At 38.6% G+C, this 144179-nt stretch overlaps 1 protein-coding gene across 1 annotated transcript; it reads right to left on the bottom strand.

Moving 5' to 3' along the window:
• Positions 1-52670: 52670 nt before the first annotated feature.
• Positions 52671-116699, bottom strand: FGF10 (fibroblast growth factor 10). Its single transcript, XM_050913314.1, has 5 exons — positions 116680-116699; positions 116507-116581; positions 115854-116414; positions 57246-57349; positions 52671-53338 (listed from the first exon to the last, which is right to left on the bottom strand). Exons 3-5 carry the CDS (start codon positions 116185-116187, stop codon positions 53141-53143), a joined length of 636 nt encoding a protein of 211 aa, XP_050769271.1. The 5' UTR covers positions 116188-116414; positions 116507-116581; positions 116680-116699; the 3' UTR covers positions 52671-53140.
• Positions 116700-144179: the final 27480 nt, after the last annotated feature.

Genomic DNA, 144179 nt, shown 5'->3' with positions numbered 1-144179 from the left:
GGTGTCGTTCCAAATGAAAATGGATTTTTGAGTGTGGCAGTAAAAAATAAACAGGCAATGCTAGAAGTATACGTTGTCTGCAATCTGCATTATATTTGCATACAGGAAAAGGCAGGAGAATAGTTTCGTGGCTAGAACAGAAAGGAAAGTGAAAACCTATGTGAGGGAAAGTAGAACTTTTTCAAGGCACTTTGGCGTATGGTTTGTGACCCTAAACAGAGACCTGCTCTTTAGCACCAGAAATATCTGCAAAGACATTCTAGAATTTTGCTTAGCTCCTTGTTTCCGTGTCCCCTGCCTCATTCCACAAACACACAACAAAATGCTGTGCTATGACAAGAAAACTAAAAACACTTCTGCCTCAGGGTATGCATGCTTTGCTTTACTGGATTATAGCTTCATTCCTGACGTTTCATCCACTTACTTAAATTGTTCACAAAACATTTGACTTGTGTACATTAATGCAAAACACACTCTACTGGAAGTTTCATGCATTCTTACTCTCCCCATTTCAGGTATTTACTGTTTACAGCTGTGGAAATGCTGTATCTTGGCACCTTTCAATTCTGAGGTCTAATGATATTTAGATTTTATACTGACTGATTTAAACAGTTATACATATGAATTTTTTGGGTAGTTTTGTCTTGAAAACTTACAGTCTCCTTTGTTTAAGGTGGTAGCCAGTGTACATGGAACATACAGTTTCTAAGCCGAAAATTTAAAACCCTATAATGGCAGAAGGAATACTGTGATAATTTGCCTTTACTTTTGAAAATCCACTAACTCTACTAAAATTCTTTAAGCTGAATGGAAGTAGGAAGATCCTTTGTGAAATACGCAATGGCTTGTGCCATCTGTGGCCTTGTCTTGATCTTCTATTCACCTGCAGAATTTGATTTTCAAATCAGCACAGGTATCTGCAGTTGTGTATCTACTTCAGAGTATTTAAGTATGGTCAAGTCAGTTACTTTGTGCGATAATAAATTCCCCCAACTCTGCAGATACTCTATTTACTTTCTTGAACATTTAAAGTGGGAACGGACATAATTTGCGTTTGCAGAGATGCTACAGAATCCAGTAAATTTACCTGTAGTTGCACTGGGAGTGAGCTTAGCTCACGTTTTTTATGCTTTTTCTGAATGATATGAGCAGAGTATTTTAGAGTGAATCTAGAGGGTAACATTCCCAGCAATCTGTTTTATTGCAATAGTGGTATTGCCTTGTCCCCAGATAATTCCTCCTCTCTTCCTTGATGAAATCCCAGTCAAGCAGAGCTCTGAGGTAGCTCATGTCACATTTCCCTGAAAGCGAGCAAACACCAATGGAGCCTGTTAAACTCCAAAGCTGTGTTTTAAACTAAACCATGCAATTTAAAAAATGCAGAACAGCAAACTTTTAAAAAACACAGCTGGGCTGGGGGAGATGGGATAACGCTTCCCCACAGGTGCTGCGGCTGTGTGGTGGGGAGACGACGGAAGGACGACTTGCCGCCATTTTTTTCCCTGTTCAGACATCTGCAGTGGCTTCCCAGGCAGCAGCAACTGCCACCCAGCCTCCCCCACCCCCCTGGGAAAGGCCCTTCTCTGCTCGGGGTTGTCTTTGCGCCAGCTCCCTCCTCCTCCTCAGCCTCCCCACAGTGTGGTCCTCCCTCTTCTCCCAGGGCATCCGCAGGTGTCGCCTGGCCAGGCCACAAGGTGGCTCTGACATGGCTCCTCCTTCTGGAAGGTTCCAGGGGGCCTGGAGCCTCTGCTGTCAGGGCAGGGCCACCAGGGCATGGCCACCAGGGCATTTCCTGCTTCGCTTCTCAGCTGTGCGCTGGGCTACACACCGCCGCTGAAACCTGACCCTGTCCCCAGAGCGTGGCTCCAGAGCTCCTGCGTCCTGTTGTCCTTCACCTCCATTTCTGGCTTGTTCCATCTGCCTGGCAGCACCCTCATGCTACATTTTGCTGCATTCCTGTGGAAACCGTGACTGTCCCCTCTGTCTTTGGCTAAGCCTCTATCCATCCTTGTACCATTTGGTACTAGGGAGAGCCTCACAGAGATGGTGGCTGAGGCCAAGGCTGCCTGTACAGACAGTGAAGCATTTTGCTGCCCTGAGGGCGCTGAATTCAGGTTTGCAGTGGCAGCCCCATGGCTCCTCAGGAAGGCTGGTTTCAGGGAGCTCTGAGAAAGGGCCATCAACAGGGTTTTGGTCTCTCCCTTCACCCTCACTCCTCCTCTGACCTCCCATATGCTCTGATTCCCCTGGGGTTCATGGCCTGTTCTGGAAGGGAAGCCAGCTCCCCAGCACAGCATGGAAGACAAGCAGGAGCTGTGTCCTGCTGCTGTGAGGAGCACCCGCCCTATTGTAATCTGGTGTAGGACTCCAGTCCCCAGGGGGGCTCGTGAAGGAAGGTTAATGCTGCATGCCCCTGAAGGGAAAAGAGACTTTCTGCCTTTATGGGAGCCTGTGCAGCCTGGAAGCAGAGCCTCGCTGCCTCCATTGTTCTTGGAGCTGCTCATTTTGATGTTCAAGGTACCTTGCCAACAAGACAGTGGAAGATCCTTGGAGTCTGAAAAGGTAATGAAAAGTTTATTTTATTGAGTCATGATGACATTGCATGAAACTTCGATCATTAACTCTGTATTATGGGGCTGAAATATCTTTCTCAAGCAGATGAAATGGATGGCCTATCCAGATGAGGGTCTGCAGGAAAGTGCTTATTAGAGCTGAATCTGAGGGGTGGATTGGGGCTTGCAGGCTCCAGGGTTTCAAGCTGGGAAGGAACAGCCCATCTGCCTGACTTCTTGCACTTTACAAGCCTTTCAAATTCACCTACTTATGCCTGTATAGTGCCCAACAATTTGTGGCTGAGCTAAAGCATAACTTGTGCTTCATTTGCTTCACTGATGTGTATTAATAAGCATGGCACCAAAGTTTTAACTGAATTCAGTGTGTGAAATTGCTGTCTACTGTGTTGTGATAATTCAGATTGCAGACAGACTAGCTACTCCTGGTTTTACTATTTTCCTTTGATGCCAATCTTTTTCTCTTCTTTTTGTTTTGCCTTTTTTTTTTCTCCCCTCCTTTTTCTTTTTTTTGGCACACACCAGGAGCCTTTGTTTTGTCCTTGGTCGGCCATCTGGTGCCTATCCATTATCACCTTTTGGGAAAGTGCCTGATTTCCATCGGGCCAGAGTCTGTTTAGTTTGAGCTCTCTGTAGGCTGAATTCCTGGAGCTTGAACTAGCTCAGGAGTTTTGATTGTGGGGAACTGAGGAGTTATTTTGAGACCAGTACTGCAACATGGAAGGCAATGTAATTACATAGAAATAGGAGAGAATGTGCACTTAAATCCATCTTTGAGACACTTAACCTCTGCTGGAGCAAATATATGGTGTTTTTTAATGCATATATAAAATACAGATGAAAACTAACATGCAAGAGAAAGAAAATCAGCAACGCAACAAGCTCAGGATGATTGCGTAACAAATACAAAGCTAACATGCCCCTTTTTGGAAACACTCATCACTCTTTGATCCACCATTATGTTTATCTTGAAAACATATTGTTTATGTAGCAGATTATGCTGTTGGCTTCTGAGGTCACTGTCATATGGTGAAAAGTCCAGTTTGCTGTGAGTAGAAACATTAGGAAAAACCTTGTAGGTCAGCCAGTATAAAGTGGAGAGTCAAACTATTGCACACTTTCCCTGGAATAAATGACTAGTTACAGGTCAACACGTGCTTGAGGATTCCTGGCAGTTAGAGAAGGTCACCATCTGTTAAAGGAAAAAAAAGGTCAAAAATTGAATAAATGAGTTTAATCATCTTTTCTCAGAGGAGCCCAGTTTTCCCTCAGAGCATTAGTGATTAGATTTAAGATTGCAGAAGACTGCACAGTAGGGAGAATCTTGCGCTTGCGTGAAGTAAGCAAGTAGCATGAAACCCACATTTTAAGAGCCCTAGTTTAAATAAAATTGAGCATAAAACATATAAATATCTAAGTGGCTTTTAAGTATTAGTGGGATTTAGGCAATTGAGGGGTGGATCAATTTGTCCAGTTTGGGTATCTAACAGATAGACATCCCAAGGCTTTCTTCAGAGTCAGTGAAGTACCATGGCTTTTTCCAGGGAAGCTGATTTTTGGACACCCTCTCTCAGGAGGATATGAATTGCACTCAAGTAATTGAGTGCAACTCAAGCTCACGTCTCTGTTAATGCACATCATTAAGGATACTTTATTACTCTTCATTGACCGGAGAAAGAACCTAAATGTTGACTCTCTCTGACTTTAGAAGTTAATAATTAGACATCTAAATAGAGGTGAGATGAATCTGACCCCTGGTAAAAGCCTGGAGGTGTACTTCTCTACATATTAAGCGTCTAGAGACCCTAGAAAAAAAGATGAGTAATTTTCAGTGAGTATTGTTCTTTGAAAGACTTTAAATTTTTTTACAGAGCTGAATTTTTCTTTTCTAAACCTTTATTGATTTCACCTGGCTTTCAGTTGCAGCTGCTGGTTTCAAATCAAGTGACCCCCTTTGGCTCCTTCCCCCAGAAATTAGAATCAATGTATGCTTTAGAGAGACTATTTTTATTTGTGATATGTATGAGTAACCATAATCATAACATCACTGCACATTACCCTCTTGGCTGCATCTGAGAAGGCAAAAATTATGAGCATGCTACTTCATCTGAGCAGTTCAGCTGCACCTTTGAATAGAGGTTTCTGCTCTGTTAAGAGGTTTATCTGGATGTAGGTAAATTTCTCATGGAAATCGGTTGAATGGAAGTTCCTCAAAGCCTTTGAGGATATAGACAGTATTGCCTGTCCAGACACAATTATGTGATTTGAAGGTTGCTCTTCTTATAAATGTAGACCAGTTAAGTAATCTTTTTGGAAAAATTAAGCAAAATTGAAAGAGGGTACCTGATGAGGACTCCACAATGCATCTGTCTTACAGTCGCATAACAAAAGCTCCAAATCAGAACTTTATGGTTGCCTCTTGGAAAAAATAAACACCTATTTAGGATAGAAACCACAGTATACAATTAATTAACCTCCTTAGAATTCCCATAGTGATTTGTGAATTCTGTTCAGAATTTTAGATTCTTAGTTCAGTACTTTCCTGACCAAGCCATTTGTCCTGGTTGCTAATGTTTTTTTCCTAAGTGATGGGGGATGGCTTAGTGTGTGTTGTGGTTTAACCCCAGCCAGCAACTAAGCACCATGCGGCCGCTTCCCCCTCTCCCCTCCCAGTGGGGTGGGGAGGAGGAGGGAAAAAAAAAAAGCAAAACTCATGGGTTGAGATAAGAACAGTTTAATAACTAAAGTAAAATAAAATACACTACTAACTAAGAATAAAAATAATAATATAATAATAATAATTGTAATGAAAAGGAATATAACAAAAAAAAGGAAATAACACCCAAGAAAAGACAAGTGATGCACAGTGCCATTGCTCACCACCCGCTGACCGATGCCCAAGCAGCGATCCACGCCCCCTGGCCAACTCCCCCCTGTTTATATAATGGATGTGATGTTCCATGGTATGGAATACCCCTTTGGCTAGTTCAGGTCAGCTGCCCCGGCTATGCTCCCTCCCAGCTTCTTGCACACCTGCTTGCTGGCAGAGCATGGGAAACTGAAAAGTCCTTGGCTTAAGATAAGCGCTACTTAGCAACAACTAAAACATCAGTATGTTATCAACAATATTCTCACACTAAATCCAAAACACAGCACTATACCAGCTACTAGGAAGAAAATTAACTCTATCCCAGCTGAAACCAGGACAGTGTGTGACCAGCCTCCAGAGCACCCCTCTGGCTCTGTCTGAAAGTTTCTCTGTCCATTAGTATATTGCCTGAGAGAGGGCAGAAAAGGGTGAGAAGAGTAAGAATCACCACCAAGCTAGCACATGGCAGAGAAGAATATGTTATCGCTAACAAAGCTGTCTAGGAAAGTCAGTGATTGTTGACCAGTGACCTGGCTGTCTATGGCTAATATCCATGTTCGCTGCAAATGAATGAAGTTTTGAGTGGAAGCTGCCAGTGTTCCTGTTCAGTTCATTGCTCAATATTAGTAATGAGATGTTCATCACTTAATATTAGCAAAGGGATATTTTATAGTTGCCCTAGCTTTTGGTTTGAATCTCCCCTTGAACACATGATGTTCTTTCACTCTTTTTTTTTTTAATTTCTGGATAGAGCTGTTGTGTCATCTGGTGAATGGTACTGACTGTATTGTTTGAACTGTATTAGGCTTCTTTTTTTCAGTAGGAGGACTGAAAGACTTATTTGAGGGATAATTAATTAGTCTCCCCTTTTGGTGATTCATAATCACAAACTGTGTTTTCATTATCAGTTGTAGATCTGTTAATATGGTCTTCTTTAGGCAAATCCCTGTCCACGCAACATCTGACTGTGGGTTCTTTGGGCCAGCTCTTAAGGTTACTAGAGTGACGTACCCCATTTGACTACTTGGGTATCATGCTGTTGTCCAGGAGCTTCTTATGAATGGTTGCATTTTGCTCCTAGTAGTATTTTTGCCTTCCTTCTTCTACCAGTGCCTCCCACTGTTCATATCTTTTATTTTTTTGTGACTTACAATTCCGGAACAATAGAAAAAAGTTCTGTGGGAATTAGCATTTGTTCACGTTCAGCCTTTCATTCTGCAGTTCTCTTGTAGTGCAAAAACTGGAGTAAAGGTCATGACCACTTTAATTTGCTGTGCTTACTGTATGATTTTCTCAGCTTGGACTACAAGCAATAAGGACTTTAGTTAAGGGTATGAAACAGCAATCATTTACAAACCTACAAAATCCCTCAGAGGCCGGTTGTGATCTATTATCTCAAATTAGTTCTTTCCAACCAATAGGCTGTGTGAAAAGAAACCCTGAAGCTGTAGAAGTTCCAACAGCTACTTTCCTGCCCTGGTTTTAATGATAAGTATTATACATAACCCTGTGACTCACTGTCCAGCCCTCTACAAACCCTGGTTCATGCAGTCCTAATTTCTGTGTCCTGACATCTGTATCCTGGTGCCCATAACCCCCTGCTCCCATGAAATGAACTTACATCACTTCCAGTGCTGTCAGGGAGATTTCACAGTGTCAGAAGCAAGATTTGTTCCAGTAAAAGTATTATGAGTTTGTTGAAACTCATTGTTTCTTTTACCTATGAATATAAACTAAGACCTATTTTGAGGCATTGTAACCGCTGCTACCACTAAGAACATAACCAATATTCAAAGTAATAGAAACAACTTGGGAATGCAGCTCCTTTGTGTTGTCTTTCATATTTGAGTCACAACATCTGAATTCCTGCAGAGAAATAGATACATGTTTTCAGCTGCATGTAGAGAGAAGCCTAAAAATTAATAGGAAATGATACATCCTCATATATCGTATCAATTACAAATTCTTAGTTGCGACACATGTTGCTGGAATGTTTTATTTAAGAGTCAGTTGCTATAATCCCAAGAAGCTGAACTGCGGAAATAACACCCCTTGCCCCTGAATACCTTGTTCATATTGATGAAGTCCACTCTCTGGTGACTACAGGAACCATGCAACGGTTTTGAGGCACACCCTGTTCTTTAGGAACCGACAGATCCTCTGCAAGCTTTGGCAGGATTTCAGGTAATTTTGTGTCTCCCCATCACTTCCTGCTCCGCAAGATTGAAATGTGGTCAAATGTTTTTTTTTAATTTCCAGCCTCCAGTTCTTTCTCATAGTATTGGAGTCACTTTTATTAGAGTAAAGTTAGGCTCCACTCCAGGAAATGATAGCTATTTTGCCCACAAGAAACTTTCAGATGACGTGCTTATTTAAAATAGTTTTGTTTATATTCCAGAATGCTTGATTCTCTTCAACAGCTGAACTTAGTAAATGGGAACATAATTTTCCCCCTCTTTTCATGCCTGTTATTCAAATTCTTGAAGTTTGTAGGAGATGACTTCTTGTCACAGGTACTCAGTGAGCCAACTAGGAAAGATGCCCTCCTAGACTTGCTATTTGTAAATAGAGAAGGACTCGGGGATGTGATGGTAGGTGGTTGTCTTGGCCACAGTGATCATGAAATGGTTGAGTTTAAAATTTTCAGTGTAATGAGAAAAAAGGACAGCAGAGTTGCTACCCTGGACTTCAGGAGAGCAAACTTTAAGATATTCAGGGAGCTATTTAGCAAAGTATCCTGGGAATCTGGTTTTGAGGGCTTAGGAGTCCATGAGTGCTGGTCAGTCTTTAAGAACCACCTTTTAGAAGCACAGGAGCAGGCAATGGCACGGTGTCGTAAGTCAAGCAAGCAGGGCAGAAGACCACCTTGGCTGAACAGGGAACTCCCTGTGGAGATCAAGAGGAAAAGGAAATTGTATGATCTCTGGAACCAAGGTCAGGCTTTGCAGGAAGGTTACAGAGCTGTGGTTCATATATGCAGGGAGAAGACACGAAAGGCCAAAGCTCAATTAGAGCTGAAACTGGCCAGTGTTGTTTCAGATAACAAGAAGGGCTTTTTTAAGTATGCTAATAGCAAGAGGATGTCTAAGGAAAACATTGGACCGATACTTGTTGAAGATGGTCATCTGACTAATAGAGATGAAAAAAAAGCAGAGGCATTCAATGTGTTTTTTGACTCCATCTTTAATAATACTGATAGAGCTTGGGCTGCCTGGTCCCCTAAGTCAAAGGACCATGAGTGTGGGAACAGTGACTTTCTGTTTGTGGACACTGAAATTGTGAGGGACCAGCTGTATCAGCTGAATGTTCACTCATCCGTGGGGCCTGATGGGATTCATTCCAGAGTACTGGAGGAGCTAGTGGATGTTGTGGCATGACCCCTCTCGATCATCTACCAAAGGTCTTGGGAGTCTGGGGAGGTCCCTGCGGACTGGAAGCTAGCCAATGTTATTCCAATCTACAAAAAGGGCATGAGGGAAGACCCAGGGAACTACAGACCTGTTAGTCTAACCTCAGTTCCTGGAAAAATTATGGAGAAGATTATACTGAGTACTATTGAAAGAGCAATGCAATCATCAGGCACAGTCAACATGGGTTCACAAAGGGAAAGTCTTGTTTAACTCATTTGATATCCTTCTATGATAAGGGCACTTGCCTAGTGGATGAAGGGAAGGCGGTGGATGTAGTTTTTCTGGATTTTAGTAAGGCTTTTAATACTGTCCCTCACAGCATCCTTCTGGACAAGTTGTCCAACTGTGGGATGAGTGGGTTCACGGTGCACTGGGTGAAGAACTGGCTGAAGGCCAGAGCTCAAAGGGTTGTAGTGAATGGAGCTATATCTGGCTGGCGACCGGTCACCAGCAGTGCTCCTCAGGGCTCAATTCTAGGGCCAGTTCTGTTCAATATATTTATCAGTGATCTGGAGGCAGGAGTTGCATGCACCATTAGCAAGTTTGCTGCCAATACCAAACTGGGAGGTGCTGTTGACTCTCTTGAGGGACAGCAGGCCTTGCAGAGGGATCTAGATAGACTGGAGCATTGGGCTATGATTAATGGGATGAAATTTAACAAGTCGAAATGCCGGATTCTGCACCTAGGACAGAGTAATGCCGGGCACAAGATTAAACTGGGAGAGGAGTGGCTGGAGAGCAGCCCTGCAGAAAGGTATCTGGGGGTGCTGGTTGACAGCAAGCTCAAGATGAGTCAGCAGCGTGCCCTGGCAGCCAAGAAGGCAAACCGCATCCCGGGGTGCATCAAAGACAGCATAACCAGCCCGTCAAAAAAGGTGACTGTCCCGCTGTATTCAGAGTTGGTGCGGCCTCACCTTGAGTGCTGTGTGCAGTTCTGGGCCCCACAATTTAAGAAGGATGTGAGGGTCCCTGAATGTGTCCAGAGGAGGGCAACAAAGCTAGTGAAAGGGCTGGACGGAATGTCCTGTGAGGAGCGGCTGAGGACTTTGGGCTTGTCCAGTTTGGACAAAAGGAGGCTGAGGGGCGACCTCATTGCTCTCTACAGCTTCCTGAGGAGGGGACGTGGAGAGGGAGGTGCTGATCTCTTCTCTCTGGGATCCAGTGATAGGACGTGTGGGAATGGTTCAAAGCTGTGCCAGGGGAGGTTTAGACTGGACATTAGGAAGCATTTCTTTACTGAGAGGGTGGTCAAACACTGGAACAGGCTTCCTCGAGAGGTGGTCGATCCCCCAAGGCTGTCAGTGTTTAAGAGGCATTTGGACAATGCCCTTAACAACATGCTTTAACTTTTGGTCAGCCCTGAATTGGTCAGGCAGTTGGACTAGATGATCGTTGTAGGTCCCTTCCATCTGAAATAGTCTATTCTATTCTATTCTAGTCTAAATTACTTTGAGATTTTGCTCATAAGACTATGGAAGTTGCAGTATTTCAGACCCTTTTCCAGCAGTCAGTAGGCTGGTTTTCATGAGGAAGCTGTGCTAAAGAGCAGTTCAGTTTTGTAAATCAGGAGTAATTCCAATGGAGCCAATGATTTTACCTTGGTTCTGTTCATTTCTAAAGAAGGAGAAATAGATCAGTCTTAAATATTGACTAGAGAAGGCATTATAACAAACATGTAAGACGTTCTCACAAGCAAATGTAAGTTAGACACAGCACCTACTGTAAACAAGAAAGATGGCAATGCAGAATCCAGGTGCAGTTTCTGTCTTATAACTACTGGTTCTGCAATACCAATAGTCTGATCCTATTTTATATACCTATAGCAAGAAACGAATTATCCAGGAGAAGTCACAGGAAGCCTCAGAAAAGACAACAGGAATTAGAGATGGCCCCCTGGTACAGGTGGCATGCTACTATCCATTCCCAACATAAAAATTGTCCTGTGTCTTCAGTAATTCCCATCATCATAAGAGAAATTGTCTGTTATTTGGACCATACCAAGCCTTTTTCCACAGAGGAATCTATGTTATCTGTTGCCAGAGGCTGGTTTTTGGCAGCCTAATGGATTCACACATAGTTACAGATTTAGTGCAATGCTCAGGAATCACTCATTTAGTTATAATACCTATTATGATTAATTGTCTACTGGAAATTTTGCGCATTAGTCAAGAATGTCTAATTGTTAGAAAAGAGGCTAGAGCTGCGGATCAAGGTGATTTTATTTCCTTGGCCACAGGTTGTCCTAATGCCATAAACTCAAGCCACAGAAAAAAATCTAGCAGATCCAGTCCCTGGTTCTGATTCAGCTTGTATTTGCAGTCAGAATTATATATGCATGTGACGATGCAGTGCTCTGCAGAAATATCTGAGACTGCTTGATCAGAGAGCACCTTCTTAACATTAAGAATTAATATAAGCAGTAAACTTTGCCAGTATCCCTAACAGGCTATGTAAATGTAACTAGGATTATACAGGCATCAGTTTGCTGACTTAAATAGAAGACATCTACTTGATGCATCTCCCGGTGAATTAAAGTTGGGTCCTCAGACCTTTAATGTGGAATTCATCTTGCAGATTGAGACACCTACATTTAGGTGGTTACATATAGGTGTCTGCATGTAAATTGTGTACTTACACTCGTATAACAGCCAATGGGGCTCTAGCTAACCTAGAGCGTACCCTAGCTGACCCTCAGCAATTCAAGACACAGTATAGCTCATACTCTTCAAATATCTTCTTAATAGATTCGTCAGTTCCTTTGCAATTTCAGTTCACGTTCCAAACATTTTCCTAAGGCTCTTCTCAGGCCATGAACCTGGATACAGTGTATATGCTATGGAAATGAAGGAACATATACAGAGGTTTTGATTTATTAATGATTAGTAGTTCTCTTTCAGGCTTGCTTTCTGATTTCTTGCTCTTTCAAACAATTTTTTGACAGAATGCTAGTTTAAATCATGTAAATTTTAAACAACTAGATAAATAACTAAAACCACCACCATTTTGGAGTACATCTTATTTTTCATGTATATTATTCATAATATTTTATCAGAGGTTGAATTTGCTCTTACATAATGGAAAAGCTTTGCAGTACCATTGAGAATGATTAGGAGCAGCAGGTTAGTAAGCAGCTAGAGCTTTCACAGAAACTGCTATAGTATCCCTTCTTACTTGATTAAATATAAAGTGAAATGTGCTTGACTGGAGCATATAGGCTCTGACTATAGTGCTTGAACCACTTCGCAAAGGCAGAATTGAAACCATACGTTAATGGAATGTGGATATTGATGACAGGAAGGATGTTCTCATAAACAAAGCATTGGAAGCCATATCTCCCTCCTCCTTCTGCTTGTTTCCATCTGCTGGCCAAGTACATCCCATGACTCAGTTTGTATTAGTTACTGGAAATAAGCCTAGGAGTACAGTGAACCGCAAGAAAGGTAACTGCTTAAGCACAGCAGCAGCAGCAGCAGCAGTGGTTGTGAAATCATTGGCACAGATGTGAATTTGAACAAAATGGGTCTCCTGTATGAGTGTAACCCTCTATTGTCAAGGTAAACTTCTTTGTGCCAATAGGCATATTTTTCTGCTGTGACATTTAGTTACTGGCAACAAGCACACAAGAAAACTGTCAGTGTCAAGCAGTTAATCTGTGTTCATATAGGTGGAGGAATAGCTGTATAATGTATATTTAATTGGTTCAAGACAAGTCTCATCTGGAACTAAGAAAATGGTTGCTGTGAGATGAACTCCGAGAAAAAAGTTGTAGCCCTGACAGTGCAAACAGATACTTTTGCAAAATGTACTTACCTCCTCATAATACACACAAATGAAACTGGCATCTATTTTGCTGCAACTCTGTCATTAGAAGCAATGGAATTATTTTGCGTCAAACATCTTATTAATTAGAAAAGACTAAAGAGGCCTGGTAGTAAATACATTAAACATTTATATAAGACTCTTCACCATTTTAGAAAACTTCCATGAAAGTTTTTTCATCTCTGCAGCCTGTGACTGTTGGTTGGCTCTCCTGTAAAATTGACAGTGCTTTAGACTCTTGCAGAAGAAGCCTTTTGAGGAGCTTTAGCATAAAGTAATAATATGAAATATCACTTTTCATGTTAAAGCAGAGGCAGTCAATGAAATTTCCCCATGATAGTTAGAGAAGCCTTATCTTCAATTTGTTGGGGGGTGGGTCCTGACCTTGGAGATACATAGTGGTTGGGCAGTGATGTGAGTTAGTGTGCATCTCTTAGCTTGCTTGTAGAACCTGTTAATAGTAAGTCTATTATCAGTGAACGATGGGACTGAGGGGACTTTAGGGCAAAAGATAGAGCTTAAGCACTGGGATATTGCCCTGGAGAACCATCCCTGCTTCTACCACAGAGTTTGTTTTTGTATAAGCAAGTGCTGTAAAATCTGAGCATTAGTCAGACTTCCCACTCATGGATGATATGCTTGGATTCCTCAGTCTCTGGGTACCCAACTTAGCACCAGTCTTGGCATTTCTATCTGCAGCTAAAGTCAAAGAGCAATAAATGGCTAACTATTCTAAAAAATAGGTGTGAGTCTTGAATTCAGTTGTTCCAACTCAGTAGACATGTTTGACCTTCACAGCTGGTGTATTCTATTTGTTAATCTCTTCGGAATGGGTTGTCATAAAAAATAAAAGTAGAATACAAACACTTCTCCAAAAAGAAGATGATTAGGTAGTAGTTATTTCTAAAGAATTACTTTAAATATTTAAAGGACACATTTATAAAAATGTTCTGACTAATGCATAAGCAGTGTGCCTTTCAGAATAGATTAACAACATTTACCTGCAGGACATTTTATTTGATTCTGCTTTTGTTTTAATGCAAGTGTATTCTGCTTTTCTCCAGGCAATTCTACATTCTCTTCAGGCAATTTTTAACAGAATTAAATTTTTTTTGGATGTCAAAAAACAGATAGGTCCAGTGAGAATACTTGAGGAAAAAAAAAATTGATAGATGAAGCTTTCTGTGTTTAATGATCAAAGATCTTTGTGGAAAAGACTGACATATTAGTCAGATATGGCAGGGGGGGCATGTTTTAGGTAACTCTTTAGAGGGAGGAGAAAGAGTAATTTTGCCAAGAAATGCAGTACATCAAGAGAAATAACAGTGACAATGAGCTGGATTTAGCTAGCACTTTTCCAGATTCCTCCTTTGTATCACGTCCATTTTGCCTGCTTTCATATGCTGCCTGTTCTGCATTCAGTAAACTGAAGAAATTCCTAAAGGTAGAATTTTTATTCTCTTCTGTGAAAGTAAGCAAAAATAAGCAGTTATGTTGACTCACAGTCTCAACAGTTGCCCAGATAGCTGGAAATATTGCCCAGAAATAGCTGTTGCATTAAGACAAAAAAAGTTATTATATGCACATCTTTCTTTCTATGAACAGACGTAACTGTTCAGTACTACCATGTCAAGCAAAAACTACATGAAATAACTCAAGCATTTCCTTCACTGAAAATAGCTGAGATTCCTGCCTGGGTACTTTACGTAGAAGGAATCAGAGGATGTGTTGTCTGTGTCCTCCTCCCCCCCCCCCCCCCCCAAAAAAAAAAAAAAAATCAGATGCTGAAAAACCCATACAACTCAGCAGTAGCAAGACAGCTGGCAAACAGCAAGTTGGTGGAGTTTGCTTGCATGAGGGAACCTAAATCTACTTAGTTTGCGGAGTTGAACAGTAGATACTCCTCTAGTGCCTTCAGTTCATCCTCAAAGCACAATGCAAGATTTCAGCTGATTTGTAAACATGAATGCAGAAGATCCAGCTGTGGGAGGAAATGACTAATAAGGAATGCATGACAACTTGACTTACTGTTGACTTCTCGAGTGACCAGTTCAAATAGCCAGAGGATGTGTTAACTAAACCAACAACCAGATTCCAGTGGGTGGAGGTTATGACAACATTTGTCTTTCCAATCCCATGCCTGCCGACACAGACACAGGGCAGATTTCTGCTGTTTCTGAAGACTCTCTGACACATGGAGCAGCCTCAAAGTTTGCATAGCTCCTTTTGTCTTTGGATTGTAAGAAGATACAGAGTAAGAGCAAGGGAGAGGAAGTGACCTAAACAAGTGAATAGTAAATAGCTCTACAACCATGCTGTTTTTACCTATTTCATTTTGATTTAGAATAGGTTGTACATTTTGGGACTTGTCTAGCAGGTTAGAAAGACAAGGCTTTATTCTTACTAAGTCAATAAATCAAGATACTCCAGACAAGTTGATGCAAAGCATTATGATCCTTCTCTGAGCTTTCCAAGAAGACCAGCTCTTTCTTACTGCAGTACTGTAAAAGGACCTAATTTGCAGGCTCAGAGAGGATTCTGGCTCTAAGAGACTTGTGCTGTGCTCTAACCAGATCATATTGGTTATGGATTTTTTTTTTATGGCAGAAGGCATAGGAATCACTTTAGAGACTCATATTTCAGTCACTTCTTTCTGGTTTTAGAAGACTAATAAAAAAAAATGGTCTGTCACCATGACATGCCACCGTGCTATTGATACATAGCCACTGTTTCGGCCCTTCGCAAAAAAATGACCTTCGCATCCTTTCACTGTAATGGCAAACAAGGTACATAGCCCTCAGTTTTGTAGTGTCAGAACATTTCATGTGAATGAATTTTATCCTCAGAAAGCTTCTGTGAAATTTGGAGGTATTGCCTCATATTTTTTGTGAAAATTGAGGCAGAGAGTGTTGTGAGATAATTGCCTTTGGTTACGTAGAAAGTCTAAATTAGAAATTATGTTCAGGTCACCCAAGTGCCAGAATGCAAGGAAATCATCCTTCCTGTTGTGTTATTCTTTGTCAGTTTTGTCATTTACTGAATGTACAGATTGTGTGTGATCATGAAAATTAAGGACAAGTACTTTTAAATTCCTTCTGAGGCAGGTTAATTTCTTTCTGTCTTCAATCACATATCTTTGAAACCTAGCATTTCACTTTTAGAATTATAAGAAAATTGCTTTTGGCTGGGACATAGATCTCCATTTTCTTGCTTATTTTGGATATTGCTTTTCCTTTAAAAAAAGCATTTGGAATACAAAACAGTTCTATGGATGCCTGGAATTCTAGCAGATCCCTGACTCTGAAGATTCGTTTCAATAGGGCACCTTCAGCTGTGTTAGCAAGAGTTTGAGTCACTTCAGAGGAGCAAAAATATAGCTGCTGTTCCACTTGGATTTCTGTTTCATTACTGCAGACACAATTCATGCAGCAATTAGATATAAAATTTTCTTTCAGACACTCAAAACTCCATAATTATGACTCACTAAAATATGCTATTGTCTTGAAAATCATAAGATGTAATAAAATGCCTTCTGGGATTTTGTGTCTTCTGCTGCTTGGGTCTTCTGATTGTAGGTGTTCAAGGTTTTTCTGTGAAGGTACAAATGCTAAAATAAACCTGATTCTTAACGGAAAAACAAGATTTTCGTCTATTCCTTTGACTTCCTTACATGTCTGCATGCCTGAGGAAGTGACAACTAATACTGCAAAATTAACAATAAATTTGGGATTTGGATGTAATCTTGCAATTCCCTAGTAAAAACTTAATTTTTAATACAACTTTGAAGCTGTATTTGCATATGTAAATAAAAACTACACAGAACAGGTAGTGATGATCAAATCCTTGTTTGTTCTTTATTCCATAGTTAATAATATGGACTAAAAATGCTCGTGAATTTAATGCCAAGACTTTGGTACTTTAAAAAATGTATATTAGTGTTTTCCAGCACAAATCATCACAGCAGCATTTGCTGTTCATGTTATCCATTGACGAAAGTTACAGGTTTTTCTTTTGGTAAGTTTCATATAAACTTACACATTGCTCATAAAATTTGTGTCTTTTCCCTAAAACCTGTTTGTGTATCAGAGCTGCCCCTGTCTGCAAAGTTCATTGTTGTTATTTGATTGGTGAGCTAATGCCAGTCCATATTTTTTAGAACTAGAGTCCAAATGATGTACACTTACATTTAATCCCTCCCTTTTTAATACTTTTTCTCTTTAGTGTCATATCTTGCTTCTGAACTAAAGTAGATGGACAAACCCTGGAAACATGTTCAACAATTATTTCTTTCTGCTACTTCATTGTGCAGTTTAAAATTCTTATTTTTTTAAAGCTTTTACATATACAGTTATGTGTGTTTCTCTTAGCTTGCTACATGCCCAGCAGTGTATACCCAGGCTGAAGTGCTTTTAACTGTCTCAGCAAAAAAGACCTTTCCATACAATCATGAATATAGCAGAATTTCCCTAACAAAATGTCAGAAACTGACTTAGTTATAGTCCATATTCACTTCAGTGGTTTTATGCTATTGGAAGTCCAGATAATGGATGTACACCTGACCTGTTCTGAGGCAGTCCAAAGGGAATCACCTTCCTCTTCCACTGTCTTTATGCACAGCCACAGGGAGAAAATTGTAATACTCGAAGGTGGCTATTAATTGCCTCACTTCCGAAGGGGAAAAAGACAAAGGCTTGGGCTTGTCCCATAAATTGTCACTGTCTGTTACAATTCCTTTCATCTTTTCTTTCTGTTATGTTGGCTTTTCTTGAGTGGATTAATACTGATTCCTACTTGGGCCTTACAGGAAAACTCCTTTTTCAACTTCCCAGCTAAGTAAGAAAACTATCTGTCAATACAGACAACACAAGAAAGAAGAAATTAAAGCTAGAATCTGACCTCCTACATAAGTTACAGGAGCCATGAGTCTCTTACACAATACAAGGAGTGATTTGCAAATAGAGCAAAGCATCTACCTATAGGACTTTTCTGTATTTATTAAGAATCCATGTAAGTCATTGTGGTTTTATTAATGACTGTAATTGTGCTTGCTTAGGAGAATAGAAATTACTGTGAAGTTCATTGATGGAATATAGCACTGATATAAAACAGGCTGGTTTGCATATAGAGTGCCTTTTACAAGCATTTAGAGTAGACTTTGGCCAGTGTAAATCAGTGAAATTCTGACTTAGAGAGATGCTGATTCGTCCTAGTTGAGGACTATGGTCGTTAAAATGTAAATCCCATAACTTTTTTTCCGAACTGTTACTTTTTTAGTATCTGATAAGTGACCTACAAGTGGCATATCAATAGCTTTTGAGATGGATGTGTACATATATACAGAGAGACATCACATATATACATATATGTACATACTCTCTGAGAGTAGGTTGTTACAAGAGTGATTATAGCACTGGGCTGGGAATCAGGGCATCTGAGAGTATTGGCCACATGACAGAATGAGACCAAAAGCTAGAATATTGCAGGTAGTTATTGCAGGACACTCTTGAAAGGGAACAAAAGCCCTATGTTCACTTGCATTTTACTTTACCTCTTATGAAGTGTATCTTTGCCTTGTAAAGGGCAAAAGACAGACAACCTCGTGTTTAGAATACCCAAGGGATCTATTCAGTGTTAAAAGAATACCTGAGGGATTTATTTAGTGTTAAAAGCACCTGGGATACCATAGTGATTAGCAGAGAATGAATACCAAAAATAACAAAAGGGCTTATGCGTTCTGAAATATTTGTATTCTCTGATTTAAGCTAAAACCAAACTGGAAATATATTAAAATCAGATGTGCTAATAGATCACAAGGAAAGTTATTTTTGTCTGTCTGTCCAGAATCAAAGACATACAAAACCTTTGGAGAATGCCTGTCTTCATGTGATTTTTAGAATGAGACCTAAGAAGGAAATGAATTTTAGAAATATACAACAATAAAAAACAGATTAGCAAGCCTCTCACCCAGACCTCTTAAGGTTTGAAAAAGTTCATATTTAAGGCGGCAGTTTGGATTTACTGCTGCTTTATCTGATCTGAGCTGCTATTTCGAGAGGAGCGAGTGCATCTTTATATATATATTTAAACTTCTTCTGTTTCTGTAATATTTTGCAGAGCTATGCAACAAGAATTGGAAAGGAACAAAGCTTTTTAGATGTGTAAACAGGGCAAAAAAATACCCTCTGGTTTTTTGGATGGAAGTCCAATGTCACATATCACCCACAGGAATGACTTTGTATTCCTTTTCCTTCTATTTTATCTCTGCTCTCTATTTTTCATATTTGATGACTTTTGCTTTAGTTTGCCTTATGGCCATCAAATAAAAGTGAACAATCAATTAATATCTAATCCTGATGATGTGCTTATACCCATCTTTATGTATAAGATGTGAGAAAGTCTGTAAAAATCAGTAAGGATTTTCTAATGTGTGGAATCAGGCATAGTAAAAAATGACTGTAGAAACTGATCGGGTTTTGGCAGAGGTATGGTGGCAAGATGGAGCTCAAAATGTGGCATTTGACCCTTCCGTATTGCCAAAGTCAGCTGCTGTACATGGCAAGTAAATCACATCTCTATTTTTCAGTAATGGAACTTCCTTTGCTTCATGTACAGTTGGAAAAAAATGCTTCTTTAAGAGAAAAAAGTGGTATTTTCTTCTCAGATGACGAGTGCACCAATAAGTGTTGTATTTCTTGAGCTTGATATGCTAAGTTCTCTTGAATATCTTTTCTCCAGTGACTGGTGAACTTATAGCAAGGGTATTTTCTAGACTGGCATGACAGCCAAATGTCTGTGATACCACTTTATGATTGCCGGGTCCCTCTACCTTTCCCCTCCCCTCCATCCCCTGCCATTTAGTGGAATGTTTCCAGGCACAGAGACTGTTCCCAACCAGCCCGATGTGACCCCTGTCTATACTAGTAAACTGTCTTAACCCTAAAAACCGGGCAGTGACCTGCAGCATGCCTTTGGGGAGTGGTCTCTGTGCTTCTCTAGCTGTCAGATTATGCTTGTCTGGGCTAGGGTAGTTGATGATTTCCAAAAGCTCTGGGACAGTGATGCTGATTGTCATATTATAAGAAATTCCTTTGTGCCAGTTCTCTTTTGTGCAGGAAATGTGTCTGTAACAGACCAGAACTGTGGTGTGATCTAACAACCATCACAAAACTCACTGGCTTCTAATTTAAATGCAAGACATATTTCTTTGACCTTGACTTTTCTGGCACTGACCAACATGCATATGCATGTCCAATATAGGATAACACACAAACAATTCCAGACCCAAACAATCCACTGTGTCTAGGAGAACGGACAAGAGACCGTCAATCATGTTTCTTAATGTATGGCTAAAAGATGCTCACATACAGCACTGATAGGTTTGAACAGACTATCTGCTGCTATTTATCAGGTGTATTATAGCTTAGGTTATGTCTGTTTTCTACTTGTGACATATGTGATGTATGTTTTCAGCAACTCTTATTCCTTTAAGACCATGGCAGTAAGACAGCTCATTTAAAATTGAGCAATTTGCTTAGGGAATTTTGTGTATTATCATATCATCCATACTAGCACAAGCAGTCTTGAATCATAATTTACTACGTATTTTGGAACTTGGTGTAGTTCCGCACTGTGACTCTGAAATCACACTTTCCCTTTTTATAAAACTCCAAACAGTGGGAAGCAGGTGGCTCAGGCACAGCCTTACATCAGCCTCCATAGCTTCAGCTTCTTGATCACATGCCAAAACAAACAAAAAAGGTTTCCAAATCAAGCTGCAAAGTAACTTCAGTTACAGACCCACTGTTCAAATGTATAAAGCTTGGGCAAATGAAAGGAAGAGCCACACTTGTATTGCTTGTATCTTAGAGCAGGTGAGATGATAAGCACTGAAAATTTACGCACTTTAGAAAGTGCATAATAAACTTATTGCTAAAAATATGAGAGGGTTTTTTAGCTAAAATAAAAATAATCCTGGGCTTGTTATAAGATGTAGGGACATCCCAGGGATAGCAAAAGCAGATGCTTCCTCCTAGTTGTTTTTCTTCCACCTGTTTTTTTTTTTCCATTTGAATTTTCTTTGTTCTTTCTTTGTTCTGTGTCTTTTTATATGTGTTTTCTTGTTCTGCCTATTTTCTGTGAGTAATTTTTAATTCACTTTTATACTAGGATTGTGTCCCTCTCTCATTCTCCTAGAAAGAAAGCACACATGATAGCCACAATGTTTGAGTGGGCTCACAATTAAATAAAGAGTCCTTCCACCCTTTCACAGAACGCAAAGTACTGAACTCACTGATCTTGGTTATGCTGTCTGTAACATCAAGACCTGCCAGTGAGTACTGAACACTGCCTGTCTGCAGACACAATAGTGGTTACCAACTTAATTTTTTTGCATCTTAACCTTTTCCGTTCCCATCCAGGCTCCATTATTTTGGGGTTTAAATCTTCTGCAAGTTGGTTTTTTCCATTCTCGGTCTGTATTTTTCTCCTTCTACATTGGGAGGTAGGATATAGAGTGATAGAAGCAAGTAATTAGAGATTAAAGCTAATGATGTTTTCAGTGCAAGGAAAAGACTCATGGAAATAATGGGCTCATGCTTTCATATATTAAGCTATTCTTAAGATATTGCTAATTTTCTTATTATATTAAAACCTTAAATATTGTGTTGATTCTTAGGAAACTGAAATAAAATTCTTGCTTTAATGTTAAATTTCTATGCAAGTGGAAGACCCATTAAAGCCACTTTATGATATGTAGCTTTTGATTTAGCCAAACCTGAGTGATTAAATTATTGCACGTGATGTAAGCCCAGCAATGAGCCATCCAGCAATTTAACTTAGGCAAAAATCTGCCTTGTCATTCCAAAAGCAGTAATATCATCTATTGCTTCAATAGCTTCAGTCTCAGGTAGATATTTTGCAGATCATCTGCTGTGCAGTTTTGGTGGACCTGCATCATACCAGCCTGCAAGGTTTTTCTCCTTGCAATTTAGTATATAGTCCCTTTTTTTTTTTTAAATAGTTTTTCAATAAAGAAAATAATTGTTATGAATACGTGTGAGATTTTCATCAAATCATTTTCAGGGACCTGTATGGAGTGTCTCTGTCGTACTCTAGCTGGGAAGTATAAAATTAACCAACACATTTTACTGTTTAACAATGATACAGGCAACTGAATTTGCCAAAGCAATTTTAAGAGACAATGGAATAGGTCAAGATGGAAATAAGCAACAGATTTTAATGTAATGGGTTATAGTCCATATCTATATACATTCTGTTAAACATGTTTTCACAGTCTCCTGTATTTTTTAAAGTAAAAGGTATACTGATTCCATACTTTTATTCAAAATTATATACTTCAGTTTTTAATTATCCTGTATAGAGTACCTCAGGAGTGTTGTAAACTTCCATAGGACTCCATGGAAGCTGTGCTAAGAACTCAGTATGAAATGGAATTCTATTTAACGTAGAATCATAGAATAGAATCATAGAATGGTTTGGGTTGGAAGGTACCTTAAAGTCCATCTAGTTCCAACCCCCCTGCCATGGCCAGGGACACCTTCCACTAGACCAGGTTGCTCAAAGCCCCATCCAACCTGGCCTTGCACACTTCCAGGGACAGAGCATCCACAACCTCTCTGGGCACAGTGAAGAACGACTTCCTTACATCTAATCTAAATCTACTGTCTTTCAGTTTAAAGCCATTACACCTTGTCCTATCACTACATGCCCTTGTAAGAAGTCCCTCTCCAGCTTTCTTGTAGGCCCCCTTTAGGTACTGGAAGGCTGCTATAAGGTGTCCCTGGAGCCTTCTCTTCTCCAGGTTAAACAACCCCAACTCTCTCAGCCTTTCCTCAAAGGAGGGGTGCTCCAGCCCCCTGATCATCTTTGTGGCCCTCCTCTGGACTTGCTCCAACAGGTCCATGTCCTTCTTATGCTGAGGGCCGCAGAGCTGAACGCAGTACTCCAGGTGTGGTCTCACGAGAGCAGAGTAGACGGGAAGAATCACCTCCCTCGACCTGCTGGCCACGCTTCTTTTGATGCAGCCCAGGATATGGTTGGCTTTCTGGGCCGCAAACGCACCTTGCCGGGTCATGTTGAGCTTCTCGTCAACCAACAGCCCCAAGTTCTGTTCCTCAGGGCTGTTCTCAATCCATTTGCTGCCCAGCCTGTATTTGTGCTTGGGATTGCCCCAACCCATGTGCAGGACCTTGCACATGTTGAACTTCATGAGGTTCACATGGGCCCACCTCTTAAGCCTGTCAAGGTCCCTCTGGATGGCATCCCTTCCCTCCAGCGTGTCGACCACACCACATGGCTTGGTGTCATCAGCAAACTTGCTGAGGGTGCACTCAATCCCACTGTCTGTGTTGCCGACGAAGATTTTAAAGAGCGCCGGTCCCAATACCGACCCTTGAGGAACACCACTTGTCACTGGTCTCCACATCATTCAGTTGTTCCTGTGGTATGGCTTATTAGCATTATGTAATGGATCAAAATATTTCTGCTCACCCAAGCCTGGAGACGCTCTATAAGGAAAGACTGAGTAGTTGAGATTAATGAGACTTACCTAGAAAAGAAGGCAGAAATACATAATTATGTTCTGTAAAAATGCGAAAGGTTATTAAAAGTAAGGAAATAAACTCTTAAGTTGGTATGTTTGTGCAACAGTATGGGAAATTTCAGGTTAACAGAAAAAAGAAATCCTGCAGTTTCTAAAGACAGATAAATCCTAAAGCAGATTTTTTTGAGATAATTCTGGGATCTCCATTACTGAACGCTTCAAAAATTAGGTCCAAAGGCATCATTCAGGAATGATAAAGGGAAGAGCTGATTCTGATTTAGGCAGGGGCATACACTAGAAGTCCCCACCAGGCCTTTCGGACTGTGCCTGTTGGTTACTATAACAAGGATGAGAATTTTGCCTCAAGGTATGTATCTCAAATCATAAATACTATATGTAAATATATTTGCATGTACAGATATAAACACTATTCGAGCCTTTCCATTCTCTGAATATTTTTCTTTTTGAAGCTGCTCAGTTTCAGGAAATTAATCAGGATGTTCCGTAGTGTATGTGGAAATCTGATTTTGGGTTACATTGTTGCTTTCTTGAACAATGTTTACAGAATGATGCCTACCTTTTAGTATTGACCTATTTTTTAAGACAACAGGAAGATTTTGTAGTTCTAATAGATCAGAATAAAATGAAAGTAATATAGTGCTTTGTTTATAACATTTAACCATGACCAAGACCTATTAATTCTAAAGGTATCGCCTTTTCTATTCCTATATTTCTTTGTTTATATTTTCAGGAAACTTTAAATAATTTCTTTAGAAATTTAATGTTGCACTTGCACAAAAATCAACTACATCGTGTGGAATTTCTTTTTCCATTCCTGTATGGACTGGCCAAATCCTGCAGAAGTGTGAATCATCCAACAAGCACTGAACTGAGTGGTGCTCTTTTTAGTTTTTATGGACTGAGGAATGGCCATGAATATATGGATTCCAATCTTCTTTCATCTATGTCTCTTGTGGGTCAGCTGTCACTTCTACAGGGCGATGGTATGAAGACCATATCTAGGTAAGTAAAAAGAAAAAAGGATATACCATTTTTAAAGCAAAGAATAGTCTGGTTATGGGTTGTCATTTGGTGTATGCATTTTTTTAGTGTTAAACAATTGCTATGATCTGGCGTGGTCTTGATCCACAACAGTTCAGCAATGTTCTGCTCAACTGATAATACTGCAACTTCACTGGGATGGCTGTGAGGCATTTGCATCTGACAGCATAACTACTGCTTTGCAAGCAACTCCATAAAGCGGAGTGGGTGAGGAAGTAAGCAGTCCAAATTTAATTCTGTTGCAGTAAGGACTAAAAGTAAGATCAAAAGGGAGGAAATGGCGGTCTTTGCATGTAGGTAAAGAAATGTTGAAAAACGAGAATAAGAATTGGATGTAATTAAACTGCCTGAAATGAAGTGGCAGTAAGTGAGAAGAAGAATAAGGATAGAAGTGAGAAATAGATGCAGAGACATTTTATAGGGATTATTATTGACTGTCAGTCAGTTCTGCTTGATTTCTAATCAAAAGAGAGCCTTTGAATAGGAATGGCCTAAATGGGTGAAAAAGAAATGGAAAAGGTAAGAAAAGAAGAAGAAAAACATGAAGACAAACAAACAAATTGAATGTTTAATTCTCAAAGTGCTGAACAATACTGCCTTAAAACATGACAGGAGTATAAAAGAAAATTGCCCCAAAGTCAAAGAGTCTTTTCCATTTAGATCACAAGAGTTCCACAAGCTATGATGGGATCCAAGTATATTTGCCTGTTTGTGTACTCAAACAGTGCTGAAGCTCTAGGCATGGATGCAACAATGCAAAGCCGAATAGAACCACTTTAAAACCTGAGTTATTCCCCACTCAGTAATAAGACATTTGATATCTTTCAGGCAATTATAATGTGGCTGTAAAAATGTTTTCCCAGACTGACACTTAGGTATTCAATCCAGCAGCACATTTGTTTTCATAATATTTGAGAAACCCATTTGGTTCTTTTTCAAATTACAGTAGTGCAAATGAAAAAACACAAATAAAACTTAAAAAAAAAAAGGAAGTTACTGCTTTCAGATGTTCTTCCACACTTCTCTAACTCAAACATTGCATTGTTTTTTGAAATGTAATTTTGCAAGCCCTACCAATCCACCCTGTAGTGGTTGTGGACTGGTACTTTTGGCTACTCAGGGAAATAAACATTTTAAAATAACTAAATGCATCATTTTGGAAAAACTGCTGCTGCACATGTTTAGCCACAACATACTCAACCAAAAATGTCAGACAGTTTTAAAACTGGAACATGTGGAAGCTGCACTGAGACATATAATAATAAGCCACAACAAGGGTGCGCATTAGCAAATTGCTGGTATACTTCTTGGATGTGATGTGAGCCTGGAGACCAAAGGCTGAGAGACTGCAGTATCTTTAGAAGTGGGTTAATAGTACACTGCTGTACATCTTGACATGTTTAATTAGTCTTAAATGCAGCTTGCTGCTAACATATTTCATTGAACTCTTTAGAGTTTCATATACTGTATTTTTTCACTAGAACCAATAAAGACTAGTAGAAGAATAAGAGAAAAAATAGCGGTGATTTTCAATATATTTTCTCATTTTGAAGAATTTTTCTTCTCACCCTTCTTGGCTTATTCAGTCCTTTTTTGGTGATTTTTTTTTTGCCCCATGAAGCTGGCCTGTCCTCTCAGTAGTAATTTAAGATGCAACAGCAATTATAAAAAAAAATCAACAGCCAATTTGGAAAATTGAAGAGATCTACTTCAGCTTTTGCTTGTGTAAATTTAACCGTCTATTAATGCTCACTCTTAGTATGGGCTCAATGTTATATTTCAATGTAATTTCCACGTGATTGATAGAGATTTAAAACTGCCTTACACTTAAGGCTCTGCAAATGCTTCAGGAAGATTTAACTTGCTGAAAATGCACAGTCTATTCGAAAGCTGTGTGCCTCTTCATGGGCAGAACAGAACTCCTCTTGGCTCTCCAGTTCTTGAGACTGTACGTGAGAAGTAGTAGGAGCAAGATTTTAGTTGTCAGAATAGATATATGCTTAGAAGTGACTTCCACAGGGGTATCCAAAGTGTAGACATATCAGAGGTATTTTGTAATCTCCCTTCCTCATTCTGTTTATGCTCAGTTTAAAAACTGTAAATTTTGTGGAGAAGTTGTGTATATTGTTTCTGCAAAATGCTTCCCACAGGAACTGTAGAGTGGTGAAATTATGCATCACTTGATTTTAATGGTTTTTTTTGTTCATGGCTACAGAAGTGGCCTATGTCCAAAGAATGCCCATCAGTATATCTGAGACTACACATTTCATTTTGTTGGAAAACTAAGGGTGAGATTTTTCTCACCTATTCTCTTAGTCTGAGTGACTCCCTCTGATGGTCAATGGAAGGAGGTTGTCACCTCTGGAGAGTGACTCATACCATCCTCAAATGTAACTTTGTACACTGAATAAAGAGGGGTCGCAGTTGCCATTTAGATGGCTAAAGATAAATCAGATGAACCTATATCTATAAATCTGTTTATATCATCTGAACTAGCAGGTTTAAAAATGTACTTCAGGAAAGAGTTTCCTATCTAGCACACTTTTTATTTAATTAAAATGTAGGAAAAACAAAGATATGTCATCTCTGAAAAGGAAGTGGAAACTGCAAATGTATCTGCTTAATGAGATAGAACCATGTTAAAGGATCAAAGTAAAGTTTAACTATTTACATCTTTGCGGTTTGACAGACTGTCCATTGTAATTAAAGTAAGATAAAACCACAGCATTACAGTATCATTCCTACAAAGAAGGATACCATTCTTCCAGATGTCATAAGCAAATGCTAGACTGGCTAATATCAGTTTATATGGTAAGGATCAATATTTGCATCCTGCTTTTCCAGTAGCGCGAAATTACGCTAACTGGTTATATTGCAATGGTTCTCCTAAATGGCTGAAGAAAAGTACGTATGTGTTCTCAAATTGTAATTCATTTATAGCAGAGTGTAAACAAAATAAAGAATCAATTTTAATGTGCCATAATCTACTAAACTAATGTCTGGAAAACAAGGATTTATCTTCTGGGCTGCCAGCCTGACTGCAAATTCTTTGTAAAATACCTGGCTCAGCATGTACTATTTACTTTATGAGGGCAGGGAATGCCCAGTGGCGTAATTTTTTTTTTTTTTCTTTTAATATGAAGGAGACTGAGAATGTAAAAGGGTGAGGTTTCCTTGAGCCATATACTTCTGTGAGTGCAGGTACATACCGGAAGGTTCCTAGCAGGCTGATACAGGGCAAAATTCCTCTCTTTTCGTCCAAGTTTTTAGTGCAAGCTTGTCACAAAGAACTTTTCATTACTTTTTCTGGATGAAGAATCTAAATCTTTTAAAAGTGGTTTGGTTTATGTAACTTTAAATCTGTGCTGTCTTCATTTTCTGTGAATTGCATTTTGACCTTTGAAAGCACCTTCTTGTGTGTAGACAACAGCCATTTTTCTTTGAGTGAGGCTAGAAGACAGAATGCATACCAGTTTCTCACATGGCGAAGTCTTTTTTGTTACGCTCATTTTGCAGCTTTCATTGTGCAGGCGAGCTTAACACACATTCAGATTCTGCCTTGGAGTTAACACAGACACGCTGAAACAGATCCTAAGCAGGTATAAATCAGCGTAGATGCCACTAAAGCGAGTGGAACAGTATCTCATGTCAGAGAAGGGTCTGGTCAAAGGTTTCTCTGTTGTTTCTTTTAGAACTGAAACCAAATGTAAATTTACTAAAAAACATCCAAACACAAAACAATTCCCAACACTTTTTATTCTGCTAGTCAGGATGGGTTCAGCAGGAGGGGCTAACAGAACTGTAGACCCATGAACATGGCCTTGTGTCATGCACACACCACATCTCCAGATGGGGGGAGAAGATGTGCTTCTGAATTGCCAACAGCAATTTTGTGGCTATGTGCAGTCCTGGTAGTAATAAGAAAATTAAAAAGAGAATGGCAGGAATGGCTGTTTTTCTCAAGTTTTTGCAATGATACAAATGTCAGTATTTTTAAATCAAGCTGCAAAACTAATATGTTGTCAATAAAGTCAAACTATGGGGCTGGTAAGAAAAAATGTTGGCCTCTTCTTCCACGTGTGACTCAAAAGTTAGCAGTATTGAGTGTAATAATAACTCAAGAGCACACTTCTCCCAGAGTAGCAACAGAAATGACTGTTTATTAAACACAGTGTTTGAGCTGTAATGCAGTCTGTAGCACGCAGTGAAAGTAAAGGCAGTGTTTGTTAAGATACATTCATACTATTGAAAGTACAGCATTATCAAGTTTTACGGAATCCATGTGGGATTATCATATTATGGATTTACTTTCGTAATAAAATTTAATCATAAAACTAAGAAAATTGTCAGTCTACAATCTACAAAAAAGTAAGTCAATTCCTCTGTGATTTTTTGTAGGTGGTGAACATTTTTAATAAATGAGCATAAGATATTTCACAGCTATCCCATTTTACCATTTTCACCTTTAGCTGAAAATTTCTGATCAAATATTTTCCAGGAGTTCCTTTAGTACTTCCAGGGACCGTTGAATCGGACCCTGAACTAGTCTTTTTCAGACAGTGAGGGAATACACTGTACACTGGCATGCTACAGTGTAGGTAGTAGTTGCAATTTTTAGAAGGTGTTTACTGTCCCAAATATTTTTCTTTATGTTGATATATAAAATTATTCTTGCACAAGCTACTGAAGCAGCAGATTACTGTCAGCTGGTAAGTTTTGCTCTCATTGCATTGAGTTAGAGATATGACTCCGCTAAGCTAGTTTCATTTCTTGCTAGAACATTTTAGCTAGATGGGGGTAAATCATTGGAATCTGAGTGCACCGCTAAGTAGAAAATAGGAAGGTTTGGCCATCAGATCATTTCTTCATTTCTTTTTCTGAAGAACTTTCAGCCCAGCATTTCCAGCAGTTTCATGTTAGGATGTAGTCTTAATGGGCCACAAACTTAGATATCCTACTGTTGGTTTCTCTGTACCCTGCCTTTCATTTTATAGGAGTTCTTTCCATCACTGATCCTATTTCCAGGTCTAGGTATTGTGCAGTGTATCTATTGTGCAGTGCAAATCCTCTACCTTTTGTGTTGTTTCAAACTCACAGACCCAGAGCCAACGTGGTAAAAAAATTGGAATTAGATCTTTCTGGAGTTATTTCTCAGATGTCTCAAATGAAACCACTTTTGATACAATTATTAATTGTAAATATTTAAAAGTAAACAAGGAATGCAAAGAAGAAAGAATAATTGTCTTAGCAAAACCAGAACATCTTGAGATTTTGTTCTAAGATACAAAGCCTGTACCTCTGAAAAGTCATTCCTGAAAGTAACTACAGTAAATAAGTGCTTTGTGCCTTTGTGTTCTTTGTGATATGTTGTAAGAATCCAGGGGTACCATAATTAAGTGCCACTTGCCAATATTTTCCAGCACTGTGTAAAGTTAACTGCACACATAAAACATATTGTCTCCTGCTGCTGACTTTTTATTGTCCTGTGTCTGTATTAAATGCTGGACTGGTATGCTTAAGGATATAATTTTGTGCAGGAAACCACAATAAGGTCTGGGAATAATTGCAACACAAGATCAAGATTAAAAGATAGAATTTTGCAAAAATCACTTGGCATTTTTATCAAAAGTGTTTCTCTAAATACAGTAATTCTAATGATCAGTTCATGTATAAAGATAAATGTTAGCGAGAGTAACTGACATTTAATGTTGCCACACACCAAAACAATTACATAAGGCTTGATCAAGCCATGACATTACCTTGTCATCTGGTTCAACACTCAGCTTGAAAACCATTTTGTTATAATATTTTACAATCCTTCTAGCCACGAACAGTTTGGCTTTAAAGAGTATGTGTTAGATGTGGAGTTTGGCTCAATCTTCCACTGATGCTGGTAAAGCTGTTCTTGAGGACAATTGCCAGCCCTAGAGATCTATACAAGACATGGCTGAATATAGTCTGCCTTCCATTATAGTTTCTTCCAATGGAGATTTTCTTTCTGATGTATGAGGTCAGGAGAAAAAAGTTGTTTTATTCAGGCAGCTTCCTCTTCTTTGTTTTATTCAGAAGGCCTCCTCTCCTTGACACAAAGTGGAAGGTTACCCTAGCCTCCCTGACCCTTGCCATTTTGCACAAAATTTCCTTTGAAATATTTTTCTTTTCTTTGAGAGGGAGAAAAATTGATTTATGGTTCCAATGTTTCGCAGACAATTCAAACCAAGTCCAGAGCAACAGAACAAGCAACACTGTAATCCATACAGCATGTGCCATCTGTAGAGGATGTAATTGCAATACTGTTATAACCTCTTCTCTGTGGGCCAAACATGTGGAACATTCTCTAGACGTTATGTTCGGCTGAAAATGTTTAATGTCGCAGTATTTTGAATTGGGATGAACACCCAGTAACAATGTACTGTTCCTAAGCATTGAACAACTGTATCAAACACAGCATTTGAAGAAGGGCTTGTAAAACACAAGAGCTTGTAAACCCCATACAGACCTCCTTGGGGTCAGAATGCAGGAGCTACACTTTAGAGCTTTGGTATGAGATTCATGAATTACGCTTAACTGTGTTTAGTTAAACTAATCTCATCTTGATCTGAGGACTTAATTCATACCAGTGGGTCCAGTTGGACCAAAGAAATAAACAATGAACACCTACTTTCTTTCTGTAGTGGCCAAAGAGTGGAAAATGTCCATTAGTGCTTTTTGCTATTAAAATGAGTTGCTTAAAATAATGAATAAACTTAGAGAAGTCATAATTTTTAATAATAACACCTTCATTGTTATTTGTTTCCACAGAAGCTCCTATCAAGATTATGGACATTTTGTGGAAGGAAGTGGCGCATAATAAAGTGTCGTGGTTTAGGCCCAGCTGGCAACAAAGCACCACGTGCCCGCTTGCTCACTCCTCCCCCCCAGTGGGATGGGGAGGAGAAAATACAACAAAAGGCTCATGAGTCGAGACAAGGACAGGGAGGGATCACTCACCAATTATGGTCACAGGCAAAACAGACTTGACCTGGAGAGAAAGAAATCAATTTAATTTGTTACCAATCAAATCAGAGTAGGATAATGAGAAATAGAACCATATCTTAAAAACACACCTTCCCCCCACCCCTCCCTTCTTCCCAGGCTCAGCTTGTCTCCCAATTCCTCTACCTCCTCCTCCCCCAGCAGCACAGGGGGACGGGAATGGGAGCTGTGGTCAGTTCATCACACGCTGTTTCCGCCACTCCTTCCTCCTCAGGGGGAGGACTCCTCGCACTCTTCCCCGGCTCCAGCGTGGGGTCCCTCTCACGGGGGTCAGCCCTCCACGAGCTTCTCTAAGGCGAGTCCTTTCCACAGGCTGCAGTCCTCCAATAACTGCTCCAGCATGGGCTTTCCCACGGAGTCACAGCCTTCTCTGGGCCCAGCCACCTGCTCCGGCGTGGGGTCCTCCACGGGCTGCAGGGGAATCTCTGCTCCGCCGTTAACCTCCATGGGCTGCCGGGGGACAGCCTGCCGTCTCACCACGGGCTGCAGGGGAATCTCTGCTCCGGCGCACCTCCTCCCTCTCCTTCTTCACTGACCTCGGTGTCTGCATGGTTGTTTCTCTCACATCCCCCTCCTCTCTCTGCTACGGGTTTTTTTCCAGCAGCCTTTTTTCCCCTTCTTAAATATGCTATCACAGAGGCACTACCACCGTTGCTGATGGGCTCAGCCTTGGCCAGAGGTGGGTCTGAGTTGGAGCTGGGAAAGCTTCTAGCAGCTTCTCACAGGAGCCACCCCTGTAGCCCCTCCCCCCACCAAAACCCCACCACACAAACCCAACACTTAAAGACAGTGCTTTTCCTGAAGAGATTAAAATCTTAAGACAGTCTGGTCCACCTTTAGCCTCATGAAAGTTAGTATCTAGCCCAAGCTGGATACCTAGGCTTCTCTTGTAGCTAATGAGGAGACAGCTGACTGCTCAGGACACACATTTCAGGCTGAGAGCATTTTCTGCAGAGTTTAGTGTTAACCTGTATAGATGTAACCTCGTGGGAGTTTATTCTTGGGAGCCCTGAAAACATCCCTGCCGCACATGATTCTGTCTGTGGCAGGAGGAAAACACTGCAATATGGGAAGAACAAGTTAATAGGAAAGACTTAAACTTCTTAGAGCTGTGCCCAAGTCTGCAGTTTCAAGAGAAATCTTCAGAATTCAGCATTTGATTATATAAGAAATATCAAATTTTTTGACGTGCAGGACAATAAAACAGAACAGTCTTGAATACAGATTTTCTACTTCCTTGGCAGATGATCTAACCTGTAGTTTAGTCTAAGCAGTGAGTTAATCACCAAATGGGCCATAGGTGGGTCAAGGGTGTTGTAGAATTTTTATACTACCAGAGGCAGCTAACTATTATGAAGTACCAGCAGCAAAAAGTTACAACCAGTTGTTACTCTTTAATTTAGCCAGTTACATTAGAAGTATTTAGTTGTTTTCTCAGTACTTGCAACTGCGATGTGATGGACAGAGAGAGGGGAGTTGTCCCACAAGGGTGGATGAATCTCTGAAAAGGTCATACTTACCAAAGTTCTAAGAACGCTGTTCTGAGGGATAGATAAGGAAAACAGCTCTGCCGGTCACTGTGTTGTGGAAGACAGCAGCCATATTTTTTAGTTCATTTGGTTGTGCTGATATAAGATCAGCTGCCCGAATCCTCAGCTCCCATGAGTACCTCACACAGAAGAAAAACATGCTTAGGAGGGAGCTTGAAACTGAGATGGTGGATCACAATAAGAGGTACAACACCTCCAGTGTAGGGAATCTTGGCCAAAAAGAGAAAAGCACCTATGGAATTTAAGCAGCAACCAAATGAAGGTTGTCAGATTACAAATTTTGATGCAGGCACCTATCATCTGTCACAGATGTACTTTTGAATCTTTGTTTTAGGTATTTTTATTTATATTTGGCTCTGCATGGCTTGGCGAGGTCATATATAGCCACTCTGGCAGCTGAGATTTGAGGTCAGAATTCCAGTCCAGTGCCTTACCCACAAGATTATCTTTATGCTTAGACACTAGAGACATCTTTTGAAAAGTCTGGTCTGTGGTTAAGATTGCAAACAGATTTCCTGTCTTCTACAGTAAACATTTCAAAGAGGGATAGCTTTTGGTTTGAGGTGACAGGAGGATCTAGCACTCAACAGTTGCCCTTCAGAAGTGGAGTATAAGGCTGTAATAATACATTTAATATGGGTTTTCTCCTGTTCTCCCCAGCTTAGGCTGGAAAGAGAATTTCATTCTGTCAAAGTCAGATAAAATAGAAGTTTCATATTATTTAACCTGCTTTCTTCATCCAAGGTTCCTTAATGCTTCAGTGCTCATATGACTCTAAGAACACGCTGAAAACCAGTTGAAAAACATGCTTGTTTGAGGCTCTAAGTTCAGCATTAAATAATTGGAAAACTAACTAGTCATTTTGTAATTAAAGACACACATTTAAATCACATCAGGGCACCAGCATCGGCATCTTAGTTTCAGCATCAAGCAGGTTTCAGTAAGGCACTGTTTATATTCAGCAACCTGCTCTTAGCATGCACCATAATATCTGAACCTCTGTATATTTCCAGTCTCAAAGATAAGCTAATCTTCATACTGCTCATTTATGACCCAAACACAGTCGAATGTGTTTTAAAGATCTGTCTCAGTTCCAATTCCTCCTGACTCCCTGTATCATGAGTATCTTTTACCCTTTTGTTTTACTGGAAGAGTGGCATAGAAAACATCCCAGACTGTGTGTAGTGGAAAAGTTAGCAGATATACTTACAATGTTTTCTAAAACATGTCTTGCAAAATTGGAGGCTGCCTTCTTTTTATCTATAAATTTTATAAAAAGTTAAAGAGCTTGCAGCTGATGACTTGCTGCTTTTATTCAATAGGTTAACTGAATCTCCCAAGTGTCTTGTTAGAGTAAAAAAGAATAGTCTATCACTAAACAACAGAAAATGAAGAGAAAACCCACTTTTGTCAGAAATAGTATCTCTTTTGTTTGTTTCCATGAATAATGTGAACAGATAATGATGCTCTGACTCTGCATATGGGGGATTGACACTGCAGGGTGCAGGTGTAGGAAGTATATGGGATCTGAGCTTAAAGAAAAGAAAGCTGAGTAATACATTACTTATAAAACTTACCTAGTAACTACATAGTGACCAGTTCTGGAGAATGGGTAAACAAGGCAGTTTCTTGGTACTTGGCCTTGCAAGTAGAGTTCAAAACCTGAATGAAGGATATGAGTTCCCTAAAAATTAAGGGGAAGAATTTGGGGTGTACCGGGATTCTTGATGGCCTGCACATCAGTGTGGTGCAGCCCAAGCTGACTCACAGAAGAGGTGCCCTGGATCCCATTGGTCTCCCGGCCATACATACATCTCCTCTGCTTTCAATGTGTGCGTGAGAGTAGGGTTCACAGTGCACCAGTCCCTTATGGATAGAGTAAGAGTTTGGCTAAAGGCTAAAGGCTCAAATACCATTGACTTTGCATTTACTTTTTCTTTTAAAACACAACTAGGGAAGAAAATAACCCCACCAGTCACCTTTCATATAGTAATCTGAGGGCATTTACCATCCTCTGGCTCCTAAGAAAATGACATAACCATCAGTTTAGAAGGTGTGCGGGAGGTAGCCGTTGTCCCACCTCTCACCATGAGGATTGCTACTGTAGAGCCAAGGAACCAAATTAGTGTGGCTAGAGAGGAAGGAAGCAAGGGGAAACTTGTATCCATTTCAAGGATGAGGATGTGTTCAGGGACAGAAAGAGTCCTCAGTTCTGCTCCTTCCTTGCTCTTCTTTGGATGCGCTCCAGCCCCTCAATGTCTTTCGTGTAGTGAGGGGCCCAAAACTGAACGCAGCATTCAAGGTGCAGCCTCATCAGTGCTGAGTACAGGGGGACGATCACTTCCCTAGTCCTGCTGGCCACACTACTTCTGATACAAGCCAGGATGCTATTGGCCTTCTTGGCCACCTGGGCACACTGCTGGCTCATCTTCAGCTGGCTGTTGACCAACACCGCCAGGGCCTTTTCCACCAGGCAGCTTTCCAGGCACTCTTCCCCAAGCCTGTAGCGTTGCATGGTGTTGCTCTGACCCAAGTGCAGGACCCGGCACTTAGCCTTGTTGAATCTCATACAGTTGGCCTCGGCCCATCGCTCCAGCCTGTCCAGATCCCTCTGTGGAGCCTTCCTACCCTCAAGCAGATCAACACTCCCGCCCAACTTGGTGTCATCCGCAAACTTACTGAGGATGCACTCGATCCCCTCATCCAGATCATTGATAAAGATATTAAACAGAACTGGCTCCAGTACTGAGCCCTGGGGAACACCACTTGTGACTGGCCACCAACTAGATTTAACTCCATTCACCACCACTCTTTGGGCCCAGCCTTCCAGCCAGTTTTTTACCCAGCGAAGAGTATGCCTGTCCAAGCCATGAGCAGCCAGTGTCTCCACTGTGTCAAAGGCTTTACTAAAGTCCAGGTAAACAACATCCACAGTCTTTCTGTCATCCACTAAGTGAGTCATCTTGTCATAGAAAGAGATCAGGTTAGTCAAGCAGGACCTGCCTTTCATAAACCCATGCTGACTGGGCCTGACCACCTGGTTGTCCTGTACGTGATGTGTGAAAGAAGAACCATGCAAGGCAAATTGATACAACTACACTGGCAAGTAGGACTAGTAGATACAAAGAAAATACAGTAAGAGTGGAGAAGAACAATGTGGTTACTATAGAGGGAAAGCTGTGCCTTTATGAAAAACCTATGAATAAAGTGATTTAATTGATGCACAGTACCTGTGTGGTATGAAGTACCTGTGTTTCCAAAAAGAAGGACTTTTTTGGTCTGACCATGTACAGGTATTTCTTTGCTCTTGTGTTATTTTATTTCATCCTGAAATTTCTGTTTCTTTCATGAGATCAATATGGAATTGTTGCTGGAGTTTTGAGTCCTATGATTTGTGTTTTCTTATTAAACATAAGAACAACCATGAGGACGCTCACGAGCTATATAGGGTGCATTTAATAGATGTACTGTGTCCTGATCACTCCTGTCCTAAGGCAGAGAAGCAAAAACCTAAAAGGCCTTCTAGTGCTGACCTCAATTAATTAGCTGCTCATAACCATGACAGATGTTCTTGTTTTTTTCTGTGTTATATAATATTGGGGGTAATGTTCAGAAAATGGCCTGTTACAACAGACAGACTAACTACTTATTTCCAGATATTTAAAACACGATACCTGGGATGTCTAGGATTGCTTTAGATTATTATAGATACAGTTAGCTGTCTGTTAGACACTCAGGCTTGGTGAGTGTTAGGGTAGAGTAAACATGCTACATGTGTTACATGTTAGAGTAAACTAACTAAAGTAAACACTTGCCTATATGAAGTTTATATGAAAACCCAGCCAATTTAGCTTGACTCTTACTTTCTGGATCTCAAGAAGCAAACCTGTTAACTAAATTGTTAGAGCAGGAGTAGACAGCAGGTAGATAGGAGTCTGTAGAGAGTAAGGTTAGAGGGCAGAGAGAGGAGATTCTTAGTTTATATGAATTTTGGCTCTGGATGGGAATTATCAGAGTCTGGGTTAATATTTATCTGCACTGGTTGGATGCTTTCCATGCAGCCCTTTGTTCCATGATCAAGCAAGCTAGGGACATATGGTCTGAGTGAAACTAATATAAAGTGAGGTCACAGATGGTTGAAAACCACCTTATGTATTGTTCACTGACTACATGAATAGGAAATGGACAAGGACTGGCTTGGCAAACGCAGGAAACAAGTTGGGGACACAGATGCAAGTGAATGTTCATTTATAAAAGAGGCAAATGTCATTCCAAAAAGTTATTAAAAGCAGGTCTCTTGTTAGATTTAGGATGTGTTTATTTCATGCTACCTGGTATTGGTGAGCACTTTTGGGAGAGGGGACACTTTTTCTGAAAGACACAGAAATTGGAGATAACTTATCATAAATAATATAGATGATAAGCAGTTTAGAAAACATGACCTCCAAAGCAAGTATGAAAGAATTTCATTTGTTTAGTCTGGAAAACAGAAGAATGAAGAAGTGGTATGATAACAGGCTTCAAATGCATAAAAGGTTATTGCAAAGAAGATGGTGATCAAGTGTTTTCATCCCTGCAAAAGACAGAACATGAATTACATTAATTTGTAGCAAGGACAATTTATATTAGATATTAAGAAAAATTTTCGCATCAAAAAGCCAGTTCAACACCCAAACAGGCTACTTGAGGAAGCAGCAGAATTTCCATAAATAGATATGTTGAAACTGTTGGATGAACTGTCAGGGATAACCTAGGTAAAGGATTATACCTTAGATAAAAGGTCTGGAATAGAAAATTATCAGTTTTATATCTCCAACTCACTGATAAAAGTAATAAGTACTAGACAAATAGAAAATTAACTGTAAATTTTCAGAGAGATTCAGTAATTCATTGCTTGGTTGTTTGACTGGATAAGCTGCCAAATTTTGTATATGACTCATTAATATTGATTCATAAGCAACAAAACCAGCATGGATTTTCTTATTTCTTATGTTCCTACAGGAAGCCATTGTCTTAATGATTAGAGGAATAATTTTCAGCTTATTTGCGGATTCAATGGAAATGGAGATATGAATCTATGTTCAGCAAATTAGGCATATTGATGATAGGTTTGTTTTTCTTAATTCTTTGGATTCTTTGGGAACTATCTACACAGAGTACATTCAAAATTATTTAACTGAATCAGATTCCTTATACGTAGCATACAAAATTGTAATTATCATCAGAAAGGCATGTGGGATAACTCAGGGGTATATAAGCCAGCCAGCATTATATAATTCCTGCTACAGGATTTGTGAACCAGAGAATGAAAGCACAGTAATAGCTAATAGGCCTCAAAGGAAATTTAGACCTTATGAAGTAAGTTAGATTTTCTTTAAGATAACAAGTTTGATAGATAAAACTAACTGTGTAAATATACTATGTTTTATAAACTTTCCGTTTAGCATCTTATCATATTGCAGTTACAAAAATCAACATTAAGAAATAGCAGTAAAACACATGTTAAATGATATACCAAGTGGCAAAAAGTAGCAATCAGAGAAAAACAACTGAATAGAGGGTTTAGACAGGAGTTCCAGAAATGAGCATATTAGGCCTGATGCTATTCAGGATTTTAATCAATGACCTGAACATAAACATAAACTTCTTACATATCTGTACAAACTAAGTTCATAAAAAAGCATTCTGTGGCAAAAGGTGAACTAGTCTCATCCTTGGACTTACAAGTAGGGGTGATAGAACGAGAAAGTTTTGTTTTGCATCTGCATGGTAGGATACTGTAGACACTGTAGACGCTGCCACACAAAAAAGAGTCTTAAACATTATTGGAGGAGGAGCAATGTGCCTTATGCTGAGCAACTGGAAGAATTCTGTCTATTCAGAAACATTGAGAGTGACTTGATTCTCGTCCTTCGCAGAGAGTAAAACACTGGCTGTCACTGCCTTTTAGCTCCAGTGGAAAAAGGTAGAATTGAAACTAAGATTCGCATTAAAGCCAGAGAAACACAAATTTTAAATAAAGTACGTAACTGGGACAAAACTGGACTCACTGTCTCTTCAGGTACTCTTGTCAAGATAAGATCATTTTCAAGAGGATACACTTTAGTCAAACACAAATTAGGCTGTAGTCAGTTATAAACTGATTGAGCTAAATACAGCTACGATGATAGAGAAATTTGTGAAGGTGAAGTGATATTCCCTTCTAGTTTCATGCTTTTTGGGTTCATGAGAGAAAGATGAATGAGACAATTGTCTTGTTTGCAAGAGCAATTACTGAAAAATTCCATATCCGAATATGTGTATAAAACTATTGGTCAAATAATTACTCATGATCAGAGGCACAACAGTCATGGGAGTGTGGAAGCAGTGGGGCATTAAACAATGATGTCAAGTGTTTGCAGTGAATGATTAGATCGTTTCTTGTACTGATGGAGTTCTCTTGGTCACTGCAGATAGTATGTTAAAGTACAGATAATCGCACCAACCCAGGTCTGGCAGCCCACTGTGCAGCCAGCTTCCTGCATTTTCTACTTCAGCCTTTTTCCTCTTGTGTCTTGACTTCATTAATTTTTTTCTGATCTTTTCTCTCCTCTTGCTTATATTGGTCTTTGTAGGAAGCAATATTTAGACCAGAGTGGAGTCCTTACCTGAACATGTCATATAAAACACTGACTACATCAGCTCTATTTGCCCTTTTTCCACTGTGTAAACTACTTTCATTCTAGCTTTATGTTGCCATTCTTCCAAAGAGTGAAGTCTGATGTTGTGTGGCAACTGAGAATAGCTGCCAAAGTGAAGAACTTCTTCCCTAATGGATTTTCTAAAGCATGTTCAATGACAGAGACCTGGTTTACCATGCATGCTAAACTGTCTCAGTGTTCACTGTAGAAGCACCTGGGTTGGCAAGGGCTCCGTATCGTGTGCCTGGGTAAACACAGACTGCTGCATCGTCCCCCAGTCAACGCTGTGGCTCCGTACAGTACCAGCTGTATGCATTTGCAGGGAGGAATAAGAGCGAGAGTGTGTCTTGTTCATTTCTACCTAGGTGGCAAGAAATCTGTTGTGGATTTCATACCCAATAAAAAAGACAGGAAACGGCACAAGATTTCTGTGTATTGCAATAGTACTGCCAGCTGTCCTCTGTTTAATTAGGGCCGTCCTTGTTACATGGTGCTTGTTTTAAATGTGATCTGGCTCAAGTTAAGAAAATTCTCCATATTTACATAAAACACAATAACGTTACCAGTAAAATGTTTACAACACGGACAAGCTGGGAGGGACTGAAACAAACAAAAATCACATTTAATTTAATAATTAGAACCAAATAGCAACTTGCTTCTAGGACTAGATTTGAAGAAAATTTGAACTTCTCCCTAAGGCTCAGGCACTGCCCAAAACTTTAGTTGAACCTTTTCTGTAAGGGTCTGCAAAATTAATTTAACTCATTCTTCCCAATGCTCCTTATTTCCACTGCTATGCTTCCTGGTCTAGCCACATTTAAATTCTTCTGTTGTCTTTGTGATATGACATCTGTCCTTGCCCAGCAGTTTCTTGCAGAGATCCCCTGTGCATAAAACTCCTTATATCACCTTGCTGCACTTAGGGCATGCCTTCCAAGTAAAGATTAAGACTCTAATTTTGCTCTACAGTGCTAATATGATCCCTTTTATTCTCATGTAATGTAGCTCTGAGCTAACTTTGTTTAAAGAAGTAACTAGAGGTAAAACATTTTCAATAAAAATTTCATGTGTGGCTCTAGATCTATCCACTCTCCTCTTCCTGCAGCTCTTGGTCGATACAGTTGATCCTGCCACTTCTGAACAACACAGCATTTACGTTGGTCATTACAGTGCATTGGCAAGGTTCATGTTATGCTCCTCTAAAATACATGTAGCATTTTCTTCCAAAGCACAACTGTATTTGCATGATTACTGTATTTTTCTCAGTAACTCTGTTTTCTAAATTAAAATAATGAAGTCCTGTTTAGAGGTTATATTTCAAACAGGTAAATATCAATTTACTGCTAATTCCTTCCTGAACCTATTAAGTGAGAAAGATGTGCCATGTTCTGAGAAGACCATCATGATCACATACTTTAAGGATTATGTCCTATTGCTGTTTGGCTCCGATGCCAGCTGTGCTGAGTCCGCTCATTATGAATATTAAAGGACACAGCTGCTAAAGTCATTCTTCTATCACAGGGGTTGGCACCCTTTTGTTGTGTTTCTATCTTTGACCACACTTGAAGAGGGCTCCATTGAGACTTGTCTGATATGCCTTATATGGTTTACTGGTCTCATGATACTAGCTGTGATTGTTGCCTCTGCCTTCAGTATGTCTGCAGGGGTTTTGTTCATGTTCCTTCCTTTGGACTGAGGGAAAAAAAAATCCTCCAAATGAAAATCTGTATAGTTTTTACTTTATTTTCTCATAAATCACTCCTTGAATTCCACCTCTTCAGTAAGGACCATATCCCTATCCTCCCTGATACGGATTAGAGGTATGCATAACAATACTTTAATGATAACAGTCACATCTGTTTATTGTTCTCTGTCATATTCCACCATATCAGACAAGAGAGTTGTAATCATACTGGAGCAGTAACATGTCTTTTCTTACCTTTTTATTGTTTGGCACCTAAAACAATGGAGTTTTGATAACAGCAGTAGCTGTAGCTAACAATTGTACTTTTGCTATGAATAATAAACTGATAGCTGCTAAATATACAGAGAGATGAGAACACCTGCCTTCATGACTTTGAGGTACAAGGCTTTGTCATGTGGATTTGTAAGAGCTGTGAACTTCAGAGATGGGCATTATCTTTGAAGGACGCTGATTGAGCTATCTTCCTACCTAAGTTATAGAAGCAACAGCAGGGGATAACATTGGTGCTCCTATGGGGTGAAAAAAATGAAAACAACATAATGAGTTTGGCAGGAAACTGCCAGTGGTATAAGTCTGTGTACTTGTGTGTGGTATTTATGACTACTGGGTATAAATATTGTTACATGTTATATACATTAAAGTAGAATTAATTTAGGAAAATGGAGTTTAGGATGTGTACCATACTATATATTTTATGATATATCCATATCTTGTTAGGGCTACAGTTAACTGGAAGAATAATTTTACCCTCTTCTCCCTCTATTTTAGTTATGCTGAAACCTTGCTACACTTGCAGAGTCTAAGCAGTAACAGAATAGTTATGAACATTGTATATTTTCCCTCTTCCCTAGAGCAATCCTTCTTTTGAGGGCTTGTATAAAATGGAGATACAGAGTGTGGGAAGAAGAAACTGTGAGTGGCTGAGCTGTCCTCAGTATAAATAGAGGGCTCTATATAATGCAGGGTCAATCTGTCATTTGATCAACTACCACACTTACTTTAAAAATGACCAAAAGAAAATAAACATAAAATGAGCACTACAAATGATTAAGCTGCCATCAGATCAAAACCTTGCATTAAATAGAACAAATTGATTTACTGGTTAATTTATAGTCCTGTTAGTGATAGCTGAAATAAATAAAGGTTCTTGAACAGTATCCGTAAGTCAACCAATATTAGGACACAACACATTTTGAGGAGGAGTGGGTTAATGGAGAGGTTTATTCACTGTGGCGTTATTCTTGCAAGAACCACTGAAAAATACAGCAACTATCTATGAAAATTGTCTGTTACCTTTTGTGCAAGATACTAAATGTCAAAAGGAGTGGGATACTGACCTTTGCATATTGTAACTGCCCGGGTCAGTCTCATTTCCTGCAATCAGTGTGCAATAGAAGCTTGAGTCAGACCCAGATTGCATCTCTCTGTAACGGTTAGTAAAAAGGGACCAAATATCATCTTGCTGATGTTTCCTGGAAGAGTTTGTGCTCTGCTGAAAAAACTTACACTTGGGCTGCTTTTAGTCACTCTGATTTCCTTCAGTTAGAAAGATTTTAGCTACTTATGTTTCTTTCCTGTTCAGCACTGCAACACATTTGTGTAAAGTAATTGGAGGATCGTGGGGGCAACTGGACGGCTCTGGGTATTTTTTAATAGGATCTCTGCATGTTACTGGCTTCAGTTTCAGCCTGTTGGTAATAACTGAAAGTTAGGACTGCAGCTGACTGCCTAGTGTTTTATACAGATTCAGTTGATGGTTCATAGAATCATAGAAAATATTGCTATAAGGGAGCTTGGAAGAGAGCTAGTCCATCCTCCTGTCTGTGGCAGGATCAACAAAGTAAACCATTCCTCATAGCTCTTACATGCTTAAAGCTCAGAAAGTATGTTGTACAATTATTCTAATCAATTTACTTCAGACCTCTTAGTGTTAAGAAGGTTTTTCCAAATATTTAAACTTAAATTTCCCTTACTTCAGTTTGATAATTTTGTTGTTAAACTATCTGTGGTGGAAAAAGGGATATTTTATTTATCAACATAACAGTATAGCCCAACTGGACATGTATCAAAAATCAACACAACCAGTTTTGAGTGATGTCAACATATTTGAAGAACTAATCTAATCTAGTTGTTCTGGAAATAGAACAGCTTCCTCAGTAGTAGCGGTTCTACCTCAAAGTCAGATGAGGCTAGATGTACAGGGTGATATGGAAATGCTGTCATATGATGGTCACAAGCATCGTGGCTTTTGAGAAGAGCTCAGTCTCTAGGATTATCAATCCAGGATTATTTTGCAGAATTTGTTACTGAATACCTCTTTCATTGCAGTTTGATTTAGTAATCTAATATAAACATTTTGGGCAGAAATGTTTAAGTATTTCTTATGTAGTGCCATAGTATCTTGATTTTCCTGGACGCAGATATTACATGTAGAGTAGAAGCTGAGGGTCGGCTTTCTGGGATATGTTGTTTGGACCATGTCTATGTTTCACAAATGACTTAGGTACATGTGGTCAGTCTGAATGGAGCTAGGCATGCCCAGCTACTGCAGTACTCCTTATGTGTTGATCTGCATAAGAGCAATGGCCAGGTGGGAATTTTTTGGAAGTCTAGAAGCCAAAATGGAATTATTGACATGCCAAATAAAGCATGTGAACAGCCGTATTATGCCACACTAAAAACTATCCTCTAAAATGTTCTGCCTCTAACAGTGAGCATAGAAGTGTGGCAAAAGGGATGAGCAGAAGAATGGAGCAATTTTATAGTATTTCCTTAAAGTACACTTCCGAAGTCCAGCATTAAGAAGCTCAAGTACTTCCTGGGCCAAAACCTGGTGTCTTGTATTAATAGTCCTGAGGGACAAGCTGGGACAACTGTCTGAAGCTCACTGAAGTCCTTTATGGCAAAGTAAGTTACAAATTTGGGGGCAATCTAATATATGTAAGGCTTAACGCCAAGCACAATACCTGTCACATAAGTGTTGAGGAGTAGTCTGCTCTTGCATCCAGTCCTCTGTGTCACAGGCAGTTTTCAGCAATGGTTGTGTTTGCAAGGTGCCACCTGACAGTTTTCACTTGATTTTTTTCACAAGTGAATTTTCATCCTTAGTACTTGGTTTACATAGGATGTGGTGTTAGAAACCTCATGCTGTATTGTGTTCCAAGTGCAATGAGGAAAAACTGTATTTGTGTCAGGACTCAGACAAGAAGTCCAGGGAAAATGTTACAAGAGTGAAGAGGAAGAAACACAATTGCTGCAGGACACTTAAACTCGGTCGCTGTCACTTTCTGACTGTGAATAGTTTGCCTCACATTCTACATCTGTACATGTAATCAGAGTCAAGTTTGTTGTGACTTTAATGTGGAGAATGGTTAAGACACTAGAGCAGTCAGGGGAGCAAAGGGCCTACCATTGCTTCTGGATAACTGACTTCCTCAACCTGGAGGCCCAGGCATTCATTTGCAACTTGATGGTGGCTTTCAGTATGAATATAGGCTGAACCTTGCTGCAGGATTTTGTATTGAAGTACTTTAACTGTCTTGACACTGTACCTTCCCACTGCACCTCCCAAATACTATAGAAATGTAATAATTAAGGCTATCAGCAAGACTTTTCTCTCACACTATATCGTTCACCTCAGAGCATTTAAGAAGCAATCAGTTAAATAAATGAGTCAATTAAATCTTATCCGTCTCTGTCAGGCAAAGGATACAGTACTCATTTAACAGGATAAGCAGAGCCATCTCTCTTCATCCAAAGCTGGAATCTTTTAGCTTAATCTATATTTAAGTGAGCATAATCTGTATGCTATATCAGTAGCACTCAGTAAGTCAAATTGGCTGACCATAAGGAAGAGAAAGAGGCTGACCCTTCTTTTACAAGATTGCTGATATCTCTATTGTATTTCATCACTGAAATAAGATCCAGTCAAAGACCAGCATAGGTCATGTATTGGCTATCAATTAAGAAAAGCAATGAAGACTGTAAATAACAATAATAATATCATATAATTTCCTTCTGTTTCCCTTCCCTTGAGTGAACCATGGAAAGGGAAAGAAGGAGAAAAGTAGATTTTCATTTGCAATGTATCTTGTGCATGGTGGTTGTTATAATAGCCAAACTATCCTCACAATGCATATTTAACTTTTGAACATAATTTGCATGTTTACTAGTAAGTATATGGGTAGTTTCAGGGGAGCCAAAGGTTATCAGAACACTACAGTATCACTGGATCTGTGTCATGTTCTACATGGAACCAGAAATGAAAGTCTCATGTTTGTGGCATTAATGACAACGTACTGCAGACATCAGCCATGCAAACTCCCTCAGTGAACGATTTATGAATCTTGTTGTTTGGGGGCATCATTACATGTCGAAGAAGGAACAAATCATAGGAAATTACCATAAATGGACAAGAAATATACTGCATATAGTTAGCAGTGTAAGAGTAAACTGAAAACTGTATTTTTCAAAAAGATTAAATGAAGAATGTGGTTTTTGAGCTCAGAGTTTTACTGCAAATTTTAAAATTTAAAATACCTCACATGAATACTTATGTTGTGATTTTTATTTACACCCAATACCCTCATTTTTTATTGTGATTTGTTAGAAATATTGCCTGAAAGGTCACAGCCTTTTGACCCTAACGTCTAAAAGGTGTTTATTTTTTTCCCAAGAAAAAAACTAGTCTTTCTACAATTGAGTATAAATAAAACAGTTTTTTCAATTGGTTATTTGTATCTGAAGCCTACTAGAAGACCAAGCTCAAAACATTTTGATTGTCCTGAATGGATTATTTCAGCACAATTTGGAAAGAATGTTAAACTGTATGTACAGGGTCCTGATACGGCAGTTCCTTTCCTGAGTGCTGTCTCAACTTGTTAAAAAAAAAAGAGATAAAAGAGAAAGCTAAGTGCTCATAAAATTTTGTGATGCACATTTTGGAAACATGGGGAAGTAAGACTCCAAGAGTATTTCTAATGCAAGAAAGTATATAAATTAGCTGGACATCATGAAAATAATGGAGCAGAGAGATTAATTTTTCATCCCACTCAGACATAGCTCACTGAATAAGGCAAGTTCCTGCCTGTACAACATCGAATGTAATCTGTTTTTTCAACTATTTATAGCTAGAAATAAAGTGCAGATTCAGGTGTAGACCAGTGTTTGGCCTTTTCCCAGACTTCTGTGAAGACTGTTAGCAAATGAAAGGGTTAAAAGTTAAGCAATTAGTAAACCAGTTTCATAATCAAAAAATCATATAACGTAATTTAAACCAAGCCACAGAATAGTTTGGGTGGTGAAATAGTACATCTGGAGCTTGTATGAATGGCTACACCAAAGGTATGCACATTTTACATTTCAGTAGTAATAAAAAATCTGTAATATCTTGATTCTTTATTTGCTACTATTGCAAGATAAATATAAAGTCTGAGCTTTAATGTAAATATAGACTGTTTTTTCCACTGTGGTACATTATCTATATACTATTTATAGCCCTAAATATTTTGCACAGAACTATACAGTGGGGTACTTTCTGTGGTTTTTTTCAGACATTGCGATTCTCATAGCCTCATATTTGGACAATGATCTGATAGGACATGTAGTTCTGATGTCACCACCAGCATAGAATCATAGAATCATAGAATGGTTTGGGTTGGAAAGGACCTTAAAGATCATCTAGTTCCAATCCCCCTGCCATGGGCAGGGACACCTTCCACTAGACCAGGCCTTGAACACTTCCAGGGATGGGGCATCCACAACCTCTCTGGGCAACCTGTTCCAGTGCCTCACCACCCTCACAGTGAAGAATTTCTTCCTTACATCTAATCTAAATCTACCCTCTTTCAGTTTGTCCTGGTTTCAGCTGTGATAGAGTTGATTTTCTTCCTAGTAGCTGGTATAGTGTTATGTTTTGGATTTAGTATGAGAATAATGTTGACAACACACTGATGTTTTTAGTTGTTGCTAAGTAGTGTTTATACTAAGTCAAGGATTTTTCAGCTTCTCATGCCCAGCAAGCAAGAAGGCTGGAGGGGCACAAGAAGCTGGGAGGGGACACAGCCAGGACAGCTGACCCAAACTGGCCAAAGGAATATTCCATACCATATGATGTCATGCCCAGTACATAAACTGGGGGGAGTTGGCTGGGAGGGTGGATTGCTGCTCAGGAACTAACTGGGCATCAGTTAGTGAGTGGTGAGCAATTGCATTGTGCATCACTTGTTTTGTATATTCTAGTTCTTTTAGTATTATTATTGTAATTTTATTTTTATTATTATAATTATCATTTTTTTTCTTCCTTTCTGTCCTATTAAACTGTCTTTATCTCAACTCGTGAGTTTGTTTCTTTTTTTTAATTATCTCCCCCATCCCACTGGGTCAGGGGACTGAGCGAGCTGCTGCATGGTGCTTAGTTGTCGGCTGGGGTTAAACCATGACACAGTTTAAAGCCATTATGCCTTGTCCTATCACTACCTGCCCTTGTAAAAAGTCCCTCTCCAGCTTTCTTGTAGGCCCCCTTCAGGTACTGGAAGGCTGCTGTAAGGTCTCCCTGGAGCCTTCTCTTCTCCAGGCTGAACAACCCCGACTGTCTTAGCCTATCTTCATAGGAGAGGTACTCCAGCCCTCTGATCATCTCTGACCACACCACATGGCTTGGTGTCATCAGCAAACTTGCTGAGGGTGCACTCAATCCCACTGTCCGTGTGGCCGATGAAGATTTTAAACAGCGCTGGTCGCAATACTGACCTGAGGAACGCCAGTCGTCACCGGTCTCCACTTGGACATCGAGCCGTTGACCGCAACTCTTTGAGTGCGACCATCTAGCCAATTCCTTACCCACCAAGTGGTCCATCTGTTAAATCCATGTCTCTCCAGTCTAGAGGCAAGGATGCCATGCAGGACAGTGTCAAATGCTTTGCACAAGTCCAGGTAGACAACGCCAGTTGCTCTTCCCTTATCTGCCAACGCTGTAACCCCATTGTAGAAGACCGCCAAATTTGTCAGGCACAATTTGCCCTCAGTGAAGTCATATTGGCTGTCACCAATCACCTCCTTATTTTCCATGTGCCTTAGCATAGTTTCCAGGTGGATCTGCTCCATGATCCTGCCAGGCACAGAGGTGAGACTGACTGGCCTGTAGTTCCCCAGGTCTTCCTTTTTTCCCTTTTTAAAAATGGGGGTTATGTTTCCCCTTTTCCAGTCAGTGGGAACTTCCCCAGATTGCCTCAACTTCTCAAATATAATGGATAGTGGCTTAGCCACTTCATCCGCCAGTTTCCTCAGGACCTACGGATGCATCTCATCAGGTCCCATGGACTTGTGCACCTTCAGGTTCCTTAGATGGTCTCAAAACTGATCTTCTCCTACAGTGGGTGGTTCTTCATTCTCCCAGTCCCTGCCTTTGCCTTCTGCGACTTGGGTGGTGTGGCTGGAGCACTTGCTGATGAAGACTGAGGCAAAAAAGTCATTGAGTACCTCAGCCTTCTCCATATCTCGGGTAACCAGGTCTCCCATTTCATTCCAGAGAGGGCCCACATTTTCCCTAGTCTTCCTTTTGCCTCTGATGTACCTATAGAAGCTTTTCTCATTGCCCTTGACGTCCCTGGCCAAATTTAATTCTACCAGGGCTTTAGCTTTCCTAACCCGATCCTTGGCTGCTTGGACAATTTCTCTGTATTATATGTATTTGTACTGTATTGTATGTATTTCTCTGCATTGTATGTAGCATATCCATTTATTCAATTGCATGTGTTAGTATTTTGCATTAATGAAATAGTATACAGTGGCATCACTAAAGGTCCTGGTGAGGAATTTCAGGACTGCAAATTCTCCTCATTTATACTGCAGTAACTTAAGAGATCAGTGCTCCCATATCAGTTACTTGACCCTTAGTCATGGTTCCTGTATTTTGCCTTCTACAGGAGCATATTTTATTTACAATGTTGGGGCGGGCAAAGGACATGCTACATTTTTTTTCTGGGATTAGTGAGTGAAAAGACATCAATCAGGGATGTGAGATTCACCATGCTTCATTAGAAAATCCCAAAACTTATTCTGAGAAAGCTTCCATACAGTTAAACATGAGTTTCAAATATTTGAGCAGGTAAGCATAACTATAAAACATAATCTGATAGGTCCAAAGACAATTACTTTTTCATATTCTATTTCTTGCTTATAATGTGATGGGAAATTTTTTTTTGCATGTGTTTGTTACTTGCAGTTGCACTGAAATTGTTTCAGTCTTTTTCTGAAAAATACCATCAGTAATCACACATTGACTAGCTGCAGCAGAAAATGTGTTTGTGTTATGTATTGTACTTTTCTTTGTCCAATTTAATAGGAAATTAGGAGGATGAATTCTGCCCCACAATCTAACTTAATAGAGTAAATAATGATACTTGATACTTCAAAAGACAGGCTGTCTTCATGCATTAGTTTCAAGATCACTCCTTGAAGCAGTTATGACTGATTGTGTGAATAGAGACATTCAGTGTCAGCAGGGGCATGAATTACAAAGTTGTGCTCATACACTGGTATTCTTGTATTACTAAAGCTTACTAACCTGTAGTGAACTTTATAACCTGAAATGTCTTGAATGAAGTCTTATATAAAATGTAACTACTTTTCCATATCTAAGGTTTACTTTAAAAATATGAGTACGTGTTCTTCTTCCTAAACCCCTTCATTCTTTCATCAAATGTGCTTGCTTTAAATTCATTGCTTTTTCCACTGTATAAACTACGTGGATTTGAATACTTACAGGAAGAATCTAAAGCATTTGGTTGTTATTAGTGTGGAGATAGCTGACTCACACATGCAAAAAATTAAAGAAACTTACAAATGTTCAAGTGATTTTTGTTTTGTTTTGGGGCTATACAGCACCAAACCACATCCTGTAGTACAACGGACCTTTTGCCTTTTAATTTTTATTGTGCAGTATCATTTCAGATTAATAAAACAAACAAGGACAATACTTTTATTCTTTATTCCCCACATTTTATTATTTCTATTTAAATATAACATACTATACACTGTTGCTCAGTGATTTTTGTTTCCCTTTTCTTTTTTAAATCCCTCCCCCCGTTTTGCTTTTGCTCAGGAGTCTGTTATGCTGAGGGTGACAGAAAACAGAGCTTATGGTTGAGGATCTGTGATACTCTATATAGAGTGTCTGCAGTTTGTTCCCATTACAGTGGGTATTACAGTATACCAAACACACAGGAATCATTGATTCCTTCAAGGTTTTTTTATTTTGGTTAATTTTCAGAAACCACTATTCATGTCACTAATGGCTCCTGATGCACTTTGGAAAAGTGATGTTTCCCCGTTTTGGCCTCTGAGCAGCATGTTTTTTTGAGTACTATGATAATATTTGTGCATAATCCCTCCCCTGACCAAGTCATCTAGGTAATTCTGTCAAAAGAGAATTTCATTTGTACCGTAAATGTTCTTTAAGTGGTCATCCAATACTGCATTTGTCCAAGCTCACACTGAATGTTTACTGCGGGTGGTCCATTATGTCTTGTCAGTTTTAATTATCGATTACGAATTTAAGCAACAGAAACTTGCTTTTATCATTGTAGTTAAGTTTTGCTGTGACCTGCAATTACATTTAGAATCTGAAATTCTTATTTCCCTTTCTAGAAAAATCTCATTTGTGAAGAAGAAAGCTGGAGATAAAGTACCATGAAATACAATGTCAGCTATCAGCTAAAATGTTCTCTCTCAATGAATTCCTGGTTTTAAAACAGTTGACTTTATTTAAGGACAGGAAATACAATCTGACCATTTTGTATTTTATGGGAAAGCTATTATTTTTTGCTTTTTTTAAAAAACAGCTAATATTTAAATAACAGATTAAGATTGAAGTGCTGGTTAAACATTGACTTAAATAAGTTATAGAAGATTCCAACAACACCAGCCTTTATAGAGGTTAAACATTCTCAAGAAGACACATTAAGCAAGGCTCTCCTTTGTACCAAAATACAGTTTCCAAACAATAAAAATAAAACCAACTTTTTCACAACAAGAAATACTGAAGATAAAACTGCAGCATCAATATAATCTCATAGTTATCACTTAAAGTATTTAGAACAAAATAATATTATACTACTTTTGTTTCTTACTAAAGACACTGCAAAGGCTTATTTATTTATTTATTTAGTGGAATACAATGTGAAGACAGTGGTACAAATTGTTTGATGTACTGTTTTCTATGTTTCTGCTCTAACAAAATGAATCTCAGTATGGTTACATTGGTGAGCTATCCAGAGCTCTCTAAAATTACAGAGTAAAGCAAAACATAAAACAAAACTTATGTACCTTTAATTGAACAGACTTCATATTATGCTTAACTTTATTATACTGCAGTGGCTCAAGTTAAGCCATGGGACTAGTAACACTTCATAAAAATGTGCTGGATATTATGTATTTTGAGCCTTCAGTTACTATGATGGATATGAAAGGCATGCTAAAGCTGGATACCAGCACAGCTTTTTGGTTGGCTCTCATATATAATATACATGTGAGTAATAATCTCTGATAAATGCACGAGCATGATTTTGGATCTCCTGTCCCTCAGTCCTTACTTAGGTATTGCTCCCACTATATGCCTGTGATTCTACAAGCTGGTAACAAGGACAAATGTGCTGAATGGGCGTATTAATTGAATAAGAAGTGCAGGACTGTATTGCCTTCTTACTTACCTTTCAGAGGCCAAATTTTACACTTGGGAATTACACACTGTTTAGTTTTAATATTTGCAATCCCAGTGACTTTAACAGGGCTGTCCACATCTAGGTTCCAGCCCAATGCTTGCTGCAGAATATTGCACTGATTGCAATGCGTTCAATCTTAGTTCCAAATTGAAATCAAAGTCAGATGAATATACACACAGATGCATTGACACCCAAGTACAGATGTGGCCCCTTCTCTCAATTTCAAAATAGCAGAAAGACCCATTGAACAAAGTATTTCTTGAAGTTTGTTCTTGAGTGCTGATAAGTAAAAAAATTTCTCCAACATAAAGACACCCAATAGCATAAATCCAAGCACTGCTTGTTTGGTCTTTTTGCTTAAGTGCAGGACAGTTTAGGAAAAAAATTGATTACACACATTAAGTTCTGCCTTTAAAGCCTTGTCTAATACCTATTCTCAGAGTACTTCTGAGGTTTTTTGACATTTTAACCTATCAACCTCTGTGTAAAGTACTGAGAAAAAGGGAAAATAACAAAGAAGCAAATGAGGAAAACATTTCAAATAAAAAAGATATTTAACATCCTATTAAATAAATAACTTAGAGAGAAATAAAAAGAAATGAAGTTAGAACATACAAGCAAACCATACTATTCGTTTTGTTAGAACAGTTTTACACTACTTTGCTTATATTCCTTAATTCTATCCATTCTTCCACAAGGCTTCTCCAGAAATGTCACTATTTGTGCATATGACCCAAGTGCTTCCAGTAAATGCTTGCGTGTAACTGTTCATTGGATCATTAGGCTTGAACGACCAATTATGGTCTTTGATATGAGTTAGTATTCCATAAATAACTTTCCCCATGAAGATCATTCAACAGATTGTCTCATGTCCCTTAAGTTCCATTGCAGAGGTTAAAAAAAAATTGTTCACACTGGCAATAACTTCCATCCCATTTGATCCAGCTTGTATCTTGATTATAAGATATGACACTGAACTAAATAAAAGTATTTCATGTGCCAGCAACGAGTACAAAACCGTCAAAGGCTTCTCCGGCTCTCTTTTCAAACAAGCCGATGTCTGCACTATTTCTTTGCATTTACTCTTCAAGAAGATTACCAAATATTCTTGACATAAGAGCCTTTGGTTCAACGGCATCAATAAAATATTTCCTTCATCTATGACATTACTACCATTGGAAGAAAGTGAGCTGAAGTGTTTTTCCTTCTTGTTTTCTGTCCTCTCTTTGTGGCTCCCCTTCCATTCAGGGCCACAAACATTTGCCTTCCATTGTGCTTCCAATTTAAGGATGCATATGTGTTATATCCATTTTCTTCTATTCTTTCCTTCAATTTGCAATCACTGTTAAACTCCTTCTGTTAATAAAGAAAACAAATACACAGATTCAGAATAAACATAATCTTTCAGAGTTGCAGAATACTGAAGGTAAATAGTTTCTGAAAATGTTTTGGAAGACTTCAGTGTTCTGTATGTGACACCCTTTTAGGATTCTACAGTGTATTTAAAGAAAAGTTTCACTATGTCCACAGCATTTAAAGCAACATAAGGTAGACTGCAAAAAGTGAAACCAACAAAAGACATATTCAATTATTCAATGCATAATTATAGCAGTGAAATGATATAATTCACTCACAGCTGAAATTAAACTTCTCTCTGGTGGAATATGGCAACAATATTAAATCAAATTCTCAGTCATAAACTCAAAGTATGAGGCAGCAATCTTGGAATCATTCATCATATTTCAATTCTAACAAATATAACCCTTAAATATCTTGAACGAGATTATTGATACCATATGTTAAACTAACATGCATGGCATAGGCCTACTTCTTATTTAAAGTAAGATCCTTTACACCACACTGACCATGAAAAAGGGCTTTTTTGGATGGGTGCAAGTCACTGTTAGGCTACTGTTACAATGGATGTGAGGCCTATTTACTTTGCTGACGTGAAGAGGGGGTTAGCCTAAAAAGGAATCGGGCATGATCCTGTATCTTATTGACTAAATAAACTTGAAAGCAATTTTGTGTATGGTACCAGGGATTAAGGTTTTCTGTTTTTAAAGGAGAACCAGTTGTCAGTTTGTTAGAAAGAATAAAAAATACAAGCATGAGGAAGCGTGTAGGGGGAGACTGTTTTTTTCTATAATGTTAAATGCACTTTTATACTGATCTTCTTCTCTATAATGAAGCCAAGAATGCTTTGTTTTCACAAGCAAGTAATTCCGACATATAGAAAACTGCAGTTTTATCGAGTTACTTATATTCCATTTAGAAGGCTTTTGAAAGTGGGACATTTACAACATACTTAAATTACAACCAAAAATTAGCATTTTGTTGTTTTTGCATTTCAGAAAATAAGATATTATTTCACAGGTCCGGCAGAAGCATGTCAGAATCTCTGAGTATGATATGCTAACTACACGTGGTATTTTTAACGTGTCTACGAACACGACAAGAAATATGTCTGAATAATAAAACAATTTTTATCATACAGATAAGGATTTCAGGGATGTTTTATCTTTTATTACAATCAAAATCCTTAGATATTCAGCTAATAAAGATATAGAAAGTATCCACATTAATAAAAAAGGACATAAGAATATTAAAAAAATATATTTTCCATTGCTATTAATTTAAATTAGAATTTTTAAACTAGTTAATATTCAGTACTTTGATACAGTAAGAATTTTTGGGTCTATAATTAATATTTTACTTAGCTGCTGATAAGACCACAGAACACATGCTTCTGTTTTCCTAACAGAATTGCACATATTCAAACTCAATTTGCCTCCCAAAATGCTCTTTGATTTTGGGATGAGTAGTCAGTTGAACAATGACTGGTGGGGAAGACACTATCAAGAGAAGACTCTCTACAAACAACCCTTGATACTGCCTGTATTCACAAAGCTACATATAGATCATTTAATATTTATTTACTGTTATACACCACCTCTAGCATCAAGGTATTAAGAAGGCAGGGGGCCATCAATCACAGTTCTAAACCACAGTAACTTCTCCTATCTGCCAAGAGCTTATTTTGTTAAAGAAACCAAATAGTTAGTCTTCTTTTGCTCCCTCGTTCTAACCAAAGTCAGTCAAATGGAAAAGTATTTGATAAACATAGAAACAGTCTTACTTAACTTGTTTTCCCAGATGCAGAATTGTACTCAAATCCAAACTTTTATCTCTATTCTTAGATAATAAAGAGAGAACAGATGATGTTGTGATGTGGTTAAGAAGTCTTATTGGCAGGGGTCTGAGTGTTAGCCCAGGACTGCTTTGCTCATTTCAAACAAATTTCAGCGTAACCCTGCACCAATGTCTATTGTGCACATGTTTAAGAGTGTTTTTAAAATTTTTATTGGTTCTGTTTTTCATATCCATCTGCAAGCTGCCACACTGTAGTAATATGACTCTAACTGCAAGTCTTGGGAGGATGGGAAAAATAGTAACAGAAGCATTCTTGAAATCTCTGAAGTATTATGGAATAGGTTTTGATAAGTCATTATGTTGTGATTTTATGATGTGAATATTGAAAAATTATCTCAGATGGAATTAAAAAAAAGGCTTTCCACATACGTATCCTCCTGTCAACACTATTTCTAATACACTATGAATTACTGAATCTTATGGCAGCAGTTTCCACCTATGGCATATGAAAGCTGCTTTGGCTTCTTTTGTGTGTATATAGGGTTGGAATGGACTCTCACCACACCAGCCGCGGCTAACAACTTGGGTAGGAAAACTTATCTCAGGTTTTGGGATGGACCATCACAAATGACTAAATTAAACACTGTAAACTGAGACGTGTGAATTGAAGAAGGTGATTTATGCTAACACCTTCACATATGTACAGAAGCATACCTGTGATCAATGAGTGTAGCTTAACTGACAAATGGTAACTTTGTCAGCAACTCAGTATACCCTTATACCTCTCAATGGTGCAGGACTGAGCACTGATCATCCTGTATTTCTGACTAGCATAATTCTAGAAATTAAAATCCACACTTACAGGAGTTTAAGAAACATTTCTCTGTTCCAGTCTTTACTTAATGTGATTCTTCGACACTGTCCAGGAGTTCAGAAAGTCAGAAGTAAGCTTTTGAACCAGAAGTGACTAGCCACAGTGCAGATGAGGGAGGACAGTTTATATAGTTTGTGTAAACTAAACCCACCCTGTAGAAATGCTTCCTTTAAAAAGAGGGCCAAGTGACTTCAAGCCCCTTAAGTCTCAGTTGAGACTGGCATTACTTCATTATTTGCAGCAGAGGTAGGCAGCCTAGTTACATTGCCTAAGGACAAACCCAGCCCCTGTACCTATCTGTGACCTGCTCTCTTTAAAGCCTATGGATGTTCTGAATACCGAGCAATCTAAAGATTGGCTCATAACCTTTGCAGATAACTTGAATAAGTTTACATTTATGTGGGCTCAAACTCACTGGAACTGGCAAAAAGTTGCAAAGTTACAAACCAAACCAGATGTAATACCAGAACAGTCTGATATTCATGTAATGTGGATGTGTGAGGGTACACTTGAGTTTAGTAGTCAGATTTATAGATCATATTGCTTCCTATTAAAAATATTTGGATAGTTACTGGGTTTTGTTGGGTTGAGGTTTTGTTCCACCCCGCCCCCCCCCCCCCAAAAGCATCAGTAGCCCCAAACTTACACAAATACAAATAAAGTGTATATTGACAATTTTCATATGATACCCAAATTCTGCTCAGTCAAAGCTTATCTGCTTATGTATAAGTCTATGTCTCTCTGTACTGCCCTTAATCTTGTGTATTAATTAATACAGTCAATTTAAAGCTGGCTACTCTAGAAATCTTCTTTGAAGTCATAGTTTGATAATTTGATGTGTCTGCTCCATCAGCTGAAGTTTCCAAGATTTCAGGTACACTTTATCTTCCCCTGAATTACTGCTTAATGTGACTGTACTGCAGAAAACCAGGGAAAAGCAGCCTTAAAGATTACATTTTGTAGGACCCTCTCCATTGGCCACTACTTAATAAGAAACCTGACTGAAGCAGTAAGCATGATAAGTCCCAGCAGCTGATTTGGTATGATATGAGCTTAACAAACACCAGGGAGCTTGTGAAGAGGGGGGCTGCTGGTTTACCAGAGGATGAAATTTTGATGAACAGCTCATTTCAGCTCTGATTAGTAGTAATACACAGACAAGTGGGGTTTTCAGCAGGTAAGAGAGGGAACTGTGCTGACTACTGCAATCCGTTTGGAACGTAAAAAAATACTTACAGAGCCGTAGACTTTTCCTTTCTTGTTCATGGCTAAATAATAGTTGCTCTTAATGGACTTAACGGCCACAACTCCAATTTCTACAGATGTTATCTCCAATATGCCTAAAAAATAAAAATTGAGCTATTAGAGGATTTTCTGACTATAGAAAAGACAATAAACCTGAAAAATACTAAACTTCTAATATTCAGAACCAACTGACCAACAAACTCCAGCAAAATTCTTCTCTAAACCATTGTGAGATATACACAAACATTGTTTCAATTAACATGTTTCCTTTGCTAACCCTGCATTTTAAACTCCATAAATACTGAAATAGCTCCATTCTTCTTAGCATAGATTTTACTAAAATTTATCAGAAGAGACATCTGAACCACAGTATTAAATTAAATCTACAGCATATGTCAATAGAATGTTAGATTTACCCCAATCTTCAAAACCAGTGGTAAACTATTTATTACTTGTAAGACATTTAGATAAACTAAATCTCTTGGCTGCACTGAGCTGATAAATTAACTTTTGGCAAGTGTGTTGACATTTTGGGATATAGTAAGACTAACCCTAATGGCCACATTATCTTTGTCTTTCAGATATCAGAAATATTTTGTTCTGTTTGTAATAAATATGATTAATTTTTTTTCTTTAAAGCAAACTCTTTCTGGGACACTGGATGGCTCAAGAGGTCAGTAATGGAAGACAGACCTTTTCATCTCTATGTTTTCTGCCTAAGAGCATACTGATTTAGGAGTAGTAGAAATTACTACAACTTACATAGTGACTTTAGAGATCCCTTTTCAGCTATTACTAGAGTAACTGGATGGCTATGTTGTTTCGGCATCAAGTCTTAATACAGGATAAATATGGCTCCAACCAAATAACTTCTAAATGGTTTATCCACATAGTATGGATACTATGGCTCCAATATTTCTCCTGATATTCAAGTAGTAGTAGTCAGAACAATAGCCCATCTAACTCAGTGGTCACTGAAGGTCTACCAATGGGGAAATTACAGGAGGGGCAAAAGTGTTGAGAAATTGTAAAGAACATCCTAGACTGAGCCAACAAGTAATGTGATGAATAAACCAGCTGGAAAAACATTGATGTGTTGCTACCTGCTTAAAAAAAAAGAATCTGCAATAATTTCCTCCTAAATATGTTCTATGCTTTTTGTCTGAGCAGGGTAGTACCGGAAAATCCATATGTTTTTTCATTTACTTAAAAATTCCTTATGGTAACCACACATCAACTGAAGCCAACAGTGTAACTTGGTATTTGGTGCTTTTTCTGGAAATGCTGATATTCTGTCCCTGAAAACTGAATGCAGTCTGTTCAGACTGTGGAACCATGTGGATGTTAGTCCACAGAGGAGGTGAGGAGGAAGTTCTTTCCTGTAAATTTTTCTGAAAATGGCTGCTTTATATATGATGCAAAAGCCATTCTGTATGGCCATTGAACTGGTCTATGCAACTCAGGAGTGAGGGTATTACTTCTTCTGGGACTAGAAGTGAAGGCTTTGATGTTAGCTGGGCAGTGGCTGTGAATCAAGCATGAAAAAGTAATAGCTGATTTTTATTGGGAAGTAAACTGACGACATAGTTTATGTGTGTGAAGAAGAGAGAGAACATCAAACTAGGCAATTTAACATGAAAGACCGCCTTTTATTTTCAAGAAAGGAGAGGTGGCCTTTCCTGGATGCATTTTTAAATATATATAAAATTCTATTATATAAACCACACAAGTTTTGATATGAAGATATATAAATTCCAGTGCAATAACCAGAGGCTTTGTGTTTATTTAGCAAGAAGCATTAGGTTGGCCAAGGTCTATAGTCCTTGCATATGAGAAGGACTTCAGTGAGAACTGCAAGATAAACAATAGTAGGCCTAGGATCTAGTAAAGCCCTTCAGAAATTGGACCATATTAAACCAGAAATAATATAAAAAAAAAGTTTCTTGTCCAAACCTATAAAGAGATGAAAGTGGAGGATTATTTTGTTTAAATATTGATATCAAAATGCAAATATAAATGTTGATAGACACAAATGATCATGTGTTATTAAAAAAAAACTGATAAAGCCTTCTGCTGTAAGATTTTTATGGTAAGATTCTTAATTGCAGCATGAAAAATCAGCAGTGCTAAGGATGGAGTAGCACATATAAACTGAGAAAACTTCACCTATGCTGTGAAAGATGTGAATATCCACTGAGCTTCTTACTCGTGTGAGAACAATTCTGCACTAATTGCCTCTCAGGCTTGAAACCCAGACTTGAACAAACAGAGTGAATGCACAGTTACATACGGCACTGCAAGTCTGCTACCTGTGAGGGCGTAAAAACAACAGTTCCCAAAATCATCTCACTCCGTCATCAGTAGTATCCCACTCAGTAGCAGCAAAGGCCCCTCTGATATCTGGAGCTGCCTAACTACTGCCAAGCAGAAAAGATAGGGCCAGTTATTTAAACGAAAACTCTAAACACAACTTCCATTAGTTACTTACATGTAATGTCAGCTTAAGAATTAGCACAAGGTGCTTAAGTGGAAATAAGAGGAGCTATAATTTAGGGGAGCTCTGTAATCTAGGAAGACCCAGAAAATGTGAAGTAAGAGTCAGTTAAGACCCATGAACAACTTTTAAGGCTAAATTTTCTGCTGTTGCAAAGGAGCTATATATCATTTTCCATATATAAGATGAAGAGAATTATACTCTCTAAGCTCAAGAAGTGAGAGTTCCTTAATTAGGTCTTGATAGTCAGCTCATATATACCAGTTTCATGCCATTGATACAAGCAGATCAGTGAGTCCATACCAGCCAAGGCCTATTATGCTTGTATTACTCTTAAAATGTTGCTCATTTTCACAGCAAAGAAAAAGTAGCTTTCTTGATTTTCAGTGACATCATTAACACAGAGCAGTGGTCTTTAATATTCCTCTCCCATGGCACATCTCCTAAAGTATTTGTGCTCAAAATCAAACAGAGTTAAATGGAGTGCCTTAAGTTATCTGGATGACAAACTATTAGAGGGTAAGAATGTGATGTGAACACTGCTAAAACGCCCACTTCTTTTTACATGAGTGACATGGGTTTTTGTATTTTCCATGCCAAAAAGTGATGAGAAGAATTTAGTTAATTCTTTCTACAGAAATTAATTGCTGTAACCTGAACTGTGGCACCAGTAAAACTAGGCTAGGTCCATTTCTAACAACAGCAGTAACAAAAAAAACCCCAAACAGATACTGGCATAACGTGCCATTATTAATTTTTATGTTGAAATGGATTAAACTGAGTTATATTTTGTCATATTATCCTTGTAACAATAACACTGTATTAGACCATTTCAATTGAGTATCACGCTTGCAGCTGGAGAACAGTGCTTAAATAAGAAACTTGCATTGAATTAACTCATTTTAAGTGTCTTGCACTTGAATGATGGAGATACACTGCTCTTCAGTACAACACCTCAGTTAAAGCAACAGAAGTATTCATGTAGTTCATGAAAATATCGTAACTTTTTCTGGTAAAGTTTGTTTGCAATCTCACACTCCATTATATCCCCGGTGGGGCATCTGAAAGGAAGTCATGAGGAGAAATGTTACTACATTTACATTATATCCACAGTAACTAGCTTGATTATACCTAGTTACGCTATTTAACTAGAGCCAAATGTAGCTGAATTCTTCCCAACTCTTATCAGTTGATATCCAATGATATCCAATGATTATCCAATGATCCTGGATTATTCTCACTGAGTGTCTTTTGTGTATTTGGAAGTTGAAAAATGTATAATTTTCAGTGACAATTTTACATATTCTAACCTCTGCAGTATTTTGGGGGCAGAAAGGAAATTTTAATCGCTGTTTTTCTTTCAAATGAATTTAATACTCTTGATCTATTACCCCTTGCATAACAGGGACCTAATTTGGTAGTTATCTACCCTGCTGCTCTCTGTACACCTCAGAGACTTCACTGGAGTTACATGCTGGTTACAAGCACAGAACGAGCTTTTGTCTAGATTGCAAATTATTCAGTATTATTTACAGATTTTCTCAGGAGGAGATTCTCTCATGAGTTTGATAGAAATCTACTGAAGGCAACAGGAATCTTTTCATACATGTCAGTGATGTAGACACAAATTTCAAAGGTCAGCATGAGAGCACCAACTCATCTGACATGGATCTACAAGCAGAAGCCGTGAGGACTTTTCAGAACTTTGAAATAGACAGGATTTAAATCAAATGCCTTTGATGTAAGGGTGAAAATATGTATTAGATTATTCTTGAGTCATTATTAAATTCAACAGGAATGTATAAAAAAAAGAAATTGAGACATACAGTATGAAGCTTAAAACTGTTGTGTTTTCACCATCTAATGAAACTGACTTCTTCGAGGGCACAAAAAATGTTGTACTTTGCTCAAGGTTTATGTAGTAGTCACGAGCCATGATTGGACTTCTATACTACTGCAATAAAAAATACAATTTCCATGAGCTTTCAAGATTAGCTCTGTAGAATTTCATATTCTTCAAGTGCTGCAGGCTTGGAGATAAGAGCCTATGTGTAATCATAGACAATATGGCTGAAAGGGTGCCAGACCACTGTGGGTACTCCACTTGCCTTAGTTAGGAAAGCTATTCTTGACAGACGATTGTTCTCAGACACCTTCAAAAAATAAGATTCTATGACCTCCCGGGTAACCTATTCCACTATCTACATTAGAAAGTTTTTTTGGTATCCAATTTAAATGGCCTTGTGGTAAATTGAGCCCATTAAATCTTGTTTAAACTGTAAACTAACAAAAAAGAGACTATTTTTTTTCTTTGCAGAAACGTTTTACATATTCAGGAATTATTATCACACATACCTATCTGCCTATCAATTTTGCTCTCTAAACAAGCCCAGTTTTTCAATGCTTTCCTTAAAGCTTTCAGGTTTTCTAGACCTTTGAACACTCCTGTTGCTTGTGCCCACAGCATGGTCGTAGTACTCTTACTGAAATCTTACTAGTGTTGATACATGAAGGAATATTTCATATTTTCTGCAAAGGATGTATTTATCATTTATGCATACTTTCTTTTTTTTTACAGTGATATGATAATACTGATTCGTGTTTGTTTGTGATCCACCACCCTCAAATACATGGAATAAACTTAAGCAATCATTCCTCATTCTCTAATCGTGAATTTGATTACTCCTAATTGAATGTTGTACTTCGCACATGCCCCAGTTAAGTGGCCTCTTGTTTATTTTATAATTTCTCTAATTTGTCAATGTTTTTTTGGGTTCTTATTCAGTCCTCCAAAATACTTGCAACTATTCCAAGTTTCATATTGCCGGCAACTTTTATAACAATACTTTCAATTCCTTCATTCAAGTTATTAATGAATTTTTGATCAGGAGATACCTTGAAGAGACTCTTGTGGAACTTGATGCCTCTGTTCAGATTGGCAGTGAAAAACTGCTAATTCCTGAGTATGGCTTTGCATACTGTAAGACTTTCACTTAGATTTTGCTTGCTGATCTTGGTTAAGAGAATATCATTAGAGACATTAGTTTCAAAAATCTTTCCCAAATTTATGTTATCTACTGCTTCTCTCCTATACATGAAGATTATTATCTCATGAAAATTAGGTTGGTTTGGTATTACTTCTCTTTGATTAATTCTTTGATTAATTGTTTTTGGTTGATAATTTCTTAGGTCCTTATAAACATATATTTAAAAGTTACTTTTCCCATATTTTTTCTCAGGATATGCTGACTTGTCTCTAGGTCTTTGTGTTTTTCCCTTTTTAGACAGGTATTATATTTACTACTTCCTCAGTTATCTGGGGAGTCGTTTTTCTCCTCAAGTTTTCAGAATTAATCTCTAGAGGCTTGGCCAACATACTCAGTAGAGTGAGTAAATTTTATCAAGGAAAAAACAGATAAATCAACCAACTCATTTTCATTTTGTTCTTTTTCTATTCCAACCAATGTTAGCTTCTCTTTAGAGCTCCTGTTTCTTTCTGTGAAGACTGAAACAAGGAAGGCATTTCAAATAGTGCCTTGTATGTTTCTTGTATCTGATTTTATACCATTGCTTGGGCTCAGGCATTTCCATGCCTTAAAACAGTTCACTCCAACAAAAAGTGTAAAGTAAATAATTTCCATGATATAATGTGACTTGTAATTAGGCTTGATAATAAGCACTACAAAAAATTAATATTCTTGGGGGAAGATTCTTGTTGGTAGTTACTCATTTCTGGTTCCATGCTTTTTAGGAACTTGGAAAAGAAAATAAAATAATTAAAAAGAAAAAAATGCTGTGGCCTCCATTATGGTTTTAAAATGGATAGCACACTATTATTTTACAGCCATAACTCTGTAAACTTCAACAATTACAACTAATCCCTTTTGACCACATCCACTGTAAAAGTATAGCTTTCAATACCCAAGCCATTTCCAACTCATTATAATTAGAAACGTTTCAAATATCAACTTGAGATGTGCCCTGTAGCTATGCATGTGCTCTCTTTACAGGTCCCAAAGGCTAGAAACATATTCCCAATAGAACCCAAATATATTTAACTTAAATAAACTGTATTTTTATAGTTTATAAAAGTGATCATTATATAAATGACAAGGCAACAGAAAGCTGACTGGCTGTCTTGCTTTGCACAGAGGGACTGTAAAAAATACAAGTGAAAAATTGCTCTTACATAATTCTGTACGCCAATTCCAAATGTCCTATGTTTTTATAAAAATGCTGGTAAAATGAAGTAAAAGATTTACAAAATATCCTAGAACTTGACTGAAATTATGTCAAGCAATTTGTTAGGAAAGACAACTTGACAGAGTACCAGATATATTATCAAGGCAGTACTGCAATGGATCCAAACATACCCTGCAATGAGAACCACTTGATTCTGGGACCAAATTCAACTTCTTTGCAGTGTGAGGCAGTGACGATTTTTCTGTAGCTATGTCATTTGTGTAATAAGTTCTCAAAACGCACTTTAAACACCTGCAACCCTAGTGGCAGTCCTCTCAATGTAGAGGAACAGGGCCACCTTGCATCTTCCTCCCCTTTTCAGAGATTATCCCATATACGTGGCAATCCACAGGCAGTCGCTCCCTCCCTCCCTTGCCTTTTCTTCTGTCTGTAGGAATAGCGCAGAAGAAGAGTGAGTTCAGCTGGATGGAATGTGATGATGACTGAAAGCTTCCAAAACTTTCCAGTTTCCCAAAGGGTGACAAGAAGCTGCTGGGCCTGTGAATGCAGCTGCTGCTCTTGGTGAGTAGCTGGAGAGGACAGAACTTGGTTTGTGCACCCTCCAGGGAGCTTCTCTGAAGGGGTACCTTTGACTGGCATTGGCTTGGGCCAAACAAAGTTGGTGATAAGGCATAACGTTAAAGATTTGATAGTTCAAAAAGCTGCTCTTAGTAGGTGGCTTGAAAAAGAGTGGTTTGAAGAAATGAGAAGACTGATTGGATGTGGTAATGAAAGAGTGAAGTGCTAAGGAATATGAGGCCACTGACTGTTTCCACTGTGTTTTACCATTTATACCTGTGCAAAGCAAGTTGAAAACATCCCCAAATGAGAAGTTATACTGTTATTCCTATCTTTTATTTGTTTTGTGTGAGAATTATTGACAACAGAAAGATGAAGATGGTAGGGTAGAAGATAAAACAAACCTAGGAAACTGAAGATGGGCTAAGCAAGACTTGCCTTTCGAAGCTTTTTCAATGAAGCAAAGTAGTTCCACTAAAAGGTATTCTTACAGACTTTGCGGTTGTCTTTGGAAGGCAGCTTAAGATATAAATCTCACAACCCACGTTGCCACAGTTATGGGCAGAAATCTCAAATAATAACCAAACTGAACCATAATCTGAGCTTTGACTTAAAACTAAATTTTTATTTGAAGTTAAAATCAGTTTGGTGCTTTTTATTATTATTTAATATTTTCTGAGACCTCCACCCTTCCTGCTCTAAATCAGAAGTGAACATACTGAAAGACCGCAAAGCAAGCTGCTAATGTGTCATATTTAGATCAACTATAGCCAAAATGTGAATGTCCCATGAGCTTTCCAGTCCAATTCCCACATCTGATGCATTTGGATAAGCCTGAGATATGTATCCAAACTTCTGGAAGGCTGTGGGAACAGGACCTCTGAGCGTTCCTGCATTAGCACAGTATCAGTATAAGATGTGAAATCTCCATGGTGCATAAAGACCACGTAAAAGACTAATTATTAGAGCCCTTTCTCAGACCCACAAAGGGATTAAAGGAAACTAAACCGCTTCTCCTTTCCTTATCTACTGCTTTTATGGCTTTAGTTTCAGAGCAGAGCAAAGACCACTCAACCAACGGTCCTCTGTAGACCAAGTAAATGAAAGGGTGGCAGCAGTAGGGTACATGGGAAGAAAGAACCTCATTAATGATGCAATAGTAAGAGCTGTTGGTTTGCAAAGGAGGAGTTTAAGTTTAGCTACAAGAATGGCAGGAATCAATTTAGCTAGGATACATCCTGACACGTAACAAAACCCAATAATTCAGGAGCACAGTTAGCCTACATTTTTCCCTCTTGTCAGTGAAGGGAGGCAACTCCAAAGAACAGTTCTAAACACCACCATTCCCTCTGTTAAATGCCCAAAGTTAGATGGGTTAAACTTAAGTAAAGGGAATGCAGGAAGTGACTTGAGGACACATCTATGCTATTGGTTAAGATGAGTTCAGATCTGCCCTCAAGAACACCTTGTCCATCACTTTAATCACTAACATGCAAGCATGTCATCAGATTTAGCCAAAGTGCTAGGACTATCTTGCAGGAGGGAAGATAAACATGTTTGCTTCCTTCACATGGATTTAATTCGTGCTGTGGAGATGGGACGGCTACAGGTAGAGTCAACTGTACCTAGCTCTGTTACTCAGAGCTCAGATTTCTTGAGCTCCATGCTTTGAGCCAAGACAGGAAGACGTATAGCCAGCTACATGAATGTTGATGGAAAATATAAGGGTATGAACATCTCAGCGTGCTTGACCCCAACATTGCAAGATTTGATAACTTGTAGATTAGACACAGACAGTGTCAGAACTCATTATCCGATCTGTTTCTGGGATGGAGGAGTTATAACTGACGACTCACACTGACCAAGGAATGGTAGCAATTCATACACCAAGAGAAAAAAAGGAGAACAAACCACCTCCACCCTCACCTAGTATATATGGTTAGATGCAGGGTTGTAGTTATCTGATTTGTTAGATCTCTTGACAAAGATGGCTTAAGAAGTTTCAGCCCTCCCTTCCCCCAGATACTTTTTCCTGCCTCTGTGCTGAAGTTCACCAACCCTTCAAATATAACTGTTTGTGGAGCAGCACTATAAACAAAATCATTGGAATGATCTGGCTTGGAAATAACTCTCAACAGAAAACAAATCAACCTAAAACCCTAAGGACTAAACAATCCAAGTTTTTGCAGTCATTCCTAGTAGTATATGTTTTCTAGACCTCCTATTGCTCTCTTTCTGGTCTCTTTCCAATTAGCTAATTTTGTTGAAGTTGAGGTGCCCAAGACTGGACCGATGTTCTAACTAAGGCCTGATGGGTACTGAATTGAGCAGAAAGATTACTTCATGTGTTTATAAGGAAACTTGGATCCCAATCCAAAACCTCATCGAAACTTGGCAGTCCATATATGTTTCCATTTAGTAGACAGGACCAGGCACTCAGGATTTCTGCCAAATCTTAAATTTCTAGGTCTCCACAGAAATACACAGGAGAATAGAAAGCTTATAAGAGACTAGTACAGCTCAGTAAATTTTCTCAGGGGTGTGCGGAGCTGCCTATTTCAACCTGGGTGGAATCCCGAGTTATCTTTCACTTTTATGATCATTACGTTCACCTCCTGCATTTTACCATTTGTATAAGTTTCAATGTGAATAATTGCAAATTGGAAGAAACTGGATGGAGCTACGGCTGTTCCATTATTGCCCATCCTAATACACAAGGAAGGGATAATACATAGGCAGTGGCACTGCAGAATAAACAGTCAAAATGCATGGTGACTGCCAGGAGAAGTAGCTGTCCATCACCTGCAATTTCAGGAAAGGCAGGTCTTCACTGCTCAGTCAGCTGCTGCTCAGTCAGGAGCTTCTAGCAGATACAGGACATATATTCGCAAATGGGGCACAAATTATCATTAAATGGAGCCAATCGCTGCTTAGACACTGACAGGTATGAGCAGATGGAAGTGAGCCTGGGTGCTAAAGTGGTCAGAGTATGTACAAACAGATGAAAAAAGGTATCTCTCTGAGATGTTGTATGGAAGTTGTGAGACTTATGAAACTCAGTGTGCTGCAGATGGCCTCTGCTACTTGTCTGTCAACAATCTTTATGCGAATGACAGGTCTGTTGCCTCCTACGGAGACTGTCTGACACATACTGTAGCTGTTGTTCTAGCTAAGGCTGTTCAGCTGCACATCAAAATGAGACAACAGTTTCTTTCAACAGTTATGTTTAATTTTGGGCCTCATTTGTTCTTCTGATGGATCTCAACTTGACTCCCCGTTGTGCAAGACAACAGGACTGGAAAAATATGGTTTCTCATTTGCTAGTCTCAAATACTTATCTTCCTGTGGAAGGTACGAGACAGAAGGAATCTCACTGCATAACTGTACCAAAGCTTGGTAATGTGCATTGCACTGCCTGTGGCAGGTAGGATCCTCTCCTAAATCTGTATGGGCATAATGACCTAGTAATGGGGTAAAATAGAAAAATCGCAAAGTTCTACAGGCTTCTCTTTTCAGAGACCATGACTAGGTACAGTTCCTAGCAGTATCCTGCTACTGTTATGTTTCTCTGAAAAAAAAGAATGTTTTAGTGTTTTCCCTGCATTTCAGAAAGTTGCCAAACACACTAATTCACCACATCAATTAGTTGTTGGTTTATGTCTGTCTTTGCCTCACACAGGAAAAAGGAATCCATGGTATTTTAAAATATGGGATCCACATGTTTGTAATGCAAGACTACCCCTGGACAGCTATAATGATCACTCTTTTTCACATAATTATCTTTGGTGGCAGTTACTCATCAACACTTTCAGCAGTTTTCTTTTACAATGCCACAAATATTCCTAATATTGCTTGGTCACAATAATCACTTTTTTTAAGGAAACTTTATAATGACTGTGGGAACAGAATGAACATCTGAGAAGTGTAGATTAGGGCAGCTGTATGGTACGGGTGATCAGTATTAAGAAAATGACTGCAAACAGTATTTCAGTATATCTTAAAATTCCTAACTGTGGTTTGTCCCTTGTAGCTTTTTTTTCTCCACAAATTCTTTTCTTAACTGACCTGGATGCGACCAAATAAAAGGCAGGTCTCTGACTCTATACCCCTATTTACGTAGTTTGGGTCAATGTTGTATATGATATAAGATGACCAGTCATAGATTGTGAGTTGCTCATAACCCCGTGGGTACTTTGCAAACAAACTACTGTCTAAACTTTTTCAGACAAAATATTTATTGAAAGACACAATTATTATAACAATTGTTATTTGACAGTCTTGGAGTAAATCAAGAGAAATTAATTACAAGTTGTTACGGTATGAGAAGATGTTAAGGTCAACAGTTTAGCAGCTGAAAAGAACTCAATGACCTCTGATCACCAGTTCATTGCTTTGTCCATTAATTTTTTGTTTTCTCTGACATAAATAATTCTGTATGCTTAATTCACGCTAAATTACAACCGATCAAAAAGACACCATTCAATAACTGTATTATTCTTCTCATAATGCTATGTGATCAGCTTCTCATTTTTTAATGCTAGATTTGTACTTTGTCTTACATATTCTGTACACTTCTTTCATCATCAAAGGTATGCTGAAACACTAAAGCAAGTAACAAGGTCTGTACTCTTGCACACAGATGTAAACTATTGCCCGCTATAGTGCAAGCACCTGATATATGTCTTTCACAGTGTTTTCATCTTTAATACTTGACTGTCTCCTAACCTGGCTGGACCTGGTATCTTCAGTCTTCTAGTACAAACAGTTTTTTTTAAACTTTGATGAGCAGTGATAAGTGCTGTCTTCTTAAACATTCATTCAACACCTCATCAAAAAGCAGGATGACAAAATCGTCAATCTTGCACAGAAACTTAAAAGGCTGATCTGCAGAGCACAATCACTTCACACCCTTCTGCTTTCATTATTTTCAAGTCTCCTTCTATATTGTTTCCCATATTCCCTGCTGACAGCCTCAGATAGCAGCTAACAAGCATGTTTTGCACACAGGATTATGTGATCTAATTGCACGTGCTTGCACCTCTTGTCTTGTCTTTTTATACAAACTCTGATTCCCTAGCCTGGGTTGCTGAAATCTTTTTGGTTTTCCCTTTCCTTGAACTATGTAAGTCTCTTGCACAAATACTCACAAAACTATGCTTAGGACAGTTAACGGACAATATGATTTAGAAGGTCTGATATATTCTTTCCAGCTTTTCTACTCAACCTTCTGTATTTAAATTGGGGTTTCTGCTCACTGGAGTCTAACAGCACAAAATCCCACTCAGCCAACCAACCCCAATCAACCACTCAACTGACAGTGAGTGCGATTTCTGCTGTGATCCCAGCAGAATCCTTGTCAGGCGATGTGTAGAGGGCAGGCAGAGAACTCTCATCTTCTCTATGTACTTTTACGTCAGGCTCAGAGATACCTTTGCTTACACTACTGTCTAACATTGCAAAGAGCACCTGGCCCCTAGGCCATTTGGTGCAAACTGGCTGACAATCATATTCGCACCTTCTAGGGTGGTCTGGTGTATCCCTGAGAGTGCTTGGTTCAATTTTCCTCAGACTATTACCTCTAGAGACTTTACCCATAGTCCTCAGATATGGCTGTGGGTTTTCTGTTCTCAGTGTCTGACATACTGTGAAGACTGTGTGGCAGCCCACCAGTTCTCTGTTTGTATAGTCTGATGCCAAGGTCATGTAGACATCCTCTTGCAGGGCCTGGCATGAAAGTGTATAAAACCAAAGGAACCAAGCCTGGCTTAGTCTTGCCCATATTCCCCCTTAGGAGTGGTCCCTGCAGTGAAATATCCTGAGAATTTTGTGGAGGTTCATCCCAGGAGGAAATAGTTCATGCCAAAAAAAGCTAAGTGTGAACTAACACGTGCAACGAGAAAGGTCAGGAGTGCTGGATCTGAAAGCCACCTGGGGAGCTAAGTTATTTGACAGTGTAGACCTAGCCTGAGACAGCTATGGAGATGAGCAGCTGAAGAACAGAGATGCCATATTTCTGTCCGGGATTTTGCATGTGGAGACAGACACTTCTGAGCAATGTCAGAGCAATGGTGCGTGTGCTGCTTGTACAGCCTCGGCACAGGCAATAAATATAAAACTATGTACGATGTCTTATTGCTTGTGCATGAACCAACTCCACAATCATATTCCAGGAAGCATCAACTTTTCTATACACATGTTGTGTAGCTGATGTATAGATGACAATAAATAAATAAGTAATGGGTTAAAAATAGGGAACAAAAGAAATTAGTTTTCTCAGGAAAGTAATCAGCAAAGTCATGGCATCGTCTGTACTCAACATATTCATTAATGATCCACAGTAATGCCATGACAAACCCTGCTGATTGTACTAAACTATTCAGGGTAGTAGATCTGAAGGAACTGGGAGTAACTGCAGAAGAATCTCAGGATCCAAGCTGACAAGGCAATAAAATACCAGATAAAATTCAATGTAGGTAAATGTTGTAAAAAGTGATGCACACAGGGAAAGTAACATTAGGTTTATAAACATGGAATGTGTTACAGAATGGCTTATAGCCCAACTATCACTTCTTAGTCTTATAATAGATAGCAAAACAAAAATTAGGAATGTACAGGACAGGAGTAGGGAAGGTTTTGGAAATGCAAAATACAGCAAAAAAGTTTAAATCCATCTGTGCTTGCATTTTGAACATGCACGCTACCCTAGTCTCTCATCTCATAAAAGATGGAGCAGAACTGGAAAAGCTACAGGAAAGGGCAATATGCATGATCAGAAATAAGGATTAACTATTGTTTGAGGAATAACTAAAACCTAGGGCTTTGCAGGGTGGACAAGAAATGGCTTGAGGAGGGGGAATCTATAAAATTGTAGGCAACCTTGAGAAAGTGAAGAAGGAGCAACTATGCACTGAATCTTAAATGAAATTATTGGCCAGATGTTTAAAACAAGAGAAGGTATTTTTTCACACTTGTTAGATTACAGCAGTCATTGGTGGGATGTCAGTTTACAATCAAAACAATTAATTCCAAAATTGTGTTCCTAGGACAAGTAAATTGATACCATCATTAGTCTCTGAATTGCATACTGATGGACACTAGAAAAGTATAATAGGCAGTTAACACTATATGCTTGTTCTTCTCCTCTTCAGGTTTCTGTTACTGCTACTGTCAGAGACAGGAAACCAGACTGACCTTTAGTCTGAAGCAGTGGAGTTGTCCTTTAATTCTTACATATACAACCCCTCATATAGACAAAAGGAAGAAAGTGGAGAAACAGCCAACAAAGATTTGTCAAGAGCAAATTCTGTTAAATCTAATTTCATTTTATGATTACATAACAGGTCATGTCAAAAGAGCTACATAGTTAGGTTTTTGACACTATGACATTACATTATCATAAATACACTAGTTTCATGTAAAACTGTATTTTAGGTAGGATGAAAAACAGGCTAGAAAACTGTATTTAGAGAATCATTCTCAATGATTCACTGCCAAAATAGAATGAAGTATTGAGGAAATGCAAATACAGGATGAAGAAGAATGAGATATACATTTTGCAGAAAAGTGTCTGGGTGGCTAGTGGTCCACAGTCTGGGCTTGAGTGAACAACATGAAAAGCAAACATCCTCCTAACACATCTAGACATGAATATAGCATGTGAAATGCAAAAGAAAATACTTCCACATCATCCAGCACTTGGAAGGCTTCATCTGGGCTCTATGCTCATTTCAAGATATGTCTAAGGAGGGCAACCAGCATGGCCATAAGTCTAGAGAATACGATTTACAATGGAAAATTAAATAAATTCATCCTGTTTATCTTAAGAAGAGGAGATATGGGAAGAGAAAGCATATCAGTAACTTTCAAATACTTAAAAAATATCTGGAAAGGGGAGGGGAATATTCCATGCAAAAGGCAACAGAAATAATGGGCTCAAGAGCACAGAAGAGTAAGAGGGGATATTAAGAATAATAAGATTTTAATAAGGGTGGTAAAAACTCTCTGCATTCATTAAAGATGCTTTGGAGTGTGTGCAGTCTTTAAGACCAGGTGATAAAAGTGTCCAGTGGAGCTGATGATAGGTATCATCCATATGTACATTGTGGGACAAGGGGATGCACCACATGATCTCTTGAGATTTCTTCCAAGCCAATAAAGCTGTGTTTCCACACACAAGAAGTCAATCAAATGTTTCTGAAAATGTTGGACTTACTATGCTATGGAGCAGGATTCTGTACAGTATTTGCATAGGAAGTCAAACACTTCTGGAAATGTATGGACTTACAGTGTGCATGGTGTGCAGCTGATGTCCTGAAATATTGAGGATTTTTGGTTACACAGGAACCAGTCAGAACTACTGTATGACATTTCAATGTATTGGAATTCCAGAAGAAATGCGAAGAATCATTAAAAGGCTGAGGCAGCAGAAGAGGTCAGTTCAGATACGTGGTAGCTCTAGGTGACAGTAGGAGTGTGATCATTTAGATTTTGTTCACAAAAACTTCAAGACTATAAATTGTTTCACTGTGCATCATCTTTACAGATTCTGTATCAACTTTGGAGATCTTGCATCTGAGTTTTGAACTTTATGTCCCTCATCCTCATGTTCTTCATTTGCAGGTTTGTGCTTATTGATCCTAATTGATATCTGATCAAATGCAACACTAACCATAATTCCTTTTTGTTTTATTAGAAACCATTCAAACACTGTGGTCGGTGGTGTTTAGAAATGAGACACCTATTTATTTCTGTAATGAAAAGAATAATTATGACAACAGTACTAGGCCGTTGTACTGAAATTTGAAGGGACTTCTACTTAAAAAAAACAAACCAATGAGCTTGCATACTGGTACATCCTATAGAACTTGGGATTCATTATCTGAAAGCTGGACTCCCAACTGTAGTTCCTACAAGACTTACGGGACTCCTTTAACAAACCAGGCTCTTAGCAAGTATTCTACAAAGCAAGGCATAAAGATAACGGAACTACTTCTGAAAATTTGATTCTTAATGTCCATGTCCCTCTGCCCGCTTCCAGTGAATTATTTTCTTTCTATTTATAATTTTCCTGGTGCCTCTTTTTTCCCCTCAAGCCCTCACTGTAATCTCCTCCTTTCTCCTTGTGGTAGACATCAATAAAAGAACTCGATAGAAAAAGAGTAAGTTGAAACATATGACTAAGAATCACAGTGGCTTCCTTTAAACTGTCAGTCTATTTATTTACTGTATTTATTTTGCTGTTTTGAAATCTGTGTGTGCCAAGACCACGCTCTGGGAGCTCCTTGCTGTGTATAAACTAACACAATAATCAACAGTTACAAGACACTGCTAAATCTATTGTCGTGCATCTGCACAATCATAATTCACTTCCATGCAACTACAAAGCAATTTGTCTGCCTGACCCTACTCAGTCCCACCAGTTGCATTGTCAGCTGCCTATGAAAAAATGAAAGCCCTCAGAGAAAGCAGAAGATAATAAACCAGTCTGTGATAGGAAAGATGGAAGAAATTTTTGTATCAGGATAGAAATTATATTGCAAATATTTCCTTTGTTATGACAACAGAGTGACATCAATGTATTACTGACACTATTTGCAGATGATTTTTAATTTCCATGTCCCATATGTTTCATGTACATACTGAGCAACAGCTAGTGCTCTGTAAAATCTTTAATAAGACAGAGATGACAAAATCCCAGTTGGCAAACTACATTCTCAGTTCTCTAGGATCAAAGTGGAACCGTTCTGGTGCAAGGAGTTCTAGCATGTTGCCTGAAGGATCTCAAAGCTGTCAGTGCCATTGCTCCAAATGTCAGCTGACAAGACCCAGTGCCCACTGACCTCAGCAATCCCTTCTAATTGATCTTAACTCTTTGAATATCAATCTCTGATTTCCAGTGTAACAATTCCAGTGCTGTAGGGCACATAAAAGGGAGATCTGTGGCCACATTCCCAAATCGAGGCAGACTACCCACAGTCAGGAAGACTGGAAGTTTCCAAAGGCTGACCTAAGTTTATGCCAGATCTATCCTTCCTTCTTAAATCCCATTTCCACAGGAGATGTCAGACAAATCAATAAGTGACCAGTCTGGCACAGTTCTCAGCTGGTTCACCATTATTTGCTCAAAAACATCTTAAGTTCAGTGCTTAGAAATAGAAAGATTTTAATGAGCTGTATGCTCTAATTTATGAAGCCTTATCTCTTCTTCTTAGTTCATGTATGATATGTAGAGCCAATGATCAGTACTGTCCCAAAATATACTGTAATCATCAGCTGATACTTCAGCAGTTCCCTATTTCTGTTCTGCTTCTGACAAAATATACATAGCTCTGAAAACTAACGAAAAACGTTCTTGCAGATCTGCGGCCTGTGGTTGATCAAATCTACCATTTTTCTTAGCATAGAACTAATAATTTGTCACTTGTCTGATTGCTTGCCTATTATCTCATAAGAGCCATATCTTTGTTTATGTGAAAACTCTGAGCTATTCATTAACAAACCTGAATGAAAATTTCCAACAGATTCAACAGTTATTAAGAGAAGACAACTAGCATGAACACTTAAACCTTTCTTCTTCAAGAAACCTGGCTTACCTTTTAGTAACAAGTGGGCTAAAGCAAATCACTGATGGATTTGTTATAGGACCAGTCTATAATGTCTTCCCACTCTGCCTTCATAAAATATTTTTTATCATGTACATTAAAAACAGGCTATTACCTGTTTACTGTTAACAGACATGTCCCTGAATGCCATTTCCTCTTTATGTACACATTAGTATACATATTACAATACCCTGAAAGAGTGTGACCCTCATTCCAGGATCGTTAGGTGTCAGAGCCAGGAAGATCAGTTTGAGAAGCCAGTAAACACCGTTGATTCAGGAGACTGATACCTTTGCAGCAGTGACCTAGCAAAGCTTGAAACAGGACTCTGCTATCTGAGTTCTATTTCAGTGTTTTATCCAGTGAGGCTACAATATTTAATAAGAGCAAACTTTCCTAATTATCTTAAATGATTTGAATATCAATCTCTGATTCCCAGCTTAACAATTCCATTGTTGTGGGACATAGAAAAGATTTCTGGATGCCTTTTCAATTCAGACAATAATTCAGGTTGAAAAAGGCCTTTGGAGGTCATCTGGTCCAAACTCCAGGGGTCAAATTAAAAGTTTTGTTAAGTTGTTCTATTTCTTCTTTTTGGTATCTATGTTATCTCTGACATGGCTGTCCTGGAAAAGAGTTAAGTGATTTCCATGACTGAGGATCCTTAGAATCTGTCTCTGTCAATGATCTCTTCCAAAACTGGATCTGCCATATGCAAACTGAAACCTCAGTGGAAGTCACTATAGTAGAACTGGCATCCCATTCAGAATGTGGTCCTGATTCCTCTGTAAATGAATTAGAAGCATTAAGCTTGGAGAAGATCACTGACTTTTGACAAGAAGGTGGTTAATGGTGCACTGTAAAACATATGCAAGAAGACAGTGACAGCTGATTCTGATTTCTCTTCCAACATGTGGATTATGTTACATCCACCCAAGCGCTAAGCTTTCATCTCAAACAGTTGTGAAGGTGAAGGCTTCTGGGGGTCTCATTCTCTAATTGTGCCTGACTTAGAATTCACTTAACTTAGACTAACACAGATAGGAAGTCAAGTTCTGTTAGCTGTTCCACCTTTCACCTTACCACACATCTGGGAAATATTCAGATCAAGATCATAACCTTGCATTTTGGCATTAGCTACCTAAAAAAACATTAAGATATCACCAACAATTTGCCTTTGAATGGGAAAATTAGAAGCATATTTGAGATGTAAACAGTGCTGTGGCACTAATATTGCTGGTAATGATTAAAGGCTGCTACTTTAACTATAATGGAATAAACCAAACCTGACAGTCTTAGTCCATGCCCATTTTCAATTTAAACAAGATAAGGAAATCCCAGTGGTATATCATATTCTGAATGAGGGGGAAAGCTGGGAATATTTAGAGATGAGTATTTTCAATGAGGTCTACAAATGGAAAGCAGTATGTGTAAAGTACTGTAACAAATTTGTGGTTACAAAGCAGAAGTGGGGTAGGACCCAGCTCCTTCTGCTGTAACAGGCCTCTCTACCACTTGAACTTAGGAAGAATCATCTTTAATTGTAAACAGGCTAGACCTATGCTACCCTAGAGTTGATGCAGTAGAGGACAGCATTCATTAGCCAAATTATTTCATATTCATCAGCCAATTTATTAGATTATCATCACCATCATTATTATTTTACTTCAAGAAAAAATATCAGAAATCAGAAGCTGGTAATATAGGAGTTCAAGGGGAAGAGCAGCTGGGGCTATCCACATGCAGGAATGGGGAGACCCAAACTCCCTGTCCCCTACTGTTTCCAACTCAAACTTCAGAACTCAAGTCTAAAGTTAGGCCTATGTTAGGAAGGATTTGCTATTACAATCATACTGGCAAACCTTGCTCATTTCTAGGATTATTTTTGTGTTGGGTTTTCTGCTCATTTAAAAAAAAACAACCCAATGACTGCCTAATGTAAAATACTCAGAGACTCAGCAAAGATCAAATTGTAGAAGCTGAAGCCAGGAAAATTCATTAAGAATGAAAGCACTTTAATGAAAAGTTTTGATCAGGCCTTGGTACCAGCTATCAAAGAAAAAACTAAGATTCTTTATATATTGATGTGTCTAAACCAAGACTAATGCCTGTCTGGGATATATGATTAGTCAAATATTAGTTACAGTCAAAGTGGAAGTTACTATTCTCTTTGCAGTGTTAACTGTAGACAAGGCAATAGGCTGCAATACATAAGGAGTCAGACTAGATGCTATTGATCTCTCCATACTATTAAGAACTCTAAGAGTTGCTGTATATTAGAAATTTATTACCTTTTTTTTTCTTCAATGTTGTATTTTTAGGTTAGAATTGTTGTAAAAAATGAGATTTCCCTCCAGAAACAAGTGTTTCCTAATGTACCGAATTTTCACATGAATAAGCAGCAAAATAGTAATTCTGTCAAATCATGAAGCAGTATATGATGCTAAAGATGGTGAAATGAGATACAGCACATGTTAACAAAAGCATCTGTCTCGCATGTTTAGTTTCTTAAGCCTTTGATGTGTTTCAAATGTCAGTAGAGCCTTTTCCTCATCTTCCCCATTGCAGTGCAAGTTCAAAGAAAACATATCATAAAAAAGCTGAATTGTAACAAAAGCTTCCTAGCAGCTTTGAACTGCCACGTACAGTTTTAGCATTTATAAGAAATGCTATAATATCTGAGCTAAGATCACTAAATATTTTTTGTTAGTTGGTGACCATTTATTTACCACAGGAAAAATAAATGAGGGTGGTGGAAATAAACTATAGATGCTTGGGGACATCAGGAGTACACAGGCTGTAGACTGGCTATAGGATCCATTGTGAAAAATTCAGTTCTATAAATCAAATGCAATAAACAAATTTAGCCAGAAGAAAGCAGAAAACCCTAAGCATGCAAAAATGTGGTTCACGATAAAAATAATTATTTTATCTACAACCAGATTTGAATATTATTGCTCCTCACAGAAGCGATACACATAGCCCATGTATGAAGGAACTACTAAATGTAGGTAACACTCTAGGAAAGGTAGAAATAAATGCAAAAATTTGAAGCCACTGTCAAAAATCACCCCACAAAAGGAGGTGGAGGGGGATAGAGAAAACATAACGTGCAAAATCCAAGAGGCAAGGCATTTTCACAGTCTCGTTCCCCAAGTGTACATATTTTTAAGTTAATCAATAACTTATTAGATTTATCTAGTCAGTATATGCTTTAATCTTAATATCAAAATTTAATGTTTGCTCCTTTGAGATAAATAGAAAGTGTGCCTAATTCTGCCACCTTTACTCCTTAAGATTCTCCTCCATTCTCCCTCTGTTGCTTTGCCTGAAACCACAAGATGAATCAGTATTGTAAACAAAGCAGCACATCTACAATTACTTCTAGGTACGCAAGGCTAAAATAGTAAATACTGACTTACACTTAAACTAAAGTAACTGTGGCATTCATTTCCTTCAAATAAGCATTGGTTTCAAATACAGTTTTTTGAACATCTGTGACAATAGAATATTGTAATAATAAGTAATAAGTAATTACTTATATAATTACTAAGTAATACATATGTATGATACGCAGAAACAACATATATAATTGCATGTGTAGGTGCTGGAGGTAGGAGTTTGCCTGCTAGAGAGAAAGGAAAATACCACAGTGTAAACTGAAAACAGCTCTTCTGAAATCCTTGGAATCCATTACTGTTTGTGACTAGAGAAACTTGGGTAACGTCACTTACCAGAACAATTAAAACAAAACTACAGAGGTTTTGCAACAGTTGAGGCAGTACAGAGAATTTTTTTAAGAGGAAATGTGATTTGTCTGCTTGTTAAGAGATCTCAGCATCTGAGAGCGCTGCCCTGCCTGTGTAACAAACTCCCACGCAGGCTAGGAGCCTGCACTAATTTATTTAAATAGTTTGATTTGAATGTAAAGCCTTTAGAGGTGTTACACTGTATCTGATTTAAAAAAAACAAACAAACAAACAAGCAAATAATATGTTTAAAGCCATCACATTTTTCAGAGGAACTGTCTCCTATTTTGTACTTGTACTGCATTTAGCATAATGGGATTAGCACCACGGATTTCTAGGTGCTCAGCACGCAATGTGCTAGCTCTGCAGAGTAATTCAGCCCGGTGGCTTGATTGCTGCAGATACTCAGGCTAGCTAGTTTAAAGCTAGTTTGAACAGCTTTGTAATATGATAGTGAAGAAATACTTTGTCTATTCTCCAAAATAAACCTCACCTTTTCTGTTTGACTCATTCTGATTCTCTGTGCTTAGCCATTCTCCTGCATTAGATGCTATCTTTTTGTGGGCCATTGGTCCAGTCAACCAGTGATGTTTCCACTTTTGTTCCTATCTTAGCATGTTTTCAGGTAGTATTTATAAGCTGCCATCTGGTTGTAAAGACTACATTGCTGTGAACAGTTTTACATGTCCCTTTACTTAAAAGACACCAGAAAGACAAATGACTTTTAAGTTCAGCAACAAAACTGAACGGATAGAGGTCATATCTTTATCTATGCACCTGCAAGTATCTACAGTCATCTTGTTTGCAACATTAAACTGCATGTAGGAAAAGGGTTTTTTTACATATATATTTTTGCATATATACTATACATATATATCATTGTATATATATGTACCTCGCTATGCCTCTGATATAAAGATATACATCCAACAATACGAATGTTAGCTACTGAAATACTGTTTATGAAGACTTCTTACATATATTGAGCATTTCACATATAATTTAGAAATGTACTACTAAACTCTGAAGGACATCTAGCTGGATGTGAAATACCTGGTGTACTTCCCATCAGAAGCCAAATTGCTGCATAGCTATCAAATTGTTCATACTCTCAAATTATATTGAACATGTATAAAGCGCAGTAGCTAGTAAGGAATATTTCTGATACAGAAAATGATGTAGAGAAAGAAAAGTTATAGGATTCTACATGCAGGCAAAATGATAGTGACCTCTTGTAAATACTTCATGTAATCCAAGGGCACAGGGTGACTTTGCTTCTCTTAAAATTTGATATATTTCAGCACAGGCATGAGACACCATTCATCTTCCCTTCTCATATTTCTACCCACAAGACAGATGTCAATGTTGTCTAATGGATAGATCTTGTCTAAACTATTTCCCATCTGGAGGCAGGCCAAACAAAAGAAATAACAGCTAGAACCAGAGAAGGATGTCTTTTAGAAAGTATTCCAAGCTTTTCACTAATTATGGATATCTTTTCAGCTCAGCTGTGTTTAGCCAACTTTTAGCAAGCATCTATGAAAAACATGATTTGTTTTTGGTGACATCAGATAACAGGTATGTTTACATCGATATATCCCTAAAGATAATAATATCTACTAACAATAATCTAGTTGATGAATATTAAGCTTGTTAATGCAGGTGTTTGCATCTCTCTCCACACCACAGAAATTGTCTGCCAGATGTCCCGATGCATGATTTTTAAGTATAACTATATTGTAAGTAAGCAGAAACATCGTCAAGTGACATAAAAGAGAATAAATACTGAAAAATGAAATTGGTGAACTACATTGCAGTGTGTGCTACAGCACAGGGCTGAAGTGTATACACACAGCGTGCTCACAGACTAACTGCAAATACATCACAAATGCATCATCAAAAAATTTGTCTGTACAGGGACATTTCATTAATAAAGAAGAGATCACAATGAAACATTTGGCTGGCTTTGCTGAAAAGGAATTGTGAAATGTAATTATGAAATGCAGTGTCTGAAAATGGGTGCACAAAATGGCTGGAGTTTATAGTTTTTCTTCCTGTGAGCCATGAGCGGGGCTGGCAAATACAGTGGTGACAGCAGTTTTAGTAGAGATGTGTCAGCTACAGTTAAATCTCAAGCTTGCTTTCTGACTTCTCCACATAAAATACTTTCACTTTGCAGCCTGGAAGTCATGCCAACACTGGAAACAATCTATTGCTTGAAAAAAGGCTCAGGTCCCTAAAAACACCATGAATAATAAAAATCAGAGTTTAGTGAATATTGCAGAATTAGTAGATATTATAGTACACAAGAACATTTACAGTTCATCATACAACTTCCAAGGCAACCTTATTTTGCCTTGTTTATTGCAGTAATATTTTATTTGTGCCAGTAGAGTGGGCAAATAAGATAAATGCACAGTGACATTTAAGATTGGCCTAAATCTAAACAGTTCATTCTTGTGCTAAATCTGCTTCCACTAAAATCAATGCTGAATTTCTTTCAACCCTGCATCCCCATATCCCTTTATAATATTATGCCTCCTCAGTATCTACTGACTGAGCATTTGGCTCTTCGATACATAAACAGATATTACTTTGATTGTAGTGGGGTGTACAAAAGTCTGAATACAATATTGGGTTTTGTACTGGTTTTGGCTGGCATTGAGTTAAATTTCTTCATAGTAGCTTGTACAGTGCTGTGTTTTGGATATGTGAGGAAAACAGTGTTGATAACACAGGATGTTTTAGTTACTGTGGTTTTTTTTTCATCAGTTGTTTTTCTTGGTTTTGTTTCTTTTCCTCTTTATTGTTTTGGGTTTTTTTAAAAATTATTAAACAGTCTTTCTCTCAACCTACAAGTTTTGTCACTTTTACCCTTCTGATTCTCTCCCCCTTCCCACTGGGTGGAGGAGTGAGCAAGCAGCTGTGTGGAGCTTAGCTGCCTACTGGGGTTAAACCATGACAGTTTTGAATCATGGCATTTGCTTAAGTAATTATTATAGGCAATGCTACAGCTCTCCCCATTATTAAACTGTCCACCATCTCTCTCTTTTGCATAATTGGAAAAATACAAATCTGTAACGTTAGATTTGTTTTAGTTAAAAAAGAATCAATGTTAACATGTTATTTACTTTTAACATGATATTTACTTATCTGGTTTATTTTTCATTTAATAAATATTATTTAATGAGAAAGTTCAGCTGTATGACAACATATTAAGACTGATACTAAAATCATGATATTAAATGAAGTAGTACACTTGCTAATGAAGTTAGGTGTCAAACACTTTAGTAGTAAGGGACATGGATGAAACACTTGGCATCAGAGTTTTAGCAGAGAAAATAACTTCTTCATTATGATTTATTCAATTTGTTCATGTCCGTAAGTCATCCATTCAAAGTTAAGAAGTGACTGGGATTTTGAAAGATACTGAAATTTGTAACAGGAAAGAAATCAATGATTAAAAATAAGGTGTCAGAAGATGAATTCTGCTACTTTTAAAGACCCAAAGGAAACAGTAACCAGAAACAGCCAGTTCAGTACACTAAGTGCATACACTTCTTTTGCTTAATGAATTAGTTCATACTAAATGCAAAGCATGTTTTGACAAATTACTCTTTATGTTTCCAACATAATGTCATTTAATGTAATTTTACTAACAAAACAATGTTAAATTGTTGTTTTTGAATTTTTTTTAGTTACATGCTAATTTATTTCCAAATGTGGCTTGACAAAAGCCATATGTAAATGATTATCTTGTAAATAACTAACTTATCATCCACCATTTTCTAGCAAAACCAAAAAGGAAAAATTATGAATCTGAATAACTGTTCATTAAGCCATATAACTATGTACATACAAATCCGCAGATACTTTGTGGTTAGCAAAGAGGAGTGTTAAACAGTACTAAGCAGTGAGAACCAACAAAATAACTAAAACAAACAAATGCAAAATGATTATTTTTAAATTAAATATTCCTGTTGGATGCTTTAAATCATAGTAATATAAAGTGGGGTAGTAAAGCTGAGTTAAGTTACTTGTTATGTGAAGCAACCACATCATATAGTCATTTCATAAACTGATAAACCTTAATTCCTGCTTAGGTTTTTGTTGAAAGTGCATTTAAAAAATCTCCTGTATTGTACAGTTAAAAAATACAAATTCCAGTAAAATTTTTAAAGGGTCAGTTTTTACCCATTTTCTTCTGTATCATTAGTCTCTTTTAGTGTAAGCAGTCATCTTGTCTCTTTCCATATCTGTAGATTTACTCTTTTTTATCTTCCTGCTTAGATATATTAACAGAGAAGTCTTACATCCTCTTTCAGCCTTTCTTTTGCTTGGTTAAACAAGTAAGTTTTTTTCAGACTCCCTGGTAAAACTGTGCCTCTCCATTGCAGAGCTATCCACACTTTCGTGTCTGCCTCAGCTCCCATTTCCATTTTTTTCTTGACTAGAATCATGCATTTTATTTCAGATGAGCTCTTAACAGTGCCAGAATGGAACCACAATTATTCCACCTCTATAGAAACTCTCTGATGCAGAACACTAGAGGCTTGTGTTTATATTTTTCAGGGCTGCATCACACTAGAAATTCTTATTCATTCTGTGATGAAGCTGTATGCTGAAATACTGCTTTCAGATTAGTCAATAGTTGCCTATAATATATACTCTTGTTACTAGGCCATAATGGTATGTCTTGCTCTTTAAACTATCAAATTTCCTCCCACCTTTCCACTCACCAATCTCATCAAATACTTCCTATATACTACTACTGCTTTATATTTTTGAGATTTCTTAATGTCACACCACCAAATTTAATTTGCTTTGTTGTCCAAGTTACTGCTGAAAGCATTGAAAATGTATCAACTCTCCTGAAGTCCGGCCAGATAGATAAGATCTCATTTATTTTCCTTGTCCAGAAAATACAATCATCAAAGAAAGATATCAGATTACCCTGACATTATGCCCTTTTGGAAAATCCATGTTAAATTTTATCCCATTTTCTATTTATTTCCATGCATTTAAAGTTAATGTTGAAGAAGAGAATAACTATATCCTATGATTTTTAGATTATCTGATTTTTAGTTGTGTGGATGAGTCAAAAAGGAAAAAACTGAATGCAATGAGCAGAAGAATCTAAGAGCAGTCAGAATCACTAAGAGCAGTCTTCATTCTCCTGAATCAGCAGTAGGTCCCAACACTGCTGAATTTTTTTGCCTGATGATAGCCAGTGGCAAAGCATCCCATTTCTTTTTTTGCTACCACTCAGTAATGAGTATGTCATGGACAGGTGTGGCTAGCTACCACAGGACAGAAGTCTCAATATACCACTTTTTTGCTAAAACCTGCCTTTAAGACCCTATGTCCTTGGAAAAACTGCTCACCAAGTGGTGTTTTTCTGAAAAAATGCTTAAATCCATCTTGTGGGAAAAAAAGTTTGTCCTATGCAAGCAGGAGGGCACTGTAAAGAATCACAGCCTGTCCTTGTTTATCAACAGATGGAAGTGAAATTACAACCTTGCCGTCTTCATGCACTTGAAAGGGAGAATGCGTATGCAAGTAGGGAATGAACATATTAACGGAAAAACAAGACAAAATGATTCATCTTATCTAGTAAATATGCTTAAGCTGAACTTAATATACACAAGGCTTTGTGCATAGGAGTGAATTACACAGATCTTTGTCCATAACCTTATCTCTACATGGTCCTGCACAAACCATCTAAAGCATGTGCCTTGCTTCTTTACAGTGACAAGAAGAGTTATCCTAACATGGAAAGTTTGGGCAATGTATGTATGTGCATGCATAAAAAGTATTTCTGTGTAGCTGCAATGGTGCTTAGAGATCTCATGCAGGATCTACCGCCCTATTTTGCAGAGTTCTGTATTCACACTCATTCTTGAAATGACCCTGGTCCCAAGAGTTTCCACCCTAAAAAAATATTGACAAGATACGACAAATAGGATAAGTGAGCACAAGTTAACATTGTGACAGTGTGGCGAGGTCAATTAGCAACAGTTTTCTGAATGTGTTGTGATACATGAATTGGAAGCAGAGATTGGAAAAGATGGTATAATGGTTTTTACAGACTTTTTCAAAGTGTCAGAAAGGTCAGAAGGAACAGAAATAGCAACAGCATTTGCAAAAGCTGGAGTAAATGGTCAATAAAGACTAACATGGCTAGCAGAAGCCAAATAAAGCTTTCTGAAGGTAACAGTTTTCAGAATACTGACAAACTTTGTTCAATGAGTCATAGCTTTGTACTGTTACCATTTCTTTGTACAGATAAAAATACTCCAAAGATGAATTCCGGGCATAATAATGCCTGCGTGAGAAAAATGAGTTGGAAATTGTTTGAGAAAAGATTGGTGGGAGATGAGAGAGAGCGACCACAGTGAGATCATGTCCTGATTTCAGAGACCTGAATCTTTGAGGACAGCCATGTGTCCAGTAGGGACCTTTGAGACAAAACTGTGTTCAGAATAAGATGCTGTCAAGGATGAGTTCAAAGTCATGTTGAAATTGCTATCCAGGATCATTTTTCAGTAGGATGCATGCTTGTGTCTAAAGGCAAAGCAAGAAATTTGATACTTTGTCATCCATCCCAAGCATACAATAATTTTTATGGTTCATTAAAGCTTGGAAACATAGAATGGGAATCTTCTGGGGCACTCTGAGAAACAGGGATATAACAATCTCTGTGCTTTTCAACCTTTTTATTTAAGATAAAACACATTTTAATTCTTAGCTCTACTTAAATATTCTGCCAAGACAGCCATGTTAGAAGTTGATTTATCTGGAACTGCATTTAAACCTGATTTAAAAACTCGCATTTAAAAGTTAAGGTAAAGAGTAGCTTTTGAAGACAAGAGGCTTAAAAATAAAATAAAATAAAAGTCAACTGTATGTTTAAAAGATTTTCCTTCTCCTCACCTCACACAGAAGTACCTGCTTTTTAACACCACATTTTAACAATGTGGGGATCAACCTCTCTCATATAAAATAATGATTTACACAGGAGAACTGAAATTCTTGTGTTGAAACTAATTGTTGTTATCCTCCAGTTGTGAATAAAAAGTGCAGGGCAGTATGTTTGAGTAATCTAAGAAAATAAGGCATCTTTAATTTGACATTCATTAGGGACCAGATTTAAAGTTCACCAGAGTCAGTGGAAACAGTTCCCTGAACTTCAGTCTGGACCCTTTAATGGCACATATCTCAGTGAAGTCCATTTCCTCGCAACTCAAACTCAACTCTCAATCAGAATAAATATTACTTTATCACAATCTGAAAATATACACACAACACAGAAAATGTCTGTAAAATAAAACATACCAAAATTACGTATTAATATATGTTGATGATCAGCTGTGTCTGTGCCAGATACAGTCAACAGTTGTTTTTTATCAATCTACAATGAAGGACATATTTTTCTTCAAAAAACAATAATTATAATCACACTATCAACAGCTCTCAGCAAACATATGCAAGGGGCCATTTCCTATTTGACCTCTTAAAGGGAAATATTTGAATACCAAAAACAAACTAGCAAAAATACTATCAAGCCTTCCCACTCACAAAGACAAACAAACACTTGTGTAACTCAGTAAAATAAAAGGATCAAACCCTCATCTACTTGGTATCAAAGCTGCTCCCCTGCAATCGATAGAGTATCCTCTTTTACACCTCAGTGAGGTTTTACTCTGTTTATTAATATTAGTTGGGTAGTAAAAAAACCTTTTAATTAACTTCTTGGATATGAGATTGTTTGGACTTTATGAGTGGAATGATATGTAAAGGCACTGGTGGTACATAACAGCCTAATAAAGTTTTTGGTTTCTGGAATTTCAGTGATTTAGTGACTTTCAAAGGGGGATGCCCAGAGCTTTTATCACCTGCTGAACATTGCTAGTAGTCCACAAAAAACTAATGCCCAGAAAATGTTTTTCTTCTTTATTTCTATCTGTGACACCAAACTAAGAAGCTACCTAAAAACCACAAAAAAGACCTCAGCAATTTCAACAGAGATGAATAAGCCTGGAGCCAAGGCACCCAAGAATCTGTCTCAAATTGTCAGTTTGCACACTGCTATGCTATTGTGATAACTGCATAAAATAAAATGCCACTGTAAGACAAAAAAAGTGAAGGTTTTCCTTTCTGCTAATGTAGTCTCTCTACTAAGATCTGCTATGCACCAAGACAACCCTTGGGAATGCCTCTGTCAGTGACTTCTATCTAGGGCAGTATTTTTTCAATGGATTATTTCATATGAGATAAAATTTGCATGACACTTGAAGACTGTGAAAGGTAGTTCAAGGGTTGCTCTAGAGGTGCCATTCTTCTTCAGAAATCAGTGGTTTACATTCTAGTGAAATGTAAACTGGCCCTACTCCCAATGAAGTCAAGGGCAAAACTACTGCTGGTTTGAAGGAGAACAACATCAGGTCCTTCAATTCCAGCTGCTTCTTTCTTACTATGGTGTAATACAATGAACAGATGCATGAAATCCACTGAGGATGTGATACTGACTTTGTCTCTGTCAGAAAACTAACTTTTGCCAACTTAGGAAAGAAAATGAAAGCAGTATATTTTGTTACTCTATATCTATCACTGATAAGAGATTGCACCACAGTGTCATGGGAAGATAACTTTGATTTACATTATAAAGAAAATGTTTGCCTTGGATTTAAGCAAGAGTTCTTTAGTGCTTTCCACCAAAGAAACAAGAGGGTAAATCAGAACTATGTGAATTGCTTGAGGTAAAAAAAAAATTGTTCTCTTTTAAGGTTTATTCAGAGAGTTTTCCTTCTAAAGAAGAAGCACTAACATGCATTAACTGCTGAACTTTCTGTTTCCCTTGTAGTCAAAGTTGCAGTTTCTAATATAGTGCCACTAAGTTACTCAAGCAAATGGAAGGGCAAGGGCCCTTTCTAGTGCCTTTCAGTGCCCAGTTTCCTTAGTTCAGTCTAATTCTCTGAGTTTGCACCAAGAATCAGTCTCTTCTTATCCATTTCACCCAATTCGGCAAATGTGCTTGGAACACAGCTTACTCCAAAGCATGTTGCAGTTGTTCTACTCAATCTTCTCTTACACTAAGCTTATAACTAGAGAAGAAAACCTTTTGTTATTCCTAAACCAGGAGCAAATGCCTCATTTTGTAAGGTTAAGGTCCTACAATTATTACAACAAATCCTGAAATTCCCAGTCTGATGACAATTCCTGGCATGTCCTTTTCCTGCTCCTATCTTCCTTGCCACTTCCAAAAAGACACAAGGGAAAGGCTTCACTTGTGCTGAGACTATGTTTTCTTAAGTGCTCGTACAGCACCTCACAAAGTGGCCCTTATGGTCCCAGAATCCAACTTCTTCATACAAAGAAAATTCCCCCCACACCACCAAACAACTAGAAACAATGAAATAACAGCCTGACATCTTTTAAGTGTACTTTCAAAAACATTCAGTACTTTTAATGAGAAGACTAAATCAGGATAATGTTACTATAGCGGAGAACCTATCTCATGTCTTTAGCTTGCAAACAACATACAAAATTTAGGGCAATCTTTCTTTCAATTGCAGCAGCAGAAAAGCAAATTCTTTTACTGGCTGTTTTATTAGGAAAAAGGAAGTTGCATTCACCAGGTGCTTACTTACATATACACTTGCACTTAGTTTTAATTCACAGCTTTGGTTTTCTAATGGTTGGAAATACAGGGATAACTTCCTGACGTGAACCAAAATGAAATGAATTATGAATTGCAACTGACTGATTTGCTTTGGTGTACTTTATTAACTGCTCCTATTTACTTTCTTTTTTTTCTTAAACAGTATCCATTAGAGACAGCTGAATGGCAGCATCTGAATGGCAGTGTTTAGCACTTCCATACATAGTTTAGACTCAACGAATCTGTCCTCCTGTTTTGTTTGTACTTCTATTATGCTAGGCAGTAGCGCTTATGAAATAACAAAACATGGTGAGATGATCATGATCATCATGTAATTTTAAGCAGTTAAAGGAGAAGAATACTTTGAAAGCAGTCTTAAAATTAAAAACAAAAATTCAGACTTGAGCCAGATGATACAATTTGGCATGCCACTGTGAGGTTTCTTCATGGATACCCACACTTCTAACAGCTTTTACATTTTATATGAGATCATCATATAATATTGTTAAAAACTACTGTTTTAAAAAGAATTTTGGCCTGTGGGTATGAAACCTCCAATGAGCTTGTGGTGGGTTGACCCTGGCTGGATGCCAGGTGCCCACCAAAGCTGCTCTATCACTCCCCTCCTCAGCTGGACAGGGGAGAGGAAATGCAATGAAAGGGTCATGGATTGAGATAAGGACAGGGAGATCACTCAGCAATTACCCTCATGGGCAAAACAGACTCGACTTGGGGAAAAAAATATTAATTTAATTTATTACCAGTCAAATCAGAGTAGGATAATGAGAAATAAAACCAAATCTTAAACACACCTTCCCCCCACCACTCCCTTCTTCCCGGGCTTAACTTTACTCCTGAATTCTCTACCTCCACCCCACCCAGCGGTGCAGGGGGATGGGGAATGGGGGTTGTGGTCAGTTCATCACACGTTGTCTTTGCTGCTCCATCCTTCTCAGGGGGAGGACTCCTCACACTTTTCCCCTGCTCCAGCGTGGGGTCCCTCCCATGGGAGACAGTCCTCCAGAAACTTCTCCAACGTGAGTCCTTCCCACAGGCTACAGTTCTTCATGAACTGATCCAGCGTGGGTCCCCCACAGGGTCACAAGTCCTGCCAGCAAACCTGCTCCAGCGTGGGCTCCTCTCTCCGTGGGTCCACAGGCCCTGCCAGGAGCCTGCTCCAGCCTGGGCTTCCCACAGGGTCACAGCCTCCTTTGGGCATCCACCTGCTCCAGCGTGGGGTCCTCCACAGGCTGCAGGTGGATATCTGCTCCACCATGGACCTCCATGGGCTGCAGGGGGACAGCCTGCCTCACCATGGTCTTCACCACAGGCTGCAGGGGAATCTCTGCTCCGGCGCCTGGAGCACCTCCTCCCCCTCCTTCTTCACTGACCTTGGGGTCTGCAGAGTTGTTTCTCTCACATGTTCTCACTCCTCTCTGTGGCTGCAGTTGCTGCTGCACAGTAACTTTTTCCCCTTCTTAAATGTGTTATCCCTGAGGAACTACCACCATCGCTGATGGGCTCGGCCTTGGCCAGTGGTGGGTCTGTCTTGGAGGTAGCTGGCATTGGCTCCATCGGACATAGGGGAAGCTTCTAGCAGCTTCTCACAGAAGCCACCCCTGTAGCCCCCCTGCTACCAAAACCTTGCCATGCAAACCCAAATACAGAGCTCCATGAAATGAAGAAAAACTCTTAACACAGTGATGCGTATGGTCTACTTAGACCCCATGAGTATGATGGGAGTGGGATAATAGTACTCCATGCACCTTACAAGTGAAGGAGAGGTAGTTGCCTGCTGTCTCCAGCCACAATGTTTGCCTTTGGACCAGGCTGCAATGGAAGCCCACAGTGTGCATTAAATGCCTCTTGCACCCTAGGTCTCAAGTGAGGACAGGATATATGAACCATACCTTATTCTTTCCCTTCTCCCCACAATATAATAAAAATATTTCCTCAAAGTAAGAGAATAAGCGGTATTTGCCAGAAAGGCATCTTCTAACTGAGCTAACATCTGTATCTACTGGACTGGAACCAAAAGAATTCTCAGCCCCTTGGAGCATATTAATAACAAAAGACAGGTACACGTCTCAAATTCCTGGATTCAGCTCACAAGTTAATGGGGCAAGATATGTGACACTCAGTCTGGTTCCAGCCAATCTTTATATAATGGAAAACATTTTCAAACTGGTATTTATCAATTTCAGGGTGACCCTGTTGCTCTCATACTTTTGTGCCGTGAATTTCTGAGGAGTGCTGACTTCAGAGCTGACAAAGATGCCAGAAGTTGACTGCTGTCTGCCCCCTGCTATGTACACAGAGCACTGCAGCGCTCTCATCTACAGGAGTCAGCCAGAGGACTCTGCTTTTGTTGGTTCTTTGCTTTCTGCATGGCTGAGGTTTTCAACCCTCAGAGAGTCACCAATTTGCCTTCAGGCTGGAGTTTGTAATGAAAGCCTTGGTGCCAGGATTTTGTACATTCTATTCTGCCTCTAGTCAGGATGAGGAAACTTTCAAAATAATTATCCAATTTTAAAGACAAAAGTAACAATTGGGTATCCAAGGAGCTGTAAGGTTCAATATAGGCTATTTCCTCATACAGTTAATATTGGCCTACAAACACCAGGCCTAAGTTTACCAGTGATTAAGATTGAAAACTCTGCAGAGCAAAAGAGAAATAAATCTGTATTGAGGAAAACTGCTGTGGTGGGAAAGCTGCCCTCTACACATTACCACCCACAAAGCCATATGGGTATTCCATGAATAAATATGTGACTGCTAGTGAGAGCTGGGTGGGAAACCATCTCTCTAGCCCAGGAAACGTTTCAAGATTTCAAAAGTGTTCCCGTTCTGCACCAAGGAGGCTGACCAAGCCACTGCTACCACTGGAATCAGATAGGTGGGTATTTGTGTCCAAAGTAAAATATGTTACAGAGCAAAACAGATAGTGACAAGAGTTGGGAAAAAAATCATATATCAGACTTTCTCAGCACTAGAGTCTGAGAGCAAAATTAGAATAGAAAAAACCTAATCAGAATCCTGTTAGCTTGGCAAAAATAATGTACAGGAGAATGGACAAAGCCCAGAAGAGCTACAGCACACTTTCCCTTTCTCTTTTCAAATGTAAATTCTTTAGTGTGATAGCATCTGGTCATTGGATGGTTTAAGACTGGGGTGAGAAAATCCTGAATATCATAGGATAGATCCAGAGCACCATAATCAAGCTTGTGGCCTGTGCCTTGCTGCCTTCTTTCTTGATGGCCCTTTGACAGGGTCCACAACAAAATATGACTGCTCCTGACGTATGCACTTGATCAAATCATAAATGCAATTCCACTCCCAGGTCAACGGGATGGTGATGTGAGGTCCTTCAGTGCCTCTCTGCTTTTCACTAACTCTAACCAAAAGTTTTCATCATGGATTGACAACTACATTAGCAGATTGTCCATGAAGTATTTGATACCACATCCTACAAATGCCCTTGATCGACAAATTCCATTTTGTATTGCTTATAAACAATTAAAATATTTCCCTAACATGAAGACAATGTTCAGACTGATGTGAGAAATAAAAATTTTCCATAAGAGCTTCATAAGGCTACTAGGTGCGAGAGGCAAATTCCCTTGACGTCTATCATAATCCCATGATTTTTCATTGATATCAGATAGCCCAAGGAAGTCTGGGAGCAGAACAGGACATAAACTGAGAATGATGCAAACAGCAGTGATGCTAACAGATGAATTTTCTGCATTTTAAACAGATATTGATGGCAAAAGCCTGAAATTTGGAAGACTTCATAGAGAAAAACGATGGCTTCACTTACCACATATTATTCCAGCTAATATTCAAGACTATTTCTCATGCAGACATGTAAGCTGATTACATTATCCTGCTACATCACATTCAAAGCACTACAGAACTTTTATTGCTTCCTGTGCTTCCAGAACATTAATTAGCTTATGTTGCTATAGCTTTGAAAATTTGAAGTGCAAATGCTAAATATTATTCTGTATTAGCTATAAATGCTAAATATTATTGATTAGTATTACATTTAATTGCACAGCTTTGATACTTATAAATGTAAGTATCAAATATAAATAATAAAATACAATAAAATATAAATAATAAACATGTAAAATTCAGGATGAAAAGGCTTTTTTGGCTGGTGAAATGTGCTTGCTCTGTATTTCTTTCGCACATCTTGTACAGAAAAGAAAACAATACTTTCTCCAAAGCCTGATCTATAAAAAGGAAGAACAGACTGAAGAGCAGTCTTCTCTAAGGATAAAAGACACCTTGGAATGCTGTATTTGAAGGCAACGCTGCAATATCATCTCAACTAAATGTTCCTCCTGTATATATAGGAAAGAAGCCATCAAAGCACATCGATGAACTTGAGTGTCTGATGTATACAATGCAAATATTTTAGTAGCAGTGAAACATTGTCCAGCTGTCTCTTCTAAGCTTTCAATCCAGTTTAGCAGGAAGCCAAATGGTCCTAGGCTGTTACATAAATTTGGTGACATCTGAAAGAAGTGGTGTGCTAAGTTGGACAGACAGGTTTTGCATGGGAATATGTTGTATTAGGAAAGTTATAAAGCAGCTGGAGATTTAATACAGAATCTGTGATGGATAAAATCCAGGGCTACTGGCTGTGCTACTGCCTGCCCTTAGTCACACCATCTCTACTCAACCAACACATGCAACATATTAACAATGCAATAATTAGTACACATTCCTGTCTGCTACTTAAAACTTCACTCCCAGATGCTGCTTTGGTCTGATCTCAACTTTATTACCTTTGATGATTCCCTGCACTTCGTAATACCAGGCTCCATTGCTATTCATTAGACTCAACAGTGGTTAGGCAGACACTAGCTGAAGCCAGGTTTCTAACAGGAATGCCCTTGCTTTTATTTCATGTGGCTAACTTCTGTAAATTACTGTACATCCTTCCTCCAAATCCCCTGCAATACATGTTCATGCATGTGTGTATCTAGGCAAAACAACTGCAGCCATGAGAACAAAACCAGGCAGCTAGATAAAAAGCCAAAGGATTAATTAATAAAAAAAAAAAATGCAACAAAAAAAGCTATTTTGCAGTAAACCACGTTGAGTAAGATAACATCTATTACTCAATCTATTCTTTACACATAACACACACACTCACAGATACACATACCTACTCTTTTCAATTCTTCTTGTTCCCTACACCCATAAGACTACAAGACACCTAATAGTCTCCTACTGCTAGGCAGTCAGACCTGGTCATCTTATACAAATATTTCTGCCAAGAAAATGCTCAGGAGATGTATGTCAATGATGACATTTTTGTTTATAATTTTAAATAACCAGATCTCTCATCTTTTATCTTATTGTTCTGGGTCTTGTCTCTTCTTTCTTATCTACTCCTAACTATTTTGATGCAATGTATGTGAGCAGAGTGAAATTATTTGGCATATCTTTCTGGACAGCAGCTATAAATGCTTGAATGTACAAAAATTATGCACATTTGGACACCATCAGTGGATATCCAAAGGCTTAGCTTCCAGCATCAAAGATTTTAATGTTCTCTTAATTTAAAATAAATATGAAGGGAAAGATTTCATACAAATACAAGCTGTCAAGATTTGGCTTGAATTGATCCAAACAAAATAATACTTTAAAACATCTTTACCTGCCCCTTTGCTTATTGCTACAGCAAAATATGCTAAGTAAAAGGGAAAAAAACCCAATTACCTAGTTTGCAACAACTGGAAATATTCACAGTAAAGTCAGAAATTGTGAAGCTTAGCAGACGTTGACTTTAATGAACGTTTTGGGATTGAGTTGTTGCAAGTGTTTATACAAATCATTCAAAAAGGAACAGGGCTGGTACTTTTGTCTATGTGGAAATCCTTCTAGAACTTGAATTTTCTTTTAACATTTTTATTTGGTGAAACCCAAACTAGAAAGCTAATGCTCAGAAGAAAGAGTAGTATACATCTAGACTGACAGCACAAGCCCTTTACAACTGCCATTGTTGATTTTCAGACAGCTTTAATTCAAACTGGTTTAAATACATTGTCTTTTCAAATTTTGACTTACTTTCTTTTTTCCTAGAAAAGCATTTAATTTCATCTTCAAACTTCAGAGATATTCCTAGCTACAATTTCAATCCATCCCTCTCTTTTTCTGATATGTAATTTAGAGAAGTGTCATCTCTCATTGCACAATCAACATGAATTTAAGAATGGTGCAATGGTTTAACTTCTGTTACCCCTAATGAACAATTTTTCAACATGGACATTTCACATCATGTTCTGTTTCAAGATATGTCTTACAGTACTCTATTTACTGATGAGATGGAATAAACAAACAAAACCAACAAGCTACTCAAATTCCTCAGATCGGACAACGACTAATTAAGTGTTAGTGTCCAGGAAAGGGTGTCGAACCAAACAAGGGACGAATGGAGCTTGTTTGCCACACTCTTAATCAAAAAACTACTTTTGAAACATATAACTGGTCATCTTGATAATGGAAAAATAAACAACAAACATAACTCATAAAAGCTGGGGTGTGCAGATTTTGTCCAATTGAAAGTGCCTGAGTAACTTGCAAGGAAACCAAAGCTGATCCTGCAAACTCCTCCATCCAAGTGATATTTAACCTTGAGAAAATTATCCAAGTGACCACAATAGGGTTTTAATATAAAGAATGAGATCCTTTAAATTGTACATGTACTCTAATTTACAAAAAATGGAAAAGGCTGCACTCATTTTGAGAACCAAGATCTCATTTGACAGAAGATAGTAAGGTGTGCTAATTCCCATGGGCCAGCTTCTGCCACTGAATATTTAACTCTCATTTTTTGAGTTGCACTATGAGTTAAAAGACCTTTTCCCCAGTATATGGTTCTCCTGGGACCAGCAAAATCTCACCTGTCCAAAAGGGAAGTTGGGTACACGGACTCTTGCTTACAGGGAATAAAAGCTCTACTTCAGACTACTCTGTTTTAAAGCAAACTCTTTCCAAGTTGTCTTCTTAGAAAAACCTACCATCACATAGCAGTTAATTGTTATTTACAGGCATTATTATATCAACAGCTTAGTCTGCTTCAATTACTATGAAGTAGAATTCAACTCTCTTTCCTCCCACTCTCCCCAAAATCAATATTATATATAAACTCCATTTAACACCACTCTGCCAAAATTTAATAATTTCATTAACTGGACTACCTAACACTCTTATTACACAACATACTAAATTATATAAACATAATTTTTGGCATATGTGTATTTTAATTCAATACCCGAGTTGGACAGCACAATGCAACATTTGGCAAATCACAATCTTATCTTGGCTTTTGTAGTAATAATGTCTAAACAAAAGTAGACATTTACTGGCAACTGCAAACAGCAGAACTTGTGTCTTTTCCTTTTCACAATTCACAGTATCATGTTGGCATTTGTTATACATTTCTAAGCACATTTTGACAGCTAAAAATGTCCCACATCATATCTCAATGTAATGGCTGTTTTACATTATATTTTTGTATCTAATCCACTTAAAAAAAATGATGATCCAATTATTTTTGGTACAAAAGAATTCCTTAGAAATTCTGGTAATTAAATCTAGCAACCTGGAGAATTCCTTGAGTGTCCTATGATTTTTTTTTGCTGTGATCTCATATAGGCAAATTCAAGACAGCTCCTATGCAAGCGGTGTCCAAGTTGCTTCAAGCATACGAGCCATATCAAACAGATTTAAAAGATTATTGTGCTGCTGCTCTGAAGAAGCAGGAATGAGGTGAGACAGAAGTGAATTGCCACACTTTGAGCTCACTGGCTGACCTTCCAACCCTTCCTCAACTTGTTCCTGCACACTCCAAAGCATAAAGCTGCCTCTTCTCTTCAAAAAGCGTAAAGAAAATGGTGTTGGAATGTAAGAAAACATCATAACAAGAGATAGAGGGAAGCAGGTACTTGCACTTTCATTTCTTTGTTTTGCATAGGAGATAACCGATTTCACTGGAGTTTGGTTTGAAATAAAATAATCTTAAATGAGACATGATTGTCTTAAGGACTGCTTTTGTTTGAAAACCTTACGCTTTCTGTTTTTAACCTAACACCTACAAGGACTCTATTAAAAAAAGAGCAATGATTTATCAGTATGCTTACACTGCACTCTTGACAACACTTCTGTTTAATCAGTTTTACTATTTTCCCAATGAAAGTTAGCTTCTGGCTCAATATGGAATTTTCACGGGACAACAGAAAAAAAATATTTTTTAAACCAGCAAAATGTGATCACAGAACCTCAAAAGTTGTTGACAGGTACAATATATGCAGGTGTTCTACCAAAAGTACTTCAAGTTTTTATTAAAAAAAGAAAGATTAGGTACTTTAAATAAAAAGAAAGCTTTTAGAAAGGACTATTTAGGTGTTAAATTTTTGGAGGCTAGGTAGGAATCTTTTTCCTTGTATGTATGAAAGAAATACCACACACAGGATGTGCAACTGACCAACAAACTTATTTGAATGCCTAAATGACTCATGCAAAATGTACAACCATGTGTGAAGGCTTCGAAATGCAAGCAGATAGTGCAGGGGCTGGGCGAGCGCAGCTCTCCTGCTTTGCTAATGATAGCTTCTCCTAGACTGTTTATGTAGTGTGCTGAGAGTGTCAACTGATGTGAATAGTACTGGAAACTTTCAGGCATAATTAACCTCTGTAGCCTCTTAATGCAGTTTCACCTATAATCCACAGGTCCATATCAGAGAAGAGCAAAGAGTTTGTTCAGGCCCAATTGCAACATTTCACAGAGAAGTCACTGATTAAAGCCAGACGTACAGACAGTAAAAGAAAAGGAAAACAGAAAAAAAATTTGTCATGTGGTGCCCATTATCTCCATATATCAGTTGCAACAGTCCACACTTCTTCTATGACATCTTGGTGCATCAGGGGAGCACTAAGAATAGCTTCAGTTGATATATCTATCTTAGAATGGCAGGAACAAGTGAAATTATACCTAAAGGCTTCAGGAAATACTATATTGAAAAGATCTGTCACAACATGAAAAAAAAAATTGTCAACGCATTCTTTTCACCCCTCCTCAACATAGAAGCAGAGACACCTGTATGGATTATATCAAATGCAAATACACAGCCACATAAACCACACTGTTTCCTAAAGTGCTTTTCTAAATACAAATGTCTGTTTAGCATAAAAAAGATACAACTTCATGAAAAAAAGTCCTGGTTGCTCAGCTTGCACTGTATCCGGAACAAATGGCAGTTGTCTTGCTACTCCTGAAAAAAGTCGGGGGAAGCAATGTTTTGCTTGGGGAGCAGCAAACAAGCATATTTCCTAATGTTTACCCTAAACCCATTGATAACACTGGGAAATGAAGCCAAGAAAGTAAAGGTAGAGCTCTGCCTGTTCCCTTCGACATGTGGGACAGAGAGATAATGACCTGTGGGCAGGTTTCTGCATGGAAAGCAACAGTTCTATGCATAGTGTTAAGACATTAAGGGTATGCACCCTAATTCTCTAGAGTTTCTAATTCAATAACTCCTAGGGACTGAAGCTACCTAAGGACTAGCTGGAACTGTCTATTCCTTCAGTCATACAGACATCAGTGCCTTGAGTCTCAAGTATTAACTTAGACATTTGACGGACCATCAAACCACTTGCCTGAACTGAGAACTTGGACACAGGCCTGTGCAAAACACAACATAGTCATTCTCTGTGTTTAGCATCATGTCAGTGAAGAGCCTGAATATTTTGGCAAAGAATACTACAACCATCTTCTGAGCATTTTTTTGCTCACTCTCCAACTCTTTTCCTATTTTGAAATCAGTAAGCTGTTTATAGAACTTCTATGACCAAACATTATTTCTTTTGAAAATATCACTAAATTAATTTAATTTTCCCATAGAAATAATGGGCTTCAACCAAATTTTCAATTCAACTTTCTAAAAATTATGATAAAATTCATTTTTTATACTTTTAAAAGAAAAAGAGAAACATCTTGTTAAGCTTACTATAGTAAAAAAAAATTTCAATTTGGGCAGTTTTCATGATATATTTCTAACTAATTCCCACAAAATGTCATGCTTCATCCAAACTGACATTATTTTGGACTTTGATTTTGTAGGAAAGTCTGTTTCAATATTTCATATTCACTTTAATTGGAAAATGCTTTGGAATTTCAACATCTTTAAGAAAGTGGGGAAAATGAGTTCGTTCCCCAAAACACCCATAAACCAATATTCTCCTTTCAAATTTCAAGTCTTATATGCAAATCAATGACAGTAAAACCTTACATAATAAATCATTTCAATTCACCTTTCTCTACATCAGCTATATTCTGACCATCACTCTTAACAGAGTACTTCAACCTTTCCAACACTCTGCCCTGTCAAACACACTGTAAACCAGGCCCATTTCTACAGTCCACATTTCTTTTACTAATTGGGCAGAGGGCAGCCTTTACCAAGTGGTAGATGTAAGGTCTGTTTGGGGCGTTTGTTAGTTTTGGCAATCTTGGAATTCTTCTTTTAGGTCTGGGACATGGTGTGCAGTTCTGGTTTAAGACCAGGCGCCTAGAAGCAGTTCTAGAAAGGCAGAAGAATGAAAGCATTATCTTACAAGAAAAGGGCATGTCTACACAGAACCAACCAGAAGATCCACAAGAAATGCTTCAAATTAAACTGACCCAGAAAAGCTATTAAACTTGGGTTTGGAAAGCAAGACAGCTGTTTCCAGGGTGCCACACAGGAATTAATACGCTCCACCAAGATGCATAGCTCATTAGCCTATGTGGATGTAGCTACGTTGCTTCATGTCCAGAACCAGCAGGAAGACGGTGGGCTGTGTCTCAGCACACTGTTCTCTGTTTAGCAATGAGCTAGGCATACTAAGTTTAGCAGAGGAAAAAAAAGGAGAGAATATAACTGCCTCCTACGACTACGTTGTGGCGGTGAACTCTAAAGAGGAAAAGTTGCGGGGCAGTGAAGGACGCTACTGGGGCAAAAGAGTGGGAAGAGTAGCACTGATTATTTTGACTGAAAATAAGAAATTTCAGTAGCCCTTAGAGGAGTGAGATTGTGGAACAGCCTTCAGCTAAGGAGTATGGTGAGCAAACCTACCTGGTGTTAAATGAACTTGATAAACTTCTGAACAAGTTTATATGACAAGCATTGGTGATAACAGAGGCTATATTAGGGTTCCCAGGAGGTTTTCCTTGCTCCTGCTTTCCTGTGACTTGACAAGTTTTTAATTAATGGACACACACCGACCAAGCATAACAAATGCCCCTGGCGAGGCTGTGCATGCAGCAGAGCTCCCCAGTCACCATAAACCACACAGCAATGCTGGCTGCTTCCTGATCCTGGGACACAAGGCCTGCCTGACCACTTTGAAGTGATCCACCAGAAGTCGATGTTAAAAGAAGCCAGAGAAAGATGAGTAGAGATTTTTTTTGGTAACATACGTTTACTGGTTACATATTACACGGCTTTGCAGAACTTCCCTGTTCTAGGCCAAGAGCCACAAACCACTCCCCACCTACCTACAGCTCTCAAACTGCCACAGACAGGATGTTTGTAGGTGGGAGAGGCCATCTGGAAGTGCCCGTCTTGTGGATGAGAGAGCATTCTGGAAGTGTAGTAAAGATGCCGTTGATACCGTGCATAGACTGCTGTTCCACAGAAACTGTCTGCTGAAGCTATCCTGTAGGAACGGTTCCAATATTAGCATTCTGCCTTTGAAATTTATGCAGATAAGGAGAAGACAGAGTTTCTAAGGTAGTTGCAGGGCACAAAAGATGAAGAGCTAATTGTGTGAATTCAGAGTGCTCCTGCCTCCCCGCTGCAGCTTGGAGCACAAAGAATGCTTTTTCAATTTCCTTTTCCTTTTTATCCCACAACTGACTTTTTCCTTTGGCTATTTCAGCCTTCTGTAAAGCTGACATCTGCAACTTTTCCCAGGATTGGCACAACCCATAAAATCAACTGGTATTTTCTCTTGGACTAGGTTCTATTATTACTTTTATAAGGTGCTGAAATGATACTCTTCATAGAAATTGAAATCACAGTGTGAATAAATTGGCTACTTTACATGGCCAATTTCAGAGAAATACGAGGAATGCATAAGTGGGATCCTGGACTGCTACACTTAGGTACAGGGTCAAAACTCCATCCTCTCTGTTCAAAGTCTAAATTATTTTGGCGATTTTATATCAAATGTCACTCCTTTTAACACTCCCTTTACTTTTTTCCTTCTAAAACATCCCTGAATCATGACTAAAGGAAAAAAAAAATCTATACCAGCCAGTCTTTATGTGATTTCCCCAGGCGGAGCTTAGCTGCTCTCCAAACACTCCAGTGTACACTTGCTTTAGATAATATCAGCCAGGATGGCTGAAATCTTTTATTTAAGCCAGTAAAGCTAAGATGTGTGATTTTGCATGGGGGAAATTATGGAATGCTGACATGAGCTGGTGAGATTTAGTAACCTCTAGCAGAGGAGTTAGAACAAGTTCCTGGAGGGCTTCTCCTCTGCTCACTCACTTCTGTTAGTGACTCCTTGATTGCAACAGTCTCTTCATTTTTTCAACATCAGATCTGTTTCTCCTGATTTTCTGTAGGCAATTTTCTTCTGTTCCTGGGTGAATACGTTTTCTTCAGCTAAATCTCTCCTAAACACTAACTCATTCATAAAAGCTTGACAATATGAGAAGGAAGCAATTAAAATTATGAATTTAGAATCCATATGCAAAATCTGCTGGTTTTCAGACTGTGCAATTCCAAAAGGACAGAATCCCTCCAGCTGGTATCTGTAGTGAATACATTAACAGCACTTAAAGCATTTATCTTCCATGATAAAACAAACTCAGTTCCCAAACTCTTCCAAAGGATAGCTTATGGGTTACTAGCAGCTCCTAGCTTTGCTCATTAAGAACAGCTCATTTTCAAACATTGCCAATTTTCTTGACTCCACTGGCTGACGGGCATTTTTACCAAGAGAAGACACTTTCCAATACCTCTGTCTTTAGACAGAATTGCCTATTGTCTCTTTTCAGTCATTTCTGTAGACTTCTCTTCTACTTTCTGTACCTTTAACTAGTGTTAAAGTTGTCATTTAATCTGTCATACAGGTACATCTATGTTGGAGACATACTCTGCTATACAAAATGAACAGTATTACACTTCACCCCCTTCAACTCCCATTTCTATTAAGAACATGAATATCATCCTTTGTATTGTGAACACAAAATAAGGAACAGAGTACAATCATCAGTCCAGGCATTTATGGTGGAACAAGCTGGAATAAAGATAAGAGAGAGAAAATCCTGGTCTTTAAACTCTCTGCCTCAGTCCCTGTCTCTGAAGAAGGGGACAATAACAGCCATATTTCAAGATTTGGTTAGCTAATGTCTGTAGAGATGAAAATGTCTAGCTCTGAACAGCAAATCTAAGATCTGTAGTATGATATTTCTAGATTCGCTTTAACACATGAGAATTTCAACTACTTGTTACTTGCATTTTTGCTGCAACTCAACAAACTTTCTGCCACTACTTATCAAAAGTAAACATGGAGTTATTGTTCTGAGTATAGATATATCACTACAGTAAAACAGTCTGTTGGCCTAACACAGGACTCTGTAATACTGTCTTTTTCTAAAGAGCTCTTACCCAGTTGAAAAGTTCATCTTACCATATCAGTTATTTTTGTTTAGAGATATTTTAACTTTTTGTTCCTAATAGAGGCCAATTAGAAAAAGGAGGGCAAGAGGTTAGACATACATCTGGTCTCCCTATTTAACATGGAGGTTTACCTTTTGCATGTTACTGATGATAATTTAGAAGGGGGGGCACAAAGGAAAAGAAAAACTTCCCTGCCCTAACACTTGTATATCTTTCTGTTACAAAAACGGCAGCCTCCATTTCTCATTTGACATATGAAATAGCTCTGCCATACAAATCTATATTTTTCAGATTTGCGTTTAACTGTTGGAGCCAAGAAAAGGAGGCGAAGAAATAAGACAGATCTTACTTGGGCTGATACTGTTTAAAAAGTAGGCTATGGCAAGCATGGCTCTCATTATATTAAGTGAATTAGTCTGTTTCCTTTAAAAAAGGGGGGGGGGGGGGGGGCGGGAAAAGGAGATATTAACAAGCCACCAAGGGCCTGCTGTAAGATTTTGACACTTTTAGTGGCTTGTGACATATGACTTGTGAGTATCAGCTCTCCTTCAAAATCAGAAAACAAATCTACCATTTGGACAAGGAATGCAAAAAAAAAAAAAAGGCAACAGCAAAAAACTCTGCTACAAGGTCATGTTAACGAGGATTCATTAGCAAGGTATTTATTGGAACAAGAGAATGAGATAACTGACTAAACTCTGAAATTATTATTAGATATCTAGAAGTCTTTAACATTTGTCATCCTTTGCTAGGTAAAGCATATGCTATGGTCCTCCTGAAGACATTAATCTAATGTGTCCAAATACTGCAATAGTGACACAGATTTCTACTTATTCTCAAGATGTTTCACATCATGAGAGCTTTCACATCATAAACTCCATAGAGCAAGCTCTCAAAGGTGCTCACAGCAATAGCTGCACAAGGATTACACCTGAAAATGTAAGTGTGCTCTTCAGTTAGGACCCTTACAATTTCTTTGGAAACTTCATCTTACGTGGTACATTAGTTGCATCATCATGCAATCTACTCTTGCATTATCAGTATGTCTGTGAGTGTGTTACAGGAGTTTTTCATGTAGAACTTCCATAGCTTAGCACACAAAACACATCTATAAATGAAGAGCTTATCTATATGTTTATGACTGGCTGCTGTGAAAAGCAGAAAGATTCTGAAACTACCATGAAAAAATATTTTGTTGAAAAACCAACAATACAAATACTAGAAAACGCCAGACTGAAGTTTACTCAAACACCAAAATTATGTCCCCATCCCCATTATGGACTTAATGAGAAGTGTCTGGTAACCTCAGCTATAACTTCTTGTATTAAGCACAAGGTAACAGAAAGTAGTTAGATGTTTTTATGTACTGGTTTTCCTGCTCATCATTACAGATACTTCTTAAGTCTGCATTGGTGTGTGAGCACAAGTACTCATACTCCTCACATCTGTGGCTCCCTTTTTAAGTATTTTAAACTGTAATTAAGGTTTGGCGGTCCCTGGATAAGAGAGCTGACTAACACTTCATCCGCACAGTGGCAATTTTTTTGTAGCATTATTGAATTTAATAGTTCAGACAGCACTAAAGATCTTCCTGAATATAAGCACTGACATTTGCTTTTTTTTTAATTTCTTTTTGGAGACAAGAGTTACTATAATTCAATCTGTACTGAAAAGCTACATCAGTCTTTGTTATGCCCTGAGTACAGTTGAAAACAAAAAGGTTACATCTTGCTGACCTTTATGGTCTACTGTGTACGTTCATAAAATCAGCAAAACCAAAAAGGGAAGAGTTCCACAGAAAAATTATTATAGATATTTTACAATAGTGTTTGTCTCCAAACTCTCATCTTTGCAAAATGTTTCCTGTTTCATAAGCAGAATCAGCTGCAAGCAGAGTCCACAAATGCATGTGTGGCAGAACTGAAGGAATAAAGCAAGCATGGTGAATTTTGAGCAAATCTGGATAATGCTTTGAGGAATTATTTGGTGTGTGGTCTGAGGCAAGAAGCCACAGAGAGGCGGAAGTTAATCTTATGTACTCCCCAGCTGCAGATATGTCTTTTTGAGAGCAGACTGCAGCAGGATACACAGAAGAAATGACCAAGAGACGAGATTAATACCACATGAGCCAAGTGTCAGCCTCATTATATGTGTTTTCACTAAAGTTGAAAAGACTTTAACTTGGATAGCTGTCATTTCAAAGAGAAGTTGTGACATGTAAAAGTAACTGTAATAAATTAAACTGAAAGAATAAAGTCTGTGACATTAAAGGGGAAGTATCAATAATAAAAAAATGGTAGGAAAAGATATAAAAACAAAACAAATAATTCCAGTAGCTTAACTCCAATACATAGACAGCATTTCAGGGAAATTAAGGCAGTCCCAAAAACATATAGTAGGGCCAAATACAATAAATATTAGGTGGAGATCATGCTCAAATTTCTTTGACTGATAGGCCTGACAGTAAAGAGAAGAGAGTGAAATCACAATTATATTTTAACTGTTTAATCATGGAAATTATATAGATCCTTGAGCTGAAACATCCTAATGTTCATACCTTTAAAACAAAATAAATTTTGACATCGCTCATGACTATAATGTCCATGCAGCACAACCAGATCTAGAGCTCAGCTTGACACAAGGACAGATCCAATTTGCGCCTACGCCCATGCTGTTTGGTTAGGAGCTATTTTGCCATTAACTTTTGTATTATGCTATGCAACAAATTTGTTAAGTAATCTTGACAGAGTGCTTGCAAGACAGGCTATGGAAGAACTTTTCTTCTGGGGAATCTTAAGTTTTTTCTAGTAAAAAACAAACACCTAAGTCTGCTACAGTTAAGAAGCAGCCTACTCTTTCTTTTTCTATAAGAGGCCAAACCTGCCCTCGCTATGCCTTATATCCAAACCTTTCTGTAAAAAGAGAATTATTACCCTCTGGGCGGGCTTTTTTTTCCTGGCACTCATTGCAGCGTTACTGGTGTGTTTCACAAATAATTTGTTTTCATAACACCCTTGCTCATGTAGGAAGTATTACTATCCTCATTTTATAAGCAACAAAGAGCCAGAGAGAGATTAGAGTCAAATGCATTTATAAATTTTGGGGTACAATGGATAACAAACATAAATAGGACCTGATATTTCATAATACCTAACTCTTTATGGCACTCCCGATACTGAAAGTGTAGTTCCCACAAACTATTCTTGTGCCAAATTTTTCAGTCTTCTTCCCTCTCCCTTTAAGCAGATTCCTCCTCTGTGTTGCTTGACCATCAGCAGGAGGAGCACAAGGAACTCAGAAGAGTCCCTCAGCTCCCTTTATGGCCAGGGTATCTTCACAGCACGTGGTGAAGGACATGAGCCTTTAGTTTCCCACAATCCTACATCATTATTCCAGCCCTTGTGTGTTTCAGTCTTGTTTTGATGAAAAAATCCATCGTGGTCATTAAGAATCTTTCTAAAGTTAAAAAAACCCCACAAACTCTTCTACGAAGAAAGCTGGTGTTAGACCTTTTCTTTCCCAACCAATCTAGTTGCAACCTCGATGGAGTAGCTGTTCTGTGAGGTATACCATCCAACTGAAATGCATTTCCTCATCCAAAGCCCTATAGCAAGGTATTTTACCCACTGCATTTACTACTAATAATCTTTCTATGTCTTCCATGCAGTGATCTTAAAATGTTTTTAGCAATGTCAGTGGGTTCAGTCTTGTAGCTCCTTAATACACAATTATCATCAGCTTTGAAGCAATCAGCAGTCACTGTTCTTGACTGGTTTATGCCATAGGAGTAAAGGAAGTACCAAGGAATAACTAAGTAATATATATCTGTTACATAGTCTAAATGCCATGGAATGTACAGACTGGGTTCCAATTACCACTCCTCAGCTTATTCAGGCAAGTGAAGCTGTGAGAGAAATGGTCCATTTCTCTACATAGTACTTTGAGCAGAGATTTTTGTTAGTATTGTCCCCCTGCTCCCGTCCTACAGTATCTCCCACCGTATGTTGGCAACAGGAAACATCATCATTGCCAGGATGGATAGAATTGCCAGTCTGCATGATGTCAGCATCTCCCTCCTTCCTCCTTGGCCTGGGACTAGGGCTGCCCACAAAGCAAAACCCAAGGGAAGCAGCAAAACTTCTTGAATTGCATCCACTTCTGGGCCTCAGAAAGGGCATAATTTCCACCTCCAGTGCTAACCTTAGTAAATTTTGTTTTAGCTGCTTAAGTGGTTTAAACTATGCATTGCCCTAAGAAGTGAATCATTGCTTGTGTGTGCTCACAGGTGTTTGGAAGCAGAAGTGACACTGGTCTGTGAATAAAGGCTAACAGACAGGACAGTAAATGTTACTGTTCCTAATAATCGGTGTACTTGCACAACATGTGCCTTCACCCAGCATCTTCACCTGTAGGAAGCTGAAACAATCATAATTTCCTTCCATTTCTTACATGTTACTCACTTTTCAAGCTATTTCTGTCAGATTCAGGTAAAGCGGTAATTTAAAGAGCTTGCAATGGTTTGGATATCTGGTTGTACCTCAGAACACCCGGTGAAATTCAGCTGGTACTAACTTTCTGCTCCAGTTTACACATGGAGGTGCCTTAGCCCAGCCCGTTGGCCAAATTACCTACTGCTGACCCAGCTACCTGGTAAGGGTAGCACCAAAACCACACATGTATCTTTTATGGGAAGAGGTTATCTTTTCAGCATCTGAAGAGCCAGCTGAGCAACCAGGCCTAGACCTTGAAGCAGGCTAACAAAAAGTGGCCACAGCTCTGTTCATGTGGTTAGCTCTGGACTCCTTCTGCTGCTTCTTTTCACGTTACTGTTAGTTTTGCAGTTACAGATCCTCAGCACACAATTTCTGTATTGCAGTTATTAGCACTAGTGTTTTGACAAAGGAAAGGTGTCCTGTCATCAGAACACGGGCCACGTGCACTGCGCTGCTTCCCTCGACACAGGGAAGAAGGGCACAGTGAAGTCAGCTAAGCTTACAGTTCAGGGGAAGGTTTTCATTAGGTTCCTTGCCTCCAAGAGACAGGTGCCACAGCTACCAAGATACTTCATGCAGATGAGAGAGGTATTTCCAGATCTACATGGAATTAAACACTTTTAATATTTACCTCCAGGAAAACCATAGGGAAAAAATAAGTGTCTGGGAAACACACAGAGAGCAAACTTTGTTCTGTTGAAGTCAAAAGACTGTTTCAGTGAACATCAGGAGCTTTAGCATCTCCTAAAATGTTATAAAAATGTATGAAAAGAAGGCACTAAAACTGCAGTCTTATAAAATCCACTTCATATTAAATACAGTCATCCCGTATCCTATTCTAGAGCATATATTCCCTATTCTAGAGCATATATTCCCTTGCTCACTGTAGTAACAGTTACTGAATATATGAACTTGTAGCTATGTAACTGCTTCAAATGTTAAAGATAAGCTTACAAAATATGACATACTTGATAACACTAAACATATCAGTCACAAAAATACTCTATTCCACCCTCAAAAGAGTAAAACACTTAGAAGTTTAGGATATCTTGATGTCCTTCAGGTTCACATTTCTCATAACAAATATAGTGGATAGTACTAGCATAGTGAAAAACTGAAGAAAAACCAACCGAACAAAACCCCAACTTTTTTCTTCTTTAACACAGGTTTGCTTGTGGCTCCTTTAAATAGCTTATTACTTCCAAGGGCAAATTTGCCCACCTTTCTGCTTGCAAGTAGTCTGTATTGACTTTGACATTAGGAATAAAGCAGGTTATTAATCCTCTTGAAGAGGATAATGTGAAGAAGAGAATCCCAGAGCATGTACCAAATAGTATCTAGGATCTATAGAATAGGGTCAGAGAAGACATAATGAAATTGGGAGTGGGAAGAGTTTATATCCCCACACCAATTACACACTTCTAGACAAATTCAACAGGCACCTTAATGGCTTCACAGGTTCACTCTGTGAACAAACTGATGATGCAGTGAGATGAGACAGGACAATTCAACATCACTGACAGCTCACAGCTGCCAAAATGGGTAAGCCACGCTCCCCCCCTCCCCACTTATCTCCCACTCATGACACATGCTGCCCCTATTTCTTTCTTGTCATCCTTTCTAGTGTTGCTCTGGCACTCGTCACACTTCTCACCCCCTTTCTCTGATGCGGGCATGATATCATTGATTTATACCCAGCCTCCACTTAGCACCATGCCTTAATTCTAATTAAACAACATCCTGAATGCTTCCAAAATGCTTCAGCGTTCCTTCCCCAACTCCCACACACACTGACTACAGCTGTACAGATGTGCATCAGAAACCTGAAAGAAAACTTATATTTCCTTTATTTCTGTGCAATGTTTGAACGTCTAATATCAGTGGCAGAAGAAGGAAGAGTAACTAGACTCCTCAGGCCCCCCACTTTCACTTCTGCTTCCCGTGTAGGAAGAGGAGTCAGGAACTGCAAAAACCAACTGAGTTTATTGTCCTTCACATATGTTTTCCGCCATGAAAGGAGTAGGCATCATATTGCTTTACTAAATCAAGGTTTATGAAAGATCTGATCTTTGTTTTTATATAACATTCATGAGCATTCATGTTTCTACTATCCATAGCCTTTTCCTCTCTTGCACAACACCAGAAATTATGGAACAGGGGAGGGAAAAAAGAATGAAACTTTTTGGTGTAGTTTCAACATTTCCTTTTTCTTGAAAGTCAGCTTCGATGCATGTGAAAATTCCTCTTTAACTGTAGAAGATATATACTACTGATAGATTATTTAGAGGTAAATGTGAAAGGGGACAGGCTGATAATTCTTGAGGCTAACTATAAAATAGGGGAATGCTTCACAGCTGACACTGTGAGTATATCATCCCAGTAATTGGATGCACGTGTTAGTAGCAGTAAAAAGGCACTGTCCAGTTGTCCACCTTACATGGGAATCTACTTTGAGTGTATTCTTTGATTTACTGTTGCAATTAGAACTGAATGTTCAAAGAAAGAACACAAGTGACCTAATTTAAAAGCAAAGAGTGCCTTTAAAGCCATTATTTAGCATGTGACCTGGCTCACTTGTAACCGTTTCTTTCCCCTGCAACTTCCATTTGTTGCACTGTACTCATGAAGCAGCATAATCAGTTTTAATAATCCACTCAGCTAATGAATTAAGTTTTAATATCCATTCAGTGATTAAAGATTAAGCCACTTCCTCCTCACTCCTACCCTTGAAGATTTTAATTTTCTTCATAAACACAGAGTTTTCCCAGGCTAACTTTTCAAAACTTCATGTTTCCTGTCTCTTTTTTACTATGTTGTAACTAACAGAGATGTTCTACAACAAATTGGCACTACAAACAGAAGCAATTAATGCAGCTAGGAAAGGATCTTTCTAGTTAACAGAACTAACGGTTGCAAGTATGATTGACTACTTTTCTGTGTTCAAAGCATCTGAGCAATGAAAGGCTGCAAGATATTAAAATATCGCATCAACATAAGTTGTCAAAGCAAAAGAAGGAGAATTTGTTTGATAAGTACATACAGTTAGACTAGCAGTACTAGTATACCTACTGACTGAGAAACATATGTGTGCTAACGTTAACTAAACGCATCCTCCATTTCTGATCTGGTAATTTGGTTTTCATACCCCAAAGCAAGAAAATGTTATTTTTCCATGCAGTCTCATCAAGCTGACATTGATTGTTAATGCTGATAAACATTCAAACTATTTGTGCTGTTCAAAGTGGCAAAGAGGTCATTGGTTGATAAGTCCCAGAATATTAGGATAAGGTAGTTCAGTGTCTTATGGCAACGGCAAGCAGTGGTAGCAAGTGCTCAAAATATGCAAACTAAAATTTCAACTCGGTGCTATTTTGGGGAAGAAGGGACTGTAAGAGCTTGATTCAGAAAGCTCTTCAGAAAACTGAGAAAACAAACAAACAAAAACAGGCTATTATAACAAGTCCCAAGTTGACCGAATAATTTCTCTGCTTTGCTGACACTATTTCTATCATCCCAAATATTAAGCTTAAGAATAGAAATACAATATTGTTTACAAAGATTTTTTTTTTTCCTATTTAGAACCTTCCTTGTGTAATTATATCACTTGCTCAGAGGGATAGTCAGGAATCCACTATGACAGGAGATGTTGCCCTATGTTCATACAGGTACCTGCTATTTTTAACATAAGACACACAGGTTAACAAGATTTGCTTATAGAAGGGTTTTTCCTTTTCCAAAATGAAAAGCTCTGTGGAATAAATGAAAACTCCCCTATTGCAGGATCTGATCTGACTCCCATTTGAAGTGAAAAGGCCCCTATTCACACACACAGCTCAAAGACATCTGAAAGTCATCTTAAAATGCCTTATTTCAAAACAGAGGATCTTATCCTATGAGTGAATGCATCCAAGATGTTTCAGAAGTGTAAGCACATTCTATAGTGCTCACTCACCTAACGCCATCTTCAAGGGAAGCTTTGACTGAGCCACTACCTGACAACCCTCCCATTAAAACAGCAGCATGGCATCTATAAGCCTGCGTGCCCCTTGGTTTCTTTCTTCTGAGGTTTTAAGAAGACCAAACTTCCAATTGTCCCTAACTCTTTCTTTTTTTTTTTTTTTTTTTTGCAAGTGGCTATAAGTTAGATTTATGAAGACAAAAAGACTTCTTACAACTGTGTATTTTGAACAGATTTATGACACGGCTACAGTATCAGCATGGAGGGTCCACAAGGGAGGAATGCAGTAAGGGTAACAGGAGAATGTCATGTAGACGTTAGAGAGTACAATTCTTTCCACATTCATAAATCCTAAGTGCCTAAGGTTGTATACTGCTGGTTATAAATTATGTAACTGAGTTCTGCAGAAGGAAAAAAAAAAAAAAAGACTTAACGTGAGAAATCATCTCCATAAGAACTTATACATTTCATATTAAAGAAACTAAGTTTCAAATTACTTCACTAAAACAGTATTATTTCCTATTTTAAGGCTTTGATTGATAAAAACATAAACCAGATCTCTATAGAGAGTAAAACAACAAAACACATATGCCTACTAATCAATCTTCAGAAAAACAGAGAAAAAGTTCTCACATTAATTTACAAACACCAGCTCATGAGGAGTTGATAACCCCAAACAGCTAGCTTAAAAAATGTTCAGTAGCAAAATAACATATTCTACCAAGTATTCTAATCTGGTTTGAGCTTTACAGCTGAGGTTAAGGTACCTATCAAGCTTTACGATTTTATTACACCTGAGGTACAATGAAAAAAAATGAGTATCAAACTGAGTATACTTAATCAAAACATATTTAATGCTATTTTTATGTATATAACCCAATATATAGTACAAATCTGTATTTATATGTCATGTATATATGCACACACTTAAAACCCTCAGTAGTAATGTTCAGCATTTCTAGTAGAGTGGTTGTTTACAATCTTCTGGGCTACAGAATGAGGCTCAAAACTTTCTTGCTATTAGTCACTATGTTGCTAATCTGATCCCACACTAATTAAAGCAAACCCAAAGACTATCAGGGACTTCAGCAGATCCTAAAGCTATGTATAAAAGATAATTGCATACTCAGGGGAAAAGCCTGGACTAGGTTAGCTCGTGAGAAGTAGCTAATTACTTCATGCTAGCTCCCCCAGTAAACACTCTTACTCTGCAATTGCAGTGCCTTTGCACTGTTTGGATTAATCCACTTCGGATGCTCAGAAGGCCAATTAATAGAATCTCAGCTGGTGTAAGCCCTTTTAGCTTTGCTTGAGCTAGATCAGCTCATACAGCTGAGGATCCAGCCCCTCCTTGTCCACCTACTTCGAGCAGAGGTGACACCAGACAGTGGCTGTGCCGCCATCTACTGTAGGCTTTGCATAGCACTGCTTGGTCCAAAGCCCGCAGGGATCGCTCCAGCAATTCTTCCCACTAATATCCAGGCTCAGGGACACAGATTCTACTCCCTAAGTACCTAAATAAAGGCCTGATCCTGCAATCCTTGCTCAGGCAGAACTCCATCCAAAGACTGCAGGTTAGCTGCTGCTAATTAAGCATTGCATATTGCGTTACTGTTCTTCAGCTACTAAGATCTGTCCTGTACATTTGAAGTCTGTGTGCTTCATAGCACTATTAACAGTTGCCTTAAAAGTCAACTGAAAATAGTATAGCACTCGAAAGTACGTTCAAGTTTTCCTGAACCAGCTTATCATATATCATGTAGCCCAGTGCATGCCATTCATTAAACCCAAAGAGTTTCACTATCTTCAAGAAAGCTTTCTGGGTGCAAGTAAAGTCAGAATCTGTACACTTGCAGTTCTCTCTCAATTTTAATACATGGCTTAGGCTTCTCTTGGTCATCCCAGATCTCAGCTTATAGTGAAAGCTTTTGTAATTGCTCTTTGGAGGCTTTTTGATTTTGTTTTTCCCCCAACAAGTAGTTAAGTCACCAGAAAGCAGTACCGCTCTCCTTATTCATGCATGCAAATGGCTCTATCAAGAACAGGGGCAAGGGACTGCACAGCTGTGATGCTGCCGGACGAGCTAGTACTTGCATTTTGAGGACAAACTTCCAGATGTAAGGAACAATAAAACAAAACCTAAAAAGTATCCTACTTCTATCTAGTGACAGACACCCTCCAGCTATGCCAAATGCTGCAAGTTCCCCCAGCCTCCTGACAGAGCAATCAGAAGCCACCTCTGTTCCCATTATCCTATAGGTAGAGAAAGGCTGATGGAATAGTTCCAAGCAATCAAGTTGGAAAACATCTGCCAGAGTAAACTTCAATTTAGTGCACTCTACACAATATTTATAAAGCAAATTATGAATACTGCTTAAGCCATTTAAAGGCTGGAGACTAAATTCTGTTTTCTGAATGTTTATTCTGACTTTCTCCAACTGTTCTTCTAACTTGACAGTGCTTAATTGGCTGCCAGCCATGAAAGCTGTTGTCTAATTACACAACATTGTGATCTTACAGCCCTATAGATAAGGCTTTACTGCAGCATAAATGGATTTTAAACATTAGCATATGAGAAAAAGAAAATTAGCCCCCAAATTAGAATATTTCAGTCTTGTGTGTCAACAGTCACTATTATTTGTTTAGGAAAGCACAGTTTCAAAAGAGGAACTTATATTAGAGATTAAATGGCCTTTAATGTTAAACAGGCTACAATTTAGTGGGCTGGCTGGCTAATCCTTTATGCATGGCAGAAATGTATTCACATCTAATTACATATTTTAGACTATCCTAAAGATACCATATATTTGCATGGAATCAGTCCAGCTGGGGATTATGGCAGTATTATGATGGCACAGCTACACGTGAGGTTGCGAAAAGCATAGATTTTGTGAATCATTTGCAACATTTTGCTACACAGACACCCTTGAAATAAAGGCACAGTAAATAGATTCTTAAATGGTCTCAGACTATGTACTTTTCCAGAAAACACAATTTCACACTGTAGATTATAATGACTGTTAAAGAAGAACATACAACTGTGACTTATCTTCTGCTAACAAGATCCTAATTGTTTTGTATTTAAAGATGTTGTACACTAGGTCTGACTTTGCGATGTAAGTGCGGTTAGCAAGTTGCAAGTGTTAAGATGACAGGAGTCTTTTCTTCACTGCACATAAACAGGATATAACTATGTATAATAAAGACATTGTTTTGCTTTTATATGAAACAAATTACATTCTCCTCTCAGTAGACACTCTGCAGATGCGACAATAACCATGACATCACCAAGAATGCCAATTCTCTTTCTGATGCACCGACTGGAAAACTAGAAAAAAAGAATCACACCCTATGGTTGCACAGGGTTGTTCTTGCACGTAGACTGAAAGAGTAGAAAGAAGTATATGTGCATTTCAGTGTAGTCTACCTCATCTTGGCAAGATCTCGCAGAAGCTCATGCATGTGTTGAACTTTACTCACTGAACAGTTCTGCTGGCTAAGTGGGATGGCTCAGATGAGTAGTTACTTCTCCAAGTACACTGTTGTCAGATTGGGCCCCTTATAGCCTTTTCGGCAGCAATGTTCTACACAGAATGGCCTGACGTTCTCAGAGATGCACACAAAGCTTTCAGAATCCCGTTTTAGGGGAATGATGCTGTCATCCTCCACAAACAGAAGTAATCTAAGAAATACAGTGTTACGACCTCATTCCACACAAATTCATCAAAGGGAAGCCTTCATCATAGCTGTTTTTCAAGAATTTGGCTTTCTATGAAATATAGAAAGGGAGGTGGTAAGATTCAGCTGCTTTGATATCTAAAGCATTTACAAACGTTAAGTGCATGATAAAGTATGAAGTTGCAAGGTGGAGCAAGTGAAGTAGTGACATATGATACAGCAGCCCTCTCCTCCCTGTTCGTAAGCCTGTATTATGGGTATTTAATAGAAATACAGCTGAATGAACAGTAATGTCTATCATACAGCATGGCAACCTGCTGAAGTACTCCATACTTTACACATTAGCTAACAAGGGATCTACTTAAGTCACTTTAAGTTGTTTTAATTTAAAAGAAGATTTATCCCCAGGTTTATCTGGATTTAGGTAAAACAACCAAAGAACCAAAACGTGGTTCTCCACCAGTGAAGCAAGTCAGAGAGTTTCCTCCAACAGTTGCATAACAGAGCTTACTTTCTCAGCATGCTACTATAGTGGGACGCAGCCACTTAAGTTACAATGCAATACATTGTGATTTACTACAGTTACTTCAATTTGAGATTGCACAGGCAGGAAAACGGAATAAAGGTTACATTTCTAGCACTGACAGCCAAAAATACATTACCAGAAGCATGCTATTACTAAAAGCCTAATTAGTACTACAGAAAAGCTTGAAACTTCAGCCATGGAAACAGCCATATGACTTTTGCTTTGAAATAATTTCTTTAAAAAAAAAAAAAAAAATGACAATGAAATGCGTGTGAGGTCTGTGCGAACCCAGCCCCAGATGTTTACAGTGGAGCGAGTAGCGGTATAGCGGCGCTGCAGCCCGGGAGCGGCGGGGCGCAGCGTGCACGCCAGGGACGCGGCGGGCACCAGCATCGCCTCACCGCGGGCGGCTGCGCGGCCGCGCACCGGCTCCCAGCGCCCGCCGGGCACCCCCGCGGCAGAGGGCAAACCCAGGCAAAATCCCAGCCCGAAGGAAAAACCCTCTGTTCCGGGGTCGGGGAGGAGGGAGCGGGGAGCGGACGGCTCTTGTGCGGCCCGGGGAGAAGAGTGTGTGCGTGCGTGGGGGAAATCGATGCATTGTTTCAATACAGCGTTCTCGTCAAGGCGCTTTAATGACAGGGGATAATGATTTTCAGATTCGGCAGACAATGCCCCCCCCCCCCGCCACATCCTTACAAATCTTTCTAATTTGCTCTTCTGCCAGGCAAAGAAACAAACTGTGCTCGGCGAAGCCATTTGCAAAACAAATGTAACCGGAGAGATTTGCAGATACGGGCTGGCGGGGAGCGGCGTCCGGAGGAGCCCACCCCACCTCTGCCCCGCGCCCCCTCCCCGCCGAGGCGTCACCCTCCCCTTCCCTCCCCAGCCAGAGGGCTCCGGCGCTCCGGGACCGGGGCCGCCGCAGCCGGGGTGCTGGGGGCGGCCGGCAGCCGCTGCCCGACAACGCGGCAGGAGAGCAATACTTACTGAAGGGGCAGTTCTCCTTCTTGGTGCCGCTGACCTTGCCGTTCTTCTCGATCTTGAGAAAGTACTTGTTGTAAGAGTAGAGCTTCCTCTTGCGCACGTCTCCTTGGAGGTGATTGTAGCTCCGCACGTGTCTCCCCGCACTGGAAGGAGAGGAGAAGGACGAGGGGAAGGAGGAGGATGATGAAGAAGAGTTGGTGGCCTCCGGGGACACCATGTCCTGGCTGAGGTCATGGCAGGTGACAGGCACAGAAGACACCAAGAAGAGCAGCAGCAAGCAGCAACAAGGCAGGTGGGAAAAGGCTGAGGCACCATTTGTCAGTATCCATTTGCACATTGTACTGAAACTCTGGGCGCTGGAAAATGTCTTATCAAATGAAACATACTGGAAGGGTAAAACCTGGTAAAAGGCAAGTGGAGAGCCGGTGGTTGCTGCTTCTGGTTAGATCCCTCTGAGCTCTGATCTGGCCTGAAGTAAGTGCACCAACATCCATAACTCAGGGGACAAATCGCCTCAGAAGTTGTTGCCTTTTAATCCTTCGAGTCCTCCCTCAGAAAAAAGAGCTGTTGGTTTTTTTGGGGGGGTTGCTGTGGTTAATCCTCTTTCCTCTTTCTCTTCCCCACCCCCCCCCCCACATACACACACACTCCCCAACCTGGTTTGAGACTTCCCAGTAGTTATTTTGTTCTCTTCCTCACTCCTTTCTTCACCATCTTAGATGCAGAAAGGTCTGAAAAATAGATGACAGCAAAGTGAACAACAACAACAACAACAAAAATAAATAACAACCAGCGGAAAGGGGTGCTGGAAGGGATTTTTCACACATACCCCTTTACACACACACTCTCACACTTTGTGGCTTTGCACCTTCTTCTGATCCCCACCCCCTTGCCTTTTTGCAAATCCCAAGCCAGTTGCACAACTCGTCCTTTCTCACTGACAACCCCAGAGGAGGCAGTTTCTTTGTTTTGCTTTGAATTCTCCAGAACAGTATTAAAAAAAAAAAAAAATCCAGAGAGAGAGAGAGGGAAAAATCCCAACTTGTCCCCTCCACTTCCCTTCCTTTCCCTCCCCCTTTGGTTGTAAACAGGTTGGAAGCTGTAGCCTAAATGTCAGCGATTACAAGTCAGAGGTGGGATGTGCCTCTGGTGGTCAACCCTTATTTGCAGGGGGTTAAGCAGCGGTGGGACATCTGAAACCCTTTTGCAGTTGGAGCTGAGCGGTGCCTGCTGCGGAGGGAGCCTCGGGAGCTGCCCTCGCTTCCTCCCGGGCTGCAGCGGCAGCAGCAGCCGCCGCCTTCGGCTCGCTGCTAATTGCTCCTAAAGCATTCGTCTCCTCGGAGCGCCGGCCACCAGCATGGCTTGGAGACTCATGCTTTACTAATTTCCCTGTCTTCCAGGCTGAACCAATCCCCTCTAGGGAGGCTTCCCTCCCCTTCACCTCCCCCCCCAACTTGTTTTCTAGCGGAGGATTTTATTTTATTTTTTTGGCAGTGAAGTGCTTGAGAAAGCCACCTGGAGCTTGTTGCCTGCTAGATATCCCCCTCCCCCCGCTGGAGGAGGGGTTGGGTGGAGAGGTTGGAAAGAAGTATATACTACAGGCAGACCCTGGAAAAGCAGATTATATGCTGGTCAGAGAGAGTAAAAAGGGAAGAGACATAATTAGCTCCTTTTCCTTCTTTGCCAGCTTCCATGGAGGTCTTTCTCCCTCCTTTAATGAATCACTGATTTCTCACTTCCGTTGCTGAAATAAAAAGTTCACACTTTAGCCTGCTCTTCCTTTTAAGCCTCTCAAGATTTATTGTGTCTCTTTCCCCACCCTCACCCTCCTTGTCTCAAAAGAAATCAGGGCCCTAAATGACCATTTTCTAATTGTTACCATGAGTCATTTACGGAATCACACATATGACTTCAAAGCAAAAGGGGCTTTTTTGGGATTGCAAAGGTTTCCCCATAAAATCTGTCTGAATATTTTGCTGTTTGAATATTTTTTTAAACTAATGCAGTTTCCTTTGCCAGAAAGAAACAATTTTTCCATTTTCAAGGCTATTTTAAAGACATTTTTCAAGCTATTATTTTCCTGGAGGGGCATATGTTGTTGGTTTTTCCTTTGATTTCATCTCTCCTAATGGATTCGTCATTTCACATTCTGAATGTTATGACAGATTCATATTTCTAGCCCGTCACTGAACTGTCAACTTTCCCAGTAATTAAAAGGCATCTTCTATATGATGTACTATACTTTAACACTAGAATAAGGGATCAGGGACTGAGAGGATATGAGCAGCATGCAAGACATTAAATTTTTGTTCTGTATTTAGTATTGTAAAAGAACTGTTTTGGAATGCAAGTAGGTGGAACGTTTGCTAAGAGAATGGAGTAGTGGAGAAGTGAAGTGGTATAGAAACACAGTGAGTAGCTCAATATGTAAACCCAGAACTTTTTTGAAATAGAGGCAGTTTAATAACGCAGATCAGTGGAATGCAATGGAAAACTGCCTGTGCAATTACATTTGGCATTTGGAGTAAATCTTAACAACAGAAAATGCAGAAAAGAACAAATAGTTCTAAAATTAGACTGATTCACTAGATTAGGATGTTAAATATATTGTTAACTTCACAACAGAAATTAGAAATGATTTTCTCCAATTATGGTGTTTATTCTGGAGAGAGTTGGCTCCTAAATTTATGTGTTCAGCTTCTGGGGGTGACATTTAAACAGCCTTAAAAATGAAACCATTTAATGTTAGAATCAATATGTTTTATGATGTTGTTTATGGTACTTCAGAGTATTTATTCTGCATGTATTTGCACTGCGTGCAAAGCATTTCAGAAAATTTTTTGTTAATCTGATTTAGGCTTTCCTTTTGTGGCAACTAATAAAAAAAAGAAATAAAACCAAAATGAAAAGTAAAAGCCCACTTTTAGGTGAATGCCTGACACCTTACACGTATGTCTACAAAGCTGATGTCAATGTTTTCTTGCTGTCTAGGTCATGAATGGTACAACACGTTATTTCTAAAATTGAAGTTCTTTTGATTCCAACAGCTTAAATAATAAATAATTACTATAAGGCCTTAAAATTATACATTTGAAGAAACCTTTCATTTTTTCTCTTTTTCCTGTCAAATGCTGGAAAATACAATGAATCGGCATTTTAGGATCTCTGGTGGCAGGAGAAAATAGTAGTTTTGGGGTTCAAACAGATATATTTAACACTTACTCGTTAAAAAAATAGATACTGTCTTGAATTTACTTAAGAAGACTTCTGCTTAGACCTATTTCTAGCTTGTGATTGGCTATATTTTGGTTGTAAGATCTTGTGGTTAAGAACAAAACCCACATATCCGGAATTTCATATTAAATCTGCTTCTGGCAGGTGCAATATTCAGTGCAGTACTTAAAATTACTACAACGCATAGAGGCCTTTTCTATCCCGTGTGATGACAGGGAGGGCATTTACAAAACAGAGTCCAAATGAAAAGCTGACATAGCTTTTTAGATTATATCTCATTCTTTTTTCTACTTTCTGTATAGCCTTTCTTTTATAGCACAGCTGAATCCCTAAATACCCCACTACTTTGTATTGTCAGGTCACCTCTTAGGTTAGCCTGAGAAAGCCTGAGAAAAGTTCCACAGGAAAGATGCACTATTTAACGGAATTCAATCTGTCCCAATAGATTTGAATCACTAACATAAATGTATGAATGTAGATTATATCTCTGTAATGAGGCCTGAATCATTCTCAGTTACTTCAAAGGACTGAAATTCAACCTTCCTTTTTAGCAGCAACAATCAGACCTTAATGGGTTCCTTTATTAATTGTTCCATTGCTAAGCTTGAAAAGCGGCTACCTTCAGTACAGGTCCTAGACTAGAAGTGGTACCTGCTGCTTCTAAAACAGTGTTTCTGTTTTGCCTTTTACTGGTCTAAGATTCTGTGAAAAGTTTCCTGCGCTGCAGTTTTATAACTGCTGAATTACATCATTGACACATCCAGAATAAAATAAAGAAAACCTTTTCTAAAAAATGTGCAAGAAGTAAAAAATATATTTTAAGAATTTTCTTTTTGAGCTGTTCTCTTTCCAAAGAATGTTCAGGGAAATGAGTTGTACAGGTGAATTTTAATGAAAAATAGTCTAAAAAAATATTTTTTCGACACTTGTAGCAATAGCTTATGTCATGTTTTTGTCTTTTGATCAGCAAGGAGGGATGTTTTGGGGTTTTTTTGTTTGTGGTTTTTTGTTTTTTGTTTTTTTTTTTTTCTTGTTAAGTAGATGACTTGCATCAGAGAAAGAATATTTTAAGGTAGCTGGAATAGATTTTGCCTTGTATGATTTCCCTTAGGCAAGGTGTTATCTTTTCTGGTGTTGTAAATAAGTTCTGTCTATGCCTTTGAGTGTTAATATAATCAACTCACTCTCAGATGTCACCAGTCCCTCAGTTTGGATTGCTAGATAGCAATCATGAACATTTGCTGCTTACAGTATGATGAGAGATGCACATGCATCTTCTGGTCATGGGACCCAATTCTGCTCTTATTCAAGGTGTTGGGAAATTTGCCAGTGATTTCACTAAGAGAGATTTGAGTCAGGAATGTCACTGCCAGAGAGACAGGTCTGCCAGAAATGAGGCGAGGAATGCAAAATGCCAGTGACGGCTCAGATGCCTCTGTCTATACGTCAGTTCCGAACTGCAGAACTTGGTAGTGTTGTAAAACACTAATCATGGTTATAAAGAAAAGGCAGTGGCCCACAGTGTCCACAATCACCAGCCAGCAATGAGACAAGCTGTTTGATTTGAAATGCAGCGCTACTTGCTGAAATCCTTACACTGTGGAGTTCATGCCCACCAACAACAGTGCCTGAAGGCCACTGCATTTTATCTGAATAATGTCTTAAAGCTTGAGAAAAAAAATCATCATTACAGTTGTTTTCTTCTAAGAAAACTAAAAAATCACTATCACTGTATTTATCTCTATTTTTCACCATTTCATGTACCTCCATGTCATTTAAAAGGTGTCAAAATACGAATATTATTCTAATTATATGTATAGAATGAGGTATAAAATAAGCCTTTAAGTTGTCAAAGATCAAGACTGAAAGTAGTGTAACTCATCTGTGTGTATGAAGCTGGAATAAGACATATAGCATCAGAATACTATTTTAGCTGCCTGTAGTGGGATTTGGTAGTGTGTGGCACATACTCCTTGGCTCCTCTGTCCACACTCCTTTCCAACTAAGTATCCAAAACTGGAGAAGACCTCGAGCAGAGTTGAGCAGAGGTTAATAAAATGCTTGTTTTAGCATTTCTTTTTTATTTCAAAACCACTTGCATTTCTAGGTCAGACATAACAGACACATGCAAAATGAGTCTGAGATAACCAAGATGTAGTTCAGCCAGAGCTGGTTCCACCCAGCCTACAGAGTCACTAGTGAGAATGGCCAAGTGCCCTGCCCAGGCTGAGGCTAGTCGTCAGGAGGAGTAAGACAGCACTCACTCTGTGAGATCTGGTGGAAGAATGAAGAGTTGGCTGGGCTAGCACAGCCACTGGTGATAAGTAATGATTAGCTGGAACATACTCTGTTTTATGTTTTTCTTTTAAGAAACAAAATCAAAATATGGCAGGTCTTAGGACTGCGCAGGTCACCTTCTTGTGAACAGGAATATAAATTGTGGGACCAGGCAGGATTTGCCCCATTACTTAGATTAGTAGTATGTGTTTCTCTCTCATGGATGTATTGGCAAAACTGTCTGAATGCTGTGCTTCAAGCAGACAATTAAGAAAATTGTTTATTCTTCTTAAAATGCTAATATGGCTATTCTCTTAGAATATGTTTATAGTTATGCTATGTCTGACAAAGAAATTACAAAGAGATGTATGACATTTGAAAATATCTGTATGATTTTTGTTTGATAAATACAGCTATTAAAAAAAGAGGAAGAAATAAGTAAAAAAATGCATTCTCCGGAGGTCAGCTAGAGGAGACTACAGACCCCCAGACATTGAGTTGCAGTGCCATAAATAGCTACGTGCATCGGTTGGACACTGACCGCATTTAGTAATGGTCTGCTGGCAGCCAGTTTTGCATACTCTGCAGCACAAATATAATTAAAAAGGCAATATTTTCAAGGAGTTACTTTAATCTTAAAGGATTTGTTTTTCTTTCTCATTTTGTACAGGACTACCATGAATATAGGCCACTTACTTAAATACTGCTATAAATATGAGTGATTGAGAACAAAACTGTCAGAAACTGCCAGGAAGAGGCAAAGGTCAGTCAGGCCTTTGCAGATTCTTTCTTTTTTCCCCAACTCAATCTCATCTAAGCCTACATTTTCCATGGGGAAACCTAACAAGACTTTGAGGAAATACTTTGTGCTTTCCAATATAACCTCCCTCCACATAAACCTGTGAGTCTTCCTTGTAATGGATAATGCTGATGGTAATGAATTGTTCTTTTTCTCCCCATACTGGTTATTCTAACTGTTTATGCAACTTCTTCTGAAGATACACTATAAACATTTTCCTAATCGTTCCCAGGATCCAAACGTTCAGGTGAAACAAGGTGTTGGCTTATTTGTGACATTGAAGCTCCCATTCCCTGGAGGAAACTTTCCAGAAATAGAGATAATTTGGTGCTTAAATGTCATCTTTGTATCTTTGAATTATATCTATTAATTTACTGGAAAAGGTCTTTGTGTGGGATGTCACTGAGACAAAACCAAAAAAGTTATACAAGCTTTTTTATGAATAGAGGTGTGTACCCTGAAAGGTGCTAACTATCTGGTACTCTTCCTGGATCCAACCGACATCCCTTTTAGAAAAGCAACAAAGACAAACCAACACCCCGCAGCTCTGCTAGGCTCCATCCTTCTTGAGTGCTACTGGAAGGGAGTGAAGAAGTCACTTCTAGGCATTGCTTGTGGAGCTATTTGAAACAGAGCTGACAGCTAGGAACATCAGCCCAACAGCTGAACATGCTTGCCTCACCACAGGCAACCAGGGTAGCCAGCTGGGCTCCCTCTGAGCTAGTTAATAGCTCACACATTGCAGGGGGAGCTCACACATTGCCTCTTCTTTGTCAGTTAATTTGTAGCAGTCACTGGAATTACTTCTGTGAGTAAGCACCTCTCAGCGTGAGGAAGGGTGATGGAAGCAAGCCCTTTGCTGGCAGAGAAGTGTGGGGCAGGGCTGGGAAGCAAGGGACAGTTCCTCATGCCTCCTGCTGAGCGGGCAGCGGCAGAGCTGCTGCAAGCCAGGTTGGGCACCTATCAGCCTTCCAAAGTATGGCATCATCTGGGAGATATGTAGCAGAGTATCCCTTATAGGGTACATTCCACCTGTGTTTCCACAGAAGTGCTGTGCAGGGTTGGACGCCACCTTTCCTAAGACCATACCTTTTCACGTATATGTGACAAACATGTCTCATCAAAGATGCTGTGAAGACAAAGACTGAATGTGAAGTCAGCTCAAATATACAGGATTTTTTCCTAAGCACTTCATAGCTTAGGGCATACTACTACCCTTAATGTTATTAGTAAGAACACCATAACTCAGATATAATTGCCCAGCTAGATACACCCTTCTTACTATTTAGTCCTGGATTTCAGAAAGAACAGCCAGGCTCTACTACTGTTCTAGGCTCTATATCAAAGAACATGTCTCTCAAAGTCAGCTTATTGCTGAGTTGTGATCTTTTTAAAGATGATTTTCTTCTGTCATGGGGTACTCTCCAGCTGCTGATTATGGTTTTGGAAATACAGCTTAATTAGTTCTATATTTATTAGCAGATTGTTTAGCTTTTTACTCAGATCAAAACACAGACAAAGGATAACAATATGCTATCTTCTTTCTAGCATTATTCAAAATGTTTACAGCATGTTAAAGATTTAAGCAACTCTCTGAAGAGCAGTCATCCATTCTACGAGGCTTAAAGAGGTTATTTTTCTTTACAGCATATGGGTAACAACTGGCCACACAGGTCCAAATTATTGCAGATTTTAACCATGTTGCCAGGTACTGATGATAATTATTAGCTCCTAAATGCTAGATTCAGTAAACTTGACATCACTTTTCATGTATCCTACATGTAGTTAAAAGCAAGAAACTTTGAAAATGACACATATTGGTTTTTTCATGCCAATAATTGGTAAAATACCATCCTTGGATATTTCTAAATACTAAAAAAACGGGTACAGTTTTTTTTCAGTGCAGCTCAGGGATATGTACCCCCTAAACCAGGCTGGCATTTGCCAAACCAAAGGACAGTACTGATTGTAACAAGCAGTAGAAGCCTGTGTATATGGTATAAGCTCATTCTGAGCAGTTTTCAAAAGCGTAGAAGAGCTTCTTGCATCCAAAGAATGGAGGGAGGAAGCCAAAGAAGGAGGCACACCTCCATTTCTTTCTCTTCTACTCTGCTTGTTATACTGCCTTGCCTCTGGTATTCCTTCCAGCCCTGAATCACCAAGTTATCCTGTTCACATGATTACTGGGAAAAGAATATCATCTTAGAGCCCTTTTTGTGTATCTGAACAATAGAAATATAAACAACAAAGAGCAAGTTACTTAGTTGTGGCAAATGTTGACTATTGTCTGTGGAAAAGCACCACTATAATACAAAATGCTGTCTAAGGAGAGGAGAGCATATGGAAGGCCTGAATAGATAGGCCAACCTACAATATCCACAGGTGATGCAGGGGTAAAAATACTTGCTTAATTTCTGAGGCATTCAATACTAGTGCTTTTAATGTCTTCTGAACTTCTGTGAGTCTGTTGTACAAGTGATTTAACAAAACAGTAGTGACCCTTGCTTTGGCCTGCCCCAGGTCAGCTTCGCTTGTTGGTGTTTGTGTCAGGCATACACCAAAAGGCAGAAAACTCTTCAATTAATTAACTAACAATTCTGTTATTTCTTTAGTTAGTTAGCTAGCTAGCTAGTTAGTAAAGTGGCAGGGAAACGCTCCCTGCAAAAAACTCTAGGCATGAGAGACAGCTAGTTAGATTCATGGTTACTGAATGGTGATTAGTCAGAAAATTTTTAAAAAGCTTTTACAAATAATGTATTAACTCAGACCATACAATTTAACTACCACACAGTCTTTCTGGTCCTGGTTCCCTATGGACATGCATTCAAATTTGTCAACAAATCACATCATCAGATAAGCCACCGTAAGTCAGCTCTCTGAGGAGAGGTAGGTGAGGAAAATAAAGCTCTTTTTTTTTCTACAGTTTGGAGTAAAAGGTGCTCCTCCAGAAGTCTAAGACTGGGAGCTTATGTGCAGCTCCACTGGACAAGTTGCTCCCTGGTGGCCTTCAGAAGAAATATCCTTCCATTCTCTTGCAATTGCTTAGTATCCTCAAATGGGAGCTAGGGAGAAGCCATACATCCTCCAAAATGGAAACTTGTCCTTGAAGATCTGTTCAGAAATGCACAGTATTGTGGACCCTAGAAAACAGCCTATCCTATTGCCGACATGAAGCATCTGCAGAGAAGTGAAGGCTGGGATGTCATCTCCCCAGTTTTTTGATTGATGGCTGACACGTGTAGATCTCCTTTCTGAACACTGAGTAGAACTGGGAGTAGGGAGCAGCCTGGTACCAAGAATGACTATGTCCAGCCTGGATTTCTGACAAAAGCAAATCAATCAACATCAGCTAATGTGTAAAAAGTATTGTCCTCTACAACAGCAGCAAATGTGCAAGTCATATCTATGAAGAGATAATTACTGAGGTTAATGTCAGGGAAATAAACGCAAGTCAACTCACCAAATCATGACATAGAAAACACTATCCATAACTAAGACCCTCTAATCTATTAGCAATCTTCAAGCAAAACTAGGCTTGGCCCTACAGAACTCTGAGCCCTTTGTCAGCCATCTAGACAATTTCTTACGCCTGTGCTTAAGAACCTGCATATTCCAATAAATTTAAATATGACAGCACATATGTTCAAAGCTACGTGTGTGTTTAAGTACTCTTAGGACGGGTTTATTCAGCTTTTCCTACTCAAACTTTCAGCTGGTTTATAAGAAGTTCCTCAGGTGTGGAATTCTTCTTGTAGAAATCTGGGTATCAGGAATGAGATTATCGAGATTTTAAGGGATTAAAAGCTACCCAAAATGTAAGAATAAAAAATTATTTTTGCATGGCACTTTTTCAAGTCTGAAAGATGCTAACATTTTCATAACTGGAAAGAATGGTACCAAAGTAGCTGTTATGTATCCTCTCAGGAGAAGGTCATTATTATGGACACAATGTTCAGTGCTTTTGATGAGCATTACAAGGAATCAATAACTTGTATGATCTTTTTCATAGAAGTTTCAAAAGTAAGTTAGAAAGAAATTTGTTGGATTGTTCTAGGTGGACTTAGATGTTTGATGGATTCTAGTTTAGTTCAGATGATTGCTGGATTCTTTTCCTATAGTTTTCATGATTTTTAAGAAAACAAATAGATCTCAATTAAAAGCTTAACAAAGTGCTTGCATTACTAAGTGACATCTGCGAAACTACAGCACAAGCAAGAACAGAGCAAGCTCTCTCATCCTTTCACAATAATTTATTTTCCATTTCTTTTTATGAGGATCCTCTCTCTCTAAAACTCTAGTTCTGCAAAACTTAGAGAATAAACAGGACTCAAATTTCAGTTGATTCTGGGCAGCTGACTTCAACAGATTCTATGTGGTTTTCCTACGCTGACCAAACTGCAGAAAATACATCAGGGCGTGGCAATTCTAGAAATTCCCTGGAAATTCCCAGTGTAGACTAAGGAAGACAGTAATTAATGCTCATTCAGTGTATGCTGATTTTTTTCATTCTTCCTGTATTTTTTCCAGTGTAGTATGTTTGTGTCATGTGTGCATATCCACTAGGAGTTTGATTTAGCTGTTTGTTTTACACAGTGCACTGAATACCTGTCAGACAGTATGACTATTTGATCACATCTGAGTGAAAAAATCAATAGCATAGCAGCAAAAGGCTTTACGTTTATTTCTAATCCCTGGGTTTTTTTAACTATGCTATGTATTCATATAGAGGGTTTGCTCTCCGTTAAAAAAAAGAAAAAAGAAAAGAATGCTAACAATCCATTAAATCATGGGATACAAATTTCCCCTGGATTAAAAATGACATTTGCTTTAAGTACTGGGTTTTTTTCCCGTAATAATTGCTGGGTGATTTTGATTTAGAAAGACAAGTGAACAACATTTAAAGTCTTCAAGAGTCACTATTGCATTACTGTAACATATGAATAACTTTGCTTGCTAAATGAACATTTGTAACCAATTAGTCTGAAGAATGCATCCTTACAGCTGAGAAAAAGAGGACCTCTTCAGCTACCCTTGTTCCACTGTCTTGGACATTGATCTGCTATGGCAGCAGCAAGTAGGAGCTATGTGTGCATGTGCTTGCTGCACCAAGGTATTTAGCTGGGGATGGTGGTAGCAGAGAATAGGTAGACTAAGTTCCTTTTATTCCTCTGGTGCTGAGGTAGAGGAAGGAATCTTTTGCTGGTGGTATTATCAGCCTTCATGGGAAGGTGGAAAAAAGTAATGAGAGGCTATCTGACTCAGAAGGGCTGCTTCTGTCATGACGCTGTTTATTTGTCACTCTTACTCAAGGCTACATTAACAATCCGGGTCCTGTAAATGGTCCTAGACCAAATCTGCAGCCTGTTTACTTGTAGAGGTCCTGTTGGTTTTAAATTGTGTCAAAAATTTAACCATGTTAATTGTGTGGAAAATTTAACTGTGTAAATACTCCATCAAAACTCCAGTTTGAAGTAGTCTTGTCTCTGTCTTTTATTGCCAGATTTTGTGTATTTTCTGTGTAGATAAAAGGTGTGAAAAACAGGGAACTATACCAAGAATCATATCCTCAGATAGTCGGCATCCAAACAAATAATTCAATAATATGTTGTTGTTACATATTGTTTCATATGTTACACATGAATTACAACAGGAAGTCGTAATTTATACTGCCACAAATCCTGACTGAATCAACCTCTTCAGAAAAGTGTGTACATACACACACCCTCACTCCCCACCCTTCCACCGACAGCTTTTCACAACATTCGTGAAATCAGGTGTAATCAATATGACAGCTGGTTAAGGTACTAAGGACCTGGACTAGACACAGACAGTGTTTGTTTCGTGTTGGATTAGTTACTGATTATGCCTTTACATGACTGTCAGAATGTCGTTTCTTACTGGTGAGTGCAAGATTTCTAAAACATTCTTCCTACATATTTTTAAGAGAAAATGTAGGAGTTGGAAATGGAGTTGAAAAATGTTGGAATCTGAACTGAAACAATGTAAGAAGCACCAAAAATTTCTGGGTATCTGAAGACATCATCATGTCTACAAGTGAGCTCCTGTTTCTGTGTAATATAACTACCATGAGAATCTGTTCATAATAAAGGATTTTGGCACTGCGATGTTCATCATCACAATCCCTAAGTATCAGATGCTTGGCTCCTCTAGAAGAAGCTACAGCCTGTTGCATCTAGATTATTGTCTGTATACCTAAAACAAAACATTCTGACCTGGTTACCACTCTGTTGGAGACCTTGGTGCTGTTTCCGTACTAAAGGAAAAATGCCTTCTTCTCATTTGAATTTATAGACACTTCAGGTAAATCTTCTTTGTTCAAATGAAGTAGGAATCAGTACTTTGAAATAGAGGTGAAAGCACAAGTGGCGATTGCTTTTCATCCACAGGTTCTTACTAATGTGATGGGACTTTTTGGTTCAAATCCCTCTGCCTGAAGAGAATTTAGGTCTGCATCTCCAGTTCAACAAAGTGCTTGAGCCATGTTAGATGAAATAATCTCTCTTCTTCTTCTTACTCAATTCTAATGTCGTTTTTCCACTTTGCATGCACTCGTGTCCAGAAAAACACCAACTGTGGCCTAGGGTTAAAGCTTTCCTCTTAAAATAAAGATCTAGGTTCCAGTCATTGCTCCATGGTATGTTTATGCATTTTATGACTGCCTAATGCAAAATAAACAAGCAGCAGTTCAAGCAGGCATCGAAACTCAAGTCTCTCTTCTCACAGGTATGATTGTTAACACCCACTGGATTGAATCCCTCATGGAAAGAAGCAGATTTAGTTTCAGGATTCCAGCAGGACATGTGCTTACACCATGATATAAAGCATGCACTAGTGTGCAGAGTTGCTTGGTCCTGTCCAGTTTTAGGTGCTTAGGTGCTTTTTTACACACTAGAAGTTGGTCTGTAGGTGCCAGTGCACCTTTGTTGAAGCCTAAGGCCCCTATGAACTTTAAACAATCTCTGAGCAAAGGTTTCAAAAGTGCAGTTGATTAGATGCATTAGTCTGCCTTAAATCCCATTTTGGATACTGCAGATAGCCTTGGGTTAATATTATTTGCCCAAGGGTAGTGCTGTGGGATAAATTACATCCCACATGCCCAAACTATGTTTTGCCTTCAAAAAGGATAAGATCACAGTAAAAAAAAAAAAACAATACAATTTAATGATGAGAGCATTACCAAGAGATATCAAAATGCTTTTCAGAGGAAATCCACGTTACATCCTGTGAAATTGAGGTACAAGCTATGGAAGTGACTTGCTGAAGGCAACCCAGAAGGCCAGTAGCAGAGGTAAGAGCCAAATCTCCAGAATTCGAGTCTGTTACTCCATCTATGCAGCAGACTCTTTCTTCCCATGTAGAGTCCACTTATTTTGGATTGTAAAATAGCTGAAAAAATCAGATTTTGCTCATCTGCTTATTTATTCATTTGCTATTTATTTTGCTCATCTGATGTAGTTTAAAATTTTAAGAAATAAACCATTGAATTTGCTTCTCTATTTCTCAATTACATCTTGCCTTTCTTTTAAATTACTACCAGCTTTGTAGCTCTGTAGCTTTGTACATGGTAGGCTTTCTTTAAAATACGGAATAAAATTTACATCCGTTATTGATAAAGATTCTATTTTTTTCATAAACACTAGAGTCAGAAATAACTATTATGGCTATCAGATCCATCTTGCATTCTAATGTATGCTACAGAAAGCTCCTCTTCCTGTATCTATCTTCCACACAATTCCTGTGGCCAGTACAATAACTTGTGGTTGAAAGTAACTTTCCAGAAGCTTCCAACAGTGGATTCTGGTCAACACTGTGAGGAGGAACAAGCTCCGAGTATGCCATCCACTGGCTTATGGACTAGAAATTCATGAATCTGTACAATAACCTTACTCCCAAAAAATCAAAATTGAAACAATGAAAACATGTTCCAGTTACATAAAAGTGAAGCAATTGGTGTCTAAGTTCAGGACATTTATTTTTGGATGAAATGTTGGAACTTCTATATTTTATTTTCTGCTCTTACTGTATTTTTGAGATTTTAAACTTTTCCACCAGTTAAAAAGAACAAAAACTCAGCTTAATTTGCGTTCATAACCAACAGATGCATTCAGAAACAGATTTTCTTTCTCTTTCCTGTTTGTGCCATGGCAAATTAGCTTTTAGCTCTGATGAAAGAAAAATGAGTTTTGTGAATCTTATAGAATGCTGTAGTTTTTCTTCATTGAAGCTAAAGATAGCAGAACTGATTCTGTTGTAATTTTTGCCTTAGAGTATCAAAGCTGTGGCAAATATTAATGTCATATAAAATGAAGGCTGACATTTCTACATTACTGGTCTCTGTGTTAGTCAGAATGGAATGGAAGAAGACGACATCGCAGTGAATCAGTGCCAAATTTTTCATATGCCATTTCCTTTAGAAAAACATACTTGCTTCATTTTTGTGGAGAAAAAAAAGAAAGAAAAGAAATGGACATGTCTAGGCTTATGGGTTGTTCTGGACTTTTGAGATGTTAGACTTGGTTTTTATTTTCTTTCCATGAAAACCTGAGAGAGGAAATTTCTAAATAGTGAAGACAAGACCAAACAGCCAGTTTGTCTTTATTTAAAGTTTCTTGTTGATGTAAGATTAAATGTCAGCAAACATTAGAAATAAACAGAATATTTCAAGAAAAAAAGCACCCTGTATTAATTCCTTTCTAATGCTTTTGGCTGCCATATCCCAACAGGTCCCAGGTAGGTGCTGCTGTCATAACCTTCATGATTTAAGTCCACACACTGCACAAACAAGGCTGTTTACAATTCCTGAGCCAAAGTTCTGTCATATCAGCTGGAAAAAGGTCTCCGTTATTATCAGTGTTTTCTGGATCAGGCTAACCGTATGTTAATTTGAGATTGTGTACAAGTCTTTGCAAGAGTAGCGACCAGATTGCAGTATCCCAGCCTGTTGCTAGTCATTGCAGTAATGTAACTCTGTTGGCGAGTTTTGACATCTTTTTGTGCCAATCTCAAGATTTCAGAGAGTTTCCACTGTATGGCTGGCCTGCCATCCTGTTGGCCAAGGTCCCCTGTAGCTGCAAGAACAGTAGCCACAGAAAAGGCACTGACAGGGAATCTGAAAGATTTGGAAAGGAATTTGTTGTGAAGAATGGCTATTTTTACCCTCCTCCTCTCTTGTGGGTAGTTGATGACAGATCAACTACCAAGCACTTTAGTAGAGGGGAAGAATCTCTTTCTTGCTTGAAGATTGTCCAAGACATTACGATATGCTAAAAGTTGCATATCCATATAATAAATGAGTGGTCTTGTCCCACAGAGGGACCTACATTTCCTGGGTGGATGACACAAGCAACTGTCCTTTAAGTACTATATTCCACCTCCATTAAAAAAAAAAAACAACCCAAAACTTAAGCTGTTACAGTCAGATTTATCCTTGAACCAGTATCATGGCCAAAGGGTCTACTGTGCACATCTTCGATGCAGGACTGTTTTAAAGAAACCTGAGCTCACACTAATAGGCAGCACTTTTAGGACAGCACCTATAAATCTTTGGAGAGATTCAAGATACCAGAGGTTGGGAACATCACAGTATATTCTGTTTATCTCACTATTGGTTCTGTGCTGACAGCCTGAGAAACATTTTTTTATTGCTTGTTCGAAACACTGCCCAACTTTCTTTGCCATGCTGGCACAGTTTGGTCAGAAGAGCCATGCAAGCTTCACTCTTTCATTCTGGGAAAGCTGCAGAGGTAATTGTGCAACTTTGGCTGTGACATGGGTGTCACTGTTGCCCAGAAGAGTCCCTTAAAACACCTGTTGTAACTGACGGCTTATATGTTTTCTTTTGTACGTCTCTATAGATAACAAGCAGAATTGTTCTAGACTCTGAAGCCTGTTACTGGTTTAAAATATACTAAATCAATCTCTTTACTAAGTTTGTTTATAACAATATACCTTAAGTGACAAAGTATTCAGTAAAAGCGGATTCATCTAGAAAGGATTGGCTGTACTAGTTTTAAGAATACACCTTTAACTGAATGGCTGCTGCTCACTGTATGGGCAGAGATTTCCTTTCAATTTTCTTTTCCTTTAAACTCCAACTTTTACATGAAGGGGCAATTTGCCTTGTTGTAGCCCAAGTGGGATTTCCTACTTAAAGAGACTGTTTTTTCTTTCCAAACAAACAAATAACTAGTCAGTACCAACACAAAAGCCAGTTGAAAAACATCACATGCATGGAGCTTACTGAGTGACTATAAGTCTTTTTTGATCTTTCAGCATGGACCTCTGAACCCAACAAAATAAACAACCTAGATTATGTCCTAATTGCTCCTAGTGAGCAGAGCTGCAACACCTGGGTGTGTGGTTTCCCTTTATAAATTAAAAGGTCAAGCTAGCCCCTCCTCCCTTTAGGAAAACATCCTGTGCCTATGCTCTCGGCGGCCTTAGGCAGCTAATCAGTTTTGTGCCAGTGGGTTAGTGGGGGGGGTGGGGGTGTCTAGTTAGAACGTATCCCCCCCTCGTATTTTATTCTCTGCTGCTGGTTTCCTTTGGAAACATGCTTACTGTTTAAGCATTAAAGGGGTGATGCTTAACAAAAGGGAGCACTCTCATATCAAGCCCTGAGTTCTGCAGGGATATGAGTCATCTTCTGAATAAACTAATGTGATCTGCATAAATAGCTATAGTAGTGTACACAAGGTACCTTGCCTCCCTAGGTCTACAAGCAGAGACTCACCCAGTGGGGATGAATTCCCAATCGCACCAGCCCGCCATAACAGAAATAAAATAAGAAGGGAAAATAAAAGTTTCTTAATTAGAATACAGCAAAAAGGTAACATACTAACTTGCATTTAAACAGAAAGTTGAAAAGAGAATGAAAAGAAAACACTCTCTGGCTTACCACCTCACAGCATTTCCTTTCTAGCAAGCTTGAAATAAGCAACTGAGGGCAGAAGGGAACTCTGTAAAACATCTGCCATGTCTCCATTCCCACATTTCCTTTAGACTCTCTCTCAAAGTGCATGTTGTTCCTTTCTGTTGGTAGGTCTAAAGTTAGAGTGATTATACTGGAAAACACATGGCATGGTGCCACCATTTGTGTATTTTTTTACAAAGGTAAAAACATTTTATCAGACTATAGTGTTGGCAGTTTGCTTTTCCACTTCTCTATGGAAAACCTGCTGGTCTTTTTGAAAATACTGCAAATATGTTATATTTTTTAAATAACTATTCTTACAGAGTAGCATTTCTCTCTAGGAAAAAGAGTGTTTTGGAAAAATAAACAATCACACAGTCCAAGTCCTGACATGGAGAGTGAGAATATCATGGATATGTATTTAGTGTTTGTATCTAACTCAGCAGAATGCTGTGCCATAGTTAAAGCTCACAAAACCTTATACAGTACCAGTTGTAATAAATAGATAATAAAGAATAAAAAAGTGTGGCTTTTGACTGATAAAAGGCACTTGCTCCCTGAAAGAAAATCACCTAAATATATATCTAGATATAGCACTTTTCTACTGGGGCTAGTAACAGAGCAATGATTTTGAGATAGTTACAGGTGACTTTACAGTGGCTGCCCAACAGTTACATTGACATAACTTAGTTTATTTTTAACATGTAAGCCAGAAGCAGAATATTATATTAAACTGTCTCTTGATTGGTTTGTTTTGTACATGTTTCTGTGGAAACAAAGTTTGCTGGTGGTGTGTCACAGACTGGACACATTGGTTATCTGAGCTGGGTGACTGGGCATCTAGACTCAGTGGGGCTAGTTTTGCTCCAGAGGTATTTGTTTAAATCTTTGCACTCTATTTTTGTTTCTGTCCTGAGAAAACTAAGCTGGGATGGGGGAAGAATTTTGCTTCATGAACAGCATAACCTAGGGTATTGCAAGCTGTATCTTAAATTTACGGTTCTAGATCAATGAAACTTTTCTCAGGGAACGTCCACACAAAAGTGCACAGGAACAGAGGAAAACCGTGGCAGATGAAATCTGTTTGAAAGTCACCAAGGCAGTAATAATTTTTCACAATATAACGGTTCTTCAGGGGATTTCAACTGAAAGATGCATAATTTAATTATCATGCCTGTGATATAATTAATTCCTGTTTTATGCAATATAGAAATGATTTTTAGCTATGGGGCAAAGGTGTGTGCCTCTATCCTTATCTATACACTGTTGTGCCAAGGGGCTACTGTGGCTGAGCTTGTAATAGTAACTCATCTCACTTCTCTTTCTCTGAGCTCCTTATGCTACAGTGTCTTCCCATCCTTGTTTGCACTCAAGTTCTTTCTAAGGGCTTGCTCCTAACAATGGCGATAATTAATGACTGTGTTTCAAGGCTTCCCAGTACATCCTGTCATTTCAGAGCCTGTCTTCTATACTATAGGCTCTGAGAGGCAGTATTTGTTTTCATGTTTTGTCTTATGCAATGCCAAACAATTCATTCTGTTCAACAAACAATAAAAGTGGTGAAATTTTGCTCACTGTTATACTTTTGCAAATCTTAAGCCTTTTAACTCCATATAGAGAGGAGCAAATAAATATATTTCATATGCATTGTTACATGTCAATATATACCTGTACAAAGCAGAAGTCTATTAGATTTCAGAATGGGGAATTCATTTACTAAGCCATGCAAAGCAGATGTCTCTCTTTACTGGCATAAGCAAATATTTTCTTTGGTCATCTAAAGCATTCTACGTGTTTTATATTGCTTAAGGAAGAAAACTTCTTGCTATTCCTTCTTCCCATCTTTATCACAGCTTCACATTATCCATGTATTATAACCCAACATTGCATGAGTAAATGCAGCCCTCTTCCCAGTCTCAGTTCAGCTCTTTCAAAGGCTAAAGAGTTTTGTCTGACACTTTTATTGTCCAGATGGTTTGTGACGTGTACAGATGTTATATTTGGTAATACGCTGATTATCAAAACATGTCCTGTTGCTCACTTGAGGGTTATGACTTGATGCATAGATCTATTACAAAGATTGATAGTCTTAATAAATGCTAACCTACAAATTCTGTAAGTGCACAGAGATTTTGTTGTTGTTGGTTTTTTTTTAAAAGATGCTAGATGGCACTGCTAGTCCAGGCTTTATTTTGAACAGCTGGGTTTCATAAAGCTAATTCTGCAAGTTACGAAAAGGGCATGTAAGGTATTACTTAAACTTGACAGCTAACGCATTCTGAGAAATATACACCATGATGCATACAATAATGTTTCCACTGTAAGAGCATTCAGGTTTAGGTCTATAAACTCTAATTAACTGCACTCAAAATTGTTGTACAAATATCCTTGTGTTTGTATTTTGTCCTCTGTTTCTTCTTTGCTTGCCACCTCATTTCATAGCTGTTGAGTTATGATACCATGGAACTTGTTACATATTTTATTTTTTTATTCAAAATGTTGGTTGTGGTACTTCAAATGCTTTTTTAAATTTAAGAATTAGAGATCCAACAATGGAAAAAATATACATTTATTTTACTGGAATCATTTATTTCATAAACATTATGCCACCCATGTTGACAGTCATAAAATAATTATTTTGCAGTTCCGCAGAATATTTAAGTATCTCTGTAACCATAGTGCTCTCTGTTTTCTTCATTCACTTTAACTTCTATTTAGTCTATGGTTTACCTTTTTTTTATAGAAGTTAGGGATTCAATGCCATTACCTGCCAACAGGTGAGGGTTTCATTTTAGAAAAATACATTTTACACCTAAAAAATGAGAGGAGGGAACAAAAAAGCAATCTTTGCAGAGATTGCAAAGTTGCTTCTGCTGCATAAAGATTTGTAACTTGAAAAAGTTTATACAGTGTTATTGACTATTCATTCTCTGTTTAGTTAGTATCAAATTCCCTTCTTTTGTTTATTGTGCAGTAAGCTTACAAAGAAACTGCAAATTCTCAGCCTTTTGGGCAGACAGTTGGATACCATGTCTAGGTGTTCAGAGCAACCAAACGGAACCTGCACCGTTCTGACCACTGGCTGGGTCACTGGCTGGGGCTTAAAGACTCACCTGAGTAACTCGAGAAATCCCTTCAATCTCCCCTTTTGATTTGCCTTTCACAGGCCAGTACTTTTTATTTCTTCTCATCTGTCTGCTATCATGTTAGCAAGCAAAAGAGAATCTCAGCAGTTCATTGACAGCATAATAAAATGGGATTTAGATTTCAGTATTTGAAGAATGGCTTGCTTTTAGGGTTTTAAGCTTTCGTCTCGTACTTGCATTGCCCCAGTGATCAAAAAAACCCCCAAACCCACAATGTCTGTCATTGGCCCTATGAATTGTTCACCTAAGCTGTCCAGTCATAACTGGCAGAACATACAGTGTATAACGAACTTTATGCAAAATTTTGCATATTTCTCTGTAATACTGTAGTATTAAACAAATAGTATTCTGCAGGGCTCTTCTCAGGTAATTATTTCCATCTAAATAAAGCTGAAGATGCAAAGTCTAATTCAACACAGTTGAATAGAGAATAGCCCAAATTCATTCCAGACGTGAATTAAGTGAACTGATGAGGTGAATTTGGCTTTGTGTATCTGCATAGGAAAACTCATACTTCCTCTTGGAAACCCAATGCAAATGTAACCTAAGATTATTGCTTTGAAAATCTGTACTAGGTGATGCTCTCAGGTGAATATTGTGCTAAATACTTCATGACTGTTGAGAGATGTTGCTTGACAACGTTATGTTTAGTTCCTAGATGAAAAAAAAACACAAGGCAGGAGTCAGCATTGGTAGAAGGTTATTTATTGTTGATGGAACAACTATAGTGCGATGCAGTACTGAAACATTTGCAAGTTAATATACTCTAGAATACTGCAAAACTTTTTATTTTTATAAGGCTGCATTATTGCTTTCAAATGATGCTTCTGTATGTATTTAAGTTAATTCTAATGTATTTTATCTGAGCAAAAGAGTAATGCAAGTAGTATTGATCTGAATGCCAAACGTTGTGGCATCTATGGAAAAGGTCCATCTATATATAAAACTGCAGGTTTTACTCAAAATTGCAGTTCACCAAGTATGCTGGCAACAAATACAGTGATATCTACTAGGATAAACAGTTATGTGTATTAGTTTGTCAGCTGTTCCTAATTCTGCATAATTTAGATGCTGTGAACTGGAGAGGTGTGCATTATTTATCAATAATGTATGTGTGGATTAGTTTCATGTGAGAGAAAGCTGAGCAAATAAAACCACTCTAATGTGCTCTATTATTAATCAGTGCAACAGAAGAACTCTTAAAATATCCCAGTATACAATAGACATCAGTAACAATTTTAAAGACTTGTGACCTATGCCATACTAAGTTTTTGACATCCTTGTTTAAATCGTTGTGATGTTATGTCTAAAAATACCCTAATATAGGATTTGGTGTGATTTTTTTTTAATAGAAATATTTATTCATTTTGCCTATTCTAATTTTAATCCACGTCAGCAAGGGAGAATTTCAAATTAGGGCCCCCATTCTCCAGAAACTCCCATAACATATTATGGCACTTGCTGAGAATTTCAAAAGCTTCCCATGTAGATTTAGGGTCTAGCTGGGAAGCTTTCAGTGCAAGGTCAGGACTGAAATTGGCAGAGGCTGAGCACATCTTAAGGAAGCTGCATTCTTCTTATCAAAGTGGTGCCTGGAAAATAACCCAGAATTAATATCAATTCCATACAGAGAAAAACCTCAAGGTGGAATCCAAACCAGCTGATTAGAGTCACCCAAGCTAGTCTAGGTGAAATGCGGTGAACAAGGGTGGGTTTTGTTCTGCTCTTGGATATTTTATATATTTTATTCAGGATTTCAGAGAGGGATCTCAATGTGGAAACTTTGTGGAGTGCCAAGTGGGTGGGACACACGAGCATGGCCATCCCATGAGAGGTGGGAATGTGGGCTCGTGCTGAGAGGTAGGTTTCCTGCAGAAAAGAAAGGATGCATTCACTTGCTTCTGGAGTCTGTTCAGGAGACTGGGGTTTTGCGTGCCATGCTGCAAAAAGCCTTGATCCTTCTTGCTGTCTTCTTCCACCTCGATAAATTTTTATTTTTGTGTTTGTTTGTTTAGTGGAACAGCTTCATCAAAAGGGTTTGAAACCATCAATTCTTTATCTGACATAGTCATCAGACTAGCCAAAACCTGGAGGGCTTTGGCACATCTGGGGACATGAATTCAAATGTCCTTAGATAGAAAATTATTCTTTCATAATCTGCATATGTGCTCTGATCTCTTGGTGTAAAAGGGAAGGCAGTTCTTCCAGACATCTTCTAAATGAAAGGAATTGCTACCACATTTTATGCAGATCCTGCTTCAGCTGGTGCTCAGTAGATGTGCTCAGAGAATGAGTGCTTGATAAGAGAAATAGGACAAGTGACCCCAAATGCAGAGCTCTTCTTACTTACCTCTAAGTATCAACGTCTGAGGTACTTGTCTTGTTGACGACAGAGTGAGTGGAATCTATACCATAATTCTTCTGAGCAAATCTTGGGAGAAGGTGAGTTGTGTCCCAAACTCCATTAACTACAGTGACTTGATCTCCCTTGACCATAGAAAGATTCTTGCTGACAATGTCAGAATGGGGCACCCACATTGTAGACCTCCACAGCTCGATGGAAGGGTCTTGCCCCCAGAGCGCTGGGTCTATATCTGGCCATGGGTAAAGTTAAGTAGGGAGAAGTATAACACTTTAGAAAGAACCTGTTTAGTCTATGCCAAACTGGAAATAGATATTCACAATAATAGAGGCACTGCAAAGTTTAGGAAGTTGTTGAAGAAGGATTTTCATGGCTATTATTTCGGAATTAAGTGTCTAAATTGCTCTTAAAATAGCATCAGGCACCTAAAGCCTATTTTTTTAAAACCTGAGCCACTATATAGCTATCCTATTTATTTCAAGATTTAAGTCTAATGCTAAAGGCCTGATCTGCCTGCACTGGAGACGGACTTTTGCCATTACCTTCAACAGAAGCAGAATTGCCTTTCATTTGTGTGCACACATAGTAAATCTGAGGTATCAACAAGCCCTTCCTGACACTACAGTACTTTTTAAAAAAACTGTTTTATTTTTAACCAAGTTAATTAGTTTCCAAGTGAGTAGGATGCTTTTATACCCTCTTAATATTCTCTTTGCTGTGTGTTGGTTGCCTGGAGTTGAAGTGTTTTTGATTAACTATATGCGATAATGAAAACCATGAGAACGACCTTATGCAGAAGTTCTCTCTTTCTGATGTTACATATAAAACAGCGGAAGTCTTACAATATTTAACACACGTCTTTTTCTCTCCTCCTGCTCCTTCCCCAACACCCTCCAAGCCAGAGCTCAAGCTAATTATGGAAGTGTTAGAAATGATTGTATACCAAGACTTCAGTGTTTTGTAAGGTGTGCCCAAGGAGAGAATTTAACTATTTTTACTGGGAAGAAGGGACAGCACAGTCTGATAAGGACACAAAGCAACTGCAATGAGAGCTGCTTTGGTTACTACGATGTCCTACACTGTGATCGTGCGTGACACTCAGGTGAGCCCATGTATACTTAGGGCTTGTTAATGAAGCAAGTGGGATGCCCTGCTCCACTTGCACATTTGTTATTTTTTCAGCTAAATGTTGTTGACTGTTGGATCTTTCCTACACCCTGAAGCCTATGAAATGGATTATAACTAGCCTGTTGGGACTAAATAAGATGGTCAAATGCTAGGGGTTGAGAAAACAGTACTGCCTGTCTACTTTGGATTCTGTGTTATGGGCCTCATTTTTCATGTTAATGCCCATAGCAAAAATACTTTTGGATATGGATGATTCTCACGTAAAAACGTGCATAGCAGGGTGTAGTCCCTGGTAAAGATCTGAAAGCATCTGATTCTTCTCCCAGTGAAATGGGCAGGCGTTTTGCAATTTCCTTTAATAGGGAAGGACCGAAATCCTTGAAAGAAGGACATGACCTTAACAGGCAGGCATATTTTGCTGTCTCACATGGATTTAAGTTTGTATTAAATAGGTGAATTACAATGGCATCCAAATTCACCTTTACAAATATTTTAAGGTTATTAAGTTTGTATCAGACTGAAAATCTCAGCCTCTTTCTGTGTGTCACTAGCGGGAGGAACTCTGTAGACTGTTGGGGTTGATGGCAGTCTCCCAGTCTGCTCTGTAGTGAGTTCTGAGCTCTTGACAGATATTATTCTAGCTTACTTTGTGGGAGCAGGGTGCAAATGTGATGGCCAAAGTTCCTTACAATAACACAGAAAGGCTTAGAGAATTAGATGTCTGAAAATAATTGTGGCTCTGATGTTGAAATATATTATGTAGAGTATTAAGCTTGCTGGATATTGTTATATGTTGTATTAAGAGGATACGATGCAATGTGGTTTTGTACCCATGGGAATTTTGCTGCAGACTATCACTGAAGCAGGAACTAGAACCCATATATTACTATTTGGCATACGCTACAGAAAAAGATTTGGGCATATGTGGTATTTCCTTGTCATCTAATTTTTTCAGGAGCAGAGCTATGCCCAGAATGAAAAAGAGGAATCAATTACAATTGAGAATTCATTGATTCTGTTTTATGCTAACAAAATGACCTCCAAACTGAAGCCAGTTTAGATCAAAACAAAACCTGTTGTAGATCGTAGATTTGAGCATTGCAAACTAAAACGGAACGTACTTTGGGCATAAACTGTTTTGAAGTGAAAATAATTCTACAGCAATTGAAACTGGTGTGTATAATCCTGCCAGGGCCATGCTATTAGGGCTTTGTAAAATGTTACTGTATTGGGCTAAGAACTTCTTATAGCTTTTTGGCCTGTTACAGTTAGGGGAAGGCTTTTGTTGGTATATATTTGTTAATTAATTTCACATCATTTGGCAAATGGGCAAATATTTCAGTGCAGGACTGTATGTAATCACTTTTTCTGCAGCAAAAACTAAGAAGGTATTAAATAAAGCTGAAACAGCCTTTGTCAACACCAACAGAAGAATAGTGGGCACTACAATGATTAGATACAACTGGTGCCATCTTTTTTTTTTTTTAAAAAAAAAGGCATCTCCCTGTCTCATTAAAATCCTTCCTCTGAAACCACTTAGTTATCTGTTCCTTTACAAATGCTGTACTACAAAGGTGCTAAATTGCAGGGATCAAATTAGCTCTCCATACATTCAGATTAGTGTTTCTCTGAAGTAAACACTGCCTAAATGTTCAAAGTAAGAGCAGTGGCTTTGAAAAGGTGTTTGGGATAACTGTAATATTAGTTTTTACCACAGCAGTATCCTGATGGCAAACAGACACATCACAGCATGTCACCTTTTGCCAGATAGCTGCTGGGCTGTAGTTTGCATCCCTGCTGGCTTTGCCTGGGATTCCAGAGTGTAAATCTGGGTAGAATTTGTCCAGTTGTGTCCAAAGGACATTGCTGTAAAAGTTAATGGGAAATTCAGCAATAATTTTTACCGTTGGGAGGAAAAGTAGGAGATCATGCCAAATATGACTCAAAGGCAATTCTCAGTTCCCATTTAAATATTAGTAGCCTGATACAGCTTAAAACCTTTCATTGCTTTAAAAATCAAAAGTAACACTTTGTCAGATGTGAGAAGTATGAGTCAACTGTCTACTGGCTAATTTTAAATGGCACAAACCAATATTTTAAGAACATTTGTGACTAATTTAGTGTTACTTATTTGTTTAATTAGATGACCTTTAAATACAAGCCCAAATTATTTTATAAATATTTAGCTTTCCAATATCAGTCTTTTGATAGGAACCATCTGCAACATTTGAACTTTCTGCATGTTCAAATCCTTATTTATTCTTTTGCTTTCATTCTGAAAGCAATGCTTTTTTTACTGATGTTAACAATGCAGCACCTAAATGAGATCCCAACTCTATGGCACGATACAGGCATACAATCCACATGAGTCAAAGTCAAGGCCAAGCATGGATAGCAACTTTGAATTAGACAACTCCTACAATTCCTTGCAGGTCATGCACATTTTGTAAATGCAAGTACTGTAGAAGGGAGACAAAAATCACACAGACAATATACCGATTTAGAGATAATGGTTACTTCTGAACTTAAGTTTTATACAATAAAATCTGTGTATTCCATGAAAGCTATTTCAAAACTAGATAATTAATTGTTTTTATAAGGAGAGTAAAGCAACCCATGACTAGAAATGTTCTAGTGATAATAATTTTTCATCTGCCAATAACCAAAGAAACATTTTACTGGAAGCTACTGGTCTAAATCAGTAACAAATATATCTTTCAGTCTCTTACAACTTTGTTCATTTTATCTTTTGCGCCTTCTGTTGACATTCCATTTAACTATAGCAGTGTCATCTGAATTTAAAAGATAAGCTATTAATTGAACTATTTCTTACTGTTTCCCCTGTTCAAGTTAGATTTAATAAATCAAAATATTCCATTACATGAGATGAAAGATATATATTTCCTGACAATAATAAATACGGTTCAAAAGGGCTCTTGTGTTTTCTCTGATGTGGTTTGTGTGTGTCGCTGTTAAACTTTAGGATAAACATCTGTTGTCTGCGTGGATTTTCCTTGATGGTTTGATGTCAGGTGCACAGATTAGGACTTAATCCTGCTAACCTCTGCTCAGAGAAATACCACCAGTGATCAGTGGCTACCCACAAGCCATGATTTTCAGAATAGGGCCCTCTCTGTTTTCTGAATAGAGAAAATAAATTGTTTAGTCTGAATAGCTTGTGGCATGCAGTCGCTTCATATATAACTCATATGTAAATGATACTTGACACTAAGCAAACTGTTGCCCTTAATGTAATTGCTCACATTAGAAATGGAAGAATTTTTTGAAAAGACAAAGTTAAAAAAGCTATAGAGGCACATTGCTTTTCCTCCCTCAGATACTTTTGTTATATTTTTCAGCTGTGATGCTGATATTATGTAAAAATACAAAGGCATTTCATTAAACATTGTGGTAATATCTGTGTCTGTTTATGAAAAACACATTTTTAGTGTAATACACAATGTAGACATAGAAATCACTTTCATGAAGTATGTTCAGAGCTTAATGCATCCTCAGCTTTTTTGCTGTGGTTTGTATTTCCAGAATCTTGACTTTATCAAAGAAAATACTGTGTCAGCCTCCTTATGTGCACGTTTGTCTTCTCCTGGTTTTGCTATTTATAAAAAGCTTCTGTTTCTTTGGTCTTAATGAGCGTATCTGTTTAAAAAGTTGGTGAGGCTGGAGTACCTTTACAGCAGTCTCTCTCAGCTTTATCTGCTCAGCAGAGGTTTACAAATTCTTCCTAATGCAAAATTAGGCACCAATTTCTCCTGTTTTCCCCTCACCCTGAGCACTTGAGTGGGGAGAGGGAACATTATAAAGGGGATGAAAAGCTTTAGCATACTCACCCTGCAGGGCAGAGGATACAGAAGACTACAGCTGTGTCTACCTCTTGAATCTGGATCTTATTAATGTCATCAAGCAGTGAATCCTCGGTAGCTGTAGGCTGGACTTTTCCTGCTGTTAGCAGGCCTCAGAATGAACTGAAGTTCACCAAACTTTCTGCAGCTAAGTAAACTCAGCATTACTCAAAAGTTTTCTCCAGAGCCTAAGACGACAACAAATGGGATAGTGTTAGTACAACAACCCCATGGAGCTGTTTGATGTCTGCAAATTGACTGGAGTGCGAAAGCATATCTCTTGGGGGCTGCCCCTCCTCCTGGCCATAACCTGCCCCTCTAAAAGGGAGGCGAAGTTGTGCAGGCTGCAGCGCTATGGAGGGGAGGCATGGTTCTGCTCCCGCGCTGCCCACTAATTCTTCTGCTGTCTTAACCGTAGCAAGCTCTGCCTTTGCTACCTGGCCCATTCACATTACCTTTCCTGCAAGATGGACAAGTTGGAGACCAGGGAAGAGGAATGCAAAATGCCCATCAGCAGGATAGAACGTATAAGAAAACAGCCAAGCTAGAAACAGAGAGGGGGGATGGGAAAAGGACAAAACAAAACTCAC

The sequence above is a fragment of the Gymnogyps californianus genome, chromosome Z (genome assembly GCF_018139145.2).
Source record: "Gymnogyps californianus isolate 813 chromosome Z, ASM1813914v2, whole genome shotgun sequence".
NCBI classification, from domain to species: domain Eukaryota; kingdom Metazoa; phylum Chordata; class Aves; order Accipitriformes; family Cathartidae; genus Gymnogyps; species Gymnogyps californianus.
This window is presented reverse-complemented; position numbering and strand designations above follow the sequence as displayed.

Bases quoted from the DNA above. Each gene is read 5' to 3' on its own strand.
- FGF10 (XM_050913314.1), bottom strand. From the start codon at position 116,187: ATGTGCAAATGGATACTGACAAATGGTGCCTCAGCCTTTTCCCACCTG. The intron at 57,350-115,853 runs GTAAGTATTGCT...TTTATTTTTTAG, and splicing joins GAAGGAGAACTGCCCCTTCA to GCATATTGGAGATAACATCT. The intron at 53,339-57,245 runs GTAAGTATTTTT...CTTTATTAACAG, and splicing joins AAGGAAAAGTCTACGGCTCT to AAGGAGTTTAACAGTGATTG.